The 125433-nt window shown below is 50.1% G+C and overlaps 2 protein-coding genes across 8 annotated transcripts in view; both read left to right on the top strand.

Moving 5' to 3' along the window:
• The first annotated feature begins 25498 nt into the window (after nt 1-25498).
• On the top strand, nt 25499-120427 carry Fam178b (family with sequence similarity 178 member B). 5 transcript variants are annotated; one of them, XM_052192972.1, is made up of 15 exons: nt 25499-25717; nt 26844-26905; nt 29494-29616; nt 39021-39173; nt 47412-47517; nt 50304-50388; nt 74744-74858; nt 81643-81736; nt 82036-82212; nt 82393-82490; nt 96361-96448; nt 104105-104230; nt 118231-118308; nt 118647-118799; nt 120132-120427. In XM_052192972.1, the coding sequence occupies exons 1-15, from the start codon at nt 25505-25507 to the stop codon at nt 120162-120164; spliced, it is 1704 nt and encodes a 567-aa protein (XP_052048932.1). In that variant the 5' UTR covers nt 25499-25504; the 3' UTR covers nt 120165-120427. The 5 variants fall into 5 exon arrangements, with proteins under 5 accessions (XP_052048932.1, XP_052048933.1, XP_052048934.1 ...); XM_052192973.1 differs by lacking the exons at nt 25499-25717; nt 26844-26905; nt 29494-29616; ... (1 more) ...; nt 47412-47517; nt 50304-50388 and adding an exon at nt 69406-69426; XM_052192974.1 differs by lacking the exons at nt 25499-25717; nt 26844-26905; nt 29494-29616; ... (1 more) ...; nt 47412-47517; nt 50304-50388 and adding an exon at nt 70998-71322.
• Nucleotides 120428-124349: 3922 nt separating this feature from the next.
• The window catches only part of Sema4c (semaphorin 4C), a 10458-nt gene continuing 9374 nt past the window's right edge, over nt 124350-125433 (top strand). Inside the window, exon 1 of one of the 3 annotated variants that reach the window (XM_052192970.1) lies at nt 124350-124735. The gene's annotated coding sequence lies outside the window, so the exon portion shown is untranslated. Of the gene's footprint in view, nt 124736-125092; nt 125184-125433 lie in introns of those variants that run through there. The other 2 variants (XM_052192968.1, XM_052192969.1) reach the window with 2 other exon arrangements.

The following is a 125433-nucleotide window of genomic DNA, read 5'->3' as shown; positions in this document are numbered from 1 at the left end:
TACAAGGCCTAATCCTAAGAACCCTCTGGTGGCGTGAGCTGCTTGGAGCCAAAACCCTTTCAGGTCAGAGTGAAATGGTTTTATGCAGACACCACAAATCCAAAATGGGTCATCTGAAATTGCTGCCAGCATGGGGCCTGGCTACCACAGCGCTCAGGGGGTTAGACTAAGATGCCTATTGAAACCATCTTTTATTTTATGGAATGGAGTCTAGCAACATTTGGGAAGCTGAGTCAGCCCCTACCCCATTTTCAGGTGCCTCAATGAATTTTCTGTGAGACCCATTGGACACCTGGGATTGTCACTGGTAAGGGCTGTTGCCAGGGCAGTGAGAGAGGGATTCAGGTGTGAGACAAAAGACACACACACACACACACACACACACACACACTCTGCTTCTACCACTGAGCTCCTCTGGCAACCAGAGGGACAGCCCAGACCCCAGGAAATCCTTTGATATCCAGATATGGAAGAAAGCACCCCCACCACCCACCGCCCACCCCCACCACGACCCCGCACCCCGCCACCCAGCACAGTTCAGGGAGTTTCTGGGAGGGCAAATGGGGAGTGCTCAGCCTTGCTCTGTCTGGACAGTCCCTGCTTCAGCCTAAACTTGAAGCCCTAAAACTATCTGTTTTACAGTATTGTGAGAACAATTCACAGCCATGGGCGGTAGCTAACCTCCATTACCCAGCATTTAGGAAGCTGGGGAAGGAGACTCCTGAGTTCAAGGCTATGCAGTGAGTTCCAGATCAGCCTGGGCAGAGGGAGGGGTGTGGGAGGAAGGGGAGAAGAGGAGAGAAAAGAGGGATTGATTGATTTTGACTCAGTGGTTTCACCAGGCAGGAGTGGGCATCCTGAACAAGATCAAAGGAAGCAGATCCTAAGAGGAGAAAGGGTCATCAGCTGGAGAGGGCAGGCAGGCCTGCAGGCTTTGAAGCAGTCAGCCCAGCTTCCCAAGCCACTGTTTCCACTCTTTCCAGGATGCCCTGGATGAATCTGAATGGCCTAAAGACACAAAACTGGAACACGGGAAGTCCCTACGTGAAAGGGAAGCCCCCGAAAGATGTGGGGAAAGACAGGCCAGGAGAAACAACAGCCACAGACAGGGTCAAGCTGGGCTCTGGGGCCTATGGTGGCTCTGGGCCCAGTAGGTGGCTCTAGAGCCTGGGGTTTTTGGTTTTTCTTTTTGTTTTTGTTTTTTTTAAATCTGAAAACCGGTTAGGTTACCAGCACCCTCTAGTGGGCTGCAGACAGCAAACGCGGTTCTGTTTCTAGAAACAGTTTGTCCCCTGAGTTATCCTTTGTGTTCTCATTTTGCTGGGCTTGCCTCTGTGCGTTTTTATTAAACTTTCAAATGATGCTCATTAATAGGAACCCGCCTAAACATTTAAGATGGCCCGCGCTTTCCAAAGAACAGGTTCAGAGAGGACTGGGCTGATTCCTTGAGTAAACCCAGCCCTGATGAGGCTGTGGTAGGAGAATTGGAAATTTTAATTGGAGTTTGATGTCAGCCTGTGGTACACAGTGACTACCTGTCTCAAAAACAATGAATGAAATTAAAAGTAAAAATGTTTGTTGCAACTGGAACTGCAGATGAATTTACCGGACCAGGAAAAGAAAAGAGGAAGGGCTGGAGAGATGGCTCAACTGTTAAAAGCACCGACTATTCTTCCAGAGGTCCTAAGTTCAATTCCCAGCAACCACATGGTGGCTCACAACTATCTGTAATGGGGTCTGGTGCCCTCATCTGGTGTGTCTGAAGAGAGCAATGGTGGTATACTCATATATATACTAAAATAAATAATTTTTTAAAAAAAGAGGAAGAGAAGGATTGCCCCAGCACTGGGGCAGCTGTGATCCTGACCATACCATCCTAGTCACTAAAGAAGGGTTCCCTCGGGAGACAGAATTTGCTAAAATTCCAGAGACAGGCTGGTAAAAGCTCTCCTGCCTTCCTGCCTAGAGAACAGGGCCAACCAATCATTAATTAGCTACAAGTAATGCCTAATTAAGCACCGGTTCCTCACGAGTGTAGCGGACAGGGGCTGGAGAGGTGGCTCAGTGGTTAAGAGCACTGCTCTTCCGAAGGTCCTGAGTTCAATCCCAGCAACCATTGCTCACATCTGTACAAGATCTGAAGCCCTCTTATGATGTGTCTAAAGACAGCTACAATGTACTCACATATAATTAAATAAAAACCCTTCAGCTGCCACTCATTCACTCTTGCTTGTCCACACACATGTCCACCCAGACCAGATCGGTTCTCATGGCCCACGTGAAACAGTGAAAGGCGGTCGAGCCACACACAGCTGCAGCGCCTCAACTTTGGGAAAGTCACATCAGTTAGATAACTGAAAGTTAAACTGTGCGTCCCAAGCCGGGCAGTGGTGGCAAATCCCAGCACTTGGGAGGCAGAGGCAGGAGGATTTCTGAGTTTGAGGCCAGCCTGGTCTACAGAGTGAGTTCCAGGACAGCCAGGACTGTTTGTCTCGAAAAACCAAAAAACAAATAAAAATAAAACATGCGTCCCAAAGAGTTCAAATTCTTGCACCTTCCGGTCTCTCTAGGCCACAAGCAAGCCCTCGGCTCCCACCTCGGCAGCTGAGAAGCACCGCCCCCCCACGCCCCGTGACCCACACCCACCCGCGCGCCCCGTGATCCGCCCCCCACCCGCGCGCGCCCCGTGACCCGTCTCCCCCAGGTTTGCCCCCCCCAGGCCACGTGATGGGGGATGGCACGAGAGAGGCTGCGGCCTGGTCTTAACGGTGGGTGCGCGAGGCGTGGCTGGCGCCGTGGTCCCCGCACAGGTTCCCTGGCCCCCCACCACCGTGGTTCCCTGCTCCAGCTTCTTGGGCCCCATCTTCTGAGGCTGCCTCGGAGCCTCCTTCGCGTGCTACGGCTTCCTGTCCCTGCCCTTCAGGGTCCCGAGTCCCCGGCTCCCAGGAGTAGGCCTCCATCCCAACTCGCGGGCTAGGACCAAAAGCTTCTTTTTACGGTGAGTTCCTCGGGGACACGATTCACTCGCCCAGGGCTCGTGTCTGCCCCTAACCCGGGCCCGGGAGGCCGTGCTGGCGGTTGCCTGCGCCCTTGAGTTTTCCTGCATCTGGCTCGGGGCTCGCCCGCACTGGTAGGCCAAGCCCCACCCAGTCCTCCATGCTGTCCGGTAACGGTTACTACACCGCTGTACGCCAAGGCCTGGCGCGATGGTGGCTGTTGGGGGCGGTGTGGCCTGTCGTGTTTTGTTTCTTCATGTTTCCCAGGGCCTAAGAGTGAGTTGTTGTCTTTCTGGAAGCGCTGGCTGTTCCCAGGCCCTGCTTAGTTTGATAGATGTAAGAGTTTACAACTCTGGGGTCTGCTTAACTTTTCTTTGAGGATGACACTCCTGTCTTCAAGTCTTCCAGCTTTGTGAGTCGGGTTCTCCCTGGCCACTGCCCCCGCCAGCATTCCTAGCCAGTAAATATTTGTTTAAAAGGAGACATAAAACATGATGCCGGGAGGAAGGCATGCTGCTGCTGCAACAGTTGGGACCCCAGGGCAGCTGTAATTTTCCGCGGTCATCTTGACTGTTGGGACAGTGGTGCTCCATGCGCTTTGGACTTTCTATATTTGGTATAGGAAATAGGATATTCTTATTTTCCAAGTATCCGTTCTTATTTTCGTTTCCGGTAAGCCAGGAAAATAAGAAAGATTAAAAAGGTGGGAGATCCCGTGTTGGAATCACACCGTGAGACTGAGATGGAGAGGAGAGAGCCTTGGCTGTGTGTGATTTGGGAAAAGCGCTAACTCAGGAGGCCACGGAGCCACACTAACCAGGGGGCCTGAGGTCACTTTGAGTGAAGCAGAGGGCTAGATCCTGGCTGGCTGAGTAATGAGGGATCTGGGAGTAGAGGCTAAGTTTTAATTCTGCCTCTCTGACCGTAGGAGGCCTTTGTCTCCTCGGTGTTCTAGCCTGGACGCCTATAACTCACCTCTTTCTATCTCCAAATCGTGTGTTTATTCACATGGAGACAGCTCTGAATTGGGGTTCCATAATTGTAAGGGTAGGGTCTTAACGTTTGTCATCGTGTCTTAGCAGGCTTGAAAGTCATGGGTGTCCTTGAAATCATTAGCATCTCTGTCAGCTACTTTTGTTGACTGAGTGAATTCAGGTTTCTTTTTTTCTTTCTTTTTTTTTTGGGGGGGGGGGGTTGGATTTGGCTTTTTTGAGACAGGGTTTCTCTGTATAGCCCTGGCTGCCCTGGAATTCACTCTGTAGACCAGGCTGGTCTCAAACTCAGAAATCCGCCTGCCTCTGCCTCCCAGAGTGCTAGGGATTACAGGCGTGCGCCACCACCGCCCGACTGGTTTCAGATTTCTGATTGGGAGAGCGTGAGCTGCTGTCAGACTGATTCCAAGATTCTTGGACTGACTTCTTTGGAAATGTTTATTATGTAGTCAAGAAATGTGATCCAAAGGATAAGCTCTGAAAATAGGCATGTATAATGTGTGTGTGAGAGAGGGGGTTGGGAGAGGGAGAGAGGGAGGGAGAGAGGTCTCGGGGGTCATGGTTATGTACCCACGGAGGCCAGAGGAGGCTTGGGGAGCTCCTGAACCCAGAGTTAGAGCAGCTGTGAGCTGGGTGATGTGAATGAGTCCTCTGAGGAGCAGTGGGAACGCTTTACTACCGCGCCTCTCTCCAGCCCTATGTCTTTTTTCTTTTCTTTCTTCCCCCCCACCCCAGCTTTTTGGATTTGGTTTTTTCAAGACAGGGTTTCTCTGTATAGCCCCAGCTGTCCTGGAACTCACTCTGTAGACCAGGCTGGCCTCGAACTCAGAAATCCACCTGCCTCTGCCTCCCAGAGTGCTGGGATTACAGGCATGTGCCACCACCGCCCGGCTTATTTCTTTTGTGTCTTAAGTTAGTTTGCCCGATGAGCTTTGGGAATTCAGTCTACTTCCTGGATCATCACCCTGGCCTCTGTCCTCAGAGAAGACACAGGCTAGACCCCAGGAGGCCTTGTGTGGATTTGACCCCTCCTGGGCCCACTCCTGGATGACTTTTTAGCTCCTTCTAAAATTAGATTCTTGTAGCATGTAAAACATAGCATTGCAGTGCGTGCATGGACCTTTCTCACCTTTCTCACCTCTGTCTCCCCCAGGCTCTCAGATGAAGTCACACCTGCTGCCACCCCCACACCAGGTGTCTGGCTTCGCTTTCTCATCCCTTTTTGCTTTGTTTGGTTTAAACAGGGTCTTTTTTATGTAGCCCCTGCTGTCCTAGAACTCGATGTGTAGATATGTAGACCAGGCTGGCCTCTAGTACTGGGTTAAGGCGTGTGGCACCAGGGCTAGCTTTGCATTTTCATCTGTGACAATGACTTTGGGATGTCATTTTAATTTTACTTTGCTTTACAGATATTTATTTTGTATGTGTATGTGTATTTGTGGGCACACAGATGTGTATGTAGAGGTCATGTATACTGTACCATAATGTGTATGTGGAGGTCATAGAACAGAGTTCGGGAGCCAGTTCGCTCCTTCCACAGGTAGCTTTCCTCAGATCCAACTGAACTAGTGCTTGCTGGCAAGCAAGCTTACCTCCTGAGCCATTTTGCCAGCCCTGGGGGTATGTTTTACTTGTAGATTTTACTTGATATTTTGTATTTGAGTTTGATTTGTTCGAAGTACTAAAAGTTATTTTTAAAAAAGTAAACAAAACTAGTTTTCAAGCACCACAATGAAAATCTTTCCCGGCAAGGATCATCAGTAGATGCTGAAACTGGGGAAGAAATGGCAGGAAATGGGATGTTTATATCACCTCGGGCATCTTCCTGGAAGGACTGATAGTTAGAAGAAAACTGTGGAGTGGCAGCCAGAAGCACCATGGTTCACCTTGGCCCAGCCACTGAAGTTAGTGCCAGTCATAGCAGAACAAACCACTGTGTGGGCCTTCCGACAGATGCACTGAGGGCAGCCCAGAGCACACCGCCGGAGCCAGCCCCACACGGCCCACACACAGACCCTGACTGGCAACCTATGTCCGAGATGACTCATCAGAATTCAAACAGTAGGAAAATGAAGTATTTAGTTGGGTGTGGTGGCAGACCCCAGATCCCAATACTCAGGAGGCTGCAGCAGGAAGAAAGCACAGAAAAGGCAAAGTCTGTCCTTTTGTTTTTCTAGGCAGGGTTTCTGTGTGTAGCCCTGGCTGTCCTGAGACTCGCCCTGTAGACCATGCCAGCCTCAAATTCCGAGATCAGCCTGCCTCTGCCTCCCAGGTGCTAGGATTAAAGTAGTACCACTACTCCGGACTGGCAAAGTCTATTTTAGCAGCAGTAGTAGTCGTGTACATGTATGTACAAAGAGACTAAAGAAAGTGCTGATAGAGCACGTACAAAAAACGTGGACATTTGGGGAATTTTGATGACTGGCTAAATTTTTCTACTATGTGGAACTTGAGTCAAGTCTGGAATTATTTCCAAATAAATATAGATCAAGGGCTGGGTGTGGCGGTGCACGCCTTTCATTCCAGCTCTTGGGAGTCTTCTACCTACCCAGGTGGGTGGATCTCTGTGAGTTTGAAGCCAGCCTGATCTACAGAGTGGATTCTAGGACAGCCAGGGCTACACAAGGAAACCCTGTCTCAAAAAAACCAAAAATGAAGGAAGGAAGAAAGGAAAGAAGGAAGGCAGGGAGGGAGGAAGGAAGGAAAAAGTTAGTACGTGAGAGATGAGAAAGTTTTGCAAGTGCCTTTTATGGTATGATTACCTCAAAATCTTGCATGGCCTAGTGAATTTGGGACAGAAATAAGTGCTTGCACCTCCAAAGAGACATTTTGAGAATTTTAGCAGTAGAGAGAGGGGCTTTCGGTGCTCTGGAGAAAGGACGGACACTGCAGCAGTTCAGAGGTGCAGCTGTGAGGTGTTCCTGTGACGCCATGGTGAAGACAAGTGGCCAGTGCCTCGTGCAGCAACGCGATGAGTTCCACGTGTGTGATGCTGAGGAAAGTACAGCTGCGTGCCTGTGCGCGTGCGCACGTGTGCGAAGATAAAATGTGTGTTGAAGCTGTGTGTGGTGGCGCATACCCAGAGAAGACAGAGGCAGGCAGATCTATCTCTGAATTGGAGGCCAGCCTGGTCTACAGAGTGAGTTCCAGGACAGATCAGTCTATACAGAGAAATGCTGTCTCGCATATATAAGTATTATATATAATATATATTTATATATGTATAATATATAATCATATATAAAGCATAATATATCTAATACTTATATAGTAAGTAAATAAAAAGAAAAGAAAAATGTATGGTTGTATATTTGTGTCAAGTTCCAGAATAGGCAAAATAAATTGTCAGTGTTCAAGCTAAGGGATATTTTCTTGGTGGGGGATTATTGACTATAGAACAAGAAATCTTTCTAAGGTATAAAATGTTGAGTATTTTGGGCTGGTGAGATGGCTCAGTGGGTAAAGGTACTTAGCACCAAGCCAGATGACCTGAGTTAGATATTGCAATGACTATTTCTGGTTGTCAAGTTTCCTACATCTGGAATGAACTAAAACCCAAGCTACTGTGTACACTTGTTTCTCTGTGTAGCCCTGGCTGTCCTGGAGCTCACTCTGTAGACCAGGCTGGCCTCCAACTCAGAAATCCACCTGCCTCTGCCTCCCAGAGTGCTGGGATTACAGGCGTGCGCCACCACCGCCTGGCCCGAGGGATGTTTTTCTTAATTAAATCATTTAAACTTTTAATCTGGATCTTCTGAGGAGGGAAGATCCACCTTTACTCTGGACCACAACTTCTGAGGGCAGCCTGTACAAGGACATGGAAGAAGGAAGATTGCCCTTTGCCTGCATGTTCTATCTCTTGCTAGCAAGTCCATTCCTTTACTGGCAACAGCATCTCCTTTTTCTGGGTTTGGGGTAAACTGACGACCAGCTGAGACATCCAGCCTCGTGACTGAATAACTGCTGGGTTCTTGGACCTTCTGTTGATAGAGACAACCAGTGTTGGCTTGGTTGGAACACAGCCTGGGAGCCGTTCTCATAAATCCCCTTTATCTAAATATTCATTCTGTAAGTTTGTCCCTCTAGGGAACCCTAAGTAAAACAGGTACTCGGGCCTACAGGGTGGAAGGAAAGACTCCACAGGTTGTCATCTCGCTTCACACATGTGCCATGGCACATACACACGCTTGTGTGCCCACATGGTAATATTTAATTAACTGTGTCTTTGTTCTGTTCTCACTTGAGTATACTTGTCTGTCTGTACATCGTACAGTAATTACTGGGTCTGCATCTGTGCTCTGCGTTTAGTGCCTTGCACATTAGCGAACAATGGCTCCTAACTTTCTTCGAATCCTTTCTGAGCCAGGCCTAGGCTGGGTGCCTGGCACAGAGACTTCATCTGTGTGCTGAGTGACTCTAGCTCATCATTGTGGTCGAGACACACAAGCCTCTTTGTGAGGGTGAAGAGGGCCTGGTGTCATGTCATTTTTTTTTCAATTAGTGGTGACACATTTTCTCCTCTGATCCACATTTGGAATCAGCCCCAACCCGCCGCCAGTTCCAGGGGGTGGAGCACTGCTGAACTTGCAGAACCCCTGGGTGATCCTGAGGAACAGCCGAAATGGGAACAGCAAAACCCGAGTGGACAGAACAAAGGCTCTATTATGTCGCCTAAACTTAGCGGCTCTGCATTGTCAGGATGACACAGACAGCACTTGTGCTCAGAAAAGAAATGGAGCCGAAAAGGAGAAACCGCTCTCCCTCCCTCCCTGCAGCATGTGGCCTGACCACATGGAATTCCTGTCTTCCTTGCATCAGCCGTTCCTTTCTGTATTTGATTTATCATCTTGGTAGCCGCTCACTGTCTTCAGCAGATGTTGCAGACTTGCTTGCTACTTCACAATCCTCAAATAAACTGTCTTTTTAAAGAGAAGTTTTATGACTTCTGTCCCACACTTGGAAGACTCAAGAGGCATGGGCGCTCACTCGCAAGGAGCTTCCAGAGGCTTTGCCCCTCCTCAGCAGTACAACACGGACGGGGCACTTTCAAAATAGATGTTTTTATGTGTCTGGGTGTTTGCCTACATGGTATGTCAGTGTACCACACGCGTGAGTGCTCGTGGAGGCCGGAGGAGGATGCTGGAACCCTTGCCAGCACACCTGCGGGTTCTCTGACACCACACTGACACCACATATGGGTGTTGGGATTGGAGCCCTAGTCCTCTGTAAGAACACAAAGCTGTGCTCCTAACCACTGAGCCATCTCTCTGGCCCTGATGGGAGTAACTTTTGTTTGATGTGTCTCTCCATCATTGTCCTCTTTTGTCCTTTCAAGAGTCCAGCTTGAGTAGCAACAGTGACGTTTTTTGCTTTCTGGGTTTTCTTGTCTCTCCTCCACCTCCCACCTTCCTCCTCCCACCTTCCTCCTCCTCTCCTCTCTTTCTTCCTTCCTTCCTCCTCATTGTGTTGCCAAGGATAACCCCAAACTCCTGGATCCAAGGATCATTCCCACCTCAGGCTGTCCAGTAGCCTGGCAAATGCGACTGTGTCACACAAGGCTTTTCCTGCACGTCACTGAAGTGTGTGTGGTTCCCGCAGCACACTCAACCTGCTCGGGATGTGTGTGGTCGGTGGAACTGTGCTGCTTTTCCACTGTCAAGCATTTTCATCGCTGCCAAAAAAGGAACATGCTTGCCCTTGCTGCCACACCCAGCAGCCTCCTTTGTCCAGCTTGGGGCAGTTATTAACCTATTTTCTATATTGAGGAGTGGCCTCTGGCAGACATGCCATTCATACAATCTGCGCTCTTTTATGAATGGGCTCGTTCACAGATTCGTCTGGGTTGTAGCATTCTTCTGTATTTCATTCCTTTCTTATTAATGAACAATATTTCATGATGTCTCTAATACCGTATTTCTCCTTTCAACTGCTGATGAGCATTGCGGTTTCTGCTTTAGCTGTTATGACTAGTGTTGTCCTAGATGTCTATTCAAGGCCTCGTGTGGTTCATTGGAGGACAATGCTGTGTTCCCTGTGTTCTTCAGGATTGTGTACATCCAGCTGACCCAAGGTGGAAGTGCTTGCTAGATTCAGCTTTATAATATTGTTCAGATCCCACACTTGAAAATTTTACACTAGGTAGGTAGTGTTCCTTTCCTGTAACTGCTAAAACTCCACAAGCAAGGCAACTTAATAGAAGGGGTTATCTAGCAAGTTACAGGACAGTCAGACTTACCAAAATAGAGAAACTCCATCTCAGAAACCAAACGGAGTCCATCCTGGGTGGAAGCCTGGCGGGCATGGCAGCAGCAGGGCTGGTGGGAGCAAGAGGCAGAGAGCTCACGTCTGCACAACAAGCACGGCGGAGAGAGCACAGAGTAGTGGACGATAGGAACTCTGAGAGGCAGTGTTACAGCAAGGCTACCTTCTAAACCCCCTAAAGGGCACCACCAACTGAGGCCAAGTGTCTGTGCCGGAGCCCACAAGGGACATTGTCATTCAGACCCTCAGTGTATAGTGCATATATGCACTTGTGAGTCTGTGCACATTTGAGTGCAGATGCCCAGAGGCTGAAGCTGGATTTACAGAAGTTGTAAGCTGCCCAGTATAGTTCCTGCTGGAGTGCCTGTGTCTGTCTCTCTCATTTGTTCATTTGATTTTTTGTTTATTTGTTTGCTTTCGAGACAGGGTTTCTCTGTGTAGCCCTGGCTGTTCTGGGACTCACTCTGTAGACCAGGGTAGTCTCCAACTCGGAGATCTGCCTGCCTCTGCCTCCCAAGTGCTGGGATTAAAGGCGTGTGACATCACCACTCGTTCTTTTGCTTTGAGTTAGAGTCTTTTGTCGCGGCTGTGCTGGAATTCACTGTGTAGTTCAGGCTGACTTCAGACTCACCCGATTCCTGCTTTAGTCTCCTAAGTGCTGAGATTATAGACACGAGTCTCTGGAGCCCTTGATTTTCTTTGGATTTCTGTCTATGGTTGATTTTCATATGGTTTTCTTTTGTGCGGCTAGGCATGGAACCCAGGGCCGCTGTCTGCTCAGCGGTGCCCTGCCACAGAACCACATTCTCAGCTGGAGTAATATTATACAAACCCAACTGTCACTGCCTGGCTTTGTTCCTTCAATTCTGTCAGCTTCCTTCATATATTCCAGGACTCTGTTTTTAGATAACTATAATTAATATTTATAGTTGTTATAGTTGAGCCTTAATTAATTTTAGCTGGCAAAAACAGTGTGTCCTCCTCGAGCACAGTCTGTCGCTGGACTACATTGTGCAATGCTAAGTGTGATGATGAGCTTAAGCAATGGTTTACACACTCCTAGATGACTGCAGTTATTAATTTGACTCAGGCTTGAGTTATTTGAAGGTACCTCAGCTGGAGGCTTGTCTCCCTCAGATTGGCCTGTAGGCGGGTCTGTGGAGCAGGTGATCCTGAGGCACATAAGAAAGTCGGGAACCAGCCAGCCAGCATTGTCTCTGTATAGTTTCTGCTTCAGCTCCTGCTCTGATTTCTTTAATAATGGGTTGGAAGTTGAAATAAATCCTTTCCTTCTCAAGTTGCTTTTGGTCCTCGTGCAAGCAGGTAGGTTTTTGTTTGTTTGCTTAGTTTGGTTTGCTTTGCTTGCTTTGGTTTTAATCAGTTTAACAAGCTACAGTCATATAAAAAGGGAGCCTCATCTGCCTCCGTAAGATTGAGCTGTAGGCAAGCCTGTAGGTCATTATCTTGGCTGTGGCCTCCACACCAGTCCCCCCCTGAGATTCCTGCCCTACCTGACTTCATTTGACGCGAACGGTGAAGGGCAAATGGAAGCCAAATAAACCTTTCCCTCCCCACCCCAAGTTGTTTTTGGTCATGGTGTTTATTACAATTACAGAAAAGAAACTAAAACACATACTTAAATTTTCTAGTGAGACTACTTAGACCATGCTGGCCTTGAACTCAGAGCTCCATGTGAGTTCTTCTGCCTCCCTAGTGCTGAGGGCAAAGGCATGTACCACCATCGCCTGCCTGAGAACACTAGTCTATTTTCAGCAATTTTAAAGAACGCTATATACATTGTTACTAACTATAGTCCTTGTCATAGCGTATGTTTTTGTTTTTTGTTTTTTACATTTTTATGTATTTAGAGTTTGTGAGGACCTCAAAGTTGGAGGACAGCTTATGGGAGTCAGCTCTTTCTTGTCTTGAGTTTGAACTCAGGTGAATTAGGAGTGGTAGTAAGCACTCTTCCTGCATCCCTGGTCCCATGATAAATTCCTTTTGTTGTTGTTGTTGTTGTTGTTGTTTTTTTGTTTTTGTTTTTTTGAGACAGGGTTTCTCTGTATAGCCCTGGCTGTCCTGGAACTCACTCTGTAGACCAGGCTGGCCTTGAACTCAGAAATCTACCTGCCTCTGCCTCCCAAGTGCTCGGATTACAGGCGTGCGCCACCACTGCCCGGGCCTATGATAGATTTCTTAGAAGTACTCTTTGCAACTGGAACTCTGTCCTTCTGACCAACATCTCTGCTTCAGTTTCTTGATGACAGGCTCTGATACTGCATGTGACGACTGTGACGACTGTTTTGTCTCTCATACTAAATCTAGATGTGAGGTGCATCCTGTCTGATGCCAATAGAGCTCTCATCCAGTTACTGTTTGTATGGAATATTTCCTATCCTTGACTGTTCAGCCGTGTTTGCCGTTGGATTGCAGGGTTCTTAAATTTATTTTTTCTGTACTAGGGATTGAATCTAGGATGTGAGATGCACTGGGCAAGTGTTCTACCATGGGCTGCACTCTCAGCCTGGACCATGGTTGTTTGGGTTTTGTTGTTGGCTAAGCATTCTCATTTTATAGCCCTGTCTGGTCTGGAACTCACTATGTAAACCAGGTAGCCTTGAAGCTGTAGCAGTTCTCCTGCCTCTGCCTCTAGCATGTATCATCATCAAGCACAGCTGCCAGTCGCTGCCATTTGCTGTCGAGATGGCTCAGTGGTAAGGATAAGGATACTTGCTGCCAAACCTGAGATCTGAGATTGATTCCTGGGATACACGTGGGATTGCAAGGAGAAGTGCGGCAACTTGTCTCCTGACCGCCATTCCTGCGCTATGGACACACACATCTGCAGGCAGATGCACACACAATAAGTAATTGTAATTTTTAAAAGGTTTTATTTACATTTAAATGCTGGCTGGGACTGGAGAGATGGCTGAGCAGTGAAGAGCACTGACCACTCTTCTACAGGTCCTGAGTTCAAATCCCAGCAACCACATGGTATCTCAGAGCCATCTGCAGTGGAATCCAATGCCATCTTCCAGTGTGTGTGAAGGCAGCTACAGTATACTCATATAAATAAACAAACATTGCCAGGTGGTGGTAGCGCACGTCTGTAATCCCAGCACTTGGGAGGCAGAGGCAGGTGAATTTCTGAGTTCGAGGCCAGCCTGGTCTACAGAGTTAGTTCCAGGACAGCCAGGGCTACACAGAGAAACCCGGTCTCAAAAAAAAAAAAAAAAAAAAAAAAAAAAAAAACCCAGAATAAAAAAAAAAAAAAAAAAAAAATTCCAAACAAACAGACAAAAAAACAAAAACAAAACAAATGAATACTTAAATACACTCTATATAAATAAATCTTTTTAAAAAATTAATTGCTGGAAAGGAAGGGTTCCTGCAACTTTACCACTGATCACTGATTCGCTATAGATCTTTGATCTTCCATCACTATTTTTCTGCTTTCTTGGATTGCCTCATTTATGCTTACACACACAACACACACATTCCATGGATGCTGGGGAACTGAAACAAAGGCCTCCTACATTGTTAGGCAAGTGTTCTACTGCTAAGGTACATTGACAGCTCAGTTAAACGTTTTAAACTGGGTCTTGCTGCGTTATCCGAAATGAAGTTGACCTCGTGATTCTCTGTTTTTTTTTTTTTTTTTTTTTTTTTTTTTTTGGCTTCCCAAGTATCTGGAGTTGGGATTATCCGCATGGGCCTCCGAGCTCAGCTCCTTTTCCATGTTTTAGGGTCTTTACCCAGTCTGCAGGATTGAACTTGTGCGTCGTGCAGAGGCAGGCGCCGTGATGCTGAGCTCCGTCCCCACCCTCTCAGGCAGGCTTGCAGGGCTGGAGAGACAGCTCTGTGCTTGAGAGCACTTGCTGCTGTTGAGAGGGCCAGAGTTTGGGATCTGACACCCTCTGTGACTTCCACAGGAACAAGTGTGGTGTACAGAAATACAGAATACTCAAACACACAAAATAATTCTTAGTTATCTTAGAAATTATCATTTATATCTCAATTGATAAAGCTAATTTGGAAAAGAACAATTTAATGGTATACGAAAACCTGGCCCCTAGAATCCCAAAGATATCAAACTGAAGTATCAGCTCTCAGATCCTTTACCAGACTCCAAAGTTTTTGCTTGTAATGTCTAAAAAAAAAAAAGTTTTTCATTTTCTCATTTCAAATCAATTAAATATTATGGGTGAAACAAATCACTCATTTGCCTCTGAGAGGCAACATTTTTTCTAACATTTTTTCTAACATTTTTAGAAAAAAATGTTTTGTTGAAATATTGTATGTAAGCTTAGTCTGAATTCCTATATATTATGCTTTAGTGTATATTTAGTGTATAAATGATGAACTTGGATTCTGAAATTAAACTTTTTATTTGCAATTTTCAAAACTCCAAAAACCTGGCCTCTTTACCATACCCTTTTATGTTGTCATGAATTATATCTTCATATATTACATGATCATCTACATAACTATATAATTATTAGTTTGTATAATTGTCTTTAAATCATGCAAGCCAAAATATAAAATGTATTTACCTATACATGACATGTAGTTTACACAGTCTTATTTGGATTAATGCTGTGTACTGGCTGGTTTTGTGTGTCAACTTGATGCAGGTTGTAGTTATCACAGAGAAAGGAGTTTCAGTTGGGGAAGTGCCCCCATGTGATCCATCTGTGGGGCATTTTCTCAATTAATGATCAAGGGGGAGAGCCCATTGTGGGTGGTGCCATCCCTGGGCTGGTAGTCTTGGGTTCTATAAGGAAGCAGGCTGAGCAAGCCAGGGGAAGCAAGCCAGTAAGGAACATCCCTCCACGGCCTCTGCATCAGCTCCTGCTTCCTGACCTGCTTGAGTTCCAGTCCTGACTTCCTTTGGTGATGAACAGCAATGTGGAAGTGTAAGCTCAATAAACCCTTTCCTCCTCAACTTGCTTCTTGGTCATGATGTTTGTGCAGGAATAGAAACCCTGACTAAGTGTTGTTAGCTGGGCGGTGGTGGTACATGCCTGTAATCCCAGCACTTGGGAGGCAGAGGCAGGAGGATTTCCGAGTTCAAGGCCAGCCTGGTCTACAGAGTGAGTTCCAGGACAGCCAGGACTACACAGAGAAACCCTGTCTTGAAAAACCAAAAAAAAAAAAAAAAAAAGAAAGAAAGAAAGAAAGAAAGAACCCCTGACTAAGACATGCTGTTTTAGGGAATCGTGTTCAGTCATTTCTTCACTGTTAAGACTGTGCTTCAGTGGTCTCTTTATATACCATGGTCCCCTTAAATAAAGTCTGAAAGTCTGGAGAATTTGCTCAAAAAAGTTAAGAACACTCGTTGCTCTTCCAGAAAATCCAAGTTCAGTTTCCAGCACCTACATGGTGGCTCACAGTTGTCTATAACTCCAGTCCAGAGAATTCAGTGTCCCTTTCTGACCTCTAAGGGGACCAGACATACACCAAGTACACACAGATACAAGGAGGCAAAACAACCATACACATAAAATACATATAGAATGTATTTATTTATTCATTCATTCATCTGTTCTTATGAATGTGGAGCTGAGGGTGAGGCTCCAGGAGTGAAGACAAGGACTGTTTGCCTCAACGCAAAAGGCCCTGATGTATAAGATACTTTTCAGGCTGGGATAAAGACTATGGCGGCCTGTAGAAGGAAGCGTTGATTTGGAGCGTATGGTTGCAGAGGATTTGAGTCCATGATGGTATAGTGGTATAGTATACCATAGATGGTGGAGTATAGGTGACAGGTGGCAGGAGAAGACGCCGAGAGCTCACATCCTGAGACAGGAGCAGGGAATAGAACTAACTTCAGAGCCGGGCGGTGGTGGCGCACGCCTGTAATCCCAGCACTCCGGGAGGCAGAGGCAGGCGGATTTCTGAGTTCGAGGCCAGCCTGGTCTACCAAGTGAGTTCCGGGACAGCCAGGGCTATACAGAGAAACCCTGTCTCGAAAAAACCAAAAAAAAAAAAAAAAAAAAGAACTAACTTCAGAATGGTCTTCTGAAACCTCAAAGCCTGCCTCCAGTGACACGCTTCCCCAGCAAGGCCTCACCTCCTGATCTTCCCCAAAGAGCTGCCAGCTGAGGGCCACACATTCACAGGCCTCAGACTCATGGGGACATTGAAACCACCGACCTGGGTTCAACCCCAGTCTGACATACTCTATATAAACAAAACTTGGTAACACTTTCCTGTAACCTCAGCTCATAGGAGATGGAGAGAGGAGGCTCAGAAGGGTCAGACCATCCTTGGCTTCATAGAGGGTGTGAAGCAGCCTAGGCTAGAGGCCTTAAATTCAAACACACAAACCCCTATATACCAATACAGCTACAGCCTCCCTCTTTTATGTTGATATTATTATATAAATAATAACTTTATATGTTGTGTTTGTCAGAAGAGATTTATGAGTACTGCATTATGTATCCATCTTTTAAGTCAGGAGAAAAAGGAGTTACCATACATTGGCTTATATTCTGTTTATTGGAGTGGCATTTAAATTTTTTCACTTATTTTTTTTTTATGTGTATGAGTATCTGGCTGCATATGTGTCTCTGCATCACAGGCAGAGATCCTACAGAGGTTATGAGGATCCCCTGGAACTGGAGTTAAGAGATGGTTGTGAGTTACCATGTTGGTGCTGGGAATTGAACCTGGGTCTTCTGGAAGAGCAGCCAGTGATCTTAACCAGTGAGCCATCTCTCCAGCCCTGGTACACCATTATTTTGTTTCAGTTTAGACATGGCTTTCTCTCTCTTTTTTTTTTAATTGAAAAAATTTTCAGACAATAATTTTCATCATGTTTTCTCCTCCCGAACTTATGTTATTTATCTTTCGCTTAATAAAACAAAAGAAAAGAACCCAGGAAACACATACATACACACAAAACCACAAAAATGGATATCAGAATAAACAAAATACCAATAAGACAAAAATGTCCACACGAAGCAAAATGAGACCAAAGCCTGCAGTCCTGTTGAACTGGCTTCATGTCACCACCTGACTACTCCTGGGCATGGGGGGTCACACCTCAGCTGAGGCTGCTACAGTGAGACTCCATGGGAGAAACTGAGTTTCCTTTGCCAGCAGGCAGTCCCCAGCCCATAGTTTGAGTTTGGTGTATTTGCTAAGACAAGTTTGCTAGCAGCTTATTTTCCTCCCTTTGGTTTTTGAGGTCTCACTGTCTCTGCCTTTGTTGGGAAATAATTTCATTTGCTATAGAGGTTTTTGTTGTTGTTTTGTTTTGTTTTTGTTTTTGTTTTTTGAGACAGGGTTTCTCTGTGTAGCCCTGGCTGTCCTGGAACTCACTCTGTAGACCACGCTAGCCTTGAACTTAGAAATCCGCCTGCCTCTGCCTCCCAAGTGCTAGAATTACGGGTGTGCGCCACCACCGCCCGGCACTGCTATAGAGTTTTCATTTCTGTCTTTATGCTTTCGAGCTCCAGAGTTGTGCGTGGCACTTTCTCTACCTCTCTGCTGATACACAGCCTGAGGCCCAACATTGTCTTGGTTTCCCTTGGCTTCTTGTCACCATCACTGAGTCCCTTGAACATACTCTACACCACTGGTTACAGTTGGTCTAAAAGGTCTGCTGTCTGGGCTTCCTCGGGAACACTGTCTGTCTGTCGCCTTCCACCTTTCCTGTGAACAGATCATTAAGTTGGGGCTTGTTTTGCTTTTTGCATACTTTGTAATTTTATGTATTTATTTGTTTGTTTGTTTATTTTGGTTTTTTGAGACAGGGTTTCTCTGTATAGCCCGGCTGTCCTGGAACTCACTCTGTAGACCAGGCTGGCCTCGAACTCAGAAATCTGCCTGCCTCTGCCTCCCAAGTGCTGGGATTAAAGGCGTGCGCCACCACTGCCTGACACTTAGTAATTTTATGTAAAAAAACTAGACATGATGTGCTAGCACTTGGGAGGCAGAGGCAGGAGAATCTCTGTGAGCTGAGGCCAGCTGGTCTACATAGCAAGTTCCAGAATAGCCAGAACTACAGGAGAGACTACAGGTCATTTAAAAAAAAAAAAGGCACAGCTGAATGTTTTGATGGTATATTTACGAACACGGCTTGCAACTGGCTTCCCTGCACGCCAGGATCTGTTGTCCTGTGGTTCATGTGTGTGCACAGTGGTTCTCTAGAGACTAGTGGTTATTGGGATGATCACGCGTTTCTGTCTGTTGCTTTAGCAAAGTGATTATTACATTATTCAAAAGCTGAGAATGGCAGGGAACTGAGAGGCGGGGATGAATTTGAGACCAGCCAGAGCTGTATACTAAGACCCTGTCTGTCTGTCTGTCTCTTTCCCTCCCTCCTTCTCTCTTACACTCTCTCACTTCCCTCCCTTTTTTTCCCTCTTCCCTTCCTCCTCTCTCTCTCTCTCTCTCTCTCTCTCTCTCTCTCCCTCCCTCCCTCCCTTCCTTCTTTCCTTCCTTCCTCTCTCTCTCTCTTTTCTTTTTTTTTTTTTTTTTGGTTTTTTGAGTCAGGGTTTCTCAGTGTAGTCCTGGCTGTCCTGAAACTCACTCTGTAGACCAGGCTGGCCTCGAACTCAGAAATCCACCTGCCTCTGCCTCCCAAGTGCTGGGATTACAGGCGTGAGCCACCACGCCCAGTTTCTCCTTCCTCTTTCTTTCAAAAGAGATTTAATAGAGATTGCCTCAAACAGCCAGAATTTAAAGCAAAAGAAGGAAGGGGAAAGGAAGTGAGAGGAAGAGGAGAGACCTGCCGCAGGAGAGGTACTGGCCTTGCTTGTTGGCTCCACGTCTCCTGCCACTGCCTGACTGTGCTTTTCTAAGATCTTGCAGTAGTTAAAACTGAGGATCTCCTCAGGCACTGCCCCGGGAGATCCTCAGGCGACTCGGGTCAGAAATAGAACCAAGGCCTGGTGAGCACCTCAATGTAGAGTGACGAGTGCAAGGCCCCAGGTTGTAGTCCAGGCACCACAGACCTCAGCCACAGCTCTTTGAGAATGAATTTGACATTGTTTACAGTTTCAGAGGGTTAGCATATGGCAGGAAGCAGGGTACCATGCAAGCAGGCGTGACACTAGAGCCAAGCCGAGAGGGCTACATCCTGATCCCCAGGCTGAGAAGGGGCGTGGGGAAGTAGGGTGGAGAAAGACAGGAAAGGAGAGACTGGCCTTAGTGTAAACTTTGGAAACCTCAACTTAGCACAATCCACTTTTCCCTGGAGCATGGGGTCATGGGCTGATTGTTACTCAGATTCTATTAGATACAAAAATTACTGTAGGTGCTAGTAAAAGATTTTATTTTGTTTGTTTGTCTGTGTAAGTATACCTGTGTTTACAAGTGTGGGAGTATGTTTGCCTGTACAGGTGCATCAGTAGGTCTTCCTCAATCTCCACTTTTTCTTTTGTTTTATCGTGTTGTGTGTGTGTGTGTGTGTGTGTGTGTGTGTGTGTGAGAGAGAGAGAGAGAGAGAGAGAGAGAGAGAGAGAGAGAGAAAATGTCAAGGATCCCTGTCTCCCCTCCAAGCACTGTAATTTCCAGTGGATAGCCACATCCCCTCAGCATTTAAATGGGTTCTGGGGCACTGTACTCTTTTTTTTTTTTTTTAAGATTTATTTATTTTATGTATGTGAGGACACTGTAGCTGACCCTAGAAGAGGGCATCAGATCCCATTACAGATGGTTGTGAGCCACCATGTGGTTGCTGGGATTTGAACTCGGAATCTCCGAGAGAGCATCAGTGCTCTTAACTGCTGAGCCGTCTCTCCAGCCCGGCTCTGTCTTCTGCATGTGTGTGCAACCAACACTTTAACTGCTGGCCACCTCCCAGCCTTGCCTTATTTTTTGAGCCCAGGTCTCTTCAATGGTCCAGTATCTGACTGTTTTGTTTAGACTGGCTGGCTGCAAGACCCCAGATGTGCAGCACAACAACTGGATTTTTAAATGCATGGACTCTGACCTCCGCCTCTCATGCTTGTTCAGCAGGTGTTTGTAGGCCCCAGCCACCACTTCTTAGGGTTTTATTGCTGCGAAGAGACACCATGGCCCCAGCAACTCATAAAGGAGAACATTGAATTGGCTTACAGTTCAGAGGTTTACTCAGTTATCATCATGGTGGGAAGCACGGCCGCATGCAGGGAGACAGTGTGCTAGAGGAGTCCAGAGTCGTCTTCTCGATGGGCAGCAAGGAAGGAGCTTCATTCCACACTGGGGAGCCTGAGCGTAGGAAAGCTGAGAGCCCACCCCACAGTGACACACTTCTTCCAGTAGGCCACACCTCCTAATAGTGTCACTCCCCAGGAGCCAGGCATTCAAACACAGGAGTCTTATGGGGACATTCCTATTCAAACCACCACAATCCCTTTCTTTCTTTGTTTTTTTTTTCCCCTGAGACAGGGTTTCTCTGTGTGGCTCAGGCTGTCCTGGAACTCACTCTGAAGATAGACCAGGCTGGCCTTGAACTCAGAAATCCGCCTGCCTCTGCCTCCCAAGAGTGGGGATTAAAGGCAGCCGTGCACCACCACTGCCCCCACCACCACTGCCCCGCACCACAATCCCCTTTAATGTTTGTTTTTCCTTTTAATCGGGCACAGTGTTAGGGAGTAGAAAGTGTGACACACAGATAGCATTCGATTCTTGCTGGTGCACTGCTGCCTTGCACAAGGACTATGAACCAGGCACCCAGCTGAGAGCCCAACGCCGGGCCACCACTGACTGACTGTTCCTCATCTTTGTAAGCCACAGTGCAGCCATAGCTGGTTGATGTAGAAGTGGTCCCAGCCCCAGAATGCTAACTCAGCCTTGACTGTTTGAAAACAACTTTTGCTTGACTGGGTGCCACCAAAGCCTCTGAACTCTCAGTGACCCTGTAGTCAGAGCAGGAGCACTTCTCCAGGGGCCCAGCATGTGGCTGGTCCACGTGTGGTCCTTCACTTGCACGAGGGCTGCCATCCCTCTACTGGGAGCAGCAGGCTAGTCTCCTGTGTGTGAGTCAGCCAGGACACCCTGCTGCGCTGGCTGGCTCCCTAAGGCTTTTGTTTGTTTGTTGGTGGGTGTTTTTTGTTTTGTTTTGTTTTTTTTTGGTTTTTTGGATTTGTTCCCTCCCCCCCTCCCGCCCCCCCCCAAGACAGGGCTTCTCTGTGTAGCCCTGGCTGTCCTGGAGCTCACTCTGTAGACCAGGCCTCAAACTCAGAAATCTGCCTGCCTCTGCCTCCCAGAGTGCTGGGATTACAAACATGTGCCACCACGCCCGGCAGCTGGCTCCCAAATGTTAGAGCATTATGTCCAGGTTTTCTCTCAGTGGTCTTTCTAACTTGCCTATTTTTTAATTTTGTTGTTATTGTTCTAGAGGTTGTTCTTGTTTTCCTAAGATTGTTGCTCTGGTTTTGTGTGACAGGGCCTCAGAAGAACTCAGGCTGGCCTTGTACTCAGTGTGTAGCCAAGAATGACTAGGTTCACATCCTTGCTTTCTCCTCCCAAGGGGTAGGGTGCAGCAGTGCACGGCCATGGGGTGGGGGTGGGGCACTGATAGAGAGATGGCTTCTGGGTTAAGAGTTCTTCCACAGTGCTGGAGTTTGGTTCCCAGCACCCATGTTAGGTGGCTCCCAACCACCTATAACTACAGCTACCGGGGAGCCAAATGCCTCTGGCCTGCGAAACACATGCATGGCTTTGGGCGTCGGTTTCTCTTCTTCCACCATGGATTCCAGGAATTGAACTTGCTGGGCAAAAAGCCTTTCCCAGCTGAGCTATCCCAGTGGCCCTGATTTTGATATTCATTATCACAAGAGTTTGCTAAGTTGATAACACTAGAGCACAAGAGGGTGGGTGTGGCAGAGGAGCAGCCTTGAAAATAGCAACAGCAGCCACAGGAGGGAGCTGAAGAGTTCCTGAAGTGGGGTGTGTGTGTGTGTTCGTGCATGTAGAAACAAAGGGGTAAAGATGGCAGTGAGGACCATAAAGAGCTGCTAAGCCTCAAACACCAGAGTTTGTGACACCCTGAGCCCAAGAGCTGTATCACCAGCTTCTGTCAAGGACTGAGGATGCTTAATACCTGAGTTGTGGCACTGATCACTGTAGGACTGACAGTTCCACCGCGAGGAGGCCTGCTGGGAGGCCAGTGTTGGAACTGCCGCTGTCCACTACCGCTAGAAGCGGAAGGTGACAGTGGCCTCCGAGGGCTGGGGATGCTGGTAGTTCAACTTTATTTTTTCATAAACCCCTAACTTGATGCCTAGAACTTTTAAATCTCTAGCTTCTACAGCCTGGAACTAGAGGCTCTTAGCTCCTATGGTTTAGAGCCATAAGCCTCTGGCCTCTGGTCTGTAGTCTAGTCCCTAGGCCTTGGGCCTTTGGGGACTTGGGATGCCAACCCTGAAGAGCATCTTCACTTAGACGCCTGTATGCCATCCAGCTAGAGCAAAGGATTCGACCAGGTCACTAGTGACATCCTTACTTGCTTTGGATTCATTTTTGGTTTTCTGGGTTTTTTTAATCATTGTGTTTGTTTGTTTGTTTGTTTGTTTTAAGACAAGGTGTTTCAGGCTGGCCTGAAACTCTGTGTAAACCAGGCTGGCCCCAAATACAGGAGATTTGCCTGCCTCTGTCCTCTTGAGTACTAGGATTAAAGGCCTGCCATCATGCCTAGTTGTTTGGTTTTGTTTTTTAAGATTATTTTATTAAGAAATTTTATTTATGTGTGTGTATGTGAGTGCAAATATGTGCACGACATGGACATAGATGCCTGTGGACACCAGAAGAGGGCGTCAGACTCCCTTGTAGTAGAGTTACAGTGTGAGCACCTGTAAGGGTGTTGGGAATGGAATCTAGGTCCTTTGCAAGAACAGAGAGAACGCTTAACCATTGAGCCATCTCTCCAGAGCCATTTTATTTTATATTTTATTTTTTTATTTTTTTTATTTTTTAATTTTTTTTAATTTAATTTTATTTTTTTTATTTTTTTATTTTATTTTTTTATTTTATTTTATTTTTTATTTTTTATTTTATGTCTTGCTTTGTTGCCTAGAATGGCCAGGAACTCCAGAATTCAGGTGATCCTTCTACCCCAGACTCCTGAATAGAATGTCTACCTGTGGCTGCTACTACATCTAGCTATTTTTTAGGTGTTCTGTTTTGTTTTATTAAGCTTTATAGTTCATTAAGTGTTGGTTCAGAGACTTTTACCAGCTTTAGGACTGGGACAGCTCACATCCCAGGGCTTTCTTGAATCACTTTTTATTGATGTTGTTCAGGGCACAGGCGTTTGCTTATGGTCACATTTCCTTGATTGATTGGTTGGTCCATAAAAGAAGGAAGCCATGTAGCCAGAAATGCATGCCTTAACTCAGCACTTGGGTGCTAGAGGGCTGGCTGGCTCAGCGGGTAAGAGCACTGACCACTCTTCCAGAGGTCCTGAGTTCAATTCCCAGTAGCTACATGGTGGCTCATAACCATCTGTAATGGGATCTGATGCCCTCTTCTGGTGTGTCTGAAGACAGCTACAGTGTACTCACATACATAAAATAAAAATATACATCCTTGGACATGGCACTTGGGAGGCAGAGGCAGGTGGATCTCTGTAAGTTCAAGGCCATGGTCTTCAGAGTGAGTTACAAGACAGCCAGAGAGCTACAGATTGAGACCTTGTCTCAAAAAACAAACAAATGAACAAAAGAAGCCATTTATTGTTGTTGTTGTTGTTAGTGTTTGTGTTTTGTGTACATGAACTTGTGTGCATGGTCGCATGCCCAGATTCATGTACAGAGGTCAGAGACATTTCTGTGAGATTAATTCTCTTCTTCCTCCTTTACCTGGGTTCCAAGGGTTGGGCTCAGATTTCCAGATTTACATGGCAAACACCTTTACCATCTGAGGCACCTCTCTGGCCCCAAACAAGCCATTCTAAGTGCAAGCAGTAATCATTTTTTACATGTCAATATTTATTGTAATCATTTTTTAATTTTTTGATTAGTTAATCAAAATTAATTTTAGTGATATATTACAGTTACTATGTTTTTGTTTGTTTGGGTTTGTTTGTTTGTTTGTTTGTTTTTGGTTTTACGAGACAGGGTTTCTCTGTATAGCCCTGGCTGTCCTGGAACTCACTCTGTAGACCAGGCTGGCTTTGAACTCAGAAATCCTCCTCCCTCTGCCTCCCAAGTGCTGGGATTAAAGGCATGCACCACCACTGCCCAGTATTGATTTTTTTTTTTTCCAAGACAGGGTTTCTCTCTGTACCTGTGGCTGCCCTAGAACTCACTCTGTAGACCAGGTTGGCCTTAAACTCACAGAGATCCATCTGCCTCTACCTCCTGAGTGCTGAGATCACAGGTATGTACCACCATGTCCAGCTGATTTGAATTCTTTCCACTGTTGTTGAGTGTGAACCTAGCTGGTGTAGAGCAAACTTTTATAAACTCATTTCCTTAGGTCACTGGGCTCCAGGCTTTCATTAGCTGCTGGCCATCCATCTTCACTGTAGTCTGGTCTTCCAAGCCTGGTTCTCAGTCAAGTCTATGTATGGTCCATCCTGCCAGTCCCAATATTCCTTTAAAATACTCTTTAATTCAACACAGATATATGGACCCCTAACCGTGTGCCAGGTCTGGACAGGTTTGGGGGACATGGTAAAGACCAACACATACACACACACACACACACACACACACACACACACACAGTGTCAAAGTCCTTCTACTTACCCATTATGCTGCTGAAATAAAGTCAGGTGGCCCCTTGATCTCAACTACCTGACCTCAGGCACAGTGCTGAGTCCTTGTCGTAGGCCCAGAGAGGAAAGTCCTCCTGGGTACCAGACCCGTCCTGGAAACACGGGGTTTAGAATCTCTAGGTTTCTTCTGGCAGTCACCTCACCTGTAAGGAGTCCCACTGAGGATAGAGCATCCCATGGGCTTCAGGTGTGACTGCAGATGACTTTGCTAGCCCTTCTTTGTGGAGAGGCCACATCACCTGCACAGGTAGAGATGTGATGAGGGCAGGGCCAAAGGCAGCCATATGGAGAATTACTACCCTTGCCACCATACATAGCAACCCCCAGCTGTCCCTCTCCTTACCCAGTGTGGCTTGATGTCTGCCACACTAATGGGGAGGACTCTTTACCATCCACAGGGGTCCAGGCAGCCACTGATTGATTGGTCTGTCCTCTCACCTAGCCTGAAGTGCAGCCTCCTGGACCACCTCCTCCTCCGCTCAGTGCCACAGCTCTGCAGCCCCACAGTGGCTCTGACTCCCAAAGCACTGAAGAGGCCCAAGATGCAGATGCCCAGGGACTCATTCCCCACTGACTGGAGCCCGCCTCCTGTAGAGTTCCTAAATAAGAGCAAGAAAGCATCTCCAGCCGGAAGGAGGCCCCTCGAGGACTCGGAGAAGGACCCTCCAGATTCCGACCAGAAGGTGGAGCTAGCCTCCTTGGAGGAGCTCTTCTGGAACATGGCAGGCCCAAGCCAACAGGCTGGGACCCCAGAGGTAAGGCAGGCCAGGCAGTGGCCATCTTGGCTGCTCCTCATTGGCCTCTCCTTTCGGTGAGCTCTTAGTTCCCACAAGCCAACCCTTTCTGATGACCCCTTCCACAGCCATGCTCCAACTCCTGTTCTGCACCCCATCACCCTCGGAATTAGAAGTCCTAATTCTTGCTGATTGGATATCTTACCTCTCCCCAGCCCTGGGGCTTTCATAGCCAAGAGTTCAGGCTTCAAGCCAGACCCCGCTCCTCCCTGTGTCTCCACTCTCAAGTCTTGCTCAGGAAAGCCAGAGGGTAGCAGCAGATTGAATGCATCTCTGCATGGGCCCCTCAAGGCTTTCATGACTAAGGTTAGCGTTGGCCTTGGAGCAAGGAAGGACCTCGGTGTCAGGATCCAGTCTTGGTAGCATAGAAAGCCTACGACTGAGGTTCAATAATAGAGATCCTAAATACGACTTCGGTGATACCTTGTGGGGAATAGAGTGTGGCACACTGTTTTAGGGCCATGGGCTCAGGAAATGTATTCTAAGCACAGTGTTTCATTATTTGCCATAGTCCAAGATTATCAATAGCCTAAATGCCTGCCACTGGGGAACTGTGTTCTAGCCATATATAAGAATACCCTGATAATGTTAGTTGAGCACATAATGCACACACACAGATGCACACACATATATACATAAACATACACACATACATACACATACATATGCAAACCTGTACACACATATGCATATATACACAATATTCACACACATACACACAAATATATACACATGCATACATATGCAGTCTCTGTGATATTAATATGAAATGACACTCAAGATGTATTTCTGATTGGAAAGAGCAAAGTGCAGGATGAGGTATGAGGCATATATCTGTGTGCTGAGTTACAGGGACTGGATTACTGCTTGCTTGTGCTTGAATAGCAACATCTGAAAGCATGCAAGCACCTTTACCTGTGGTTGCCTCTGGGTGGGCACTAGGAGAGAACCTTCATACTTTTGAATATTTAAAAAAAAATAGGATTTTAAAAAATCATGTATCTATTCAGAAAAGTGAGCAGAACACATTAACATTAATCCTCCCGTGTTTTCCCGTCCCTCCCATGCCTGTGTCCTGTCTTTCCAGATTTCCTCCGGGGGCTCGCAGTGCTACGTCAATAATTTAGATTATTTACTGCAAGAAAAGAGGTGAGTTGGGGGTGAGGTCTCTAGTAGGGCCAGGGCCATTTCTGTGAAAGACTCGTAGACGGGGCTGAGCAACCTGTGTGGGGATGGGCAGCCTTCCCAGCAGGTGTGTCAACCCCTGTGTATTGATAGGCTTACTAGGCAGGTCCAAAATGGAGGCTCTGGACCCCCACCCATGTCAGGACCAAAGCCCTTGTCCCAGGTCCTTCTTCCTTCCATCTCCACCCCTGCCCAATTCATGCCACAAAGGTGTCCCATCAGAGGAGCATGGCCTCTGGCCTGTCCAGTGTACCTTTGGCCAATTTTCCTCCTTATGTTATTTGGTCCCACTGTCTCCTTCCTGCCACATAGCATATCATATCACAAAGAACCAGGCTTGGCATGACTGTTCCCTCTGCAGTTTCTGAAGGCAAAAGTCATGTTGGTCAGAAGTAGACATGTCTTAGTGGGGTAGAGCTGGTGTCAGACGCCAGCACCTGTCAGTCTGTTTTGGAGTGACCTCTCAGGGAGGAGGCTGACTCCTGTGAGGGGCCCTCTGGAGTGGAGCTGTAGGCAGGCTCCTCCTGTGCACAGTAGATGCCTCACTGTAAGGTGGGCAGGAACAGCTGCTATGTGTGGAGCCAGTTTGCTGGCCGTCCGTTTGATGGACTGTAAGCAGATTGTTCTCATGACCTAATTCTTTCCTCTGTCCCTTGTCCTGTGTGCATGTGTAGGTATGTATGTGTACATACATGTTGAATGCAGGTGGAACTCCTGTCTCTTGACTTCTACTGGAAGCATCATGCCCACCTTCTCAGAATCTTTTCTCAGAACACATAGCCCTGCATTCTTGTCTACAGAGTATAGTGAGGTGCACACATGGGTAGACAGTTGTTTCCCTGGATTTATACATTCTGCCCACTCCAGAGTCTACCTTCTTCTTCCATACAGTGGCTTTGGCTTTTAATATCTCAAAGCTATTACTTGGAACTTGATGTAGGGCATCAGTGGTGCCACTCTACATGCCCAGAAATTCATCTTGACTCTAGCATCTTCCATACTGTCAAATTGCGAGAAGGGCTTGCTCTTGAACCTTGGAGAAGGGGGTGTGGGGACTGCTGTCTTGTAAAGGCAGATAGCACAGACCATACTGTTGTTGGTAGGCTGGGACAGGAAATCTGAATGCTGGCAGATAGGAGGGACGTGGCCATAGATAAAGCGGTGATGTGTTAGAGCAGTTGGACACAGACACCTATTGGATCATGTGAGCTTCTGAAGAGGCAGAAGTGTGTTTTTCTGCATGCTAAAGAAAGATCACATGGATTGTCCCTGAAGAATCTGTGCAGTGCTGAGAAACTAGCAGAGCTGAGAGAGTGAGGTCCTGTGCGGGGAGGGGTGTGCAGGCTCCTGGTGGTCTTGTACCTGGAGCTGCTGGCGGCGTCTAGGTTGTTTGAGGAATAAAGACTTAAGCATGTGATCTGAGAAGAGCCGGTCAACCAAGCTAGAAATCGTCAGGTCTGAACATGTGACAGAGACCTTGGCAGGAGATGGAATTTTTTATCTTGAGCTATGGAAATTGTAGGAAGCCCCTAGAAGGGCCAGGTAGAGGGTGGGGACTCCCCAGATCTTTTCAACAGCCTTCAGAAGCAAGGATAGCAAAGGCTAAAGGATGCTTCATGCTCTCTGGGAGTGTACAGGATTATTAGGGTAAGAGGGAATGAAAGAATCCATCAGCCCATTTTCTGTTGCTATAACAGAATACCTGAGACCAGGAGGTTTAAAGAAAAGAGGCTACTTGGTTCATGGTTCTGGGAGTCCAACCATGGTGCTGGCATCTGTACAGTTTCTAGTGAGAGCTTTATGCTTTCCCCCCATGGCAGATGGAAGGGAATACAGGAAAACAAATAGCATTCAAACAAAAGTATTCACCTATCATTGAATTCCATCTCAGAGCCCAGTGCCTCTTGAGATCCCTCTACCTGTCTGTCGGTAGTGTTTCTCTGAAATCCATATTTCCACATGTGTTTGGAAAGGACAGACCACACACAAGGCAGAGCAGGGTCTGTGGCTGCAGCAGGATAATGGTAGGTACAGCTGGCCTTAGTAAAGGAGTGAGGCTCACTGGGTAAGGAATGGAAATGGACACTCCTACCTGCTCAGGATAAGGGCCAAAGGCTGAGGAGAGAAGGGTGCTCTGGGATGGGAGGGAGGCTCTGGCCTGGAGGTGGAGATGGAAGTGGTGAGTTGGGGCTGCCAAGGTCCTGAGGACAGGGCACAGCCTCCTCTCATCTCATGCTGAGCCCTGGAGTAATAGAAGAGCAGACCCAGTTCTGGGGATGTTAGAGAATGAAGTAATGTCAAAACAAGATCCACAAATAAAGACACTCAGCATGGTATGGCAAACACTCTCGACTTTCTCCATTGCCACAGGAGACAAAGCAGAGCTCTGTCCTCTAGGAGTAAGGATCAGAGCCTGCTCCAGCATGTCACCTTGCACCCCTCCCCCATGCATGCTGTGTTCTGGGGTGGGGGTGGGTTCTGAAGCCTGGGGAGACAGGTGGACATCAGGTGGCAGTGCCAGTGGCTGGCTCAGACTCTCGTTTCCACTAAAGGGAGCAGGCCCTGGAGCAGGAGTGGGAGCAGCTGCTGCAGCAGGCGCACCCCGGGCTGGAGTCCTCCGTGTATGATGATGACAGCGAGGACAACAGAGAAGCAGTGCTCACGCCCGAGCACAGGTAGGAGCGGGCCCTGTGGGATGGACAGGTTCACCCAGCAATAGGTACCACGTCTTCTTCGTATGGCCACAATCACAGATAACCAGTCGCCTGCTGCTGGTTTTCAGAGGGCAAAGGGCCTTCTAGGAGGCGGATGATAAAAGCAGCCCAGTTATCAGCCAAGTTCACAGAGCCCTGTCTCATGGGAAATAGGTACACAAAAACCACAGTCACAGCTGTAAAGTGTCTAGAAGGATATTATGGCCACAGGAAATTGTTTATCTTCCCCTGACTAGGGGAAGGAAGATGGCCATCAGTACTGTCCTCAGCTTTGCTGGCTCTGATTTCATTGGGCTATGGTTTGAGGAAGGGCCGAATTCGTCTGTACCACAAGGTCTGAGATGCCTGAGGACCACAGTGAAATCCACCTTTATGATATTGTTTTCCATGTGTGGTAGTTTGAATAAGATGTCTCCCACAGGCTCATATATTTGATGCTAGTCACAAGGGAGTAGACTCTTTGAAAGGATTAGATGGTTAGGAGGTGTGGCCTTGTTGGAGGAAGTGTGACCTTGGGTTTTGAGGTTTCAAAAGCTGATGGCAGGACCAGTCTCTCTCTGTCTGTGGATCAGAATATAGTTCTCAACTACTGCCTATCCACATACTACCATGTTCTACCCATGATGGGTTCTGAAACTGTAAGCAAGCCCCTAATTAACTACATTATTATATAAGAGCAGCCATGTGTGTGGTGTCCTTCACGTCACTAGAACCATGATGATGGTTCCAGGAATGAGATTTTGCTGTGACAGGCCTGGCCATGCTGTTCATGGGAGGAATATGGAAGACTGGGATTCAGGACTAGAAACGTGGTTGGACACTTTGAGTGGAGCTAACGTGCCATCCTCGTAGAACAAGGAAGACAGTGCTGTAGGGTACAATTGGAACTGTGGAGATCTAGCCCAAGAGGCTTCAGATAGGAAGAATATTAGTAAGAGACATAGGCGCTGCTTTTTGTCCTTGTCAAAACAATCTGAGACTAAATTGAAGAGTTTTGGATTAATGGCGATGGCAGCAGAGATTTCAAGGCAGTTGACGGTGTTGCTCGGTCATTAGTGGCCGCGGTTATGCAGCTCTAGAGTGAAACAGCAAGCTGAGCAGGGGAAAATACAGAATGGACTGTGAGCCGGGCGTGGTGGCGCACGCCTGGAATCCCAGCACTCCGGAGACAGAGGCAGGCGGGTTTCTGAGGCCAGCCTGGTCTACAGAGTGAGTTCCAGGACAACTAGGGCTACACAGAGGAACCCTGTCTCGAATCCCCCCCCCCCAAAAAAAAGACTGGACTGTGAGCTGAGTCCAGTGCTCAAGGAGATGAAGAGAAGCCTGCTCTGAATGGACTAGAGGGAGTGGAGATCTCAGGCGAGAGCCCACCCCAGCTTCAATCTAGGAGAAGGGCTTTGCAGTCAAGAAAGCTGAGAGGGGTTGGAGGTCTGAAGAGCTCTTTGACATCAGACGTGGAGATGTAGAAGTTGGAGTTTGCCATGATGGGCTTTGGTCTGGCTTTGGTCTATTGGTTTCCTCACTGTGCTTCTGTATTAGTCAGGGTTCTCTGGAGTCACCAAACTTATGGAACAGCTCACGCCGCCGTGACAACAGCTCTGAAAGGAAGTCCCTAGTTAAGGCTTCTTTCATAAGAGTTGCCTTGGTCATGGTGTCGCTTCACAGCAATACACCAGTGACTGATATATTATGTACCTTAACCCTTTAGGGTTGCTGTGAGATAGGCATGGATAAATAGCGAAATCTGCTTTTCTGTTTTGTTTTGTTTGCTTTGCTTTTTCTTTGTTGAAGGTTTTCGTGTAGCTCTAGCTTATCCTGGAACTTGCTCTGTAGACCAGGCCATTCTCAAATTTAGAGATCTGTCTGCCTCCACCTCCACCTCCTTGATTTTTTTTTTTTTATTATTTTTATTTTTTTTTAAGTTTTTCGAAACAGGGTTTCTCTGTGTAGCCCTGGCTGTCCTGGAACTCACTCTGTAGACCAGGCTGGTCTCAAACTCAGAAATCTGCCTGCCTCTGCCTCCCAAGAGCTGTGAGCACCTCCGCCTCCTAAGTGTTGGGATTAAAGGTGTGCTCTGCCACACCCAGCTCTTAGAAATCTGCTTTCCATAGTGGATTCCAGAGACTGGGAAACTGAAGTCATGGCACCAGGTTCTGTGGAGAGCTCTGTGAAAGAAAGATAGCTAGAGTCTTGTCCGAGCTCTCTGACATGTTTTGGGTGTGTTTGGAGTTTTTCTTTGCGTTTCGGAGGACTTCGTGCATGCCAGGCACACATTCCTCCACCAAGCTCTGTCACCAGCCTGATATAGATCCCCAGCTCTATCCTACAGTGCCGATAATGGCAATCTGATTCATGGTCCACACACACAGGGAAGGCCCTGCCATGCTGGGGATTAGGATTCACTGTAGGTAATGTGGAAGGCCTTGTTCATCCATGTCTTTATCTGCCTATTCACTGACTCATTCTTTTGTCCATCCGTGTTCATTGTGGACTTGTACCAAGCCCTATGGCGGCCTTTGCTCCCAGCTCAGAAAGACAAACTGTAAACAAGACAAGGCTGATAGGAGAGGATAATATGGGAAGGAGGTACAAGGAATGCTGGGAAAGGAGTCATTGGGTGAGGGTTAGGAAAGGCCTTTCAGAAGGTGACTGTTAAGCAAATCTGAAAGCACTAAGAGCCAGACTTGGGACACAGGTCCGGGAACTAGAAGTAGGACTTGGTGGTCTTTGTTCCAAGTGAGCAGGCACCACTGATCTGACATATACCCGAATGGCGCCCTGCAAGGGCAGACTGTGGGACAGGGACAGAGAAGGGAGCCACGGGGTGGAGAGCATGTGTTGATAAAAATGAAAATGGTTCCTTTTCCTGGATTCACCCTGTAACACAGCAAACTTCTGAGTCCAGAAGATGGGTGGTTTCTCTCTATTGGGGATCAAACCAGGTGGTGTTCTCTGGAGTCTATGTACTGTCTACCTGGAGACCATCAGAACCACAGTGGGGACTCCATTCCGATGACAGCACCCAGCTCCCGCTCTAGACACCTGCCACAAGCCCTGGTGGTTTTACTTGTCCTTCTGACTGACTCAATATAAATTGGGGGATTCAGACACACAAGCCATTCCTTTGGGTCAGTGAATTTGCTAGGATAGTTCACAAGAATCAAAAGTACTTACATTGCTTCTCATAGAAGATACTAGGAAACCAGTAAAGAGACACATGAGTTTTGAGGAGGGGGCACAGAGCTTCCCCATTCCCTCTGGGCACACCACTGTTCAGAAACCTCCAATCTGGAAGCTATCTGGAAGCTCTCTGAAATCTGCCCTTTTGGATTTTTCTGGAAATTTCCTTGCCACAGGCATGATGGGGCTGCACAGGAAATAGCCACTGTGCCCACCTGTCCCGGGCCTTAGCGTCTGTCTGCAGCATTCCTTCCTCCGGTCATGAGTCCTCTACAGTGGGGGGGTATCTTATGACTGTCAAGTCAGGGAGATCAGAGGGAGACTCTACAGATTTAGGGAGTTTCTGTGACTTCAGGGCACCCCTTTGGGAAGGGGAGTTTTTTAGTCTCCATGGTTCCCCTGAAGGGGAAGGAGTTAACAAGGCAGAAAACATGGAAAACACAGACATTCGTATCATGGTATCATATGCAGTCCCTGCAGGTAATCCAGGAAAAATGATGCAGGTCAGAGCTACAGGCAGGTGGGAAGGGCAGGCAAGTGCAGGCTGCTTCTGGGAGAAGTGACAGTTGGCTGGAGAGTAGGAGAAAAGGAGAATCAAAGCAGGGACTCCAAGGTCTTGGGCCTGAGCAGCTGCAAAATCGGGACAAACTTTGTTTTTCTGTTTTGAAATAAGTCTCCCAGGCTGGCCTCAAACTTCATCCACCCAATCCTGCCTCCCAGTTTTTTGGGGGATTACAGGTGTGTTGGTGGTTTGAAGGAGGCTGACCCAATAGGCTCATATATTTGAATCTATATGAGCCTTTCGTTGGTGGAATGTTTGGGTAGAATTAAGAGGTGTGGCCTTGTTGGAGGAGGCATGCCCCCAGGGGTAGCTTTGAGGTTTCATAAGCCCATATCAGATCCAGTCTCTTCTGCCTGCTGCCTGAGGATTGTCATGTAAAGCTCCTCCCTAGCCCCACCCCTGCCTGCCTGCGTGATGTCATGCCCCCTGCCGTGAGGATAAAGAACTAGTGGTCCTCTGAAACTGTAAGCCTGCCCCAGTTAAATGTTGTGTATAAGAGCTGCTGTGGTCATGGTGTCCTCACAGCCATGGAACACTGACTAAGACAAGGCATGTGCCGTCACATGTAGCATGGAGAAAGATCCAGTGAGCAGAGGCTGGCTCAGAAGTAGAGTTACATAAGGAACTGTAGGTTCAAGTTCAGGTGGATGGCTAAGGCAAGGTTAGGAGTCACCACGAGCAGGTGATATTTAACAGCCTGTAAGAAGGCAGACATGACATCGCATACCTGTTATCTCAGAATTTGGGAGGCAGAAGCAAGAAAGTCACCAAAAGTTCAAGGCCAGCCAGGATTACATAGTATTTCCAGGGTTGTAAAGCAAGACCCTGCTCAAAAACAAAGGAACAGCATTGAAGCAAGATGAGATGGCATGGGGCAAGTGTAGCACATGAAGAGCCAGTGTCCAAGAGCTGAGGCCCATAGCTGAGACCGGAAACCGAAAAGACAACTGCGCATGCTGGGGCAGGCTGGGCCTGGAGCCAGCGCTAGTGGGCAGAGAGCAGGGCATCAGGAAATGCAGCAGCATGTAGCAGCACAACAGTGACTGCGACCTTGTCAAGAGCAGCTGTGTGGGAACAAGCCTGTCTGTGGAGCAGGTGGACAGGCCAAAGAGAACATCAGAAGGAGCTTAAGAGGAAAGTGGGGGCAGGACTTCAGGGCAAGAGGTTTGGATGACCAGTTGGTCAGTTTGTGGTGGTTGATGAATCATTTTGGTCTTAACATTCATGGGGACACTACAAGAAATGGGGAAGAAGCTGATGGTGGAAGACAGAATTGGTGTCTTATTGCTGTGGTGGGAGAGCCTGGGGACCATAATAGGAGGCAGATGGCAGGAGAGGGAGAGGGCTCCGGAGCCTTCCATGTTTGATGTCTGGGCATGGCTTTTGTGAGTCTGAGTGCACAGATTAGCCTCAGCCCAGGCGAGATGGCTATAGCTTTGACCATGCCCAGGGTGTGCTCAGGATAACACTGACATCCTTGGGGCTCTGTCTTTAGGATTCCCAAAGGAATCACACCATTTTAAGTTACCCAGGGATGATTTTAGGGTCTTTGTGGCTGGCCATTTGCCTTTTCCACAGTTTTTAAACAGTTTTTTTTTTCTTCTAGTACATAAACAGATAGTAAATGCTTTAGGCTTGGAGCCAGCCCATCTCTGGCATAGGGACTGGGCTCTAGAGTTACAGTTTCACAAAAGTTTCCTAAAGAAAGGTCCTCTGTAGGTAAGAGTTGAGTGGCAAAGCCTCACTGTGCAGCAGGTATACCTGGGTGTGGAAGTTGATCCCAGGCAGGCACTAGCCACCAGGCTGGCTGGTTTGGGCCCTGCCTCCTAACTGGTGTCATGCTTTGTTAGAGTAAAATAGGCAGTCTTTTCCCCATGCAGTGTGCCAAACACTAAGGCAAAAAATTTGCAAAACAATTTATTCCCCAGGTAGCCAGACTAAGGAGAGAGTCCCAAGTCTTTAACACACTGCCTCCCCAAGCAGGGCAAGGCAGGGTAGGATTGTAAGCCTGGTACTTGGGAGGTAGAGAGACAGGAGGGTCAGGACCTCAAGGTCAACCTTTACTATAAAACGAGTTCGGGTCAGCCTGGGTTAAATGAGATCCTGACTCAAAAAAAGAAAGAATGGGGCTGGGAGGTGGTGGTGGAGGCTGCGTGCACGCCTGTAATCCCAGCACTTGGGAGGCAGAGGCAGGCAGATTTCTGAGTTCGAGGCCAGCCTGGTCTATAGAGTGAGTTCCAGGACAGCCAGGGCTACACAGAGAAACCCTGTCTCGAAAAAAAAATAAAACTAAACAAACAAAAAACTCACATAAACAGACTTTGTCTAAAACAAGGTAGCCAGTAAGAACCAGCATCCAAGCTTGTCCTCTGATCCCCAGATGAACACAGGAGCGCACAAACACATACGTCATACAAAGTACACATAGAGACACTTACATTTTTAAAATTTGTATTACATTTATTTATTTGGAGTGGGGTGTGTGTGCCACAGCTCATGAGTTGTGGTCAGAAGACATTTGTAGGAGTTGATTCTCTCCTTCCCACCATGCGGCTCTCAGGGATTTTTCTTTTTCTGTCTTTCTGTCTGTCCGTCTGTCTGTCTTTCTTTTTTTCTTTCTGTCTGTCTATCTGTCTGTCTTTCTGTCCTTCCTTCCTTCCTTCCTTCCTTCCTTCCTTCCTTCCTTCCTTCCTTCCTTTTTTTTTTTTTTTTCCCCGAGACAGGGTTTCTCTGTGTAGTCCTGGCTGTTCTGGAACTCACTCTGTAGACCAGGCTGGCCTCGAACTCAGAAATCCACCTGCCTCTGCCTCCCAGAGTGCTGGGATTACAGGCATGCGCCACCACTGCCCAGCTGGCTCTCAGGGATTGAACTCAGGTCGACAAGTCTAACAACAAGTACCTTAACCCACTGAGCCATCTTGCTGGCCCAAAATTTCAAAAAAAGTTTTTGAAAATTCAGTAGTAAAAATAATTTTGCTGTCTTTGACCTATCTCAAAGCAAGTGAATACACACAGGATTGTGGAAGTCATGACTTAAAGGTCAGAAAATTCCACACAGAAAGGGAGCTGCGTGTGGTGTAGCTGCTTACAGCAGAAGGTGTTTGTGGCTTTGAAATCGTGGCTCATTTTCTGGGCACATGACATTCTCCAGTGGTGCTCTGAGAAGGACTCTCTAACAACAGCCACTTTGAGGTGGTGGTTTTGATGTCGGATCGTTGTGGTGTGATGGTTCAGTCTTACACTTTAAAATTAAAAATGACTCATTGGCATAGAAAAGCACCAACCTGTTCCATCTCTATGGGGCCAGAGGAAGTGGTGAGGGCCAGCAAGACAGTATGGGTGGGGGCTAGGCACCATCTGCCAGACAAGACGTCATGTGATTGCCACAACTGTCTGTGCTAGAGAGGACCCTGATCATCCCAAGCAGAGTGTGTGCTCATACACTTAGAATTAGCTCGAATCTCAACAGGATGACATCCTAAATTATCTCTTTCTTAAACTTAAAAGACCTTATGTGTGTGCTGAGATGGGCGGCGGGGGTGGGGGGGGACAGATATTTAAACCACAACGTGGCCTTTTATTCTCTGCTCTAGGCTACACAGGAAATCCCTAATTAGATGTGTGACAGTGTCTTGGAATCTCTAATGATACACATACATTACAGTTAGCATTACAAAAGTCCCTTTGAGTGATGGCTTGAGGAAAGGGCTAGGACCCACTATACAGATGAGCCTAGTTATTATTCATTTCTTAATAATTTTCACGTTTTTTTCTAGCTACAAAAGTAATAAAAGAAGCTATGATAGAACATGGTAATAGCAAGGACAGAACCAAGCAAGGTTATCTTACCATGTGTATGGTAGCCTTCAGGCTCTTTGTGAACCCACAGGGCCTGAGTCTCCGGGGCCACCATCCCTCCCACTCACTGTACCATTTCCCCCAGGACAGCCCTCAGGGTCTCTCCTTGGGTCACCTGGCCAGAAGAGTCAGGTCTACCAGGCTGACTGGCAAGTAGCAGGGCATGAGACCTCATGGCCGAGGCCAGCCAGCCAAACGCCCCAGATCCTGATAGGCTCCTAACTTTCTTTTTTCTTTTTTTCTTTTTTTGTGGATTTTTGGGTTTTCAAGACAGGGTTTCTCTGCATAGCCCTGGCTGTCCTGGAACTCACTCTGTAGATTAGGGTGACCTCGAACTCAGAAATCCACCTGCCTCTGCCTCCCAAGTGCCGGGATTACAGGCGTACGCCGCCGCCGCCACCTGGCGGCTCCTAAGTTTCTACTCCTCAAACAGCACGAGTGGTTGGGATGCCATGGGCTCCCTTCTAGGTGGAGAAGGGAATGTAGCTTGTGTAGCTTGTTTCTGTCATCGGTGTCGATGTCTTTTATTGCTAAAATACCAAATGGAAGATGGCTTTTAAAAGCACACAGGCGTCTGTCTCCCTCTCCTCCCCACCTAAGTCTGTTCAGAAGGGTTGTAGCTGGGAATATCAGTGATGGGGCGGGGTGGAAGCTCTTGGGTCCAAGTACGTTATGTTCTGCATGTGTGTGTAGATGTTGTCCCTTATCTGGTTTCCCTTTTGTTTCTTTTGGTAACTGTAGTCAACTGCCGCCTGAAAATGCTAAATAGAAAATTCCCAAACAAACAGTGCATAAGGTGTGTGAGTGAAGCTTGCGGTCTTCTCCTTCACACCCAGGACACTCATTACCCCTTTGCCGTTTGGGTCCACACTGAGCGTGACACCCTCCATTATCCACCTGATTGACAGATGAGCCGCCACAGGATCAACGCACATGGTAAAGTCCTGCCTGCTGTGCTTACTGCAGTCCCAAAGCACTGAGTAGTGGTGCAGGAAACAGAAATGCAGCAAAAGGCTGGAAGGTACTTCCTGTAAGGGAAGGGAACAGTTAAGGAGGGGAAATTGTCTGCTGCCTTTTGCCAGAATCTAAAAAAAACAGATCTTCCATCTACAAAGCTGTGGAAAAGGAAAAACAATTGGTGTGTTTTCCTGTCACAGTTCAAACTGCATAAGTTACAGCCATGGTGTGTGACAAGAATTTGGTTGGGACAATACATTATATTATATATGACTCAATACTAGCTGCAGTTACAGGCATCTGTTCAGGAGCTTGGATCCACTGAGAGAGGACATGCACACGCACTCTTGGCCCACCCTAGTCCTCCTGGTGCTCCTCCCAGCAGTGCGTCGGGACTGGCTGTCAGTGTCAGTCAGTTGTGTAGACTCAGCTGGGTCTCAGGCCTGACCTTGTGTCTTCCTTGCCATCTTGAGTCGATGGATCATGACAGAACTGCAGAGTCCCTTCTTCTCCTTGGCTCTCCACCTGCCTGTGTGCGCAGGGCAGCTCCTAACTGGCTGACAGATCGGGGTCTGCATCTCAGCAGGCTTCTTGGGCGGTTGTCCTCATAGGTTCTGGAGCGACGGTCACTGGCCCCACTACCATAGAGTTACACACTCAGTGCCCTGTCAGCTGGTGCCTCCTCAGTTCTTCCCAGACACTTGCCTGGCCCTGGCTACACAGCCTCTGTCCCTCTTCCCCTTACCACCGTAAAGGCTGCTACAGAGCCGGGCACACCCTAACCCTGCCCTTCCCCTTGCCTTGCCAGGATGCTGGTGGAGAAGTTCTCCGTGTCCCTGCAGGTCATCTCAGCAGTGCATCCAGGTGAAACTGTCTTCCTGCCTCGGCGGCACCCTAAGCCTTGCTTCCTGGACGTCTCTAGTCTAAAGCCGCACAGCCCATTGGAAGAGCTGTTCCTCAGGTGAGCACACTAGGCCTACTATCTTATGTGAGCTTGGCACAAGATAGAATCATTTTGGAAGAGGGAACTTCAATTGAGAAAATACTCCCACCAGATTGGCCTGTGAGCAAGGCTGTGGTGAATTTTCTTTCTCCCTCCCCCCCCCCCCCACAGGGTTTCTCTGTAAAGCCCTGGCTGTCCTGGAACTCACTCTGTAGACCAGGCTGGCCTCGAACTCAGAAATCCGCCTGCCTCCGCCTCCCAGAGTGCTGGGATTACAGGCATGCGCCACCACCCTGAATTTTCTGATTGATGATTGATGTGGGAGGGCCCAGTCCACTGTGGGTGGTACCACCCCTAGGCAGATGATCCTCAGGGCTACAAGACTGCAGGCTGAGCAAGTCACTGGGAGCAAGTCAGTCAGCAGCACCCCTCCATGGCCTCTGCATCAGCTCCTGCCTCCAGGTTTCTGTCCTGACTTCCCTCAGTGGTGGACTGTGACCTAGAAAGATAAGATGGACTAAGCCTTTTTCTCAAGTTGTTTATGGTTATAGCATTTTATCACAGTGAGAGAAACTGACTGACACACAGGGAGCACAGGAGAACAGTTCTGTTCTAGGGACAGGGGCCACTCATATCTGAACATGCAAAGCAGTGTTCTGAACCACATGGATATGTAGCCTTTTATGAGCAAAGGTGGTCGTGTTCGCTACTTTTATGTCCCCTGCAACTGGAATAAAACAACAGATTGGTGTTCATGAAAGGAAGTCAGGGCAGGAGCTGAAGCAGGGCCACAGAGGACGCTGCTCACTGATTTGCTCCCAGGATCATTCATGTCAGTCACCATGCTTACGTGCCTAGGAATGATGCTGCCCACAGTGGCCTGGGCCTCTTACATCCATTAGTAATCACGACAATGTCCCACAGACTGGCCCGCAGCTGATCTGAGGGTAGTAGTTCTTCAGCTGAGTGCCCTTCTTTGTGGGTGTGCCAAGTTGACAACCAAGATTATCTGTCACAGTAACATGGTCACGCATGTCTTGTAGAAAATTTACTAATTTAGATATACAAACTCATTTTAATTGAAAGATTTAAGTGTGTGTGCGTGTGTGTGTGTGTAAATATATGCTATGTATGTGCAGTGCCTCAGGAAGCCAGAAGAGAGTGTTGGATCCCCCAGGCCCAGCAGTTGCAGGGGCTGGGAAGCAACCTTGGGTCTTCTGGAGGAGCAGAAGGTGGAATAAACCTTTTCCTCCTCACAAGCACATGCTCTTAACCACTGAGCCCTCTCTCCGGCCTTTGGAAGCATACGCTTTGTAAAAGCCTACATTATAGGAAACATGAGGTCATGCATTTATGTGTTCACACTGCCTTGTCCTCCTCCACACCACAGTTCCAGAGACTGTCCTGAGCCAGACTCCTCATGTGTGGCCTGGGGATCTTGTCTCAGTTAGCACTGAGGCCACACAGCATGGGCCTCAGTGCCTATGACGGTCACTCCTCCCTACAGCAGGGCCCTTACCCGGAGTTATAATGGGTCAGATCCCTCCAGACAGAGAAGGACGCGTGTATTTGCTGGGATACTGTGTCTTCAGTCTGAGTGACATCAATATAGAAAAGCCACCCCAGCCAGAGGCATGCCTGATAACAGCAGGGACAGCGCCTGGCTCCTCCTCTGCGGGGAGTAAACTCCTACTCATTTCATGGAACCGGTTACCACAGTCATGCCCCAACCCTTGGCAGTCATGAGCTCATGTCCAAGAACAAAAGAAAGATAAGGAGACTTCAGAGCAGTTGCTATCTGCCTGGTACACCTATGGGCTGGTGACTTCGATGGAGACCAAATGGATAGAGAAAAGGTCCCCACTGCCCACCACTCCAAGCACAGCATGAGCCATCTCAGCTTTAAAGATTACCAGTAGTATTTGGATGTTTCTGTTAAGGTTTTTAAATTTATATTTATTCATTATATATATATATATATATTAATATACATCTACACATACACATATATAAGTCTTTTGCCTGCATGTATGTCTGCACATGCCTGGTTCCCTGGAGAACACTGATCTCCTACGTAGTCATGAATGGTTGGGAGCTACACATGTGTGCTGGGAACCTAGCTGAGGTCCTCTGCAAGAGCAGCAAGTGCTCTTAACCATGGAGCCACGCTCTAGCCTCTCTGCAGGCGTCTCTTCTGCCCTGATGCTTGCAACCGTATGTATCTGAAGGTTGAATGAACAGTGTGACCTGCCTCCACAGACCCACTGTTCACAGACTCAGCCAGGATCTTGTTGTTCCTGCCTAACAACATTCTACTTGGTGATGCTGTTGCCCCTAAGAATAGTAGCTTTGTATCTTTACTGGTGTTCAGAGTTTGAGTGACTTATGTGTGTATGGAGGTCAGAGGACAATGTCTGAGAGTTGGATCTCGCCTTCCACATGGGTCTGGGAATTGAACTCAGGTCATCAGGCCTGGCAGCAAATACTGTTTCCACTGTAGCCATTAGCTGGCCTACACGTGCTTACAGGTCATTCTGATGGTGTCAGAACAACGGCCAAGAATTGCAGTCTGACCATGCGATGCCACCATAACAAATTCCACGTTGGTCCGGTGCCCTGGCACCCATTTTCTTAGTCTTTTGGAAACATACATTCCTTTCAGCTTTTCTCTGTTGTACATAATGCACCAATATCTAAATGTCTAGGTGTCACTACCTGCAGCATGAGATTATGAGGTGTGCATGTGAGCTCTGACAAAGATTCACCCTACCCCAGTAAAGAAAGGGGCCAAATAAGGGAGTGATAAAAGGCAGAAGGAAGGAAGGGGCCAGCCCAGGGACAGGGACAGCGACTGGCTGAGAGTGGGCAGGCTGGGTGTCAGGAGAGAAAGGAAGGGTGCCTTAGTACCAGGGTGTGTGTGTGTGTCTGCGTGGTGGTAGGGGGCATGGCTGGGGGGTGAAGGGAGTGTGGGGGGTGTTGGTACCACCAGCAGATATCTGCCTCTAACAGGCTGACTGGAGGCAGGAAGTATTTGACAGATGAGATGACCTGTGGAGCAGTGACCTGGGATCAGAGCTGCCCTGCTAAAGAGGGCCAGGTGTCTGCCCTGCTTCCCTAGAGGAAGAATTCAGCCCCTCCTCCCTCAGATATGCTAATAAGCAGTAGATGCCGAGCCTCAGATTAGTGGTGCTGATCTCACTTTGATTTCTGAGACATGCCCTCAGTGACACCTCAGTGTCAGTGTGTATGTAAGGAGGCGGGGCACGGGATAAGGGCCACTTCCCTATCGTCTTCTAGTCTAGGTAGAAGAGTGGGAACAATAGCCATTCAATCATGACCCTGTGGTATTAGCCAGAAACATGACCTCAGAGCAGCAGCTCTCCACCTTCCTAATGCTGCAACCCTCCCTTTGATACAGTTCCTCGTGCTGTGGTGACCCCCACCATGAAATTACTTCGTTGCTACTCCATAGCTGTAATTTCACTACTGTGATTTAATAATAATGTAAATATCTGATATGTGAGCTCCCTGGGGGTCAGAACCCACAGGCTGAGAACAGCTGCCTAGAGGAAGGTGGACGATTAGGAGGTCTTTCCATACAGTCGACCCTGGGCCCCCAGACTGGCTCAGCCAGATAAAGACACTTGTGGTGAGCCTGCTGAGACAGACTCGATCCCTAGAACCCAGTGAAGGACAGAACCAGTTCCCAACAGTTGGTCTCTGACCTTTAACGTCAGGTCAGAACTCTGGTGTACATGTACTGTACTAATACATTGCACATGCACACTCGCACACACATATATACACACAGAATCTAAAGTTAATGTGTTGTGAACTGACAAGTAATTTTTCAAGTTGCTCTCCTATATTTTTAAACATTTTTGTTCAGTTAGCAGGTATCACGGTAGCCCTTAGAGAAGGGGGAGCAGGTGCTGGGGTTTTGGCAGGAAGGGGCTTGTTCCTTTTTATGTTTTGTTTTTTCAGGTTTTTTTCTGAGACAGGGTTTCTCTGTGTAGCTCTGGCTGCCCTGGAACTTGCTCTTTAACCCAGGGTAGCCTCAAACTCATAGCAATCTGCCTGCTTCTGCCTCCTGAATGCTGGGATTAAAAATGTATACTACCATTACTGAGTTCGAGGTCAGCCTGGTCTGCAGAGTGAGTTTCAGGACAGCCAGGGCTACACAGAAAAACCCTGTCTCGAAAAAAAAAAATGTATACCACCACTGCCCAACAGATGCTGGAGTTTGTTTGTTTGTTTAAATACTTCTTAGAGTTACCTCTGTACCTTTCCCTGAAGGGAGAAATTTTTTCCCTCTGAGGAAAGTGGCAATGTTGTTGAAGGCCAAGCAAGCCATCCTTCTGGAATAGCAGGGCAAGGCGCCGCTCTGCCTCTAGGTCTGGCCAGCCTCGTGCAGGAATGCTGCCCTGGGTCCCACCACACAGAGGGAGCTGCCCCCCTTTCCCCCAGCCTCCCATTCTCTCTCTGGATCAGCTCCCTGTGAGGAAAGTAATGTCTCAGCCACAGGCATCGGTTCCCAGGGTTCTAGGAGCCAAAGCTTGTTTCCTCCTTCATTGAGAGCAGTTGAAAGGAATTTTGATCTTCCCGAATAGAGGACTCTGGAGGGCATCAGACTAGATTGGAGGCCTGCGTGCTGTACCTACTCCCAGATATGCCTACTCCCAGGAAGGTAGACGCTGCCTCCCCAGCCCCTGCAGTGTTCACAAGGATGTAGGGTGTGTGTGTCTGTGTCTGTCTGTCTGTCTGTTTGTCCATCCGTCCTAGTGTGAGGCAAGCGAAATGTCAGGAAACCCAGGCTCAGACTGGACTTTCCTTTGTGACTATTACAGGATTGGGAGGAAGCCCGAGATGGGTGAATCTGAACTTATTCAACATGTAGCATCTGTGTTCCCCTGACAGCCCACAGCCCAGCCTCCTGTTTTGTTGTGTGCACCTTTCCTAGAAGAGAGTTAGCTATGGAAGGTAGAGCATCCTGCTCATGACAGATGCCACCCCCCAAGGGGAAGCAACAAAGCTAGACCACTTTGCTGGCAGACCTGGGCTTCTTTTTTTTTTTTTTTTTTTTTTTTTTTGGTTTTTGTCGAGACAGGGTTTCTCTGTGTACTCCTGGCTGTCCTGGAGCTCACCCGGTAGACCAGGCTGGCCTCGAACTCAGAAATCCACCTGCCTCTGCCTCCCAGAGTGCTGGGATTACAGGCGTGCGCCACCACTGCACGGCCCAGACCTGGGCTTCTGATGGGGTATACCACACCACCACTCTTTAAACAAAGGAGAAGAAAGCAGGGCACAGCAGACATGCCCACTGTTATTCATTCTCTTCTGTCTGGGCATTTGATTGAAACTTTGCATCTGACAAATTGGCCATGGCCCAGAAAGTTGTACTGTATAAATAGTTCCCCTGGGTGTTTATCCGTCTACTGTCCCTGGGATTCACATGCCATTTAGAGACTCTTCCCAGTGGGGCTGCTGCCTGTACAGTGGACTTGCAGGCAGAAGCTGCAAGACTCTTCTTAGACACTCCAAGGAGGCCGCGGCTTTGTTCAGAAGCCCACCCTGTGAACCAAAGCAAGCTGGTCCCACATTTGTTGTCTGCTGGCGCTTCTCTCTCTCTCTCTCTCCCCTCTCTCTCTCTCTCTCTCTCTCTCTCTCTCTCTCTCCCTTTCTCTCAGCTGACTTTCTGCCTCCCTCCCTTCTGTTGCAGCAGGCAGTGAGGAAACAGATCTCTGCCCTCTGTCATAGCTGTGATGGCTGGGGATTAGCAGGGTGGCTGTGCCCCACCCTCTCATTCCCAGTCATAGCTGAGGACCTTCCACTGACCCTTTTCTTCACTGGAATCCTGGGGATGACAGCTGGGTGCTTCATGCTCAGCCTGCACTGTGTGGCATCTGCTGTCCCTCCCTTCTCCAGAGTCTCTGACATTCTCAAGCTAATTTTTGACCTTGGCATTGGCAAAAACTTGAACTTGGACCCAGCATCAGGTGTTCTTTTTTTTGGGGGGGCGGGGATGTTTTGAGACAGGGTTTCTCTGTGTAGCCCCGGCTGTCCTGGAACTCACTCTGTAGACCAGGCTGACCTCAAACTCAGAAATCTGCCTGCCTCTGCCTCCCAAGTGCTGGGATTAAAGGCGCACTGCCCGGGTGTATCAAGTGTTCTTATTTGGGGTTTTTGTTAAAGTTGTTTAATTGTTTAATTATATTTGTATGTGGGGTGTGTGTTCATGTACCACAGCAATCTAGTGGAGACCAAAGAACTGCTTTCGGGAGTCAGTTCTTCCCTACCGTACTGGTCCAGGAATCAGATTGGATTGTCAGGCTTAGCAGCAGGCGTCTACCAGTTGAGCTATCACCGGCCTGGAATCAGTGCTCTTGCTGTGGAGATTGGACACTGGCTCTTATGCATCTGACAACTGACTGTGCCGCCCAAGGTTCTGAGGGTTCCTGGCATAGCTTCCTCTTTGTCCCAGGCCTCCATCCATGCCAGGAGTGTGATGGGGTCTGTCCTTCTCTTTAGCCAGTGTCTGCATTGGGCCCTCTCACATCCAGAGACCCACACTCGCTCACTCCCCAGTTGCCCTCGCTTCTTGGAGCTCACTTAGCGGGACACCTAGAAAGCCATGTGCTGCAGTGCATGCACTATGGGGCAAGGCCTCTGGCTCCCTGGCTCCTCGCCTTATGGATGAAATCGACCTCAACAGATGAGCTTGCAGGCCGCTCTCATTTCTCCAGCAGGAAGCGCACTGGGAAGCCAGAGGAGCAGAAGGAGACACAGTGACACTCCCTCAGAGCAGCAGTTGAAAATGTATTGCTCCAGGCCAGCGGGAGCCTGTTCAGTTGGTTCCCCCACTGAGCGACTGGCAGGGTGCCCCACCCCAGCAGAATGCCAGAGCTAGTATCTCCCAGACCCCCCACCAGCTCCCCGATTTCCAGTGGCCTCCACACATGCTTCTAGCAGGTCCTGTCAGTGTGCAAGCACTCAAACTTCATTGACTAGGGGGTGCCATTCCTTTGCCGTGCCAAGAAAGCGTCTTTGTGACAGGCACCTGGGGTGGGACCGGTGCACACACAGGGAAGTCTGTTTCACAGTAGTTAACCCATCATGAGCACAGGCACAATGTCTCTTTCTCTTCCAAATTTAAATTACTTTAAAATATATATAATTTGTAAATGGCCTGGACAGGCTCAGAGAGACAGCAGCTTGGCTCAGGAAAATCTTGGTTTTGGAGCATTCTGTTCCTGGCAGATGGCAGTATGATGTCCTTTTCAGAAAAGGAATAGGCTACAGAGGGCTGGCCAGAGAGGACTGGGACACAGGATGCTGTCCGAGTATTCACTTCGTGGTTTCATTTCCTGGAATCCAAGTTGGCCATCTTTGGGCTCTAATTCTTTAGAGAAGAAGCACAAAATGCTGAAAGGGTGGAGCACCCTTCCGAAGATGACAGAGTCCAATGTAGCCTTCCAAACCTACACATGCCACACCACATGCTAACTCCTCAAGACGGGGACCGGGTGGGGCGGGGGTGTCCTGCAGGTCAGGGTGACCTGTCAGAACTTATGACCCTGCCAGCAGCCTGTTCTAACAGGGTGCAGGACTGCACACATAGGCTCTGTTTAAAGCCCCGTTGCTGGCCTGAGCATGCACATGCACTCCTGGGATGGGTGCAGCCGGCACAGTGGTAGAATCTTCATGGAACCCTTCCTGGGTGTTTTCTTCTGAGAAGCCCCAGTTCTGGGCCTCATTCTGTTATTTTCCCATCCTCTCAGGTGTCCCCTCTGTGTCAGAAAAACACGAGATGAGGCAGAAACGCTGTGTAACTGGACCCAGAGACACAGGTGCCCATGGGTAATCCTGTCCACCCTTTGCAGCCGGAGCCCCAGAAGGTGCCTCGGGCACAGATGCCTTGCCCTAGTTTCTCTTACCTGGCCTGGGTCCTTATCTTGGTTTTTCTTTGTCATGTAACAAGGGCAAAAATACTAGTCAGGTGTGGGTTCAAAGCACCATGAAGTGCTCTGAGCAGCTTTGGAGACAACCAACTATTCTGATGATGTCACGACTAATTTTCTCTTTCCCATGATACTTCAGGCCAAGAATTCTAAAAGTACCTTTGTCCTCAAAGTGTACCTGTGTGCCTCATGGCTTTCTCTTGAAGCAGAGGTGACTCCAGCAAGGCCATTGAGCCCGGCTGGCCAGAGCGCCTCTGCTGAGGGAGGCTACCCTAACCTAATTGCCCTGGCCCCACAGGTCCTCACTGCCAGAGCAGCTCTCCTTCCTGCACAATGGCCTCCTGAGCAACCTCTACCTGCACGCTGCTGATTGCCCTCGGCCTCTGCTGCGGTGGCTATTCCAGGTGAGAAACGCAGGCCTGCCGCTAGGTGGCGGGAATGAGGCAGCCCCGTAGCCCAGGCAGACCAGGGTCGGCTTGCCTGGGTCCTCATCTCATCGTGCCTTGGATGCTTCTGATCTAGAGGATGGAGGAGGGCTGGCAGGGATTGATCACCATAATGCCAGATGTGCCAAAGTCAGGGAGCTTCAGGAGCCTGGTTAGCCCAGAAATGGAGACTGCCTGGAAGTGTCTGTTCAGCACCCCCAGACTGTGTATCTCTAGGGTATTCCTATGCTACTGGGGTGTGGCTTTCCTGGGGTTCCTAATAGGCTTAGAACTGAGTAACTGGATGCATTCTATTCAACCAGAGAGTCTGTCTCTGTCCTGAGCACCATCCCCTTTCTTGCAGTCACAGTTGTGACTGGATCATCCCAGGAACACAGCTGGAGGGGCTGCCAGGCCCTCTACAGCATTGGAGGTTGGGGCTCATGAGTTTACTGTTATAGACTCTCTGGGGTTTAAGGGTTTGCTGCTCTCTATGAAGCTGTAGGTGGTCTGGAAACTTAAAGAACAGCTGCTCCCTCTGCCCCAAGTTCCTCCCTGGAGGAACATTTTGCCTTGAGGCAACACACCTTCTGCCTGAGAATATAAACGTCTGGCAGGTAAGAGGCTAGCAGATAGCCCAGGACCTAATGCTGCCATCCAAATGTCCTGCCTCTGCCTCTGCCTTGCCTTGGCCCCTGCCTAGACCTGTCCCTGTCTGGGAATACTGGTCACAAGTTCCAGCTGGTACCAGAGCTGCCAGTTGGGGCCTGGAGCCCGCCCAGCTGTCAGTCAGGGCTAGCATGCCACGCAGATTGTTTAGACTTCTCAAGCCTGGCCGTCCAGATGGAGCTCACTCTGCACCCTCTCAGGACCCTTGCGATGCTCCTGTCCTGGAGCAGAAGGACACTGCACCCCTGGAACCCTTGCACATTGCTGTACCCTCAGTCCCTCCCCCAGTTCCTGGGGTGGGAAGATTGGGCCTGCAGGGCAACTAGGAGCCAGGAACAGTCAAGCTATTATTCTACACCCGTAGTGTGCTCTCTCTCTGCTCCTTCCACAGAATATGACAAAATGCACAATTGGCCATTGGGAGGCACAAAGAACCCCTCTCAGACATCGCCCACAGAGGATCCTTGTGTGACCCTGACAGAAGTGTCCTCCCTTCTCGTAGCTCAATCTCCCCTAGAGTTTGAAACCCAGGCCATGGACGTACAGAGAGGTCTCCCCCAGCTCCTGTGCAGTGTCCATTGGACAGTGTACAGAGAGGCACACAGGGCAGCAGAGTCTGGGCCTAGCCTCAGGCGCAAGCTCAGGCTCTGCCACTCTCCTGCTTGCCCTGCAGGAGTGCTGAGACTTCTGCATCAGCTCTGTATGGTGCAGTCAACAGTCTGCTGTGGGTTAAGCCAGAAAGTCCTACAGCCTGTCTGCTCCTTAAACCTGTCTCCTCGCCCAGATCCCCAGCTCTGCTCGGGATTGGGCAAGGAACAGCTGCTGCTCTGTCGGACTACTGAGGACAGAAAGCACTGGGGTTTCCCTAAAGCCACTGCAAGGGATCCTTACTGGGAAGTCGACATGGCTAGGCCTCAAGAGGGGGAGGGTAGACACTCAAGGCACACTTGTTCTCTTCCCCAGGAGCATGGCCATGTAAGGCCAGGCCCCACTGGACTTCTGATTGGGAACTTCTGAATGGACTTCTAACCTGGTCCAGGCAAAGCAGCTAGACTAGACAAGCCACAGGTTGTCCAGCCTACTTGGGGTCCATTCTAAATGAGGAATGAGCATTAGATCTTACCACCTCTGCTCCGTTGACACCCCATTGGTCCTGTTGTCACTGGACTTGGTGGCCCTGGCCTTGCCTCTTCCTTGCTCCAGGGACTCTTATAGGCATGCTGCACACAGCAGGCAAACAACCAGGCCTGGGCACTCTCAACTTACCGAGCCAGAAGCTGAGCAAATGACTCACTGCCCCTGGTTCCCCAGCGGCCTCCTATTGTGTGTGGTAGGGGGTGGAGAGTATGGTGGGGATATGTTCTGGAACAAGGAGCATAGAGGATGAGCCCTTAGACCCCAGTGCTGGCCTAGAGAGGACCACACCTGGAGCCAGGCACAGCCTGGGTGATCAGAGTGAAGTACAGAGTCCCACTTAGCTCGTGGCCTCCAGCTGTATGGCCCTGGGCAGGGTGCAGGGAGTCTTGACATCTGTAAAGCAACCATCATGACAGTATCATCCACCCCACTGACTTGGAAGCATTAAAATGAGTCCTATTTAACACAGTATGAAGCTGTTAGTGCTGCAAACCTAGAATCCCAGCACTTGGGAGGAAAAACCAGGAGTTCAAGGTCACCCTTAACTATTCAGTGGCTTGGCTACATGAGATCCAGCCTCAAAGAACCAAAATAAATAAACGAATAAATAAATGTATTAAGTTTTGCTACCATTACTTGTAATAAAAGTTTTTTGGAGCAGGTAGATTCCATGAGTTCAAGGCTACCCTGGTCTACAGAGTGAGTTCCAGCATAGCCAAAACTACACAGAGAAACCCTGTTTAAAAAAGGGGGGGGGGGCTGGAGAGATGGCTCAGAGGTTAAGGGCACTGACTGCTCTTCTGAAGGTCCTGAGTTCAACTCCCAGCAACCACATGGTGGCTCACAACCAATCCGTAATGAGATCCGACTGAAGACAGATCTGAAGACAGTGTACTCATGTAAATAATAAATCTTAAAAAAAAAAAAAAAAACTAAATTCCTTTTCTTTTTGTCCCTAGTTGTTAACATGGCCTCCAGAAACATCTTCAAGAGCTTTTGGTCTCCTCTGGGATCTCAGTATAGATGGACTGTTCCGTCAGCCTGGTAAGTACCCAGATGCAGGGCGGGTACTCACATTCTCATCTTGTCCCCTCTCCTCCCTACCTGTGCTGTGGGACACTGTGTCACCTGTGCTGCAGACATCAGGCCACACATCTTTGGCTCTGGCTCCAGTGTCAGTGACAAGCTGTGCCAACTGGCTCCTTGGCACCTCTGCCAGGCTTAGGTCCTGTTGTCAGTGACGGAGTCCAGGCAGGCTTTGACTCAAAAGGGATACTTTGTCATCTGGGTTCTACCAAGGACCCAGAAAGGAGAGCCGTAGTGCATCAGAGTAGCATTTGGGCTGGCACTACCAGGATGGAGCCTCAAGAGCTGCTCCCCCACCCCTCGGTGGCAGCCCCGGGCCTGTCCCTTGGCTGTGGCATCTGGTATACTTGCCTCGGCATCCAGAGAAGCATTGCATGTCCTGCTGCTGGCTGCACCTTCCCAGCTGTCATCATTTGGTGCCTGAACCTAGACGCTTTGGCACCAAAAAATATTACGTAAGTGGTTGGAAGTTGCTTAGGGTTGGCAACGGGAGGGATTCTCAGAGGACTGGACTCCACCATGGCCCAGTCTATAACCCTCTACCCCAAAGCGCGTAAACACACAGCTCCGAGGGCCAAGGTTATAGCCCCTGATACGCCAGAGCTTTCTGTGCTTTGAGTGTCTGCATTGTGTCCCTCTGCTTCAGATGGCCAAACTGGGGCCATCTGTCAAATGAGAGCATTCCAGCCACCCCCATGGGCCCCTCACTAAGGCCTTCTGACAAGCCACCAGTCCAAGCGTCTTCTCCCTTTTTGTAACCTCTGCCCCTGTGGCCTGTGCTGCCCTTTGCAGCCCCAGGGCCGCCTCTGCAGCATGCCTGCCCTTTTAGAAACAGGAGCCTTCCTTGTCCACCGTTCTCCGTGCTGTGGTATGAGCCTCCTCCTCTCTCCTCTCCTACAAACCCATCAGGAGGGGGACAGAGTAGCTCCCAAGTTCCTGATTCTCAGCTCTGGTTCCTTAAGAATACCACCTGTGGTACTGTCCCCATGAGCCCAGTCTAGAGAATTCCCTGAGGTCAGAATACTGAGTAGGAGGAAGTCAGGCCTGATCCACAAAAGAACTTAAGCAGAACATTGTACACCTGCATCCACCATGGCACTGTTCATAGCAGACAAAGAGTGGAAGCAACCTACCCTGCCCGATGGATGGATGCATACAGAATGTGTGACATACTGTGTGCACGTGCACACTGAAGTACTTAGGATGCACAGAATAGACATGTGATGGAACATGGCCAAGCCATGGAAAGGCATGCAATTCTCACACATGCTGAGATGCAGATGAAGCCTAGAAGAAAACACTAGCAAAAGCAGATACCTCAATTCCACATGAAGGGAAATTCATAGAACTGTAGCCACCAGGCCAGAGGAGGCTGTATGAGTTGTGGAACAGGTTTTGGCTTGAGAAGCTGGCTGGTGGCTATGCAGCAACCTAAGAGTGTAGTGTCCACTGCTCCTCTCAGGCCTCTTACCTGTCAGGCGTGTTTGACTGCTCAGCTGCACCGCAACACAGGCTGCATGTCTAAGGTTAAGTTAGATCGAGGCTGGCTACAGGAAAAAAGACCTGCACACCAGGTTCACATATAGCTGGAGGCCCTGAGGCCTCTGTGAGCACAGCGGAGCTCAAGGCAAAACTTGACTGCCTCACCTGTACCACCTGTGGCCATGAAATCACCTGACCCTTCCACACCTAAGTCCCAGTTCCCTGGGGCGTGTGCTCACCCAGGGCTGTCCTCTGATGACTGTCCGCTGGAAGATTTTATTCAGTAGCATTGATCCCACCCACTTCCTTTGTCAGCAGTGGGACTGAGTTTCAGCACTTCCTGTGAGGGGAGTTAAAGGCTAGGGAGTCAGAGTTGGATGTGTCGAGAAGGAGCTTTTGAGGAGCTTGGAGGGAGAAATGTTCAGGAACACTGTTGGTCTTTATCTCAGGGATAGCTGGAGGCCACCTCATTAGGGCCCAGCAGGATGGCAGGGGACAGGGGAACCCAGGCCAGCCCTTGTCCCCAGAAAGCTGATGACCTTCTGAGGGCTTAGAGGGAGGGCTTGGAGTGAGCAGCTGCTATCAGAGAAAGGGGAAGCAGAGTGAGGGCTGGGCTTCCAGCTGGGTGTGGCTGGCCCTCAGGAGCCAGAACTCTGGAACTGTTAGAGCACCTCTGGAAACTGCACCGAGCAGGATTGCCCTCACTCTCACTTGCCTAGGGACCAAGTAAGCCCCAGATGGAGTCCCTGCCCTGAGTAAAGCTTGGTCCAGGTCAAGGCATGTTTTCATTAAGCTGTACCGTGGCTGTTAGTGGCACAAACAGGTAATGCACAGTGGTTGTTTGCATGTTATAGGTTATACACACTGCCTTTTTGATTGTGTGTGTACATGTGCATGCATATGTATGTGTGCATGTGTGTTATGCACACATGCCATAGCTCACTTGTGGAAGTCAGAAGTCTAGTCTGCAGATCTAACTTAGGTTGTCTGACTTGGTGGCACGCACCTCTACTCACTGGGCCATCTTGCCGCCAGCACACGTTTCTCTTTTTACTAGGATTGTCTGTAGACCAGGCTGGCCTTGAGCTTAATAGAGATCTGCCTTTCTCTGCCTCCAGAGTATTAGGATTAAAGGAATGTGCTACCATGCCTGGTTACCAGGACATTCCTCTCATTTACGGAACTGTCCCTGAGCTGCAAAGGCTGCTTGTCATATTTTCTGACTGTCAATGTTCTTTGAACATCTTGACGGTGTGTGACGTTTCCATTCCCACAAATTCATCCCTCTAGGACAAAACCCAAGAAACCTGCTTTTCCAGCCTTCCTTCAGATATTCAGGGATTATTATTACTATTATTTAAGAATGAATCTCTGAGCAGTACAGCATAACAAGTCACACAGCCTTGCCCCTGTGGTAGATACTCTGCAGACTATTGAAGGCACATGGCTTGAAGATAAGAAGATGTGCGCTGTGTGTGGCTTGGTAGAAGGAGGGTCTTGCCAGGCGGTGGTAGCGCACGCCTGTAATCCCAGCACTCAGGGAGGCTGAGGCAGGTGTATTTCTGCGTTGGAGGCCAGCCTGGTCTACAGAGTGAGTTCCAGGACAGCCAGGGCTATACAGAGAAATTCTGACTCAAATAAACCAAAAAAAAGAAGGAGGAGGAGGGTCTTGGGGCCCATCTCCAGGATTCCGAGAGCGGCTACATGAGCACAGTTACAACATAGCCTGTTACAGCATAGCCTGTGTCTGTGCCTCTAAGATCCCCATGGCAAAGATGGCACTGCTTAGACTGAACAAAGAAACATCAGATGCTTCTGTCTGGAAGGCTGAGACTCCTAGATATCCTCCATCCCTCTCCAGAGATGCACCCCTACCTCTGGCTTATTGAGCCTTCCACTACAGGGCCTTCTGACGGGAAATGGTCTGGTTTCTTCTGGAATAGCCTGAGCTGTTTCTGCAGACTGCGGCTCAGAGACCCCTTTGCCACCAATGCCTCCCTGGGCTTCTTCGCTAAGCTCTAGTCTGGGCATGCAGACGTGCAGCCCTGAGTGCACCGCAGCATAAATGGAGTTCCCTTAGCACGGAAGGAAGGATATGGCTCTCAGCTCGGCAGCCCAGAACCTGCTGTTGTCAAACTGGGACATTTTCAAATTTCCTTTCTGTTGCTGCGATAAAGCACTGACCAAAACCAAGTTGGAGAAAAAAGTGTTTATTTGACTTAAACTTCCAGGTCACAGCCAGTCATTGAGAGAGGTCAGAGCAGAGAATCACAGCAGGAGCCTGGAGCTGGCTGGCTGGCTGCAGGCTCACTCACTGGAATGTGCTCTGCTGGCTCAGCCACCTCTGGTGGGTGTCTGCCTACAGAATGCTTCTATCATTCCCAAAGGAACTGTGTGGACATTGGCAGTCAGCCCCGCCCAGTGTGCCCTTCTCCCTAGTTCCTGGATCCTTGGGCCTACTGTCTCTAAGGCTTTGCATATTTGAGACATACTTAGTTTGGTTTGGTTTTTGTTTTGTTTTATTTTTATGGACAGGATCTTATGCTGCATCCCAAGCCATTTCATGTATCTGAGACTGGCCTTGAATTCTTTTTCTTTTGAGACAGGTTCTCACCATGTAGCCCTGGCTGACCTGGAACCCACTATGAAGATTGGTTTGACCTCAAACTCACCTCTGCCTTGCCTCTGCTTCCAGAATGCTAGGAATTAAAGGCCTGGACCAGTGTGCTCGTTCGGTGCCACAATGGCTATTGTATACACTATCACATAGTCTGTGATGTTTATCTCTGGCTTCTTGCAAAATATCTTCAAAGTTCATGCCTGTTTTATTCTGCCTTCCTCTGAGTCAGTTCTGTCGTCTGATTGGCTGTCCCACAAGTTCATGGACAATGTTAGAGTTCTAGGCAGGCACGCATACTTGTGCCCAGCTTTTGACACGGGTGCTGGGGTTTTGAGCTCAGATCCTCGTACATGCAGAGCAAGCAGTCTTGTCTATTGAGCAACCTCTAGCCCAGACCCTTAATCCCAGCTTTCATTTTGGCAAAGTTCAGTTCACCAATCTGTTTCCCCTGTACCCATACTTTAGACATCAAATATAAAGATGCTTTTGCCTGGCTCTGACAACTGTGGTTTCCTCTAGGAGATTTCTCCTTTTAAATCATAAATTTGGGCCTTTTGGCCAGCCTGTAGTGGGGTCATGCATTTAATTCTAGCACTTGGGAAGCAGAGGCAGGCAGATCTCTACAAGGCCAATGTAGACTACAGAGTGAGTTCCACATCAGCCAAAGATGGTGAGGCTGCCTTTTAAGATACCAATAAATCCCAACAGTGGTGATGCACTTCTTTAATCCAAGCACTTGAGAGGCAGAGACAGGCAGATATCTGAGTTTCAGGCCAGTCCAGGGCTACACAGAGAAACCCTGTCTCTAAAAACAAACACATAAAATAAACGTAGGCCTTTTGATTCACTCTGAATTCCCCTTCCTGTATGCTTGGTGTGAAACTGAGGCTCAGCTTGATGCTTGGACTGGAGCCACCTGGTCATTCCGGGACCTTCTGTCCCAGCTCCCTCCTTTTCACTGAACTGTCTTGGCAGCCTTGTTGGAAGCCAGCTGACTGTGGATGTAGGGACTCTCTCTCTAGATTCCTAAGTTTCCTCATTGGTTAATGTCTTAGGGTCTTACTGCTATGAATAGACACCATGACCAAGGAAGCTCTTATAAGGGCAACATTTAATTGGGGCTGGCTTACAGGTTCAGAGGTTCAGTCCGTTATCCTCAAGGCAGGAGCATGGCAACCTTCAGAAAGACATGGTGCAGGAAGAGCTGAGAGTTCTCCACTTCACCTGAGGGGGTAGGGAAAGATTGGCTCCTGTGTGGTTAGGAGAAGGGTCTCATTGCCCACCCCCACAGTGACACACTGCCTCTGACAAGGCCACATCTCCTAATAGTGCCACTCCCTGAGCCAAGCATATTTAAACCACCACAACACCAGCATCCCAAATTCTTGACTAATTATAGATTTCAAAAATTAGGTGTGTTCATCCCACTGTACTTCCTGAAATGGTTGCAGCAATTGAGAGTTCCCACATTTTCATCTGAGACACTATGGGATTCTTATTTTTATTTTAGACAGGGTTTCTCTGTGTAGCCCTGGCTGTCCTGGAATTCACCCTGTAGACCAGGCTGGCCTCGAACTCAGAAATTCGCCTGCCTCTGCCTCCCAAGTGCTGGGATCAAAGGCATGTGCCACTACCACCCGGTTTTAAATTTATTCCTAAATACTGGAGCTGGAGAGATAGCCTCAAGATCTACAAGTTCTTACCACTCTTGCAGAGGATTCAGGTTCAGTTCCCAGTACCCAGTACTCCCACATCAGTCTGCTTGTAACCAGTTCTGGCAGACCAGAGACCCTTTGGAATCCTTGGGCTCCTCCTCAAGATTGCAGACTTTTTTGTTTTTTTCCGAGACAGAGTTTCTCTGTGTAGCCCTGGCTGTCCTGGAACTCACTCTGTAGACCAGGCTGGCCTCGAACTCAGAGATCCCCCGCCTCTCTGAGGGTTGCACAGACTTACACATAAATATACAACTAAAAATAAAGCAAACCTCTCACACTGCCACTCCTAATGCGGCAGCTATGAGAGGCTTTTCTTCACACTGACCTTATGTCCTGCAGCCTCACCAAACCTGTTTATTAACTATAATCATTCTTGTGGGGGAAGTAATGACTTTGTGTTTGTTTAACAATGTGTCTCAGCTGAGTGGTCCTAATGCTTGCAGAACTGGGGGGCTGGCCATTACCTCTGCTCCTGTCCTACTGGACTGCATGCGGTAGAAGAAGGCACTGTTTCTCTCCCAGCTGGGGCCTCTAACTCTCTAGAGAAGGAACAAAGGGCACCTAAGTCCTTTCCCACCACTTCTAGAACAATGGAGTTCGTTTTCACCTACGGTCCTTGCTATCCCAGAATCTATCCTATTTGTGGAGGAGGAGGGGGCTGCACTGAGATAGCATGACTCTGGCCAGGACATTCTTTAGATACTTTGAAAGTGGGCGAGCAATTCAACTCTAAGAATGAACATAATTTATTTATTTATTTATTTATTTATTTATTTATTTAGTTAGTTAGTTAGTTTTGAGCAGGGTCTCTGGACACTCCTTCATTCCTGCCTTGGTTGAAATCTGTCTGTTATGGCTTCTTGTGTATTCTCAGTTTTCTCTTCCTCCCTCCCTCCCTCCTGCCCTCCCTCCTGTCCTCCCTCCCTCCTGCCCTCCCTCCCTCCCCTCCCTCTTTCCTTCTGGCAGTTCTCCATACCTCCCAGACAGTGTTCACAAAGTTCCTTCTTACAACAAAAGAAAGGTTGAGATGTTGTTGGTAGAGTGCTTGTGGAGCTTACACAAAGTCCTGGGTTAGATCCCCAGCAAAGCACAAAAGCGTGTAATCTCAGTGCTTGGTAGGTGGCCTGGAAGTTCGAGGTCATCCTTGGCTACATAGTTAAGTCTGAACCCAGCCTGGGCTACCAGAAACTCTGTATCTCAAAAGTTCATGTCAACTTGGCCACAAAAACTTACCAGCGTACTCCCATAAGCCTTAGTTACAATAAATTATAAAGCAACTTATTTTAAAATAATTATTTGGTATGTACATATTCTTCTATTTCTTTGAATTCTTGCCTCAATTTCATTTGTACTGGGATTACAAGCATTTACCTCCAGAGCAGTGGTTCTGAACCTTCCTAACACCGCAACCCTTTACAACAGTTCATGGTATGGTGACTTGACCCCCAATCTTAAAATTATTTTCATTGCTACTTCATAACTTTAATTGTGCTATTGCTATGAATCATAAGGTAAACATCTGTGTTTTCCAGTGGTCTTAGATGACCCCTGTGAAAGGGTCATTTGATTCCTAGAGAAGTCAAGACCCACAGGCTGAGAACTGCTGCTCTAGAGTAGTGCTTTTAAAAACACATTTATCTTAAGGTTGAATTCCCAGCACTCGGGAAGCAGAGGCAGTCAGATTTCTGAGTTTGAGGCCAGCGTGGTCTCTATAGTGAGTTATAAGACAGCCAGGGTACACTGAGAGATCCTGTCTCAAACAAATGAACAAACAAACAAACAAACAAATTGGGACTTGCCTCATAGCCCAGGCTGGTCCACTTAACTCCTGAGCCTCAAGCTCAAGAGTGTCTCCAACCTCAGCCTCCTAGAGAGGCTAAGATCACAGTGACAAGCCACCAAAGTCCATTTTTGAAGAAGGGCGAATTAAACTCTATATGCCTGGGGGGCAGAGACTGGAATGTAAATAAAGTAATTTAAATTAAAATGTTAATACCTGTGACTGTTAACATGTGGCCTAGAAAAGCCTTGGTCGTGTGACCTGTGTGACAGGCCTTTCTAGAACCCCAGGGGATAAAATGTAATGCTCTTAGAAGAGCAAGACCTTTACTTGGAGGTAACTTAAGGTATATGTTCATGTGGTAAAAGGAACTCATAAATATGTACACATAAAACATGTAAATGACACATGAATTATGCTACAGAAAATATTCACAAAGAACTGTTGCTAGTGTGTATGTGGGGTGTGTGTGTTGGGATATGTTGGGATATGTTGTCCCAGAGTGACTGGAAAGGGATACTTGTCTATTTGGTGTCTTTTTCCAGTATATTAACTTGTTAGGTTTGGAGCACTTCAGTCATGACAGCAGGAGCACTGGCTGATGCCTCCCAGTCTGTGCCTCCCTTTAGTCCTGGGGACCCACATGTGGAAGAAGAGAACCAGGTCCTACAAATAAATAAATGCAGACTTTAATGACAGCATGGGGCCTCTGGGTGGGAGGGTTGCCAGTGTTTATTTTTTTCTTTAAATAAATTGTTTTATGATTTATCATCACTAATAGTTTTGGGGGGTGCACTGGTTACTTTTTTGGTCAACTTGACCCAAGGTAGTTATGAAGGAAGTCGAGACATCAGTTGAGGAATTGCCTCCATCAGATTGGCTGGTAAGCCAGAGGGCTTTTATCGGGATTTCTGATTGATATGGCAGTGCCCAGCTCACTCTGGGTGGCACCATGCCTGGCTGTGTGAGGAGGAGACTGAGTGAGTGCTAAGGAACATCCTCCATGGCCTACCTTGACTTCTCAGTGAAGACTGGGATGGGGGCGTATAAGCCAAAGGAAGCTTTTTTTTTTTTTTTTTTTCTACACAGGTTGCTTGGGGTCAGTGCTTGATCACAGCAACAGAAAAAACAGGACAGAAATTAGTTGGGGAGTGTTGCTATGACAGAGCTGGCTCTGATCATTTGGGACGGATTGTGGAAAGAGCTGAGAATGTTGGGGTGAAAAAGCCTCGGAGTGCTTAGAGCGTAGTGGGCTATCTGTGGGCCCTTGAAAATTGTTTTGGCTATGGTTTTTGTCAGTTTATACACAAGTTAGTGTCATCTGGAAGAAAGGAACCATAAGATTGGTATGTAGGCAAGCCCATGATGAATCTCCCAGGCAGTGGTGGTCTTGGCATCCTCGGATTTGAAAGGGTCATGAAGGAAGATTCCAAGTGTTGGTTGCTGCGAGAAGCCAGCAGTGAAGCAGTGAAGGCGCGGCCTCAGCTGCAGTGGAAGCCCCAGGATCAAGGAGGCTGTAAAGAGGTGAGGCCAGGGGACACCATCGATGGAGATACCATGGGATGACCACCAAAGGGGCAGCAGCGCTGCCGAGTGGAGCCTGCCTGGGCCCCTACGATGACTGTGTGTGCTGTAGGTGGTGGAGGCAGAGACGTGGAACTGCTCAAGCCCCAGAAGATGGTGACTGCCAACATTTGACAGACACTGTTGTGGTTTGCTTTGATGTGATAGTGACTGCCAGTTCATCCCTCTTGGAATAAGAAAGTATTTAGCATGCTTTTGATTGTAAAGGAACCCATAGTTGAGAGACTTTGGATTATTTTAGAGACTGAACCTTGAAAATGTTTGAGTTCTTAAGATTGTGGGACTTTTAAAAGTTGGAATAGTTTATGTTGTGATGTTAATATTAACACAACATTTTGGGCCAACAAGAAAGGAAATGTAGTTGAATAGTAATGTGTTGAAAAGAGGTCAGCTGTCATCTCTGTGGAAGGGACCTCAATTAGGAAAAACGTCTTTCTAAGAAAGGCCTGCAGGCAAGGCTGCAAGGATTAGTCTTGATTAGTAATTGATGCGGAAGGGCCTAACCCCATTGTGGGTAGTGCTGCCTCTGGACAGGCAGTCCTGGGTGCATGAGAAGGCAGGCGGAGCTGCTGGGAACAGCCAGTGAGCTGCGCCCTTCAATGGCCTTTGCTTCAGCTCCTGCCTCCAGGTTCCTGTCTCAAGTTCTTGCCATGATTTCCTTCAATGATGGTGTGTGATCTACAAGGCGAAGTATCCCTTTCTTCCCCAGTTGGCTTTTAGTTGGCATTTTATCATAGAACTAGATACCTAACTAGGACAGGAGAGTGTAAGAACACTACAGACAGCAGAGGCTTGTGGCTTTACTGAGACGATTGATGCTGCTTGGCTGTGATTTTAATAAGCATCATTGAGATGCATCTCAACATGGACACTGAACATGGACATATGTAGGAAACTCCCACATTCTATTGGTTTTTAAGGCATGAAGGGGTGATAGTGAGCTGAGACTTTGGCATGATATGGCAGGCCCCAGAGAGGGCAGGAGGCCATTAGTAAAGGTACAGCCTCAGTTGAGGTGATGGCCCAGAATTAAGGGAGTCATGGAAAGAAACTTGAGTTTGGTACCGTGTGGCAAGAGTTTGAGTCCCTAAAGAGGCCAGGAGAGGCCGTTAGTGAATGTGCAGCCTCAGTTTTAGTAGAGACCTGAGCATCTTGGAGATGTCAGAACCATGGGATGACCATCAAGGACAGCCCCGACTGGAGTGTAGCCAGGCTGGGACTGAGACGAGCAGTGTGTGCCATGGGTGACAGAGCAGGAGAGACGGCTGCCAAGGAGCTCTGGAGCCCAGATGATCATGAGTGAGCCCCAGATGTCAGAAGAGTGGTTTGCACTATTGGAGTTTGGATTTGTTTTGATCTGATTATAACTGGGCCCTGGCTCTTCCTACTTGGAATAAGAAAGCATGTGATTTAATTTGAATTTTACAGGAGCCAATGGTTAAGAGATTGTCTATGAGGCCAGGCCGTGGTGTACATCTTTAATTTCAGGACCTGGAGGTTGAGGCAGGCAGATCTCTGTGAGTCCAGCGCCAGCCTGGTCTACAAAGCTAGTTCCAGGACACTACACAGAAAAACCCTGTGTGTGTGTGTGTGTGTGTGTGTGTGTGTGTGTGTGTGTGTGTGTGTGTGTGAGAGAGAGAGAGAGAGAGAGAGAGAGAGAGAGATTGAAAGATTGAATATGAATATTTTAATGAGACTTTGGACTTTTAATTTTTAATTAAACTTTTTAGATTTATTTTTTTATATGTATGAGTTTTTCCTACATGTATGTATGTAGGTATGCATGTATGTTTACTGCATTCTTGCCTGGTACCCACAGAGGTCAAAGAGAGTCTTGGATTCCCTGGAACAGGAATTACTGATGGTTATGAGGCACCATGTGGGTGCTGGGAATTGGACCTGGGTTCTTGGCAAGAGTAGCAAGTACTTTTAACCTCTTCACCATCTCTATAGCCCCTTAAGAATTGGCATTTTTAAGGGAAATGATACTTTTAAAAGTTGAATTATATTTTATATTGCAATCTTTTTTTGTTGTTGTTGTTTTTGGGATTTGGTTTTTTCGAGACAGGGTTTCTCTGTATAGCCCTGGCTGTCCTGGAAATCACTCTATAGACCAGGCTGGCCTCGAACTCAGAAATCTGCCTGCCTCTGCCTCCCAGAGTGCTGGGATTACAGGCATGCGCCACCACCGCCCGGCTATATTGCAGTCTTAAGACAAGATAGGAAAGATTATAGTTTAATATATTTGTGTCTAGCTAATTAGGGGTCAATTTTGTTGGTTAGTTTCTTTTTTTTTTTTCTGTCAACTTACCACAATCTAGGAAGATAGAAAGTCAGCTGAAGAATTGCCCATATCACTTGGCCTAAAGGAAAGTCTGTGGGGATTGACTAATGTGTGTGGACACAGCTCACATGGGTGATACTAGTCCTAAGCAGGAGTTGCTAGGTTGTACCAGAAAGGTGGCTGAGCAAGCCTTTAAGTAAGCAACATTCTCCAAGGTCTCTACTTCAGCTCCCGCCTGCAGGCCCTGCCTTGACTCTCCTCAGTGAGGGACCATGATAAGGACATGGAGGCCATAAACCTTTTCTTCCCAAAGTTGGGTTTGGTCAATGTTTGACCAGAGCAGCAGAGACTAAGTTAAAGCAAGAGGACTGGATTTTGTAAACCAAAAATTTGATATAATAACAACATTAGTATTACCATTACTGTTTGTGACTGTTTGTATATGCTCAGCCTAGGGAGTGGCACTATCAGAAGGTGTGGCCCCGTGGGAGTGGGTATGTCACTGTGGGCATGGGCTTTAATACCCCAGTCCTAGCTGCTTAAAAGCCAGTCTTCCCCTAGCGGCCTTTGGAAGAAGATGTAGAACTCTCAGCTCCTCCTGCACCATGCCTGCCTGGATGCTGCCATGCTCCCACCCTGATGATAATGGACTGAACCTCTGAATCTGTGAACCAGCCCCAACTAAATGTTGTCCTTCTAAGAGTTGCCTTGGTGGTGGCGTCTGTTCACAGCAGTAAAACCCTAATAACTAAGATACTATTACTGTTACTGTTACTATTACTACTACTGCTTGAGATAAGAGTTTCTCTATATAGTTCTGGATATCCTGGAACTCAGTCTATAGACCAGGCTGGCCTTGAACTCACAGAGATCTGCCTTCCTCTGTGAATTAAAGGTGTGCACCACACTGCCTGGCTTCTTTTTCTTATTTCCTTGAGTATTTTATATTTTGATCATAGTTATCTCCCTAGCTCTCTGCAGACCCACTTCTACACTGTCTGCTCTCTTTTTTGAGACAAGATTTCACATAGTCTAGTTTGGCCTCAAATTCTGTATGTTAACAAGGATAACTTAATTTCTGGTCCTATCTCTGCCTCCCAAGTTCTGGATTTACAAGAGTGTTCCACCATATCTGCCCCATGGGTTGCTGGTGACCAAACTCACATTTATTTCTGCAAGCTGTGGTAGCAGATACCTTCAGGCCCAGCACTTTTTTTTTTTTTATTTTTGGATTTGATTTTTTTCAAGACAGAGTTTCTCTGTATAGCCCTGGCTGTCCTGGAACTTACTCTGTAGACCAGGCTGGCCTCGAACTCAGAAATCCGCCTGCCTCTGCCTCCCAGAGTGCTGGGATTACAGGTGTGCACCACTACCGCCCGGCCTAGGCCCAGCACTTTAAGAAGCAAAGGCAGGTAGATTTCTGTGGCTTTGAAACCATCCTGGTCTAAACAAGGAGGTCTAGCCAGGCCAGCCTGGGCTACATTGTAAGAACACCCATCTCAACAACAACTAAAAACATGTACTTACATTGTGGCTGTGTCTTGTGTGTGGAAGTGCACATGCCGCAGCACACATGTGGAGGTCAAGGGGCGAAGTGCCAGCCTGTGGGTGGGAGTCTGTTCCCTCCTTTCTCCATGGGGTTCAGAGGATTAAACCTGCATCATCAGGCACTGCATTAAGAACCTTTACCCTAAGCCCTCTCCACAGCCACCAGGATCTTGTGTTTGTGTTGTTTTAACCTCCTCTGGGGTTCCTGGCACATCCCCGGACTCGGGCATTTATCTGCTGACTGAGCAGAACCCGTACCACCTGCTTCAGACTTCCTCCGACTGCTCCTCAGGTTGTTAGGGCTTACTAACTGTGGAAGTGGGGCTGCCAACAGAGCTCTGGACGTGCCGTGGTCAGGGTTGTGGGCCCAGCTGGGTTGTGGGAACAGTCAGTCACCCAAGCTTTGCTCCGGCCTGGCTTTCATCTCCCTCACTTCCCTGCCTTGTGAAGCTTTCCACAGCTGGCCTTGTTCTACATCCCAATTCCTTTCCTGCAGGTATTTCAGGTCCTGGTGCATCCCGGCTGCCACAGCTCAGTGTGAAGGCCTGGAACTCGCTTAGCACCTCCCTCACAGCAGGCCTGTGTAAAGTTCCCAGGGACTCTGGTGTGTTTCTGGGGCAGAGAAACTCCAGATTCTAAGGGACCAACGTCTTAGAGGGACAGAGTGACCAGGCTGTGATACAGGGTTTCCCTCGAACTTAAGACTTTTTACCCAAATTATTTCTATGGCTCGCACTGTTGGGTGCTTCTATGTTCGTCCTCTTTCTTTATTTGAGACAGGATCTCGTGTGCACCTGGCTGGCCCTGAATGCCTTATGTAGCCAGGAATGACTTGGTACTGATTTAGTGTCGATCTTTCTGCTTTCACCTCCTCAGTGTTGACCACACCCAGTATGTATCCTGCTGGAGTTCCAACCCAGGGCTTTGTGAAGTTAGGCAAGCACTTTCTCAGCTGACACATATTCCAGCCTGAGGAGAACTGTGGAGGCATCGGCGTCATCATCGGTGCCATCATCGTCACCATCATCATCCTCATTTTTTAAACCAGCTTGTGAAGGAACAGCCTCCATGTGGCTTTTCCATTATCTTTGGTTAGTCCTCCTCTGTCTCCTCTGCCTCCCCACCCTGCTTAGGCCTTTCCACACCAGTGTTCCAACTTCTGTTTTTATGCCTTCTACTCGCCACCCCCTTCACGATCCCTTTCTAGTCTCCTGGCCTCTAGACAGTCACTTTAGATAAACACAGAAAACTCAATGTTCAAAGCTAAGATCCACACACAAGAAAGAACATGTGGTGTTGTCTATCTGAGCTGAGTTTACGAGTACGTTCTGATGCTATCGATTTTCCTGCAGATAGTAGATTCATTAGAGCTGTGCCTGTGTTGACCATTTTCATTGCCCGTTCTCTAGGTGATGGACACTTTATCGGTCCTGCCTCTTGTGAGCAGAGCAGCACTGAGCACAGATGAGTGTGTGTCTCTGAGGCAGGATAAGACTCCTTCGGCTGTGTGTCCAGGAATGGCGCAGTTGGGTCATATGGTTGTTCTCCTTTTAGTTTTTAGTGAAACCTACGTGCTGATTTCCAGAGTGCTGCACCAATAAATGTTCCACCAATAGTCAGTGCCCGTCCTAGGCTGGCCTCAAACTCACAGATCCGCCTGCCTCTGCCTCCTGAATGCTGGGATAAAGTCATGAGCTACCACAGCCCAGCATCACTTGTTGTCTTGATGATAGACATTCTGACTGAATGGAATTTCAATGTACTTCTGAGTTCTGCTGATGGCTAAAGATGTTGACCACACTTTAAGATATTTATTAGCCATTTGTATTTCTTCCTTTGTGAGTTCTTTGTGCAGCTGCATGGCCCCTGTCTGTAACTGCATTATCCGCTTGCTGTTTTTTGTTTTGTTTTAATGTGTTCTGTGACTGTGAGATTTGTAGCTGGCACAGGTTTTTGCCCATTTTGTGGGCTTCCTCTTCTCTTGATTGACAGATTTCCTTTGCTGGACAAATGCTTTTTAAGTTCATGACACATTTCATTCGTCAACTGTGGCCTGACTTCCTGAGCAGCTGAGCTCAGAAAGCCTTTTCTGAAGTGCGATCTGAAGTGTTCCCCTGCCTTTTTTTCCTTAGCAGTTTTGGAGCTTGGGGGTCTTATGTTAAGGTCTTCAATCCGTCTGGAGTTGTTTCCTGCGCAGGGTGAGAGACAGGCAATCTAGATTCAGTCTTCTATGTGTAAATATCCAGTTTTCCCCAGCACAAATGAGTACTTTTAGCATTTTATTTTTTCAAAAAATCCTGGGGCTTTACCTGCATGAGTTTCTATTTGGACTTCCAGTCTGTTCCATTGATGTCCATATCAGTTTTCATGCTAGTGCCATGGGTTTCTGTTACTGTGGCTCCACACTGTACCTCAAAACCAGCTGCGGTGATCCCTGCAGCACTGTTGCTCAGGATTGCCAAGGCTATCTGGGATCTTCTGTTCCTCAATAAACATGTTATTGTTTGTTTTTCTGTTTTTGTGAAGAATGGTGTTTGAATTCTGATGTGATTGCTTTGGACCAGTGATTTGTTTTAGGCAGGACAGCCATTTAGTCTTCCAGCTCTTTCTCAGTTTCTTTGTCAAGTGTGCTAAGGTCTTCCCTGAGGAGGTCGCTCACTCCTCTGGTTAGGTTAGTCCAAGGTTGGAAGCAGGCTGTGGCCTTTATTGGGAAGGGTGGTGTTTCTTTTTTAGCTTGTTTTCCTGTGGTTTCTAGATTGGCCAATGATTTCTATGTGTTCATTTTGCAGCCTGCTTCTTTACTCAGAGTATTGATGCTCAGAGTTCTAAAAGTTTCTGCTAAAGTCTTCAGGGATATTATACCACCACCACCATTTCTCTTTCTTTCTCTTTCTTTCTCTCTCTCTCTCTTTCTTTCTCTCTCTCTCTCTCTCTCTCTCTCTCTCTCTCTCTCTCTCTCTCTCTCTCTTTCTCTCTCTCTCTCTCTCTCTGTCTCTCTTTCTGATAAAGGTCGCACTGTGTAGCCTTGACTGGCCTGGAACTCAATATGTATACCAGGTTCACTCCAAACTCACAGAGACTTCTATGTCTGCCTCCCAAGAGCTGAGATTAAAGACATGTGCCAGCACTCTGGGGATAGTCTCTCTTAAAATCACATGTGCAAATAAGGATACTTACTTCTTCCCTTCTTGTTTATGTTTCTCCTGTCTGTCTCTCTCCTCTTACTGCTCTAGTGAAGACTCCAGCACTGTACTGCATGAGGTGGGGGAAGTGGGTAACCCCCCTGGCTCCTGATCTCAGTGGAAACAGTTGAAAATTTCCTATTTAGTACAGTGTTGTCTCTGTGGCCACAGATAGCTTTGACTGTATTCAGATGTGTCTTTCTAGTCCCCGTTTCTTCAGTACTTTTAATATGAGAAAAGCCAGGTGTGGTAGCACACGCCCTTAATTCCAGAACTCAGGAGGCAGGGGAAATGCATCTCTGGTCTACATAACAACTTTCAGGTCATTCAGGGATACACAATGGGACCCTGTCTCAGAAAAAAAAAAGTTGAATTTTGTTGAAAGTCTTTTTTACCCTTTGAGATAATCATGTAATTCTGTCCTTTTGTCCATTTATGTAAGTTATTACACTTATTGATTTGCATGTATAGAGCCATCCCCACATCTCTGGAATAAATCTAACTCTATCATTGCAAATCATCTTTTTAAAGACTTATTTGTATAATTTTAAATTATAAAACTCATGCATTTGTCTGCATGTGGGCACATAAGTGCAGGTGCCCATGGAGGCCAGAAGAGGGTGTCGGATCCCTTAGAGCTGGAGTTACAGATAATGGTGAACCACCTGACATGGGTGTTGGGAACTGAACTTGGATCTTTTAGAAGAACAGCAGGAAGTGCTGTTAACCAATAAGCCATCTGTCCATCTGCCTTAACTGTAGGATTTTAAAATCTCAATCAGTGAAAACTAGTGGCTTCCCAAGAGTCACTGTCTGACCAAAGCCATTCTCTGCTGCTAGGCTTTCAATAGGCTTTCCACTGTCTTCTATAGCCTGGCATGGAGCTACAGTGACAAGACCCCTTTTCCTGAACCATGGGACAAGAGCTCTCTGGGTACTCAAGGAGAATTGGTGTGCAAGAGCTCCTGGCCGCCTCACCCTTGTCCCTTATCACCGGCCACACATACTGTTCTGTAATGACTGCAAGCTTTCATTGCTCGCTGGGACTCAAACTTGGCTGCACTTGAATACTGCTTGGAAGGTTTACATGCTCTGGGTCTTCTAAGATTTATTTATATGCCGGTGGTGGAGGCGCACACACCTTTAATCCCAGCACTCTGGGAGGCAGAAGCAGGAGGATTTCTGAGTTCAAGGCCAGCCTGGTCTACAGAGTGAGTTCCAGGACAGCCAGGGCTACGCAGAGAAACCCTGTCTCGAAAAAAACCAAATCCAAAAAACCAAAAAAAAAAAAAAAATTATTTATTTATTATATGTAAGTACGCTGTAGCTGTCTTCAGACACACCAGAAGAGGGCATCTGATCTCGTTACATATGGTTTAACCTTATTCATAAAGGCAGAGTCTCTTTATTCTTTTTTTTTTTTTTTTTTTTTGGCAATCTTTTTGACACAGGCATAACAGCCCTGGCTGTCCTGGAACTCACTCTGAAGATCAGGCTGGTCTTCAACTCAGAGACTCTCCTTCCTCTGTCTCCCAAGTGCCTGGGATCACAGGCGTGCGCCACCACGGCCCAGCCTGGTTTCTGGTTTTTGTCAAGTGGATACGCCTGCTGGAAACACATGTGGCTTCTCTTCTCACGTGAGGCCCTGTTCTCAGCTCAGCTGGTCAGTGAGTAACATGTCGGCTCTCCCTGTCAAAGCATGTTGAGCTTTGTGAGAAACACTGAATGGCCTGCCTTCCCAAGCCATGACAGAAGACTCCTGCCTCTCTGGACCCTCCCTCGCCAGGATATGGTTCTATTTTGTTTCCTTCTAGAGATCAGGCCGAGTCCAAAAATGTCAGGTTCTGTCAGGCATAGTAAGGACCTGCTCTAGGCTCTCATGCCAGAACAGTGCCGAGAAGCTGTTTTTAATCTGAATCACTTTCAAACTGGTGTGTGAAGTCAGCAGGGTGTGATTTGTTACTATCTCCCAAGTCATACTGAGAGCCCCACATCATTCCGAGCAGTTCAGCAGCACACCTTTAGATGATGTCCTACTTGGCTTTAACTGTCAAGCTGACATAGCCTATAGTCCTCTAAAGGGAATCTCAAGGGATTGCCCACATCAGAGCGACCTGTGGACATGTCTGTGGGAGATGGCGTTTTGAGGATTGATGTGACAGGACACCAGCTCCAGCCTACTGGGAGCAACACGATTGACTCCCTGGGCAGATAGTCCTGGGCTTTGTCAGAAAGCTGACTGAGCACTAACCAGAGTAAGCCGCCTCTGTGTTTTCTGCTTGCCTTCTTGAGTTCCTTTCCAGACTCCCCTCAGTGACAGACTGATCTGGAAGTGTCAGCCAAATACACCCTTTCTTCTTCTAAGTTGCTTTCGGTCATAGTGTTTTCTCACAAAAGAGAAAAGAGAGGGAAACTGGAACAGATGACAGAGTAAGGAGATACTGAACTGGACAGACATTCCTCAGAAAAACTGCAGTAACCTCAGCCATTAGAAATATGCAAATCAAAGCTTCGACTGGCCGAATCTCACCCCTAGAGTGGTTGACATCAGGAAATCAAACATCCAGGCAGTGTAGTACGCGTCTCTGGTTCCAGTACTTAGGAAGCAGAAGCAGGCAGATCTCTGTAAGTTGAAGGCCAGCCTAGTCTACATAGCAAGTTCCAGGCCTCTCAAGGCTATATAGTGAGAAGGAAATAACATTTTGAGGAAAACGGGTAGAACTGAAGATCATCATGTCAAATATATCAAGGCAGACTCAGACAAACATGTTTTCTCTCACATATGGACCTCAGGTGTTTGTGTGAGTATGTGTATGTATGCGCGCATGCATGCATTTGTGCAGTACATGGAATACATGTAAGAAAATGTCATATTTTTCAAAATGAATATATAGTTAAGAAAGAGGGAGATGCCTGGAGCCAAGATGTGATAGCTGGGTCTACAGTTGTATTCTTTTTTTTTTTTTTTTTGGTTTTTTCGAGACAGGGTTTCTCTGTGTAGCCCTGGCTGTCCTGGAACTCACTCTGTAGACCAGGCTGGCCTTGAACTCAGAAATCCACCTGCCTTTGCCTCCCAAGTGCTGGGATTACAGGCGTGCGCCACCACCGCCTGGCTTACAAGTTGTATTCTTGTTCCATAAGATGGCCTTGATCTTGAGAGACCCAGGCTGAGGAAGACAGAGCAGAGCAGTGGGCAGTGCAGGCGGACAGGGGTTGCCAGGCCTCAGGACCAGCTGTGGTCTGCACAGCTCAGACCGTTCTCAGTATAGAAACCTAGACTTGAAGCTTCTGGAAGGGAAGGTGAGCTTTTGTTTTGCTTTTGTATAGCAGGTATGCGTGCTTCTGTGTCCTGGCACAATACAGTCTGAATAGTAGGGGCCTTGAATACCCTGGTGTTCGGTGACACCAGGCAGTGGTGTATGTTACAGAGGGTAGAGGAAAGGAGAGGTGGCCTGGGGATAGCATCATGTATTCTGCACACAGAGCCATGAGTAAGCCAGAGGCCCACAGAGGTGCCAGGCACGCTCAGGAGGGGTCACATGCCAGGAGCTTTGTGAGAAACAACGCAGGGAGGAGGGCCTCTGCTCAGGATGGCTGGGAGAGCATGAAGACAAAAGCAGCCTTGGAGCTGGAACAGGGACAGAGACAGAGAAACTGAAAATTCCCAAAGACTAGGGCATGATGGCTCACACCTGCATTCCCTGTGCCTCAGAGCTGAGGCAGGTTGCTGAGAGTTCAAGGCCAGCCTAGGATGCATGGTGAGACCCTGTCACACAGGGAGAAGGGAGAGTGGGGAAGAGAAGATTTCAGGAGTTGAAGCCTAATAGTCAGGGAGCAACACCGAGGCCAGCAGGATGCAGAGGGCACTAGGAGAGCGGCTGTGCCCTGTGCTCATGCTGCGCTCGGAGTGATGGGTGTACATGGCTTTCAAATATGAGCTCAAGGCCTGGGTATGCAGCCCAATGGTAGAGAGTTGCTCAGCATGTGCAAGGGCCCGGGTTCCATCTCGGGCCACAGAAGACAGCGTCCTGGCTTGATGGGGGGCTTCCGTTTTCATTGAGTACATAGGTCCCTCTGATCCGGTCCAGGGGCTTCCCTTTGCCATTCATTTCTGGATACCCTCCCTTCTGCCTCTGAGCCTTTGTCCCCTCTCTAAAGCCAAGCACCGTTCCTTTGCTTCTGAAATCCACCTTGGGTTCAGGTCTCCTTGAGCCTATTCTGTCACCATTATTCCTCAGGGTACACCCACCTCACACTGGCCACCCTTTTCTACCTACAAGCCGCCTGGGCCAGCTGCTGCCTCTACCCACCCACTCCCCACCCCCACCCGGGTTCCTCTTCCGCTTGTACACTGTCCCTCCCACAAAACTGAGGCATCCAGAATCAGGACTCTTATCCACAGAACGTTTACATCAGCACCAGCTTGGTGTTCAGTTAACGGTTGCTGAGTGAATGAACATTCTCAGTGTCTAAAGTTGAAGCTAACTGACTAAAAGCCAGTGATACTGAAGCCAGTTTAAATGTAAGCACCAAAGAGCTGAGGGAAGTTAAGTAGTGCAAGCTGGGATGGGAAGTAAGACAGTTCCCAGCCTCCTGTGAGATCTGTGAACCCTACAGCCTGCGGATGTGAAGATGAAAGCTTCCTTTTTCTTGAGAGTCCGTTTTCTCCCCTTCCTGGGGCCCCCGCTCTTCCTAAGGTATGTGAGACCTCAGAGAGTAGTACCCAGGCTGGTGGTGCTGCGCTGTAGACCCCTGAGCTACCACAGGGACAGAGCAGAGCCTGCTTCACCACTGTTACACCGGTGCTGGAGGCCCGGCGTGGGAAAGGAGAGCCAGGCTCAGCACGGCTGCAGGCCAAGCGGCTGCAGGAGCACTTAGAAGGCGTGTGGTGTTCTCATCGGTGTCATCGTGCTGGGAGCACAGCCCTGAAAAACAGCTTCTTCCGTGACACAGATGGAAAAGCCACTTTTATTTTAGTCCAGATACCGTTTCTTTTTTCCTTTTAAAGCATCCATTCCATCCCAGGAGAGCTGCTAACGGCCGCCTCCATCCCAGCCCCCAGCAGAGCCCAGCTGCCCACACTGGCATTTGCAAAGCCCCATGCCCCAGGGCTGCTCTGGGAGTCACCTAAAATGACTGCCTTGGCTGTGGAGAGACTGAGACAGGGACCCAGAGCCGAGGAAAAGCTGAGTGCATGGCCTGCTTAGGAAGCCTTAATTATGGCCTTTGGGTGGTATTTTCCTGTCATCCAAGAACCAGCTTCTGAGGCTGGTGATGGGGACTGATTTATCCAGACATTTGGGCCCCCTTCCCTTGAAACTGCGCTGTCACTTCAGGCTTGGTCGCCTGCGCTGGGGCTTTATAACTAGGTGGGAGAAAGGGGGTATAGTACCAGTGTCCATGCTCAACACTGCTGCCCTCAGAGGGGGGTTAGAGCCCTGAGCACCCGGTGGGCTGAGGTGGAGGACACATCCCCTCGGGCTCTGGCAGGGTGTTCCTTCACGGCCCGGCCTCGCCCTAGGTCCATTCTCTCCCCTCTCTGGAAAGTTGATGCTCCCGCCCACGTGTGCGTGCGTGTACGTGCACAGGCCCCTGGAGGCCCAGGTAAACAGAGCCCTGGCGAACCGACACATTGTTTTGGAGCCTTTACTCTTCTCAGCTCATTTGTGAGGAGGCTGAGGGCTGTCATTACTGTTCCCTGACTTGTTAGGTTGCCAACATGGGGGAAACAGTTTTCCCTGCTCTAAGAATCTGATTACTTACTTGGTTAGCCCTGACCCATATACATTTCTTAGGAGAGAGACACCCTATGCCTGCTTAAAAAGAGTGGCTTGACTAGCTTTCAGAGGCCCTGTGCCTGGCCAGGCGCTGTCTGTGGGCATGGCAGATGTGCGACCCAGAGAAGACCTCTCTCCATGAGTTTAGGTAGTAGAGCTTTGCGTGGTTCTTGTGGAAGGAGGCTCCTGTTGTCCAGGCCCCGAAGACCCTGCCATTTCCCTTTCCTGTGCCTTGTCTTGCTAACCTGCTTTTGTCACAGCTGTCCCTCTTCCAGGTGGGCGCCTTGCTAGCCTCCCTGTGACCTCCCCCGACCTCACCTGTCCACTGCAATCAGCTCCCCGGCCCTGGGTGGTTCAGTTCCATTTCAGTCTGGGGTTTTAGTTTATCTCGCCATTACATTTTTCTTTATTTGTGTTTATGTGTATTTATTTGTGTGGGCGTGCTTGCGTCATGGCTTTGATATGGAGGTCAGAACACAGCCAATTGGCTCTCTGCATCCTCTGAATGGGTCTGGGGTTGGAACTTAGATTGTCAGGTTTAGATGCAGGCACCCTTACTATCTAATCAGGGTGCCATCTTGCCTGCCTTCTGGCCTTTGTTCTTCTTCAAAGATAGAGACTTATTTGTAGATCAGGTTGAGCTGGAAATCTCAGTGATCCTCCTGCCTCTGCCTCCCGAGTAAGACAAGGCCTGGGCTGCGGGTACAGGAGCACACAGGGCTAAAATGTACCTCTCACTGCCTTGGGCTTGTGTAGGAAGACCCTGAGCCTTTGCTTAGCTCCCTGGCTCCAGTCCCTCTTGGACCTGAGGGCTCCATTGGGTTACTCTTCACCTTAGGGTGGGGCACTCACCCTCCCTGCGCAGCTCAAATGTCTTAGCCCAGCCCCCAAGGCCTTGATTGAACATTTGAGAATACCTGTGGCTTTGCACCCAGCCTGCTCGCCTTGAGGCTGTTTACAGCTTCCTTCTTACCTGTCAAGTGCTTAGTCACGCTATTTGGAGTTCCTCTTTTGGTTCTCTTGTTAGTTCCTTCATTCATTCACTTTCTTTCATGCTGGCTGCTTCTAGGCCCTGGAAGTGTGGGCATCACCCATGCCAACGTGGCCCTTCCCCAGCAGTATCTCTACTTTTTTTCTTGGTTTATTGGATTTGGTTTTTTCGAGACAGGGTCTCTCTACATAGCCCTGGCTGTCCTGGAACTTACTCTGTAGACCAGGCTGGCCTCGAACTCAGAAATCTGCCTGCCTCTGCTTCCCAAGTGCTGGGATTACAGGCGTGCGCCACCACCGCCCGGCTCAGTATTTCTATTTTTATTTATCTTTATTTTTGAGAGATAGTCTCATCCAGCAGCCAAGACAGCTCAGATTTACAGCAATCCTCCTGCTTCATCCTCTCTAGTGCTAGGTTTACAGGCATGAGCCAGCACTCGCTTTTATGCTGTTGGGGAGAGACAGATCAGAAACAAGTAAAGGAACAGATAAGATAATACAGAGAAATGTTAATAGGACAGAGACCTCTGCCTCTCAGTGAGAATGTGAGGTGCCAAGAGGCAGCAAGGCCTGTGGAATGGGTGGTTTCCTGGCAGCGTGGCCAGTCATTGTTTTTTTTTTTTTTTTAAGATTTATTTATTTATTATATCTAAGTACACTGTAGCTGTCTTCAGACGCACCAAATGAGGGTGTCAGATTTTATTATGGATGGTTGTAAGCCACCATGTGGTTGCCGGGATTTGAACTCAGGACCTTTGGAAGAGCAGTCAGTGCTCTTACCCACTGAGCCATCTCTCCAGCCCCCAGTCATTGTTTTATTGTTGTTTTTAAAGCATATCCTTAAGTGGTCTACAGTCAAAAAGCCCCAAGGATACATGTTTCCCCCTCTGTAGATGTGGGCTAAAAGAGAGGCCAGGCTCACTCCTGGCAGGGACAATGGCCCAGCAGGCCCACAGAGGTCTCCGCAGCAGTCCACAGGACAGCAGTGGGCATGAAAGGACCCACGCCGTATGTGTCAGGCAGCCAGGCATCTGTGTCTCACCTGGCTATGAGCTGCTGAGCCCGCTGCCACCCGGTGTGAGTGACTGGGCAGGCACCGCCATCGCCATCCTCTGGCAAACATTGTATGGCTTCAGAGCAGCCCATTCCTTGAGGAAGACCAAGCAAGGGCCCCCAAAGTCCCAAAACACCAAGTACCTGTTGCTTCATTTCTACAGCGAATGCTCCTGGTGCCAGAACTACAGATACAGAACCTGCTTACCTGGAGCTGGGGACCACACCCCACCCATGAGCAGAAGTGTAACCTACCCTCCTCTCCCAGTTCTAACTCTGCCCTCCTTTGGTCTGACAGATGAAAACATGCATTTGTGGTGCCCCTCACTGCAGGAGGTCAAGGAGGTGTTCCGAAACCTGGGGGCCTACAACCCTGCCCTGTATCCTCAGGGGCCCTACCAGCACAGCTCAAGGTGTGTACCTCCCTCCTCACTGCTGCCTTCTCTCTAGATGGTGGCTCTAGCCCACAAGGTAAGAACTGCTGCACAAGCACACATGCCTGCTCGTGAGTACAAGCATGACCAGAGCCCCTGCCTCCTCCCACTGGTGGCCCCCAGACTTCTCAGCCTAGTCAGTGCCTCCCTCAGCAGACTTCAGGCCCTGTTCAGATCTGTTTGACCAGGACTTATAGCAGCTCCTGGTCAGCCAAGCCTAGTTTTCTGTCATCTGGCTGGGAGGGGATGTGTGAGTGTAGGTGTTTTAAGATGGGCTCAGCTGGGCATGGTGGCGCACGCCTGCCTGTAATCCCAGCACTTGGGAGGCAGAGGCCCTGCCCGTAATCCCAGCACTTGGGAGGCAGAGGCGCGTGGATTTCTGAGTTCAAGGCCAGCCTGGTCTACAGAGTGAGTTCCAGGACAGCCAGGACTACACAGAGAAACCCTGTCTCAAAAAACCAAAAAAAAAAAAAAAAGATAGGCTCATACCTCTCAGGCAGGCCTCAGACTCACTGTGTAGTGCACGAAATTAAACCCGGAACTTCCTGAGCGCTATCCAAGCACTGTACCACCTGATCTATGTCCCAGACCCCTGTTTATTAAAACAGAGTCTTGTTGTATAGTCCTAGTTGGCCTAGAGTTTTCTATGTATACAAGGCTGCCCGCGAACTCAAGGTTACAGGTTCACACCAGTGTCTCTGGCTTAAAATGGAAAATAATCCTTGAATATCCTTTTGTCCCAGGAAGCAGAGGCAGGCAGATCTTTGTGAGTTCAAGGCCAGCTTGATCTCCATGAGGAGGTCCAGGCTAAACAGAGCTACACAGTAAGACTCTATTTGTATCTAGAATAGACTTTGTTGTTAAAAAAAATAAAAAAAAAGGAGGAGGAGGAGGAAGAGCAGGGAAAAGAGAGAGAGGGAGAGAGGGAGAGGGAGAGGGAGAGGGAGGGAGGATCATGTCAGCTAGAAGCACTACCAGCTCCCAGCTGAGCCCAGCTCCCTGCTCACCAAGCACTGTCTTGCATATGGCACCCACTTGGCTCTATTTTCTGAGATGCACATCGAGCCTGCACTGGGCTTGGCAGTGGTGGACAGGGGTGCTAAAACTGTGAGCAAGCGCTTCCCTGCCCTCTAGGGACAGAGCCACACAAAATGGAAGTGCTTGTTGCCAGTGGATGAAGAAGACAGAGGCTGTGCATCACATTGTTCTCCAATCAGAGCGCATCCCAACCTCCTTGAAACCCTTTGAGACATCCCCGTGCATCCGGCAGGCAGGCCCTCCACCCAGGCGAGCTCAGACCCTTTCTTTAGCTGCCGGATGTTCCTCTGCAGGGAAAGCAAGCGGGAGCTTTCTTAAGAACCTGTTCCACGACTGTGTTTAGTAATTGTCTGCCAAACCCAACCACGCTTGGCTCTGCTATAAATACCCCACGCATGTGCCAGCCCGCCACGCTCCTGGCCCTCTCCCCTCTGGATCACAGAGCTGCATACTGGGTGGAATGAGGCTCTCGCCCGCCTAATGCACCCTACTGGGTCAGGTTAGTGGGGAGAATTGGAATTACTCAGAAAGCACAGCAGAGGCAGGGCCCTGGAGGGCTCCTTCAAGTGAGACACTGACACACAGGACACCTCTGGGGGCCAGAAATAGGCGTTCCCTCCAGGAGGAGGCCGTCCTAGGAAACCTCTGGACTGTGGCCCTTCAAACATGTCTCCAGGGTTCCATGCACAAACCTTAGCACATGGACTTCAACTTGACCAGGTCTAGTGAAGCCCTGAATTGGAAGAGGAGACTTTCTGTGTTACACAGTGTCGCTCCTAAACATGCCTTTTGACCCCTCCTTTGCATGGACCCTGGACATTGGCGTAACTGCTAAGACTGTTGCTTGAAGGAGAATTCAGAATAGTCCTGGAGGACCCATCAATGGTCACAAGGGCATTTTTCTTGCTTGTGGCTTGTAAGAGCCAGCTGGGAACCATCTGCCAAACCCTTGAGACTAGAGAGGTTTTCCTGCCTGCATTCATTCTTCCTGCATCTTTCCTGGCACAGGCCTGTGGCGAAGCTGCTCAGGGCTCTTGGGTTGCTGTGATGTTTGATAGTTGAGAGAGAACACTGTGATTTCATCATGGAGCTGAAAGACAACTCCTGAAAATATTCATGAAAAGTCCAGCGTTCCTTCACTGAGGGCACAACGACATCTTGAGAAATGATAGATGAGGCCAGCTTTGTCCCATGTCCTGCTATCCTTGTTAGCTCTGACTCTCTTGAAATCTGTAGACCAGAACGCCTTGACCTCACAGAGATCCACCTGCCTCTGCCTCCCAAGTGCTGGGATTAAAGGCATGTGCCTCCACTGCCCGGTGGTGCTAGGTATTCTCATCTCTAGGCATGTCCCTACCAAGGGCTCCCTCTGGGCTACCTCTGGTTGCACCCCCAGAGTCTCATAACAGCTCAGGGTAGAAGTAAGGATGGAAATGCTGCACGGAGCCACACAACTGGCTGTCTCTCTAGTTACTGTGAGAAACTGTGTCTTGCACTATTTGTTTCTAAGCTCGGCTGTCTGCCACTGTCTCTGTTCTGCAATGTACATCACGGTTTTCCAGCAGGACTGGGGACATGTCTCAGTTGGTAAAGTGTTTGCTGTGGATCCTCAGAACCCATGAGAACATGAGGCACAGCTCTGCAGGGTGGACACAGGATGCTGGAGCTGCTGGCCAGCCAGTCTAGCCTACACTGTGAGCACCAGACTCAGTGGAGACCCTGCCTCATAAAATAAGGTGGAGCTGGAGAGGCAGCTCAGCTGCTAAAAGCTAAGGAAAGGACCAGAAAGCAAGGTGGAGAATAACAAAAGGACTATCTCCAGATCCAGTCACAGATGTACGAGCACATGCACACGTAGGCACACACACACACACACACACACTCCTGCAGGCACAGGACACAACTCTGACACATGCTTCCTCTCAGAAAGGCACAGCCCTTCAGCAACTGCACCATGTCAGTCATCTGAGGTGCAGAAGAGCAGGAAGATTTGGGCAGAGGAGGGGCCAGTGTGTGAGCCCAGAAGAGAACAAGAGAGGAGCCTGAGCTCCTGCATGACCTGGGCCCACACTGCTACACAGCTGGGCTTCTTCTTTCTCCTGTGGGAACAACTGCACGGTCCTTCGGTAGCTGTGACAGCCCTCTAGCGCTGTTCCCTGATTACAAAGCTGTCAGTTGGTTTTGGCCAAACAACCTGAGGGAAGAGGGGCATTTTCCTTGGGCTTACCACTTCAGAGGGATCTGTCCGAGGTTAGCTGGCTTTATTGCTTTTAGTGTCAAGGCAGAGGTCCTGGTGGAGGACAGTTGCTCAGCTGGTGGGGACAGGCTCTGTCCTTGAAATGACACTCCTGTGCCCACCTCCTGCAGCCACCTAACAGCCTACTAAGCTAGAAAGGCACCAGTCTATGACACTAGCACTCTCCTGGGAACAAAGGGCAGCTGAGGGGCTTGCCTAGACACATGGGTCTGGCCTTTCAGGAGAGTTCTCCTACTGTTTTCTGGAGTCAGGGGTCAGCGTCCACTTGGTTCTCAGACAGGACATCTCTTGCAGAGGCCGGCGGGTAAGTGAATGACTACACACTGAAAGAACACCCTGGCAGCGCTGGGACAGCGGGCAGCTGCTCTGTGGTGCATTTGGATCCAGGTGTAATTTGTATACATACACACAGCCTCGTTGGCTCAGTAAGGACTGTTCCTCATTCAAGGAGAAACCAAGTCCAGTTCCTACAGACTTCAGCAGGCCCACTGCTTGATGCCAGACAGCTCTGGACAGTGGCGTGCCAGTGCTGGTGTGTGTCGTATTCCTTCTGTGAGTGTCACAGTGCTGTGCAGATGCTGGCTTTCATGGGACTCTTTCCTCCTCTTACTTCTTTTGGTTTGTTTGGGTTTTTGGCACAGGGTCTCATGTCACCCAAACTGGCCTCAAATGCACTCTGTTGCAGAGGCTGGCCTCGAACCCCTGATCCTATCTCTACTTCTACCTCCTAAGTCCTGGGATGACTGACATGAACCTCAACATCCAGCTTTTTCATGTATTTCGACCCTCCAGGAAAGGCAAATGCTGGTGTGTAGGAAAAGGTCAGTTGCTGCACTCCTGCAGGTTCACTTTATGAGTTTAAAACAGTGCAGCTGAGACAAAGTCCAGGCCATGCGCCCTCAGCAGCAGCTGAGGAAGAAGCTGACTGGAACTGCCACTTCACTCCCAACCTGCTGAGTTCAGGCTGGAAGAATGGATTCTGAACTTTTGCTCTTCTGTGGCCTCTTGTTAGGTAAAGCCCTGGGAATTAGCCAGTGCTTCATCTAGAATAGCAGTCACAGACATGATGGGGTAATGTAGCATCTTCGCCTAGCAAGCATGAGGCCCTGAGTTCATTACTCAGCACTGCCAAGTATGTAAGGAAATGACACTTTAAATTGCAGTCATAGATGCCAGCAGTGAGTACAGGACCCCCACGATGTTGCTGTCCAGAAGGAGAAGGGCTGGGAAGTATCTGGCACTCAAAAGGACAGGTAGCTCTACTTGAGAAGGCCAGTGTCCCTTCCTGAGGAGTAGAGGTCTGTCGCAGCCACACTTCCCTTTCCCAGACAGCTCTAAAAAGGAGAGCTGCCAGCTCACACTTGCTTTGCCCTCCTCCCTTTGGCAGCAGCAAACTGTCTGAAAGCCTGTTTCTCTGTAACAGCCATGGCTGCCCAACTCTTTGTGAACGTCTGAAAACACGCCCAAACCATGCCTGCGCCAGGTGCCTGCTGTCAGGATGGTACAGACTAAGACCCCCACTCACATATTGGTGGAAGCCCAGCATGCACCCAGACGTGCAAACCCCAGCCCCACCCACTCTCTGGTCCTAATAAATGCTAAAATCCAGAAGAAAGGCTGAGCCCAGCCCCGGCTTTCGCACCACCAGCTTTGGTGTGTTGGCCCCAATTTCTCAGCAGTGTAGAAGACAGATCTCTTTCCCATCTGTGAAACACCAAGGCCAAGAAGTGAAGGAAAAGGAGACTTTTCCTGCAGCTGCAGTAGGTGCTGCCCTGACAGTACCCTGCCTGAGCAACCGTGCTAGAGCCCACCCTCACGGTTCTCCTCAGCGTGTACAGCTAATTAGGGTGCACTGCTCTCAGGGACTCTGAGCAGGCTCCTGAGGATGGAGAAGACAGGGTGAGCCTCAGCGCTAGCTCACTTGGCCTAGCCCTTGCCTAGCAAGCATGAAGCTCTACATTTGATCCCAGCACCATATAAACTGGAAATGGTGGCACGTGCCTGTAATCCAGCACTCAGAAGATAGGGAGTCAGACGTTCAAGACCATCCTCAACTGCATAATGAGTTTGAGACTAACTTGGGATAGCTGAGAACCTGTCTCCAAAAATAGTGTGGAGAGAAGTGAATGAGACAGCAGAGAGGAGCTTTATCTGAAACCTACTTAAGTGACCCAAAGTGGCTACGTGCATCGGGTCTGAAAGAGAGTAAGCTAGTGAGCTGAGAAGCTTTCAGGGCCGTGTGCTCAGGCCAGCCACGCCAGCAGCAGCTCCAGGCTGGCTGTGCTTGACCCACCCCCCACTCACCAATCTGCCCCATCGCTGGAGGGACCGGCCCGCTGGGGTGGCCCTGTCCATACAGGACTTGTTAGATACAAGGTAGCAGCCTTCTTGGGGGGTACAGCTTTGTTCTGACTTCCATCTCATTTGCTGGGTGTTACCTTGTGGTTCTTTGGTGAGTGTATTTACCATCATTGAACAGGCAAAGAGATGGCTTTTTTTTTTTAAGATTTATTTTTATATCTAAGTACACTGTAGCTATCTTCAGACAGCACCAGAAGAGGGCGTCAGATCTCCTTACGGGTGGTTGTGAGTCACCATGTGGTTGCTGGGATTTGAACTCAGGACCTTCAGAAGAGCAGCCAGTGCTCTTAACCGCTGAGTTATCTCTCCAGCCCAAAGAGATGGCTTTTGTGGAAGGAAGACCATTAGGGAAATCAAAAGTAGGGTTTCCTGCTTTCGAAGTCCCAGGATGCTAAAGTTGGAGAGCTCATCTGAATATTGAGCCAGAGGAACTCAGTGACCACCCCTCAGTGCTTACTCTCCCCACACCAAGGCAGGTAGGTTAGACATCAGTAGGAACAGTAGCATGTCATTTTAAGGTCTGAAAGGCCACAGCTGTCATGGGCGTACTTCCCTTCTGCTCTGGGGAAGAGACTGCAGTCACCATATTGAAGAGCCGCATGTGGACAGGGACCAGGACCCTCCCATCCAGGGTTGTGTGGCTGAGCTGAGAGGCAGGTCCCAAGCCTGTTCAAGCCTGACATAAGGCAGCCCCACCCAGCCTTGAAGAACTACCCCCTAGCTGACTGTTCTTGGACCCTTGGCTCTCAGAATCTCAGTGGCATAATTGTTTTGTAGTTTTTTTGTTGTTGTTTTGAGACAGGGTTTCTCTGTGTAGCCCTGGATGTCCTGGAACTCACTACATAGACTAGGCTGGCCTCGAACTCCTGCTTCTGCCTCCTGAGTACTAGGATTCAAGGCATGCACTACCAGGGTCTGGCCATAATAAAAGTTTTTCAGCCTCTACTTGAGGAAGATCTGTCCTAGCACATGATGCGGGGACACACATCAACAGTGGCACTGGACAAGCAGGTCCTCTGTGTGCTCCGTTCCTCTGGCCCTGCTGCTCTTTCTCCGTGAGTACCTCCTACTCCCGTTACATAGACTGATGTTTCTGTTTTCTGTCAGGGTGCTTGAGAGCGAGGCCAGCCTGGGCTGGTGGGAACCACAGGATCCTCCCCAGGAAGTGGCCTTGGACATTAAGTTGAGCTACATCTACAGGGTGAGCCAAGCTTTCCTTTCCTAACTCACCCTGAAGTGTTGGGGTGCAATCCCAACTTAGTGGTTTATTGGGGTAGCTTCACCAGGTACCCACAGTGAGCCAGCTCAACCCCAATGCAGCCTCAGTGATGGCCCTGGTACCCGTGCTACAGAAAGTCTGAAGTTCACCTGTGACTGCAGTATGACTAAAAGACTTCATGGAATAGGTGCCCCGCTGGTCTCCAGGGAGCTGGTCCCACCCCCAACCCTTCCCTCACTCCATGCCCCCTCATACCCCTGCTGCTTTCTCTTGCCCTCCAGTTCCTGATCCTGTGTCTCCTAGTCCAGCCAACGTCCTACACTGACGCCAGCATCTTGGGCCTGATGGAGCTGCTGTGCCGTGCAGGCCTGGATGTAGGGTTGCGCCTGCTGCCCAAGACCGACCTGCAGCAACTCCTGCTCCTGCTGCTGGAGAGTATCCAGGAGTGGCCTGGAAAGGTACACAGCCTGGGCTCTGCCCCTGGGGACTCCCTTGCCCCCAGAGCACTGTAGGTGGGGAGAATGTCAGCTTTTCAGGGGTCCCTGCCCCTCCCTCATGAAGGGACCTTTGCTCCCCTGAGTTAGCAGGGCAGAGGTGAAGGCGGCTTCCCCCAGCTTACTGAGTGCCTCTGCCCCCAGCTCCAGCCCCTGTGCTGCGCCCTGAGCTGGGTGTCCGACCACCACCACAACCTGCTGGCCCTCGTGCAGTTCTTCCTGGACGTGACGCCCCGGAGCAGGTGGGTGCTGCTCGGCTGCTCTGCCCACCCCTGATGCCCATCGCACAGGGTCTTTCAAGGATATAGAATCTTCCCTACCAACCCAACAAACAAACAAACTGTCTGACTGGTTTCTAAAGTCTCAGAGGAAGAACTAAAAATACAATTCACTAATGAGTTCTTTACAAATGAAAAAACGCCTAATTTTCTTAACATGATCTTATTAGTAAAACACGGTCTTATGCAATTAGCTTCTGCCTGCAGTGCCCGCCTGCCTGCCTTTCTTTGGGGCTCCCCCACCTTAAGTTTCTGGGTTCTTCTTGTCACTCCTTCCCTCTCCCCCACCACCCTCCCCTGCTCCTCATCCGGAACTGTTTATTTTCCGCACAGTTTCTTTTTTCTGCCATAAACTATCTTTTAGTTCCCTGTTTGGACTCGCTCTCCCCTCCAAGTAACCTCCAGAGCAGGTGCCTTGTCAGGATCACTGCCATATCGCCCCACATCTCAGCCCGCGCCTGGCAGGCTGGTGGTGTTTTGTAAAATTCTTGTGGAATGATGCTGTGAACAACAGACTCAGCCCAGAAGATAAGAGCTGTTGTCTGGACCAGGCCTTGTCTCTCCTCAGCTCCACCCTTCTCCTCCTGCTCCTTACACAGCCACAGGAGTGCCCTGCCTGAGTCCTTGGTGCCCCCTTCCCATTCCTGTCCTGAACAGACACTTGACAATTGTGGTCCATGGGTGTTCCCCTGTGACTTGGGAAGCCATCACCCTGCTGGTTTCAGCTTCAGGCTCTTCCCTGTGGAGCTGCTCAGTCCATGCCCCAGGATGCGCTTTTTCATGCAGCCCAAATCCCGGGATTTCCATTTGATTTGAAAAGGCTGAGCCTGCCGCCCCCCCACCCCCATCTGCTGTCCCCCACAGCACATCCACTCCAGGGAGAGATCTGGAATCAGTAATCTTTGGGGCTTTTCCACCTCCCACTGTTCACCCCTAAACCTGTGTGTGCTGCCTTCAGAACCCTAAGTCCCTAGTTTTGGTTGCATCTTTGTGTCAGCTCCAAGATGGCCACTGTGTTGTGTGTTGACTGGGTCATTTTAAAGCAATCACTACCCCCATCCTATCCCAGAGGCAGCCTTATCTGTTCCTTTCAGCCTTTAGACACCTACTGACACCAGCAAAATTTGATGACTAGAAAATGTCATCCTCTTTTTAATTCTCACCTTCCCTATCGCCAACGAGGCCGAGTGTCTTCTCGCTTCTATTGGATGTTTGTGGTTCCCTTACTGGGATTACTTTCTGGTATCCCTTACCGGTTGGTCTCCTATCAGCTAATTTACCTTCTTAACAACACTAATTTTCATGTTACTTCTTATATTTGTTGCAAACGGTATATTTTCTCCTAAGGTTTTAACTTGTCCTCTTTTGAAAGTTAAATTAAGTTTTGCTGGGCAGTGGTGGCCTACACCTTTAATCTCATCACTCAGGAGGCAAAGGGAGCTGATCTCTGTGAGTTCAAGGCCAGCCTGGTCTACAGAGTGACTTCTAGGCAACCAGGGTTATAGAGAGAAAAACTCTTTCAAAAAAAACAAAAACTGCAAAAAAAAAACAAAAAAACCTTAGTTTTACTTTATGAGTATGAGTGTTTGGCCTGCATGTTTGTATGTGCACATCACATACATACCTGGAGTCCAGGGAGAGCAGAAGAGGGCATGGCTCCTGTGGACCTGGAGTTAGAGATGCTTGCTGAGCTATCTGTCAGGTGCGTGAGTATGGGGAATCAAATCCAGGTCCTCTGCAAGAGCAGCAACAGTTCTCAACCTCTGAGCCATTTCTCCAACCTGTTTTTAATTTTGATCACATTCACTTCTTTTGCGTATCTGTAGATACATGTGTGCCACAATCAGCTTATGGGAGGCAGTTCTTCCCTCACCGTGTGAGACCCAGGATCACACTCAGGCTGTCAGGCTTGGCTGCAGGCTCCTTTATCCAGTGATTGTCCTTCTGAACTGTTTAAATTATTGTTGTCATTTTGTTCTTTGAGAAAAGGCTTGCAGTATAGCCCAGGATGGCCTAGAACTCATGTATTGTAGCCCAGGCTGGCCTAGAACTTGCGTTGGCCTTCTGAGTGCTGGCTGAAGAGGCAGGTATGGCCCACCATGCCCGCCTGTAAGTAAATGTGTATGTCTCTCTCTGCGGTTTCTCTAGTGAACTGGCTGTACTTTCACTTTGTCAGTAAGTCGGGGGAGGGGGGAGTCCATCCCAGGGGTCAGAGCTAGAGTCTGACCCTGCTCAGGTCCTGCCAAGCTAAGCGTTAAACCCCTCAATGACAGAATCTTAGGACAGACTTAGACTTGCCTGACAGTGGCATGGACCAGACCACTGACTTGGAATTCTATATGACGTAATTTCTGCATATTCTCCACCCTAAAACCATATACACATTTTTTTAAAAAAAGTTTTCTTTCAGTACTGACAGAGTAAGTTCTTTTTTAGTATTTTGTTTCCAATATCTCTTAATCCCATCCAGAATCTACTTTTTCTATGTATGAGGCAAAGATAACTGGATTTTCCTACCCCCAGCCCTGAAAAGAGTTTGAGTACGTTGTCAGTTTACTATTGGAGAGGAGAGGAGAAGAGAGGCAAAGAGAGGAAGCAGAATGGACTGTAGAAGTCAGGTGTGGCGGACACAACACCTGGATGTGTTCTAACAGTCCATTAGAAGAGAGAAGTGTATTATACAAACATCAAGTACAAGTACATTTATCCATCTATTTACATATAAAATTATATTCTGTTAGAAATTTTCACATATATATGAAAATGATCATTAATAATTTTAAAAGTCATATATTTTTAATCCATCATTTCCTGATATACTTGAAGGTATTACAGTCATATTTCAAATCAATAGCTCTGCTCATTCTTCTAGCCATGTTTTAGGCACAGATTTGGGGGCTTTTTGTATTTTGGGGTGTCTTTGTTTATAGTTCCCTGGCCTGTGACAAGTGCTTCTTGAATGACAGGGAGTAAAATGGAGCGCCCTTCACCTGTATTTCAGACAAAGTGTCAACTGAATGCCTTAGGCCACAAGCTTGCTGGGAGGAGGGTTCCTCATTGGGGTGTTATTTATTTAGCTTAGCTGGCCCTGTGGTGGCAGACACCTGTAATTCCATCTTTAAGAAACCATGGTAGGAAGGCCTTGAGTTCAAGGTGAGCCTAGCTGACAACAGTGAGATCTTGCCAAAAAATTTTTAAATAAAAAAAGAAAGCAGGCCTGGTGGCCTATAATCTGAGCACTTGAGAGCCTGAGGCAGAGGATTGCTGAATTGGAAAGGCACCTTGAGCTACAAAGTGAATTCCAGACCAGTCTGAACTTTAAGGTTGGACTTTGTCTTGTGAGAGAAGAGAAGGGAGGGGAAAGGAGGGGAGGGGAGAGGGAGGTGGAATCAAACCTTTGTCCTTCAGCTGTGGCAGCACAGGCCTGAATCCCGGAAGGGTGGGCAGAGACGGAAACTGGAGGATCCCAGGGGTTTGCCCAGTCAGCCTGACTAGCCAAACCAAGCTACAGATTCAGTCAGTCTGTCCTAGTTAGGTTCCTGTCAACTTGACACAGGCTACAGTCATCTGGGAGGAAGAACCTCAGTTGAGAAAATGCCCCCATCAGATTGGCCTGTAGGCAACTCTGTGGAACGTAGATTGATATGGGTGGGCCTAGCCCATGATGGGCCGTGCCACCCCTGGACAGGTGGTCCTGGATGGCCTAAGGAAGCTTGAGCGCGCTCTAGATAGCAAGCCAGTGCCAGCAGTGCTCGTCCATGGTCTCTGCTGCACTCCTGCTCCAGGCTCCTGCCCGAGTTCCTGCACACATGCATACACACAATAATAATCATTTTTTTGTTGTTTGTTTGTTTTTTTCGAGACAGTTTTCTCTATGTAGTTCAGGCTGTCCTGGAACTCACTCTGTAGACCAGGCTAGCCTTGAACTCAGAAATCCGCCTGCCTCTGCCTCCCAAGTACTGGGATTAAAGGCGTGCACCACCACCGCCTGGCAATAATAATTTTTAAAAAAAGAAGTTTAGCTTGTTTTTCTAAAGAGCACATTCAAGAAGTGCCAAGTTAAGGTAGCAAGGAAAGAGTAGAGAAGCAACAAAGTGCTCCGCCCCGCGCCCACCTGCCGGCTCATTCTCAAGCCTGTGTGCGGGTGCGCACCTCAGGCCTGGCTCAGGAAGAGCCAGCTCCAGTTCTTTTTCATGTCCTGCTGTGGGTCTTTAGTTAGCGCTGCGGCCATGGTGGTAGTGCCCTGCCTGACTCTGCCTTGCTGGGGGCTGCTCCACTGGGCTCAGTTCCCAGACTGACCCCAGGAAGAACAACAGTGCAGCCGCTGTCACACTCTGAATCTAATTGATTGGTTAAGTACAAAGCAAGAACTCCCTCCGATGTCCACGCCCACTGATTTGCACAGTGCAGTCAGCACCCCTGTCTTGATCAGGACTACAGGGGAAGTCCCCAACTTAGCCATAAAAATGAAAACAAATTGTAAAGCAAGCTACCTGAAGTGGGGTAAGCGGGAAGGGCGGGGGGAGGGGGTTCTCGAAGGAAAATCAAAATCCCCGACTTGACTTATCCTTGACTTGGATGCGCCCTGGAAGGAACAGTACTGTTCTGCATTCTGCCAGGGTGGCAGCTCTCACCCTTCCTAACGCTCTGACCCCCAGCCATAAAATTATTTCATTGCTACTTCATAATTGTAATTTTGTTACTGTTATGGATCATAATGTATTTTGGAGATAGAGGTTTGCTAAAGGGCTTGAGAACCACAGTCCTAGGGAATCTGGGGTGGGCTGAGCCACCCCCTGCTGTCCCCGGAAGGAGCCCCCTGGGGAAGAAGGAAGCCTTGGGCTGTGCTTGCTCCACTGAGCGCTCCTGTTCCGGGCTCTGCTTCCCAGGACCTGCCTCCTTCACCATCTGTGACTGTTGACTAAACATCCTAGCACGATGCTGCACTGTGGCCTTCAGAGGGGCCCCACTTAAACAGACTGTGTGCTCGAAGGCTTACTAGCACAGTCACAGAACCAACAGTGACACAGAGTTCTTCACCTAGCAGACCAGCACAGAGCTGAAAGAACCATCCTAACATCACCTGTGTTGACAAGATGTGAGGAGGCAGGCCCAGCGCCAGCTTCACGGTGTGCACATGTGCTCCGTGCCTCCTCAGGAAGGCCATGTGACAGGACTGAATAGACTTTAAAAGGTGCAACCTCGGGTTGGAGTGATAGATGCTCAGTAGTTAAGAGCTCGGACACTCTTGCAGAAGCCAGAACCCACAGTACAGCCATCAGCTCCAGGAGCATCTGTTAACTGAAGCACTGGCACTGTACGCAGACCCACATAGACAAACACACAACACATGGTAGTATAAATAAAATATAAATAAATAAGCATGCAGACTTGGCTGGACATGGTGGTAGAAGCCTTTAATCGCAGCACTCAGGAGGCAGTGGCAGGCAGATCTCAAGTTTGAGGCAACCTGGTCTACATACACAGTGAGTACCAGGACAGCCAAGGCTACATGGTAAGATCCTGTCACAAAAAAACAAACGGAAGAATGACAGAAGAGGCTGGGCTATGGCTGGCGCAGTAGGGAGAATGCTTGCCTTGTGTGGGTGAACCTGGGCTTCCATCCCAGTAGTGGCAGAGGACACTGAAGTGATGCTAACTGATGAAAATAGGCTACAGTGCTAGAAAGCTCTTTGCAGACTGAGAGCTGCAGAACCAGGCCATCTAGTCCCGGCATTTGGGAGGTTGAGGCAGGACCATCAGAAGGTCAAGGCCACCGTGGGCTTCATGAGACTCTCAAAGCAAAATCATACTGTGTCACACAGCTTGTGATTCTAACACTTGGAAAGTGCAGTTGAAGGACTAGGAGTACTGGGCTAGCCTTTGCTATCTGAGTCTGAAGCAAACCTGGGCTACATGAGCCCTTAAATGAGCAAGCAAGCAACAGTGGCAACAACAAATGTATGTGTAGCTGTGTGCTTACACTGTTGAGGGCGTGGCTCAAGGCCCTAAGATGAGCACAAGAGTCTTTACCCCTTGGGCTCACCTCTTCCAGATTCCTTCCCGTTTTGCTTCCCCCCCACACACACACAGTCGAATTTACAGCACCACTTTATTCCATGAGGTTTGTTTTGTTTTGTTTGAGACAGGGTTTCTCTGTGTAGCCCTGGCTGTCCTGGAACTCACTCTGTAGACCAGGCTGGCCTTGAACTCAGAAATCCGCCTGCCTCTGCCTCCCAAGTGCTGGGATTAAAGGCATATGCCACCACCGACCGGCTTGCCTTTTTATTTCAACTGGTATTTCTGAAAGATAGGGCCCATGTGGGGCATGTATGTATGTATGCATGCATGCATGTATGTATATACTTTAGTGTGAACCGCAGCATCCTGAGTACACCTAAAATATTTGACAAAGGAATTGCCACGGCAGATGAGTCTAGTTCAGAACCTTCCAAAGACAAGCTTCGTCTTCGAGGTCTAGCGTTTCAGGCTAGGCATGATGGAGCACATCTTTAGTTCTAGGACTTGGAAGGCAGAGGCAGGTGGATCTCTGTGAGTTCCAGGCCAGCCTGGTCCACAGAGTGAGCTCCAGAATAGCCAGGGCTACCCAGAGAAACCCTGTATTGAAGAGGAGTTCGGTGGAAAGTAAAGCAGTTGGGTACTCCTGAGGAAGGAGCCCTGGGGACAGCAGCCCTCGCTAGGCTTCTCCTGAGCCAAGTTCTTGCTTGGATCACAGCTGCCATTGTCTGTCAGCCCAGTGAAGCCCGAGCCCTCCGCCGCTGCCCCATGCCCTCTCAGCATTGGTCAATCAAGGAAGTTCAGTCTCCTTGATCCCACCATAAGGAGTTAGCTGAAATTAGGAGTTAGCAGCCTGGGAGGAAGGGGTTTCACAAGGCAGGTGTGTGCTTTGGGAACAAAGCAATGATACTGTGCAGGTGCAGAGGGGCTTTCCCTGGACCCTCCCCCTTCCTGCTGTGCTCCTGCTGTGTCTGCTGTGGGACCAGAGAGCCTGCCTCTTGCCACTGTTCAATCAATCCCTTCCTGTGTCTGCTTTAGACGTACTTGCCCTGAAACAACGGTGAACTGGAGCCCCTGACCCCTTCAGACTCCCACTCTGTGGGCTGCTGGCCAGCCTTCTCCAGGCCCTCAGCAGATCCCAGCACCATGAACAGGCACTGCTGAAGCATCTCACTGCCAGCAAACGGCAGTGTCTCTGCACTCCTGCCCCTGCAATTCCACTTCCTTCCTTCCCAGCAGACCCCTAGTTCCATATCTTGACAGTTCTATTTTCCTGGATAAGGCTGTACTCCAGCACCCTGCAGTTCTTCCTAGAGATCCAGTCCAGTCTGGCTGTCTTCTTTCATTATCCTTCCTCCTTTCTGTAGGAGTAAGACCTTCCTTACTAAACACTATCAGTTCCCTCCACTGAAAATCCATTCAGGATGGGAGAGGCGCTAGAGAGATGGCTCAACAGTTAAGAGCACTGGCTGCTCTTGCATAGGACCTAGGCCTGATAATCAGTCCCAGCACCCACACAGCCATCTGTTTTTTCCAGTATCAGCTCTGGAGGTCTTCTGGCCTCTTGGAGAACTAAGCACACATGTGGCACATGTTAAATGCAGGCTCAACACTCGTATACAGAAAATCAAAATCGTCAAGATATTCTTAGCCTTGGTATAACTTCAAGCAGCCCAGCTAGTGCTCTGGAGCCTTTTGCCTTCCTCTTTGACACCACCTCTCTCTAACTCTTCCCTGTGCTCCCATCCCTTCCCCCACCCCTGTGCATGCCTACATATCTGCCACATCCTAAGGTTGTGCAGCCATTTGAACTTATACTGAGCATGTGCTTCAGTTTCCTGGAGAGTCTCCATTCCAGTCTTCACCTAACTGACTAGGCTCAGGCTGATGTGCCTCGCACCAAGCACCCCCATCCCACTGCACCCCACCCCTGGGGTTAAGGGCTAGCTGGCTTTGCTGAGCCTTGAGCTAGAAGAACGAGAAGGAACACAGGTGGTTTTGCGCTCTGAGGCTGGGCGAGAATGCCTCTTGATTCTGGGTGAGCATCCCAAGGCACACAGAAGCAGATTCTAAAGGCAGGCTGGCTCTGGCTGCTGGGAGGTGGTCAGTTCTGAACTTTGCGCAGATACTGCAGAAGGGGCAGCATGTGGAGGGGTGTAGCTAGCTGCCAGCCCTGGAGCCCTGGAGGTCAGCCGCTGCTCCCTCCTGACTTTAGGTTTGAAAGATAAGAAACTGGAAAGCAGAGCACAAAACAAAGCAAGGAGCCTGGTGGGGGCAGGCCTGCCAAGGAGTGCGAGGCCTTAGAGGGTCTGCACCTGGCCCCTGGCTTTGCAGGGAGAGGTGCTGTTTAGGGGCTGATTGTGAAACTTCAACACTTCACCCTTCCTATTTCACTTCCGTCATCTTTGTGGAGAGAAGAATGATTTTACATATGGAATCAGAAGTGGTTGGAGGGGCTGAAGTCTCAGAGTGGAAGTGACATATGACAACTTTGGCAGTATGGAGGGGGAGGATCAGCTCCTCTACTCTCCCTGACACACATGCACGTGCTCACTCACACCCTGCTGCTGTGCTGGGAGGTGTGTAGGGGAGACACTCTGGCCCTTCACTGGGAGGCTGTGGGAGGCGAGGCCCTTGACACCATTCCCGGGGATGAGGGGTGATCGATCATGTGCTTTACAAAGGAAGCTCTGGTGTCTGGGTGTCCTAGAAGAGATACCAGTATGCGTGCTCAGAGAGGGCACTGTGGAATGTGTGTAGAGAGTCCTAAAGTATTTGATAAAGCTGTTGTCACGTCCTGGGGACATCATAGAAGCACATGCTAATGCTTCCACCTGCAGGGTAGCGCGTTTTGTGACCACTTAGTTCACATTTGAAGCAAAACCAATGTCTCAGATGAGGCGATTAGTGAACAATGGTCGTATTCACAGGCAACGTGGATCTAACCAACAGCAAACTGAGGCTCCCAGAAGACCTCAGCCAACTGTAATGATGGGCTGAGTCGGAAAGAGAGGCCCTGCTGCACAGTTAAGAATCAGCTTCGTCAGGAAGACATGTGAAAAAAAGCACAAGACTTGGATCCAGTCTGTGAATCCCACAGTTGCCAAGAGAATGAACATCAGTCTCCAGCCGTGTGAGCAGAGTGGCTCGCCTGACAGGGAACACGGACAACCCAGGGTCCTCCAAGGACAGACACAAAAAGATGGAAAAGCAAGGCTGTCCTGGGGCCTGCAGTAGACAGAGGCTCCTGCTGAGCAGAGCAAATGCAGTCAAGGATGGGGTGGCCCCACCCACCAGCCAGCTCCTGGAGCACAGACCCCACAGGCTGTCAGACCACAGAAGGGCAGATTTTGGCAAAATACAGAAAGAACTCCCTTTGTTTACCCAGCGGATGGGCCGGACCAGCTTGTCAGACAGATGTTGCACTTCTGTGCCGGAAATAAACACTTGGGGAGAGGGCCAGGGACTTTGAATGACAGTCTGCAGCAGTAGACTAGGGGTCGGGAGGTGTGGCTTTGGCTCAGGTGCCACTGCCTGTGGGTGCAATGAAGGAAAGGACATGCCAGGGGCCAGTCGGGCTCGCAGAGGATCTTGGGTTTGCCACCTGTGTATACTCAGCCTATGGACAGAATGTCACCTGGTCTTCAGGAACCTACTTAGGCCCATTCCAGGCATCGCTTCTGCAAAGGAACACCACCTTTGCTGGTGACGCTACATCTTATCGATTCGTTTGCTAGTTTCTGAGCACTGTTGGAGATGAGCCCTTACAACAGGTCCTGTGAAGCTGGCTCCTTGTGCTCACACATCTTGGGGACACCAGGACAGCTCCCTGGTGACATGAGTAGTTGTTTCCTCGTCTTGCTGTGTGACTATCCATTGCCTGGGTTAACTGTAATCCTCTCTCCGGGCCATGTGTGCGTTCCTCCTCCTCTGAGTCCGTGCGATTTCATGAGCACATGTGGACAGCCAGGCTGCATGGTAACCTGCACTTGCAGACACAGGCAGAATGGGAGTGTGTCAGGAGAGAGACTCCAGACTGCTAATCAAGGTCACACCCTAGATCTTCCTACCTGGGGAGCAAACACACTGGATTGATTCCCGTTAGGAACAGAGTTGCCAGTGGTGTGACAAGTGTGCATAGCTTTGGAGATACCAGCCTTACAGCAAGGTGCAGGCAGCATTTCCACAGAGGGACAGGCAGAGGGAGGCTGCTGCATCTTGGGCTGCCCTGGACACATCGGAAAACGTAGCTCATGCCTTTGGCCAAATGCCTGGTAGCCTTTTAGGGCAGTTCAGTCTCAGCAGGGCCTGGTTCCCTTTGGAGGGAGTGAAGATGGGGGGAGGGAGGTGCATGGGGGGGGCATGTTGTACTGGCCTGGGTGTCAGTCCTACCTCCCTGGATGTTCCTGTAGGATGTCTGCTCCCTTGTGAGAGCTGCCCAGACAGTGGCAGTCTGGGAGCAAAGTACCTGAATCCTCTGGTTTAGAAAAGAATATTGTTCATAGTTTTCTAGTGCCTTGGGCACCTCTGTGTGCTGATCCAGTGTCCTGGTCTTACAGAGGTCTCTTGCAGTGGGCGGGACAGAGACCAAGACTGGCCTGGCCTGGCCTGGTCTAAGCACTATGTTGGAACCTATTGCCTTATATGACATCTGCTGGGAGGGCTCCAGTGGCCTCTGCATCTTTCTCTGCTTGCCCAGTGTGAATTCTGGAGAAGCTTTACCAGGTGGGGTTAGGCAATTTCTGTGGAAAAAGAGCCCACAGCCTGAGCAGGGCCTCTGCTTGTCCCCTGCACAGTTAGACTGGTGCTTCGGGTGGGTCCTCAATGCTTTTCCATTATAAGCTCTCCATCTGTCCGGTTAAAAAGTGGCCCCCTGTCCTTGTGTCTCAGTGGGACTAGGGATTCAGGAATGAGTGTCAGGAGGACTGTGGGCAGCAGACTGAGAGTGTCAGCATGGGGCCTCTGCTCGTAGATAGGGAGTATATGGATATGTCCACTTACCCTCTCCATCAAGGTTGCCTTCTGGTGTGTGTGTTTTCTAGATCACAGTCCCGGCGTGACCCCTACCACACCCACACACACACCTCTTCCCTTCAGGATCCACACCCTCCCAGTACTGTTGTGAGGCCTGCCAGCTCTAGCCCTCCCCCTGGCCGGCCCCGCCCCACCCTCTGCGGGCCTTGGTGTGTGGGGGGATTAATGAAGCCCAGATGCAGGACTCCTGACTCTGGCAGTAAGTTTTGTAGCAGGGCAGCAGCAGCTTGGAAGAACCATTTACCTCCCACTGTGTCTGGGCCCAGCTGCTCCTGGATTCTAGATCCCAGGAACAGCTGGAAAGCAGGTCCTAGCTACAGGCAGGCCAGGGTGGGGGACGTGAGGAGGCTGGGGTTCAGGCAGGACCTAGAGTAGGGGCCGTGGAAGATCAGGTCTTCTTACTGACCATCCTATGGCTCAGCTCTGGGCTGCCCAGCCAGGCTCCCCGAGGAAACTCTGGGAGCCCCTCCAACCCCCACCCCACCCTACCCCCTGCCATGCTTCTGCAGAAGGAGGGCAAGACTAAAGCCAGGCAGAATTTTGGGGGGAGTGACTAGCTTCCCCCTCGGTCTCCAGATGAAATACAAACACAGTGCAGAACAGAATTCTCTTAAGACAGAAAAGCAAAAAATTTCTTTGTTCAAAGTTTGTGTTTAACAGGGCATCCTATTTTTTAGTTTACCTGACATGCATAAATCCCTTCTAGCTAAATCTCTTTCTAGTATGATAGCTTTATTGAACTACAGTGTACAGATGGACAGACAGGCTGTTGAGCATGTGATTCGGCAGAGTTCTCACAGGTCAAGCACATGTGAAACTAGCACCCAGATTAGGAGAGAAAGTTCACCCAGAGCATGCCTAGGGCCGCCCCTCCCTGCTGTGGGCTGCATCATCTCCTTTTGTCTGCTTGGTGGCGGAGTGATGGGACGCGTGGGGCAGCGTGTAGACACTGTGCAGTCAGCTCGGTGGGTGCTCCTGCCGTGAGCACTGCTGTGGAGCAGGACTGCAAAGTTGTGGGGTGGTGTGTGTACATCCTCAGTAAGTCTTCAGTGTTCCAAAGAGACCGTGTGCCTTCCTTCCTGTCGGCGGTGGAGCAGCCTGTGATCCTCCAGCCTCCTCAGAGTGGCCATTTCTCTCTTCAGTCCTTCAGATGCGTGCCAACCCTGCCTGCCTCTGTCCTTCTCTCAATTGAGAGTCTCCTGCTTGGTTGGTTCTTCTAGTTTTTCTAACTGTTGCTTAAGAAAAACCAGCCAAGGGCCTGGTGAGATGGCTCAGCGGTTAAGAGCACTAATTGCTCTTCCAAAGGTCCTGAGTTCAAATCCCAGAAACCACATGGTGGCTCACAACCATCTGTAAGGAGATCTGATGCTCTCTTCTGTAGTGCCTGAAGACAGCTATAGTGTACTTATATATAACAATAAACAAATCTTTAAAAAAAGAAAAAGAAAAAGAAAAACCAGCCAAGGCTGTAGAGCTCAGGCCTGGTCTGATTCGGGGCTTCCCAGCCTCCAGGAAGCTTGGGGGTCTGCCTCGGCACTCCCTCACTGAGGCAAGTGTGGCCCTGGGATGCCTGCTCCGGAGGGAGTCATCGCAGTCAGCTCCCTCCAGTAGTGCGTCCTCCTCTAAGAGTCCAGTCTGAGACGCGTCCTCTCCAGCCTTCCTCTGTTCCTCTTACTCCCTGGCATGGAGTCTGAGACTCATGTGTCTTCCATTCTGAGTGGGCTACTTAGCACTGTGTGGCAGCCACACAAGTTGCTCTAGCAGAGAGTAAGCATGGAATTCTGGGCATGGCACCTGCCTGGCTTGTGTAAGGCCCCAAGTGTCATCCTTGTCAGAATAAATAATTCCATTCCCAGGGCTACTGCCTGGTGACGAGTGTCTGGAGACACGGTGCCATCTCCTCAGCAAGGGTGGGTGATTAGTTATAGAATTTAGACTTGAGAGTCTGCCCTGTCACCTAGGCTCAAGGGTCCCAGGACAGCATTCGGCCCCATCCTCTGGTCTCTTCTCCCTTCATCTCTTCTTTACTCCCCCAAGTGCTTAAGGACCCAAGGATCCAGTGTTAGCATCTAAAGCCCCACTGGGGCCTTCATTCCTGAGGACAAGATGGCTCAGTCCTGAGCCAGTGCAAGGCATTGCTGTATGGCCGACCTAAAGTCTGTCCTGCTGGGAGATAGGAGGACAAACAGCACCGTAAGGTGACTACCTTGTCACATTAGCTGTCCCACAGGGAAGTTATACTCTCTTAACTGTCCAGTGAAGACCCAAAAGCTATTTCAGGGCACTCAGTCACTCTGAGGCCCAGGATGTAGGAGGGGAATCCCAAAGGAAAGGTCTGTGAATGGTGGGTGAACGAACACACACACACACACACACACACACACACACACACACGTGCGCGCAGAGTCGGTCGGTCGTCAGTCGCCTTTGCCCTCCATTTGCATGTTCCCCTCTCCCTTAGCCCTGTTAGCCCCTCCGTCCACAACCTTCTGCTCAGATGCTTGCTTGGTTTATGCTTCAGTCCCAGGCTCTCCTGTGTTCTGTGCTCTACCACTGAGCCTCACCTGGTTCTGTCTCTTCATCTGTGCATATTTATTATGCAGAGGTAGGAATGTTGGTCCATTTCCGAGTAGGCCTTCCACCCATCCAGATCCACAGATACATACAGAGCTGAAGGAGTTACAGCTCCAAAGAAAAATGATTATCCTCTCCTGGGTGACCTGCCTGAAGTGCCCAGGCCTCGAGCCTACCCCACTCAGAGTCTCTTGTTCTTCTCTCTCAGGCAGCTTAGAAGTCAGCTGAGCCTCGTGGTTATTGCCCGGATGCTGGGTCAGCAAGAGTCACTTCCTCTATCTGGAGAGAAGACCCAGGTGAGTCTGCCTCAGCCGGACAGGAAGACCTCTGGCGGGCTACAACCCCTCTCCCCATTACCTGTCTTTTTGTTTTCATGGGGTTTTTTGTCTTTTGTTTGTTTGTTTGTTTCGAGACAGGGTTTCTCTGTGTAGCCCTGGCTGTCCTGGAACTCACTCTGTAGACCAGGCTGGCCTCGAACTCAGAAGTCCACCTGTCTCTGCCTCCCACATGCTGGGATTAAAGGTGTGCGCCACCACGGCCCGGCACCTGTCTTCACCTGAAGTATTTTCAGAGAGACCATCCCCAGACCTAAGCTGGATTTGAATGTCTTACTCAAATTCATTCAACAGTTGCTGAAGCCAGGGCTTCCGTGTGCATTGGTAGAGCACTTGCCCAGCGTGTGCGGCCCGGGGTTCTGTTATCTGCATGGTGATGAACCTGCATTTCCAGCTGCTGGGGAGACTGGGACAGGAAGATTGTTTGAGCCTAGGAGTTAAGGCCTCTTGCCGGGCGGTAGTGGTGCACTTCTGTAATCCCAGCACTTGGGAGGCAGAGGCAGGCAGATTTCTGAGTTCAAGGCCAGCCTGGTCTACGGAGTGAGCTCCAGGACAGCCAGGGCTACACAGAGAAACCCTGTCTTGAAAAAAACCAAAAAAACCAAAAAAACCAAAAACCATACAAACAAGGCCCCAACCTGGGCAATGTAGTGTGACAGTTCATACCTTTAACCCCAAAACTTTAATTCCAGCACTCTAATGATCATGATTGTTTGAACAACTACTGTGCCCTAGGCACTGGGGACTAGTCTGATTGGTTTTAATTTAATTTTAATTTAATTTTAATTTAGAGGTTGTGAATTATGGGAAAACAGACATAACATGATGTCATTTCAACTTTGTTTTCTGTTTTTTGTTTTGCTAGTGTTTTGTTTTATGACAGTCTCCCCGATCCTCCTGCCTCAGCATCCAGAGTGCTAGAGTTACAGACTAGTTCAGTGCTAGTACTGTCGTTAGTATTCTTATTCTTTGAAAATTTCATACATACCTACAACATATTCCCCCTCTTCCTCTTTCCCAAGGCCACGCCCCTAGGTCCATCCTTACCCCCATTCCCTCCTAACTTCATGTATAGCCTGTATACACGTAATGTGGGACCATTCACGGGGCAGGCCTCCCCTCCGGGACCACACCCTTGAAGAACACTGACAGGGCTAGAGAGAGATGGCTGGCAGTTAAGACCTTGCTGCTCTTACAGAGGAATGGAGCTCAGTACCCAGTGTCCAGGACCTTCCTGTTCTCCACTTCCCAAACCCCAGTCTATGACTTTTTGTAGACAGAACAGTAAAGCCAGAAATACTATTAAAGCTGCTCTCACCAGGGCCCCCGTTCCAGGGTTAGATGTCCCTGGCAGCAGGACTGAGTCGTGGCTTCTCCCTCCTCTCTGTGGAGCTCTGCCACTGCCTGTTAGTGCAGAGGCCATGGCCTCTGCAGGCTGCAAGGGTAAGCTAGGCCTCCCCAGCTTGAAAGCCTCTTGCCTCCCCAGGGATCTGCCTAGGGTCCTTGCAGTTTCAGGGTCAACACTGAGTGGCCAGGAACATAGGAAAAGGTCTGCTCAGCACATCCTCCAGCTAGGCAGCTCAAGAGCTTAAGCCAAGTTTTTGTAAGGGAGCTAAGAAAGGTATTGTTAGTTAGGTTGGGAAGAGGCGGCTGGGCCTGGCTCTCTTCAGCCCACTCCCCTCTCCCCCACAGCCTTGAACACTTTCGCTCTAGTGTAGCAGAAACATGTCGCTTCTACTCTGGCTAACATGTCATTTCAGGGAGGCCTGCTGGCCCTGTCTGCCACCCTCCCTTACTTGTCTAGTGTCTGTGTTGTGTTGCCCATACTCCTGTTCCCAGGCAGGATCTCTGGGACCTGGGCACAGTGGTGACGTCTGCTTGTTGTCATTGCCCCTTGTCCCAGGGACTGGCCCACACCAGGAAGGCAGTGGGATAAAGAAAGAGCCCAGAGGGTGTCAGGGCCCCCAAGGAGAGGATGCTTTGAAAGCCACCATTGGGAGGGCATGGCCCTGCTGAGGTCACGCTGAAGAAGGGAGGGCAGAAGTTTAGGAAGTTAGGAGCAGGCACAGTTGAGATACAGCCCCAGGGCAGCCTGAGAGAAAGAAGAGGAGGGAAGTCAGGACTTGAAGGAGGGTAGGTAGGTCCCTGGGGCCTCGTGCCCAGAAGCTGTGTTGGCAGTGACTCAAAGGTGGGCCCATTTCAAGGCTAGGTAGGTTTTCTTGGCCTGAGACTGTTCAGGAAGCCTGGAGGGGCCACAGGGAGGGAGGCATGTTGTGAGGACTGTTCTGTTCACTTAGTCAGGGATCTAGCTCAGAAGGTCTCTGCAACAAGCAAGAATGCAGGAGCACAAGGCCTTGGAGGCAAGCGGACAGGGCTCAGCTTCCTAACTTTTCGTCATTTCCTACACCTGCCTGCTTGTGAGCACCATGGGCCCAGTTGTATACCTGTCTGCTCCTGACACAAGGCTCAGCCTCAGACGCCAGGTGTGACAAAACCAGACAGCTCCAGAAGAGGGTGAGCCAGCTAGCTGTGACCTGGGTGACTAACGTTGCCTGAGGCCAGGCTTGTGGAGGAGGGCTTAGAGGATGAGTCCATGCTTGCCGAGCGCACTGCCTGGAGGAGCAAGAGCCAGAACCTCACCTCAGTGGCTCTAGAGAGAGGAAGGCCCAGCAGGTGTGTTCAGATCTCCTCACAGCTCATCCTGGTGTCTGGTCACCAGGTACTCGCCTTCGCAGTCTGACCTATTACACCCATTCCTCACACTTGCCTTCAAAGGACCACCTTGTCCCCACCGCCAGCCACGATGCCTCCACACACCAGTCTCTGCCTGAGTCTTCTCCCTTGAACCAACCTCACCCTCCAGATGCACACAGCTGTTCTTCCCACCTGAGTTCTTCCCACCCAGCGGCTCTCACTGTGTTCCAAGTACTGTTCTTAGTGCTTGCCTTCCTCAGAACCTGGGGCTGGAAGAGCTCCTACTCTATTCATGTTTTATAAATGGAGAAACTGAGTCAGGGACGCTCCCCCAAGGCCAGAAGGCAGGGCAGGGGTGGAACGAGGATTAGAACTGGACCGCTGACCCCTGTAGCACGCCCACTTCAACCTCTCCTGTCCAACACCGTTGTGAAGGGTCTTCTAGGGTTCACTGTTGTAGAAGTGAGCAGCTTGGAGCTTGAAGGGTTCTCAGCACCCAGGCTGCCCACCCTCCCTCTGCCCCTGCCTCAGACCACAGCCTGAGCTCCAGGAGCAGACAGAGAGCTGGGTGTAAGAGACAGCAGGCAGGAAAATGGCAATCACCCAGCCCCTTCATCTTCCAGGACAACCCCTGATTGGACCAGTGATTCCTCCTGTTCCATTGAAATACTAGGAATACTTCAGAAACAGTTGCTGTTTGACCTCAGGCCACAATGTGCTCTAGAGTCTGGTCTGGGCAAGAAAGAACTGAATGAAATGAAGTCCCTCTCCTATGATTGCCATAGTCCAGGCAGGCCAACAGAGGCAGGCAGCAAGAAAAAAGGAACATTTGAGGTGAACTTGCAGAGAATGCCAAGAGCTGTGGAGGGAAATAAAGCCAGAAAGGGGAGATGCACATTGGGCAGGTGCAGTCATCCGAGGGCAACGAGATGGAAGGGACATTTGTGCGCACAGCTATGGGAAGCAAGGTTCCCTTTGGGTGGGTGAGTGGGGGTCTCTTCCAGCAGAGGAAGCGGTGACTGCAGAGGCTGCAGCGCTCAGGAAGGGACAGTTAGGTTGCAGGGAAAGCAAAGGGGCTGGTGTGGCAAGAGCGCGAGGGTGGATTACAGAGGCCAGCGAGAGAGGAGTGCAGCCAAAGCCGCCCCAAGGAGGGACAACACCTGACCTCCACAGCTTTACAGGTGGCTAGCTGTGTGGAGACCACACTGTTGGGTGAGCCTAGCATTCTGGAGGGCAGCTGGTCAGGGTTAGCAGCAGAGTCGTGCCCAGATGCCAGGTCACTTCCCAAGGACAGCCAGCAGGGCTAGGGGAAGGTGGGTGGGAGCCTCTAGTCTAGAGTGAGGGGCGGGGCCAGGCTCCCCCAGCCTGGCACAGTGCAAGCGGAACAGGTTTGGGAGGAAACCAGGAGTTTGCTTCTTAACCAGCTCTTGCAACACAGAAATAAGACAAACCAATTTTTAATATGCGTGTTTATTTATTGTGTGTGCACACTGTGGCCCATGTGGAGGTCAGAGGACAGCCGGCAGGAGTCCATGCTGGTCTCTCCTTCCACAGGCTGGATGCAGGGATCAAACTCAAGTTCCTCAGGCATGGAAGCAAGCACCTTTACCCTCTGAGCTGTCCTATCAACCCACTGCATCACAAGTCCTAAGCTTACAAGCATGTGCTACCATGTCTAGCAGCAATCCACTTTGGTCAAATGGATTTTTTTATTTTTTAATTTTGAGATAGGGTTTCTCTATATAATCCTAGCTGTCCTGGAAGTTGCTATGTAGACCAGGCTGACCTCAAACTCAAAAATCCGCCTGCCCTCCTCCTGTCCCCCAAGTGCTGGGATTAGAGGCACGTGCCACCACATTCAGCCCCAAATCATGTCTTGAAATTTGGAAAGCAAGGGCTTTGAATGGGACACAAAAGTTTGAATGTCCTAGGAAACAGTTAACTAATGTCCCAGCCTACTCTTTAGCCTCTCACTTGCCTAATGAATGCTTAATAAGCATTGGCCATGCGCCAAGTGGTGCTCAGCCCTGTGGACACTGCAGGAGAAGGCAATGCTGACAGTCCTGACCTCATAGCCAGGGAGGGGCTGAGGAGACACTAACATGTGAATTCCATGCCTGGTGGAGAATAAATGGTGCTTAGAGAAAACGCTGCCGGATGGGGTGGCAGGGGTGTAAGCGCAGGTGGTGTCCGCTGTGGATTAGATGTGACAGTGGACTAGGACCAAGGACCGGGTAGTTCTGCACTGTCTCCGTTGAGGAGTCAGATAAGGGCCCAGGCTCCAGAGAGCAGCGGCAGGTTACTTCGGACCTCCTAGTGTTCACACCCGCCTCCTGTGCAAATTGGAGCCACTGCCAGGATTTGAGAGCAAGAGCCACATGCTGTTGTAGACAGTTGCTTTGCCAGGATCTCTTCTGCCTCTTCCTGCCAGGAGACTGGCAAGGCCAGTGGAGGCCTGTCCTTCTGGGTGATCTTCACTGCTTACCCTGAGGTGTGTGCCCTAATGGGCTGGGCGTTTGCTGAGTTGGCACTCTGCAGTGGAGGTAGGGGTGGGGGTGGAGACAGTGTTGGTCTGGTCCTGACCCTCCCTCTACAGGACCTTTAGGGACCAGAAAAGCCCTAATCTCAGAGAGAGGGTGGTATGTGGGGGCAGGGCGACTCAGGAAACAAAAGCGAATCTGAGACCAGACTGCAAGAGTGCGCTCACTCGCCCGCCCCGGCCTGCCTGCCCGCCCCGAAGCACCGCCAAGCTGCTTACACAGTCGGAGCTGGTGCTCGGTCTGTGCTCTTGCTCTCTGCGCCAACCCTGCCCCCACCTCGGGAGCAGGGAGGGTCCTGGCTCTGCTGAAGCAGGCCTCAGTCACTCTGGGGGTGTGGATTTGGGAGCAGGGCAGGGCCGCCCTGTGCTTGCACAGCTGCGAGCCTCCAGCATGCTAAAGGCCAGGGCTGTTTTGAAAATTATCCCCAGACTTAGAAGGCGGGAGCAAGGCAATGTTGCTTCGAGTGCGGCTTCAGATGGAAGCCATCTCTGCCTAGACTTTCCCCTCTTTTGTTGCTGCCTTCTTTCCGCTTTGCAGAGAAGGCCTGGCCTCCTTCCAGGAGCCAAAGCCAGCCTGACTCCTAGCCCCTCGCCTGCCTCCTCCCTGCCCAGCTGCTCTCCAGGGCTTCCAAGGTTGAGGGCAGCTCAAGTGCAGAGCAGGTGCTGGTGGGTGTGAGTCACAGGAGGAAGCAGGTGCCCTGTGCCACCCGGCTGTCCTCAAGCCGGGAGCTGGGCTGGGGGCTCAGCTCTCTCGCCTGTAGCCACACTGCACCTGCTGGATCTAAGCAGTCTGTCCTCTTGCTACCCTGCCATCGCTGCTGCTCCTCCGCATCCTTCCCCCATTCCTGGGGTTGCACATGGATGCATTAGACGATGGCGGGCCGGCAGGCGGGCGAGCGAGGACTGGGGCCCAGCCACAGCCCAGCATCTGGGCAGCCCTTGCTGGGGCCCGTCTAGACTGCCCAAACTCATGTTTGGGGTCATTAGAGGGACGAGGCTAGCTGCAGGTTCACTAGGAGGGGTTGGGCTGTGTCTTCAAAGCTAAGCAGGAAGTGGGGTGCCTGGTAGAAGAACGAACACATTACCAAAGCCCCCTGTAGACCTTTTGGGGAATCTCCGTCTAAAGAGACCAACTGAGAGGATGTTTCTGAGACTGAGAATATAGATATTGGATGAGAGTGAATTATTCGTTATTTTGTTAGACAAGAAAATAGTACAGTGTTTTAGGGAAAGAAAAAGAGAGCTGGGCCAGGCACATGTCCCCGTGGCAGAGGCGGGGAGATTGCTGGAAGTTTGAGGTCAGCCGTGTGTACGTAGGAAGTACCCGGGCAGCCAGGAGCCATGGCAGGCAGTTCCTATCTATAAATAAAATGAAAATGTGCTAGTGAGATGGCTGTCGCTATAGAGGCACTCACCGTCAAGCCTGATGAGCTAAGCTCAGTCCCCAGAATATATAATAACAGTAACCAATTAAAAGAGAGGGTAGCCTGGTGGTTCGAGCTTCCTAATCCCAGTACTTGGGAGGAAGACCTGGGCAGGTGCAAAGGGTAGGCCAGCTTGGAACACAGAGGAGACCTTGTTTCAAACACACAGTGCTGTTGGTATTGGCGGACACCATTATATTGTGGGGGACTATTCTGTTATAAGTTCCTTATGGCTTAGAAGACTCAATATTAGAAATTCCTGGCAGGCGGTGGCAGTGCACGCCTGTAATCCCTGCATTCTGGGAGGCAGAGGCAGGCGGATTTCTGAGTTCGAGGACAGCCAGGTCTACAGAGTGAGTTCCAGGACAGCCAGGGCTACACAGAGAAACCCTGTCTCAAAAAAAAAAAAACCAAATCCAAAAAATATATATATTGGTGAAGTGGGTGGGTGAAGAGGACTTAGGGACAGGTAGGTAGAGAAGGTGTGGTCATGGCTCACAGGATGGAAAGACGTAGTTGAGGACACAGGGTCCTCTTCCTGTGGATCGAACATGTCACAGCCACAAGCCCAGGGACAGGAGAGGGATGCAGGGGAAAGTGTGCTATTGGCTGAAGTCCTACTCAGTGGCAGAGGGAGTCTCTTTCTTAGTCTTGGTTTTCCAAGGAATTAGGGTAAACCCTTAAGCTTCAGGGGTGCTTCCTAATTTATCACAGGGCTCACTGTGTGTGTGTGTGTGTGTGTGTGTGTGTGTACCCACCCATATACATGTCCCTCTTCCTAGGAAGAAGGGGTATGGACCATTTTAGGGACAAAATACCCAGAGTCGAAGAGGTCCTGGCTCATAAGTGAAAGGTGGATTCCGACCTGGAGGCTGGGGCTCTGAGCCTTGGCCATGAGGTGAGGGTGTCCTCCGAGAACACTTGTGCACACGCAGTCACAGCCTCCTTTTTCCTCTCCAGCTAACCCTGCTCAGCCAGCTCCTCAGCCTCATGAGGCCATCGTCCCTCAGGCAGTGTCTGCGCGTGGAGCCCATGCCATCCAGTCCGGGGCAGCAGTCAAAGGCCAGTGCTGAGCTAGACCACAAGGTAAGCCCCTCAGGCCCTGCCTGCCTTCGCTGACACCCTGCTGCCCAGTTAGCAGGGAGGGTGCGGCTGTTCCCATTGCACAGCCTGCGGGCCCTGTGGCTGCTAGTCCTTCCAGAACCACAGGCCACTGGAGGCCAGAGGCCAGCAGGCCGCCTTGTGTGTGAAGAGGAGGCGCTCAGTATCCCTTGGAACCCTCTAATTAGCACCCGTGCCCACCGTGCATGCAGGCACAGGTGAGGCTGTGGGCGGGCGCAGGCACACCAACAGAGCCTTGCCCACTCTGCTTATTTTCCCTCATCTTGACAAGGCTTGGGCTTGAGTTCGTCCAAGCATTGACCAGCTTTTCTGAAAGCCAAATTTGAGTACAAGTCAAGGGCACTGAGGTTCCCTGGTTTGGGAGGTTAGGGTCAGTAATAGCAGAGGCCTGGGCGTTCTTGAGTTAGTTTCAGAGCAGGGACCATGGTGGGTGTGGGAGCTTCCAAGTGGATCTACATGGGCCCTTCCATGGCTAGAGACTCAGGATGAAGGATGGAGCTAGGAGTGGTACATTCAGGATGGCGGGGATTCAGAAATGTCACCCCTGAGCTTGTGTGCTCTCCGTCCAGTAGTCCAGCCCGTGGGCATCCCTCTGCGAATCAGATAAGTGAGCTAATTACCTAATGAACACAAATGAGCCATTAAGAAGATGGGGTAATTCCCAGGTGCACGCTCCCCTTCCCGACTGTGCAGGGTGCCTTAGTCTTGCCTTGGGAGTCATTCAGTGCTTTTACAAGGTGACAGTGTCCCCAGAAGGTGGGTACCATCCGAACATCTTTCTTCCTTTGACAGATGTTTCCCAGTCAGCTTAGGGGGCTCTAGAAAGGAGTCGGGGTCAGCCCCTGGGTAGGTAGTCAGCCATAGCTGGATACGAGAGGAGTAGAGGGGAAAGGAAGACAGGGCTGCTGTCTGGGCTGCCTGAGCAGAGACTGTTTGGCTTCCAGGAAGGAGCCTTGGGGGTCAGGCCACAGCCTCACCCAGCAGCGCTGTGGCTCTCTCCAGGCTCCAGGCTTCCACAGCATTTCTGCCCTGCTGGTAGCCATCGCAGGTGTGCATGGAGGGCCAGCAGGCCGCAGAATCCTGTGTGTAAGGCTCATGCGCAGCCGCCTCTCCTCCTTAGTTGCCTATTAGAAATCAGGAGTTTGCTGTAAAGCTGGGGAAGAGGAGAGCAGCACATGGGGTGCTCAGGGCCCCCAAGACTGCTGCAGAGCCTCTGGCGGTAAAGCAACTAAGGGCAGAGGCAAGCAGGGGAGGGAGGGGCAGGGATGGGGGAGGGGTGTGGGTGTTTGTGTGTGCGCGCACAGTGGGCATGGGTCTAGTGGACTGCCAGGGTAAGAAGTGCCGCATGGTTCCAGGCCTGTGCCTGGGCTGAGTGAGCTGGTGCCTGGGAGGGCCAGGCAGGTGACTAGGCCCCACCCCACCTCAGCCGACTGACTCCTCGTTAGGCCGAGCATGTTTCATCTTCAAAGATGTGATGGGGCGACTCAGCAGCCAAAATGAGCACCGCGTCATCCGCCCTATTTTACAGGGAGTGGTGGTCTGGGACAGAGCAGCCTTTCATCCCCAGAGCTCAAAGTCTTTGCTGTTTTGCTTCTCAAGTGCAATGGGGAAACTGAGGCCAGAGTTGAGGTCAACTGGAGGTGATCATGTGTGAAGGCTTCTTCTCAGCCTCTGGGGCTGCCATTCTGAGCTTCTGCCTATCCCACACTAAATATACTCCTGTCTGGGAGGCTTCCTGCCCTAAACTGTAGGGGTCACGGCCCTACACCAGCCCTGCGAATAAACACTTCTACAGGCTCTTCTTTTGGTCTCCCCACCTCCTCTCTGCCGCAGGCTGGCTAACTCTCCCCCTCCTTCAGGGAAGCACAAGGAAGCTCCACTGGTGTCCCTCTGCATATCTGTCTGTCTGTCTGGATTGTGGGCAGCTGTGTGTCTCAACATTGTGTGTTTTTGCTACTAAATGAAAAACTGAACAAATAAATGTGTCTGACCCCCTCTCACTCTGCTCTGCTCTGGCTGTCCGCTCTCCTGCCCTCTCTGCCTTTGACAGTAGCAGCCCCCTGGTCCCTTAATGTCCTTGTATCATTAAGACCACAAGCATTTATAGAACCCTGGACTTCAAGTGTTACCTTGGGTAATGAGAGAGCCAATCACGGGCATTGTTGGTAATTATAAGTTAGCAAGGCTGCTGCCTGGGAAAGCTAACCACCAAGTACTTTAACAAAAGAAGCAACTGCTCAGGCTTCCACTCTGCGGGGGTGGGGGACCAGGCGGGGGGTGGGGGGTGGGGGGGGTTGGTCTGGAGGCAGGGTGGGTTCCCAAGTAGACTGTCCTCGCAGGGTCAAAGTCACTTACCATGCTAGTAGTACATACAAAAATACGTTTGAAAAGTGAGGCTTGGGGCTGGAGAGATGGCTCAGCGGTTAAGAGCACTGAAGGTCCTGAGTTCAAATCCCAGCAACCACATGGTGGCTCACAACCATCCTTAACAAGATCTGACTCCCTCTTCTGGAGTGTCTGAAGACAGCTACAGTGTACTTACATATAATAAATAAATAAATCTTTAAAAAAAAAAAAAGAAAAGTGAGGCTTTCTGTGGGGGCTGGAGCCTAACTCAGTAGGAGCGGAGCGTGCTTACTTAGCTTACGTGAGGTCACATGTTCTAGCCTCTGTACTACCAAGAGGACTCAGCATTTTAAAGTGTGCCTAGAACCTGTAGTCCAGGCTATTCAAGAAACTAAGTGGCGGGGATGGGGTGGGGGGATTCATTCTTCAACCCCATGAGTTCAGTTCCAATCCGGGCACATAGCAAGACACCTCAAAATATTTATATCAAGTGCTGGTCTTCTTGATGGCTGTCTACGCCCTGGACTCGCCTGGCCTGGTGAGCTGGGTTACCCAGGGTAAGGGTAAACATCTAGGTGAGAAGATGCTTGGGGCCTGGCATCTAACGAGAGGCAGGCCTCCTGTCAGCTCCAGCTGGGAGATACCAGTGTTTACACAGAGGAGACTAGAGCAACAGGAGGGCTGGCTTCTCAGTGCTTCCTTTTGGCCCAGGGACATGATTCTGCCAGAGCCGGCTCCTTCCCAGGCCCCGGAGACTGGCCTGGCTGCAGGCAAGCAAACATTGCATAACTTGACTCAATTTTCTCCTCCAGTCTACCAGCTCAGCCCTCCAATCCAGCACTGGGGCCTTTGCTTTCAACTGGAAGGTGTCTTCTGCATGAGGCCAGATGTGGTCTAGGTCTATCGAGTTCGGTCTCACTTTTACAGAGGTGGCTGATGTTCTAGTCTTATGAAAGCTGCCTTATGTTTCTTGTTCCTGTTTAACCACAGCTTTCAACTAATTTTCACTTTTTATCTCATGTCTGTTTCTCTGTGTGTGTATACATTTACATTTCTATGCATAAGTGTATAGATACACATGTATGTATGTGTATGTACGTATGTATGTACACATGTAGGTATGCACACTTGCACTTCTTCTCTGACACTGCTGAGTGCCAGGTTGCTAAGCACGTGTTGCTCCTGAGATCCCTCGCAGCCGGGATGCTGTATTGATGGGGGTTCCCGAGAGATACGGAAGGTGTAGGGAACCAGAATCTTGATGGCAGGATGAGAGTGTCTCTCTAGTTGGTTAAATCTGAGGAAGTTAAACTGTCTTCCATTGTGGAATGAAAACTGAGGGTAAGGAGGTCAGCTCTGCACTGGGAGCCTGCCTCTCCCACCCCAGCCCAAGTGTGCCTCCTCTCAGCATGTTAGCATGTCGGTGGGTGGGTGGGTGCTCCCTGAGCACTGTCCGTGGTCAGCCTCCTGCAGGTGCACTCACTCCATGTGAGTTTCACTCCCAGGCTGGTGCATGTGCTGCGGAAGTCTGGGAAGAGCTTGTTTATGGAGGAGCAGTGTTTGCAAAGAGATGATTTTATGAGGGGGAGGGTGTGCTCTTGAGTGTGGGTGATGTTGGGGTTAGGCTCCAACCAGCTGCAGCTCTACAGAGGTGTGTGTCTGCCCAGCCTGGGTGCAGGGCGTGGGCCTGCCATGTGTTTGTGTGCAAGTGCCCATGTGTATCTCCTGTAAATCCTTGTGGTGTGCCAGGTGTGTTGAAGACTTGGTGAACAAGTTTTGCTGCTTTTTCTGCTGCAACTGTAGACTGCAGTGGTCTGTCCCTGTGCTGACCGACCCTGCCCAGAACTGCCTTAATGGGAGGCTGTGGTGGGGAGAGGCCTGCTCTCGCACAGGGGCAGGACAGGGCGAGCTGCTCTCTGCTTCTCTGTGCTTACCTCTGGCCTCTCTTGCTGGCACTTCAACCCCAACAAAGGGACCTGTATTCCCTTGGGCTTGGCTTGAACCTGTGTCATCTTAGTCTTTAAAGACAAGTGGATCCTGGCTCCTCTCCCCACTTTGTCACCTGAAAATGCAGTACTTGGCCCCCACACACCGTGCTGTAAACTTGGGTCAGGCCAGGGTTAGGAGAGCTGGAAGGAAACTGGATTTGAGGAACAGAAAACAGACATGAAGACTCCTTAGTTCTTCCCTGGCTGGCTTGTGGTTCTGTTCCATCTTCCTTCCTCCAAAATGAGGAGCATCAGCTGTATTCTGTCAGAAACCTGGGCCTCTCAGAAGCTGACCCTGGAGGAGAGTTGAACTAGAGGCAAGTCTAGGAACCCATAGACCAGGCCCAGGCCCAGCCAGCTTCGCTGTGTTCCCAGAAATCATGGTTCTTTGTGAGAACATGAGCCCGGCTTGCAGGGACAGGGTGACACCCAGGAGGCAGGGTGGGGCCCATGGAGCTTTCATTCAGGCCCAGCCAGCTGGAGGGCTGGCCTGCTCTCTCCTTCACCCCAGTCAGCCCAGGGCTCTGGAGGACCCTTAGGGCTCCTTTCCAGCAAGTGCCTCGTCAGCTTGTCCTGCAGCTCTTACCTGAGTGTCTTCACTTCTCTGGTGCTATATAGATTCCGTCATTCTCAGACTTGGCCACTGAAGCCTCTGCCCCCATCACCTCCAGCCCTGAGATCAAACCCCAGCGCCCTGCACGCCGATGGCCTTGGTATGGCATCTTCCTGTCTGTTGAACCCTGGGGGTCCCAACAGTTCACATACCCCAAGGCCTGTGTACTCCCTTCTCGAACAGAAACAGAGATGCCTTCCTCAGCCGGCCCCAAGTCAGCCCTAGCCTTAGGCCTCCCTCCATTGAAATGCCCGACCTGAGCAGAAATAAGCCCTGCCGAGGACCTTCCCCTAGCCCGCGCCCAGGCTGAGTTAGCCAGACGGGGTTGTGGGAGCACGTTCCGAGTGCTGCTGCCTGCTGCCTGCCTTCCACCACTTCAGTCCCTTCTCTTTGTCCTTGCTGCACCTCTTTAGATGACCCAGACTTAGGTGAACCCAGGGTTACATGAACAGTGTCACAAAACCCCAGTGTCACTTTCCCTGATGCTTGGCTCTACCCTATGGTGCGTTCCCAGAGAGGCTCCCTGTTGCCTTTGTGGGAAACCCTGGGTTGACCTCCTTTCCTCGGCCACCCTGGCCAGGGGTAAAGAAAGAGCATCTGTCCCAGAGTCAGGTCTCACTGGCTTGGCATGGACCGTGAATGGTTGGTCCAGGTCACATGATTCTGCTGGAGTCAACTCTGTAGGCACCACCATGGAACAGTTTGGCCTAAATGTAGGGGATAGGAAGTTAGGCCACTCTTACAAAGGAAGGGGTATGTCCTAGGTACCTAGAAACTTTGGGCTGTACAGTACACCCTGTTCTTCTGTCACGGGCTTTGAGAGAAAGCAGCTCTCTTTACAAATGGCCAGTTCCAGTTCCTCCTCGCAGAGCTGCACATGCTCGCCCGTGCCCTCAGGCCCACATGCTGATATGCAGGCCTGTGTGTAAGCCTGGACTCTCACACAGACTCCTGTAGCAAGGGATTATGGGCCTCGGCGGAGCAAGATTTTCTGTCTAGACTCCCGTGGGATCAGGGGTTTTGGTCCCAGCTGGAGGAGCAGCTGCCTGTATCTTACTTGTCCTAAGGACAGGAACCCAGAGAAGAAGGGTGGACAGGGTGGGATCACTCTCCCAAGGATTTGCTCATGGCCCTGGGGTTCCTCCCTAGGGGGACAAGCCTTGGTCCAGATGTCAGGATGGCAGCATTTCAGCACATGCCCTCAGCCTTCCTGAATATTAGGTTTCAGCCCACCTCCTGTGCCAAAGCTTCCCGGCGTCCACCCAATCCTCAGAGCAGGAGCAGGGGCAGGAGCCCCTCAGGGTCCATTCTTAAAATTGAGGTGGAACTTAGAAGAGGATCCCACTGTGAGAGGTCTCAGAACTCACTTTTTGGGAAGTTAGAACAGCTCAGGTTCACACTGAGAAAATGTTGGGGGGCTGGGGTAGTATCTGGGTACATCCTGGGCCTCTTAGATCCTCTAGCTCCCTGGGAAGATACCTCCTGCTTCTAGACCCAGCGGAAGTCCTAAGAGCAACTTTTTACTTAGTGCTTGTTCCCAACAGCTGAGCCAGAAGTCCTGTTCCTGTCTAGGTGCCGCCTGTCTGTCCCTCTCACCCTAAAGGGGCCGCATCACATGCCTGTTCCATTTTCATGGCTCCACCCACCCGTAAGGCCCATCACTTTCTTTTGCAGAATAGGATGGCCTGCCTAGCCCTACCCAGTGGTGAATCTGGCAGGCTATGCCTGTGACGTCTGCTGCTTGGCCTCTTGACCCTGTATCTTCAGGGACTCTGGGCTAGCAAGGGTATTATGTCACACATCTCATTTCCTAGCAGTTATCATGTGTATTCATCATTTCCTACTTGCTGTGACTAGTGACCAATGCCCTGTCCTGGGCAGAGTTTGGAAGCCAGCTTTTCTTTCAGAACAGATGTCTGCTCACAGTCTTCTGCTTGCTTGGTAATCTCGTGCCTGCCAAGGCCAAGGTCTGGAACATAACCTTGGACCTGGAGCTGCATGGACAAGGAGAGCAGCTTGTAAGGTTTGCATTTAGAACAGGGAGGAAATGATGTCCTACAGATCCAAGATGGCGGGTGGGAAGTGCCAGTGTCCAGCTAAGGCAGACTCAGGGACATCCATGCATGCCCTGTGCTTTGGAGGACTCCTGAGATGGGTAGAGCAACACTTCTGTCCTTGAGCTGAAACTCTTGGCTTGGGCCTGTGAGTAGCCCTACTTGGGGATTACTTAGGATAGATGATGTTGTTTGCCTAACCCTAGGAGCACAGGCTGATGATGGACCCCATCTACACAGAAATAGCCACGCCTCTGTGTCTTGTCCCTAGGATATCCATGGACACAGATCCAGACATTCTCAGTGTCATTCCCATTTAGAACAGTTATACAAGTGCATGTGTGTATGTGCACACAACACACACACATACACACACGCAGAATGTTTCCTGATGAAGAGGAAGAACCCAGACATCTGCTTTGTTAGACTTTTCCCTCACTGCACGTGCTGGGGATCCAGCCCAGCCTGAGCTTACACAGATGCCGAGACAGAGGCTTACCAGGCCTTCTCTGGATGTCAGGGTGCTGTGATACTAGATTTCAAATTTAATTTTAAAAGGCAAATGACTCAGAGTCCACCTCTCACACAGGTGACCTAATGATCAGCACAGCCTTTAGAGCTCATCTTCAGCCAATGTCCTCTCATTCGGTCCCCAGGAGGACCCATATGAGGTGGGAGTGGCACTTAGTGCAGGGTTCTTCTGGGATCAGTTGTCAGGCTGGGCTGGGCCTCCACACCTTGGAGACTGAGGTGAATGTGTGTTCCCCAGGGTAACCACCAGCCAGGGCCTGTGATGTCAGAGGCAGAAACAGGAGGTAGTTGTGGCATCCTGGAGCTGTTGAGCAGGTGCACAGACACCTACCAGTTGAGCCTGCACCTCAGCAACATGGCTTAGAGAGTTACCTACCTCTCTCTCATCCTTCCTCCTCAGTATTTCTGAGCTAGCCTCAGGTCTCCCCAGATCCTCCCCACTTAGCAGCTGCCTAGAGCCGGCTGGACCTACTTCCAGAGTCTGCCTGCCCATGAGAAGCCTGCTGCCCCCTTCTGCGCCGCAGGCTCTGAGGAAAAGGTTCCATCTAAAGACCCCCGGGGTCTTCAGACTGCATCCTTGGGCAGGACCTGAGGTGGGAGGAACTATGCTGCTGTCGTAGAGAAAGTGGCTTCCTGGGAACCCCCTTTCCCTTCTTCCCTTTGGTTTAAGTAACCCAGCCTACCCTCCTTGGCATTAGCTAGCAGGGGATTTCCTGAAGGATGAGGTTCCTGGGAAACGTCCACCCAGTTCCCTTTTGTCTCATTTGACAAAAACTTGCAAATGAGTTCCAGTTGACCCTGGAGTCTTAAGGAGTGATTGCTGAGACCAGAACTAACTGGAGGACTACCAGAGGTGCTCCCTGCCTGCTGCATGCTGGGTTCCCAGCCCTGTGACCCTTTCATCCCTGGGTCCTTGCTTTGGAGGAGGGCCAGAATGAGACATGCCACAGTGAGCCTCTGGGAAGAGCCCTAGCACAGACTCCGGAGAGACCCGGGAAGTGGAAGCAAAGGCCTCACTGGCCGTGTGGCCCAGGGCAGTACTGCCTTAGCTTGTCAGTACTGGGCGCAGGCACGCCCTGGTCTTCATCCTCTGCCTCTCCTCGGAATCCTTGGCTGAGATTTCCCAGATCTCTTCCCCCTGTGGTTTCCCAGGCTGGGTTCCTGTTCCTGCAGGAGGGGCCGCGCTCCTGAGCTTCCTGGGGCTTGCTGCTCCACCGCCCACCACCACCACCACCACCACTACCACTGAAGGCTAACTCCTCCCAGCCCCCAGGTGTATATATACACACACACACACACACACACACACACAGAGAGAGAGAGAGAGAGAGAGAGAGAGAGAGAGAGAGAGAGAGAGAGAGAGAGAGGGAGGGAGGGAGGCAGGCTCATAGGACCTCCTATAGACTTGGGGAAAGGCCAGTTGAGTCCCTAAAGGAAGAGAGGCAAAGCCCACGTCCTCGCCTTTGGCCACTCTGTCCTTCTGAGTCTCTGTGGTGGCAGGTAGGACAGAAACAGGTAACTGTGGCAGGGAAATGTGGCTCTCTACATACCTACATCCTGTGGCTCCCTTCACATACCTACATCCTGCTCCTACTGGGACCACCCCTGCCTGCCCAGTGTGCCTACGTTGTACCCCTGGCACATCTCAGGTGCCAGGCAGTGACATTTAGAAGAAGGGTCTCTGGTTCTGCCTGCTCAGGCCCAGAGCAGCCCCTCGCTCCTGCTAACAATTTGCTTCCTTGACTGACACAGGAAGCAGCCATTCTGCCTTCACAAATGAGACCTTGACTTGCATGTCCTGAGGAAGTATGGGCAGAGAAAGTCTAGACACACCCCTGGGTTTGTTAGTTTGGTTTCTCTGTATAGCTCAGGCTGCCCTGGAACTCTCTCTTTAGATCAGGTTGGCCTTGAACTCAGAGATCTGCCTGCCTCTGCTTCCCCAGTGCACAGGCTTTAAAGATGGGAGTCACCCTCACCCAGCTTTTTGTTTTTTAAAGATTTATTTATTTATTACATTTAAGTACACTGTAGCTGTCTTCAGACACACCAGAAGAGTGCATCAGATCTCGTTACAGATGGTTGTGAGCCACCATGTGGTTGCTGGGATTTGAACTCAGGACCTTCGGAAGAACAGTTGGTGCTCTTAACCGCTGAGCCATCTCTCCAGCCCTTCACCCAGCTTTTTGTTTGGTTTTTTTGAGACAGAGTCTAAGTAGCCCAGGTTTGCCTAAAACTGAACTCAGCTTGTTCCTTCCCCTGCCCAGGGCTAGGATTGTACACACAGCTGGAGTTTGCTTCCTTCAGACAGGTTCTCACTGTGTAGTCCTTGGCTGGCCTGTAGACCAGATGGCCAGGAACCAAAACTTCTCGGCCTCTCAAATGTTGTGCTCAAAGGCATGAGCCACTGTACTCTTGTTTTAGAGGGATTAGGGGTGGAACTGAGAACCTTACCATTGTTAGACCAGGCAGGGTTCTGCCACTGAGCAGAAGCTCTGGCAGAGGACCCAAGCATCTGCCCATCCTGAGGCCTGGCTGGAGCCCTGAGACCTCACAGTCAGTCTGTTAAAGGGCCTACTCTAGTAAGGGGGAACAGCAAGCCCAGGCTGGTGTGCGTTTGCAGCTGTGAACACCCTATCTATCCCTCTTTCCCCAGCAAGACAAAGCACACACACACACCCCTCAGAGTAGTTTATCTGCAGTTTTCTTAGAAGATTAAATTATAGGAATCAGCAGTGAGGACCGAAGCGTGAACCGTGCACTGCTCCTTGCTTTCCCTAGTGAATGCCACGCACAGGGCACATAGGCCAGAGCCTTCCTCCAGGGCGTGCCTGGGAGCCCACAGCCTGCCCTCCAAGCCTCCTCTAAGCTAAGTCCTGCAGCCCAGATCATGCAAAAACTTTCACAGTTGACTTTGGGGCTGGCCAGTCTCAGGTAGGGTGGAGTGTGCTAGAGAAAGGCCTTGGAGGTGAGGAGTCACTAGATCCTCCCCACAACCCCTTCTGCTACTCTGTCATCAGCCCAGGTCTTTACACCTGGGATAGTTCCAGTCTTCTACAGACAAGGTCCTGCCCCTAGCCCCGCCCCAGCCCCACCGCCCTGCCCTTGGAGGTGTTCTTTGGCATCCTCTCCCCCTTCTCACCATGACCCTGCTCAATGCCCAGTGCTTTTGTCTGTCACAAAGGGGCCTCAACTTCTTTCCAAGGCCATGTTCCTTGTGTTTCTTTCTTATTCCAAACCCAGTTAGGCTCAATTAAAATAGCCAGGGTCCCATTAAAATACCTTTAACAAATTTAGTTGTATTCTGATTCTACCAGTAAAATGTATTATACAGTTTGTTTGTTTGTTTGTTTTGTTTTTGTTTTTTGACCCAGGTACTCCAGTCTAGCCTTGAACTTACTGTGTAGCTAAGGATGAGTTTGAACTTCTGGTCCTCCTGCCTCTGAGGAGTGCTGGGATTACAGGTATGTGATACTAGACCCAGTTTTATGAGGTCTCCAGCACACTAAGCAAGGTAAATGAGTTATATTCCTAGTTGCCAGAAATAGTCCCTTTAAAAAAGCTTTTTATTATTTATTTGAGAACATATTTTTATTATATATATTCCCCCCCTCCCCCAGACAGGGTTTCTCTGTGTAGCCCTGGCTGTCCTGGAATTCACTCTGTAGACCAGGCTGGCCTCAAACTCAGAAATCCACCTGCCTCTGCCTCCTAGAGTGCTGGGATTACAGGCGTGCGCCACCACTGCCTGGCATTTTTTATTTTAAAAATTAAAATACACTTACATCTTTTTTTGTGTCTCTCCCCTCTGCTCCCTCTCAAGCTCATGATCTCTTTTTCCTTGTTTATATACATACGTGTGTGTGTGTGTGTGTGTGTGTGTGTGTAGAGAGAGAGAGAGACAGACAGAGACAGGGTCACACTATAGCCCTGAGTGGCCTAGAACTCTCTATGTAGATGAGGCTGCCCTCAAACTCAGAGAAATCCACATCCTTCTGTTTCCTGAATCCTGGCACTGAATGCATCTACCCTCAGGTTTTCTCATTTTGACTCTGTGCGTGGCGTGTGCGTGTGGGGCGGAGAATGTCCAAGAGTCATGGTTGTGTGCTCGAGGAGCTAGAGGCATGGGACCCCTGGAGCTGGAGTTGTAGGTAGGTGTGTGCCTTCTGCCTGGGTTGCTGACAGCTGCCCTGCCTGCTCTCTAGCCCTTCCCCCAGTATTCATAACTGAGGGAAGAGGAGGCTGTGGGCTGAGGCTGCAGCTCAGTGGAAGAGTATGTGCTTACATATGTAAGCTGAGTTGAGTCCCTAGTGCAGAGAAACAGACAGACAGACAGACAGACATAAATGCATGCCCCATGGACCACGGGCCACGCACACACTGAATGGAGGACAGCTATAGGAATATAAACGACACAGCTTGGAATCCTTTGTCCTAAAGAGACTGTGCCTGCCAGTGTGTTCAGCCCACACAGATACTGTTACCTTCTAGCACCAACTTCCGCAGGAACCTCTAGTCAGCCATCAGCAACCCAGTGTTCCTCACTCAGCCCCTCAGACCCTCTGCTGCCAGCCCCGCCCCCAAGCCATGCCCTCCCTCACCCAGTTCCAGCCCCGCCCCCTCACTATGCCTGCCTGTCTCTAGCATCAGCCTTCAGGATCTGTCTGGTGTTGTAATCTCCTGCCTCTGCCCCCTTAGGGCCATTTTTTGCCTCAAATCCTGTCCTTTTGAGGCCCACTCTGGCTCGGTCACTTCCTCTCTGCGGCCCCCACCATCCGTCTGTCTTTCCAGGATCAGAAGGATTCTTTCCCTCTGGTCTACAGGGAAGCTGAGATTTGGTGTTTGTTAGGCAAATCATTCAGTGCCTCCCGAAGTTTCTTCTTGCTCTGTGTAAGAGCTGCCTTAGTCAAGTTGACTTAGACAGTTGGGGTGCACAGGCCTGAGGCTATAGAACAAAGGGGGTCTACTGAGGCAGCCCAGGAGGCAGCAGTGGGCAGGAGCCCATTTGAAAAAGCTTGGGAATTGCCTACCCCGTGATGGCCCTCCTGGACGCCCACGCTTGTTAGCTTGTTTCTTTCAGACCTGTCACGTGTCGGCCTCCTCACTGCCTCCTAGTAGGTCTACCTGTGGAGTCAGGCCCCAAGAGGCTTTGGCTCTTCTGCTGGTCTTAAGCAAGGCACCAGGGTGGCATTTCTCCACAGGAAATATTTGGTCTCAAGAAGTTAGTTCATGGTGCCAAGTTACGTACCTCCAGAGGTGGTTCTGGGGAGGTTCCTTGGTTCATGCAAAAAGATTGCAGTCCTTTCTTGGCCACTGTCTGGTGATCCAAAAGGGTAAGGAAGCCATCCAAAAGGCTGTGCCGGCTCAGCCCTCCTGAGCAAAGGCCAGCCCGGGCTTTGCCCGTCATCTCTGCTCTCCCTGGGTGGTAGCTCTGTCACAGACCCAAGTGCGCAGCCACTCTCCTTATCCTAGATGTAAAAGGAGCCAGAGGACAGGGATAAAGGACCCCTGTGCAGTACAGTGTGCCTGCAGACCGTGTCCACAGTGCCAAGAGCAGGTCGCCTGGTATCGTAACTCCGTCCAGCAGGGACTCCGTGGCTCACGTGCTCTGAATAGCAGGCAGGTGTCCCCTATGTGAATACAGAGAGTCCAAGGAAGCCATGGGCTGATTCCTTTTCTTATCCAGTAGAATTGGCAATTGTCCTAATTTTCTTCTTTTTCTTGTCTCTTTGTATGTTTATTGTTGTGTATTTCCTTCATTTTTTGAGATCCATTCTTTCTATGTAGTAGCCTTAAACTTTCTTGACTGGCCTTAAATTTATAATGTGATCTTCTTGCTTTAGCTTCTAAGCGAGGGATTCCGGGTATGGTCCCCCTTACACATCGCCTTTGTCCTAACGTGTGCAGTGGCGACAGTGAGGGTGGACTGGAGAAGGCATACAGATATTCAGTGCACACTTCTGCTGCGCCCCCTGCTCTTGACAGTGTGCTGTCTGTCATCAGGGCTGACTGTCAAACGGTGCTGGGCCTAGGTTTGTGCAGGTGCTTATCCACTGTGGGGCACATTTACAAGATGGGCACCTAGAGGTGGCACAAGGGATAGTATCACCTCAGACACTGACCACAGTGTAGGTGACTTAGCAAACAGGTTGTACAGAGGTGACGGTGCACAGACACTTGAGGCTTCTGCTTCTGGGGTCCCACAGAAGCCTTAGGGTGGTGTGACTTTCTGGGTGGCAAGGATTCTCTTTTTCAGAAGCCATTTGGAGACAGTCATTAATTAGAAGAATGTAGGGTCCTGGGTACAGGCTACTGGGAAGATCACAGCTCTGAGACAGTGAGGCCTTCCTTGAAGATACTTTTCTGGAAGCTGCTGGCTAAGATTGTCCATGGGAAAGCATCCTTGTTGTTCTCTCTCTCTCTCTCTCCCCCCAGGTCTGCTATCTGTGCCACAGCCTCCTGACACTGGCTGGGGTTGTGGTCAGTAGCCAGGACATTACTCCCGATCAGTGGGTGAGTCTCCCCAGATGCTGGAGCCAGGGATGGTTGGATGGTCCGTAGTACCTACTGCACCAAGCGGTGTGGGAGCACACTAGCCAGCATAGGGCTGGCCAGCCAGCCTCCCCTCAGGGGCTGCAGAGTGAGAGAAGCAGGAGCGTTGCCAGGGCCGCCTCTTCTCACCACATCCCAAAAGCTATTCCCAAGGGATGGTGGCCTAGCCCCTAGAAGCTGCCCTTCCCACTCCAGCAGACACTCAGAGATATCCCTCCCTTTCTGGCTTAGCTCTCCTCCTTGCCCTGGCCTCTAGAGCATGCCTGGCTTCTGTCATGCCTCCTCCTTCTCGTCCCCAGGGTGAGTTGCAGCTGTTGTGCATGCAGTTGGACCGCCACATCAGCACCCATATCCGGGAGAGCCCCCAGGCCATGCACCGGACCAAGCTCAAGGACCTAGCCACCCAGACTTACATCCGCTGGCAGGACTTGCTGGCCCACTGTCAGCCCCAGGTGCTGTCCTATAATCTCCCAGACCTGGGAGGAAAGGGAAGTGGTCAGTCAGCGGGGCTTGGCAGGTCCAGCAGCACCTCCACCCCCGCTGCAGCTGCTGGACTCCAAGGGAAAGGGTGGAGTGGGCAAGCCTGATGCAGGGTGGGTCCCCTCTCAGGGGACCGCCGTTCTTAATCCAGGAGGGAGGGCGTGCAGTGGGGACATAGGGAGGCCTGTTTGTGAACAAATGCAGAGAAACGCAGCCTGAAGCACTGAGCAATACCGGCTCGTCATAAATGGCCAGGAAGGGGCACTCAAGGCAACAGCTGTCCACCACCTCCTGTCCACTTGTCCTGCAGACCTCAGCTGGCTTCTTGCTGTGTTAAGAGCATTTCCCAGGCTGCTCTGGTTTTTGTTTTTGTTTTGTTTGTTGGTTTTTTTGAGGGAGCGTAGGGAGATTTCTTGAACCCAGAGCCTCCTGTGCATGCTCTGCCAGCCTCTCCTCCACACGCCCAGCATCCATTCTCATTTCTGTGGGAATAATCTTTATTCCTGGGACTGCTTCAGGCCATCTAGGTAGTAACACCTGATAGCTAAAGTTTACAGAAGGAAGATCTTTTTCTATAGGAATCTGAGAAACCTTCTTGAAGCAGGGATGGGTAGAAACCCGTTTTACAGATGAGAAAGAACTTAGACGTTCCTGCAGTCAGCAGCTTGCCCTGTCAGGCATGCAGCTTCAGAGAGTGTGAGGATGAGGGCTCACAGTCACTCCTTGGCACAGAGCGGTCCCATCTGCACACCCCTCCCACCCCCAGTTCTCCAACAAGCAGTGCGCCGCTGGGCTGGCCCAGGCCCCCAAGCCCTCGACGGAGACAGCTGGACTTTGCTCCGCTCTTGCCTCTCTGACTCCTCCCTCAGGTTCCCTCTAACCTCTGACTTGAGGCTGACACACTGGCCACAGGCTGTGGCTTGGTGCTCAGATTTCGCAAGTCCCTAAGAAAAAGAAAGCTGGAACTCAGACCTCACCCTGATCCCCAGGGACTGGATCCCACTAGCCCCTGGTGGGAAGATTGCTTGTCCTAAAGAGGAAGCAATTAAAGCTTGACGGAGGATGCACAAACAGCATCTTCCTCCCGTCGTCCTTGGGCTTGTAGCATTAGGCAGGTGAGACCTGGCTGGGCCTTCTAGGCACTGCCTCTTGACCTATTGACCTATTGTGTCTAGACTCTGAGTCTTACAGCAGCTAGTATGAAGGAGGCCTCTGTGATAGCCGTGAACGGATGTCAGTACAGGGCTGTGGATAGAGGGGGTACTGGAGCCAGGCCATTTCAGGCGGTTCTTTCTTCTTCACAGGGCCAGTACTTCAGCCCGTGGAAAGACAGTTAGAGGGGTAAGAGCAAAGTGGCCCCAAGGCTCTGGACTCCAGCAGGAAGAGAACGGTAGGAGGTGAAGAACGGAGCCAGAGGAGACCCAACCTGGTGAAGCTAGACTGCTGTCACCACCCAGCGAGGGGCCAGGTCCTGTGTCCCTCACCGTCCCCACCCTTGTCCTGGGCCCTCCCTGTTGGTTACTGTCTTTCCCACAGCCTGCCCTCTCTGTCCATCTTGAATAGAGGTTCATTTGTGCATATTAAAGTGTTATTTCCAGCATCCGTGGTTCAGGAGAGTTCCTTCCACCCCTACCCCGAGGGCCCCTGCCCAGCGCCTAGCCTAACGGAAGATTCACCTCTACTTGGGCCAGCCACTACTGGTGTCACCTCAGATAGTCATGTGACTGGGACCTAGGACACCTCCTGCAGTGAGGACTCAATGTTTCTAGTAGTCCGTGGAGTGTGAGAGTCGCTGGAGCCTGGGCACTTCTGGATGAGGAATACTTACTTACCTGGACCCTGTCGGGGGTCTCCCTCACCCTGCTAGGAACACTATACAGAGAGGATGGCGGATCGGGGCTGTAATTTTGCTTAATTCAATTTAGTGCTGAGCTCAAGTCAACTTTCTAGAGTTAGGAGTGGGGGAGGGCCCAAAAGTCAGCTCTGGGTCCTGCTGTTTCTCTCCCTGCCTTGTCTCCAGATCAGTTTCGCGGGTCCTAATCTCTACTTGCACATCTCAGTGTCCTTGATCTGAACCCCTAGAAGAGTAAGTGGCCCCTTTGTTCCTGAGGAGCAGCGCCCAGCCCTTCTTACTCTCTTCCTGTCTGCTCTGCTCACAGAATCGAGCTCACCCCTCCCCTTCCCCCATACCTTCAGCTAAGAGGGAGCCAGACAGGGGGCACTCCTGCCAACTTGACGCATGTCCCCTTCTCGGAGCTTGCCCATGGTCGTTGCATATGATCTTCTCTGTTTACATGTCTTGCGGCTGGGGACTGACTAGGAGCTAGACAGTAAAGACCCTAGCCCAAGTCAACCGGGGCCTGACTGAGGCACAGCTACCCTCCCCTCTCTGGGTACCTGAAGGCCGGGAGCTAGAGACATCTATTATTTAGAGGACAAGGCTTAGGCTCTCCACAGTCCTGGGTACCACAGAGGACATCTTTTCTGTCTCAAAGCCTTTGCCAAATGAGAAGTGGAAGAAACCCTTCCAGAGCCAGGTGGCTTGGATGCCCAGTGACTTGGATGATAGTTCTGGTTTCTCTTCCTGGACATATCACACGCTCCTTTGGCATACCCTCACACCCTAGCAGCAGCAAGCAGGTCAGCCTCGGATCTCCACAGAAGGGCAGGGGCTCTGGAAAGCCAAGCCTTCTCGCCAGCCTCTGGGCACCCCTGCTTGACGCACACCCTGACAGTTACTCCTCAGTTACTGGGTTTGCTCTGGAAACCTGGAAATCACCTTGAAATTTCCCTCTTTTGTTCTCATTGCCAAGGGCAAGGGGGGGGGGCTGTGGAGGGAAGCCTGAGAGGGAGGCTGGACTGTGGGGAGTTTCCATGCTTGAAGCTGCCTTTACCTGGCTTTAAGAGAAAGGATCAAACTGTCCATCAATGCAGACATCTGGAATCCTCCCTGGCTCCTTTCTCCCAAAACATACTTATTATCCCTGAGAGACAGAGACATCCAGGGGGCAAGATGTGTTGGTGACAACTCAGTCTGTCCCAGAAGCCTGGCTGTAACCTGAGCAGCAGTATGCAATGTGAGGTCACTCAAGGGTAGATACTGTCCCCTGGGTCATGTAATTGCCCTGCTCTGGGACTCCCTGGGAGCTGACCAGTCTAAAACTCTGTTGGGATACTAGAAACCGAGCCTCTTCAAGGCCAAGAATTGTGGAACGAAGCTGGCCGGCTCAGGCTCACCGCTTGCCCTCCAGGTTTTTGACCTTAAGCCCTGGGGAAAAGGCAGGGGATATCCTGACAACAGCCGCTGGAAAAGCAGTATCCTGGGCCTCGATGACGGATGTTTTCCTGCTTCCTTTTGGTGATGCTGGAAGGGAGGGGCTGGGAAGGGAAAGGCTTCCCAGGTGGACAGCTTTGATAATTGTCCTTTTGGAGGAAGTTCTTTTCCTATGACCCAGTTCCCTGGGTCCCAGTGGTCAGAGGGCTTCTTGAAAGATGGCCGACCCTAATCTTTTCACCCAGCCACCAGCGGGGGAGACAACTGCTGGATGGAAATGGTCCGGATCCAAGCAGGCCTTCGCTAGAGCCCCCAGTGTATATACTCCCAGTTTCCATCTTGCCACTTACCTCAGGAAGGATGGTTGCTATGACGGAGGATACTGCTCATGCCCAGTACTGGGGTTCTAGGAGGGTGGGCTCTGCTGGGCCTGGAGGCATTTAACACATGTTCTCCTGTTTCCTTTATTTGGCTACAAAGATTTAAATAGCAGCAAAAGGGGAAAGTTAGGGAAGTCCTTATTCTGTCAGGCTTGAATAAGGATTAAGGGTGTGAGATGTCTTCCATAGCCTATGCCAGGCAGGCCTGGAGGATATATATGCAATCTTTTTGGGGTTTGTTTGTTTTGTTTTGTTTTTCAAGACAGGTTTTCTCTGTGTAGCCCTGGCTGTCCTGAAATTCACTCTGTAGACCAGGCTGGCCTCAACTCAGAAATCTGCCTGCCTCTGTCTCCCAAGTGCTGGGATTAAAGACCCACCACCGCCACCACCGCCACCACCGCCAGGCATCCTTTTTTTTTTTTTTTTTTTAATTCTGTAGTACTATTTTTTTTCTTGATGGACGATCCAGGATCCTTATTTTTCTGCTAGCTGTCCTTTTATTAAAAAGCATGAATCACAAACAAGTAGTCATGAGAGGAAACTATCTTCTGCCCACCCACTTGTGGAGAAGACCCGCGGCAGTAACCAATGCGGCCGCAGGGAAGGGCAGAGGTAGAGTGTGAAGTGGAACCCTATAGTCAGGAGCCTTGTGCCCAGAGGCTTCGCTGGCTCTGTTATTGGAATGGTCTTACCATTACTGCCACCATCCCTGGCTTAGAAGACCCTGGCACCTGCCTGAAGGTACCGAATACTGTCCCTGCCAGTGAAACTAAGCCTTCTGAAACTTTCCACTGGGGCCGCCTTGGAGGAGGCGAGGAGCTCAGATCACTACCCAGCAGCGCTCATTTCTGGGGGCAAGGCTTACAGCAGGAAGCAGAGCCTTAGCTTTATGCCTGGCGACTGTTAGAAAGGTGGGGCCCCTGGGCGCACAGTTTTCTTCCCTCTGCCTTCCCAAGCAGGCGGGACCACAGACTGCTTCCAGGACTCCAGGATCCATTCAAAAATTTCACCGTGCTGTTTGTGCGGATTTGAGTCCATCCCCACCCCCACGCCCACCCCACCCCCACGCCCACCCCCAATCCTGCGTGAATCTCTCTGATACAGTGAGAGAAACAGTAGCTGGCTTGGAAGTCCTGCATCAGCCTCCTGGAGCTGAGGAGTCTTAGCTTTTGAAGTATCCTGAGGTTGGAGCGGGGCTTGCCCTTAGTAGATGGGACAGGGGTCCTATCAAGAGTATGCATGGCTCCCACCCTGGCCCGCTTCCATAGGACACCCTCCCTCCCTGCCCACCCCTGGCAATACCTGGCCTGCCTCCTATCTCTGAGACCACAGCTTTGTTTCCTAGTGGAAAGGAGCGGTAGCTCTGGCCAGCGAGGGAGAAGGGGCCTCTGTATCCCAGGAAAGACCCGACTGTTACTGAAAACCAAACTGGCCTGCCTTTTTCATTACCCCCTTGCACTTCTGATCTCCGCTCTTCAGATGCCAAGTTTTAACCCGGAACAAAAGCTGCTGTCGGACTGATTTATACTCCAGATCTGCTTCTGGGGTCTGAAGTGGTTTTCCCCTCCAGGACTACCCCCCTCCCCCCCTTCCCCCCCCTTTAAGTTACCACAGAAACCTCCAGGCCTCCTTCCCTTCGTCCCTGTCCTTTGATCCTGGCTAGGGGTGGTCTCCAGGTACCGCTGGGGCAGTTTCCCCGAGGTTCCTCAGTCCACCTGCCCACTGGAGGACTGCTTGGCTGGAAGGACTTGCCAGCCAGCCAGCACCGCCCAGCAGGCCAAAGCTGCAAGTTACTTCTAGGAGCGCCTGTGGGCGGAGGCTGGCAGTTCTAAGGTGGTGGTGGTTCCGTGTGACTCCCTCCTGCCCCTTTCTTCTGAACTGTGGGGCTCTTGCAGCTTGTTAATCAGCCTTCCAAGCCGCGCCAGGAGACATTTCCTCGGGGTAGGCTCTGCTGGAGCCTGGAAAATAGGAACTGCCTGAAGACTTGGGGTCGCTTCTGTCTGTGAGCTGCTCCTTCCAGTCCAAGGGTTAGGGCCAGAAAGGAGAACGACTTTGGAGCCAAAAGACTGACCACTGTGGTTAGCCCCTGAGAGAACCTTCAGTTTCTTCTCTTGCTGCGCCACCCCCTTCGGGTACAAGTCTCAAAATGGTTTGCCAGCTTTCGTTCCTGTAACTGGAGCGTGGGGGAGCCCCTCAGCCCTTCCAGAGAGCCCATCCCGCCTCAGGGCTGGAAGCCACTCTTGGGGAACACCAGGTGAGTGCAGTTCCCGGTGGCAACGCTTGGAGTCCCTCCCCGCCCTCCCTCCTGCGGGCGCAGTGGCGTAGACCTTGACTCCCAAGCTGCAAGAGTCGCAAAGGGTCCCCAAGCCTCAGTGCTGGGCAAGCAAGGCAGTGGCTCGCAGCCCCCTCCTGGGCGGGCCTTCGCGTCCCGCCCCCGGCCACCACTCTACACCCTCCTCGCCTGACGTCAGGGGGTTGGGGGCGGAGAACGGCAGCAGCAACGGAGAAAGAACCGGCGCCCGGCGCGGTGGAGCGCCGGACCCGGGCTTAGGGGCGCCGAGAGCCGTGTTGGGACCAAGGGGCGGTGGCGCGGGACAGGCTTAGCGTGCTGGCGCAGTCTGGAGCGGCGCGGGGGCTGGGGAGGACGGTGGCCGGAGCCAAAAGCGAGGGCGGCGCCCAGGGATTGGAGCTGCACACAAGAGGTGAGTGAGGCCGGAGCTGTGGGGACCCGGGTCCGCCGCTTTGTCCCCTGGCTTGGGTAGGGGCTGGCGCGCGCGCGCTTGGGGACGGTGTCTGGGGGTGCAGGGCGGGGCGACAGCGCAGACAGCTGTCCGATCCGGGTCCCTCTCGAGTCCGCCTCGAGCTGCCCAGCGGACGATCCCGCACCAAGGCAAGCAGTGCCTGCAGCTCTACTGGCCGGAGCGCGGCGGGAGCCTGAGGGTGCGGGCGGAG

The sequence above is a fragment of the Apodemus sylvaticus genome, chromosome 9 (genome assembly GCF_947179515.1).
Source record: "Apodemus sylvaticus chromosome 9, mApoSyl1.1, whole genome shotgun sequence".
NCBI classification, from domain to species: domain Eukaryota; kingdom Metazoa; phylum Chordata; class Mammalia; order Rodentia; family Muridae; genus Apodemus; species Apodemus sylvaticus.
The sequence above is the reverse complement of the archived record's forward strand: the minus strand, read 5'-3'. Positions and strand labels throughout refer to the sequence as shown.

Excerpts from the sequence above, each read along its gene's own strand:
- Fam178b (XM_052192972.1), top strand. The coding sequence starts at position 25,505 with ATGCAGATGCCCAGGGACTCATTCCCCACTGACTGGAGCCCGCCTCCT. Across the intron at positions 50,389-74,743 it reads TGGACTGTTCCGTCAGCCTG|ATGAAAACATGCATTTGTGG; the intron begins GTAAGTACCCAG and ends TTGGTCTGACAG. Across the intron at positions 118,800-120,131 it reads TGGCCCACTGTCAGCCCCAG|GGCCAGTACTTCAGCCCGTG; the intron begins GTGCTGTCCTAT and ends TCTTCTTCACAG.